Source organism: Rhea pennata, chromosome 7, assembly GCF_028389875.1.
Source record: "Rhea pennata isolate bPtePen1 chromosome 7, bPtePen1.pri, whole genome shotgun sequence".
Taxonomy (NCBI): Eukaryota; Metazoa; Chordata; class Aves; order Rheiformes; family Rheidae; genus Rhea; species Rhea pennata.
Genome location: NC_084669.1, coordinates 17,482,907 through 17,607,488, shown reverse-complemented (window position 1 = coordinate 17,607,488; position 124,582 = coordinate 17,482,907). Strand labels below are relative to the sequence as shown.

The following is a 124,582-nucleotide window of genomic DNA, read 5'->3' as shown; positions in this document are numbered from 1 at the left end:
GTTTCAGTTGACCCGTGTGACAGGACAAGAAGCAATGGGCAGAAATTGAAGCACAGGAAGTTCCGCCTGAACGTGAGGGGGAATTTCTTCCCTGTGGGAGTGATAGAGCCCTGGCACAGGTTGCCCAGAAAGGTGGTGGAGTCTCCTTCTCTGGAGATATTCAAAGCCCGCTTGGATGCAACCCTCTCTAACACGCTCTAGGTGACCCTGCTGAATGGGGAGGTTGGACTAGATGATCTCCAGAGGTCCCTTCCAACCTTACTGATTTTATGATTCTATGAATCTAGCTACTTCAAGGCCTGCCTCAGCTGTGGAAGTATTCTGAATACTTACAAGATCTGTAAAAATGTCCAATCTCCATTCTAAGAAAATATTCATCAGTTGTTGGAAAGAACACTAAAAATTCCTTCTTCTCAGGCCAGACTATAACTTTCTATTCAAAGCCCATGTCATTAATTGTCTTTGAAATTATTTATGTTTCTTCCATGTCTACAGCCCTCAACTTAAAAGCAGAGCCCTACTAGGCCTGGTGTTACATAGAAAACAGAAACCACTCTATGCTTAAGTGCTTTCAGTCTAAGTAGACAAAAGAAACAGACCATGAAGGGGAACAGAAGGACCAAAAATAAAAAGTGACTTGCCTAAGATCATACAGCAAGTTTGGAATTCACTGGCTCTCACTTGGGTATCTGTTATCCATAAACTCAGCCCCCTTTTCAAAAGGAGGGCCTCTTCTCCACTGTAGAAAACATTTGTTGGTGCCTATTAATTTTGATACTTGACAACTACAAGGACTTAAGAAGCTTTAATTGCTATTCTTTCCATCATGTGAAGAACTGAGTTTCAAAGTCTGATCTTAGTGCAGTAGGACTGGGTTGGGTTTATCTCTGGTGTGCTTGTTTCTTCTTTTAACCAATTCCCTACTCCTAGCACTAAATTTTATGCTTCAAAGACCCAGCTACGATGTTCAATAAGGACTATCGCGACATTCTAACAAACCTTCTACTTTGTACAACACAGAAGGCTTATTCTCAGAAATATCCCATTATATACATACTCATCTTCAGCTGAGACTGAATTAGTCAAAACCTACTTAATGTAGTTAACACTACAAACCCCTCTGAATCGCAAATCAGATTGGCAAAAACAGGAAAAGGCTAGCTCAGACACTAGGAACAATGCAGGCATCCAAGCTCATAACAGTTATGACTCAGTCTGGCTGGATTTCTGGTAGACAGATTAAAATGCATTGTTTGTACCAAATAAAGCATGTATTATAGTATGCCCCTGTTGCACTGCACTGCTGCTAGAGCTATAGGAGACAATCCCCCCTACTGGCTCACAAAGACGATTTACCTTCAGTTTCCAGTTCATAACAGCTTTTATGGTGGAGCAAGCCTGGATCCAGTGATGCAGAAGATTGTTCAAGTAGCTCTCAGCTTCTCTTTATCTTGCCAAGCTGTAGGCTCAGTATGGTGAGATCATAGCCGCACTGTTCCTATTCTTCAAATTGCTCTGATCCAACCACTCTATTTAGAAAAGATAAGTGTTCTTCTTATTAGTGCATTTGATGCATTACATTCTAAAGGATATGACTCTGCACCCTGTACTGACCTTTTTTATTCTGCTTTATACTAACAAGAAGAGCTAACAAGGCTGGTTTCCTCACTGCAGGCCAAATGGCTGTAAGAATGCATTATCGTTTATTCAGTCTGCTGGGCAGGATGCCGTCATTTTTCTGAAACAATAAGGATATTTTTAATTTACACTGAAAAGAAGCTAAATAGAAACTCAAGTGATGTCATCTGAGGAAAACAAACTCCTTTCTATTTGCCTTGTTTCTCTATGCATAGGACAGTCAAGAGGAGATTTTAAAAGAACTGTAGGTCAACTGGTCAGTTGCACTACCAAGACTTTTTTTTTGGCATTTCATCCAGTGAAGGTTTTGGTTAAAAATGCATCAACAGTCCTCAATGGGGAGACAGGTTATAGTCTCACATAGAGAGGAGCACATTAAATGTCTGACTAGAGTCACAGCAGCTACCTGACACCCTCTCACATTCTCTACTCCTTATGGGCTCCAATTGTTTTGCACTGTGGCACAGTCTGAGGATGGAGAGCACATCACAGAGCACACAGAGCAAAGCACAATCTGGTGGGTAAGTAGAGGTGAGCTTGCATGCCATTATACTAAAATTGCTGAGCAAGCATTCTTGTCAGTAAAAGGGGAAGGATCAGCACTGCCATTTCCCCCTACCTCTCCAGCTGTGCTGTAGAAGACAGCCAGCTGTTCATTACAGTCTTGTCCTGTCTTCCCTACAGGAAGATAAACAACTGATTTCCATATCCAGCTTTGGTTTTAGTGAGACAAAGATACTGAACTGGAAGACAGGAAGAGTTACAGGCATATGGGAAAGCAGAAATGAAGCAACTAGAAAATACTGAAGTCAGAGCAGTGCTTGGTGAGCGACTTCTGCTAGTATTTCCAAAATGGGATTAGCTCATAGGTTCAGGCCTCTGTCCTTACCTTTAACCAAACAAGACACAGGTTTGTGAGTGGTAAATGTGGCTGCTCCTGACTATGTTCCCACTATCACACTTTGTTTATCTGTATCTTGAATTAGCACTGAACAACTTGGCTCCAACAACACTTTAAAATCCCACCGATTCCTGAAGTCCCATTGCACATCTTTTTTTTTTAAAAAAAAAAATGAGTTCTGGACCGCATACACCAAGGCACTACTGTATTTTGGGATGGGTAAAATTGGCTGTTTGGCTCCTGGGACCAAACAAGCTAACTGAACTGCTACTATACTTAGAGTGTAGAGACTTGCTTCTTCTGAACCATGGATCAGATAGTGCACCCTCCATTCCCTCAATGCAAAAAGCTGGTAATTTTATTACCTGTGACTGCACCAAACTACAACCCCTCACTACACCTCCTCCTGAGACCTAAAGTCTTGAACTTTCTAGCTTCCAAAGTTTTATTTTAATGGAATCCACCTACTTCATTTTTTTCCTAGCTATGTTTCTGAAACTCAGACTGCAAGAATGCATTGTTTAGGCAATGCAGAATACCTCCAGCAGTAACACAGCATATATGGACTACTTTAGAAAACTTAATTATTGGGTTGCAGCTTTCAATACTCTCTGAAAACATAATCTCTTACAATTTTGGTCCTGAACGTGGTGCCACCTACTAACACACAGAAAGAATCACTGAAGTGGAACTGCTTTTTAGTCTCACCCTGATTAACACCTGCCACAGGAGATGTAAATTCCCTAGCAGCTGTGTCATTAGAGTACAGTTGATTTTTTTTTTTCCAACAATGACTAAAATAAGAAGCACTAAAAGACATGGGAGGCAATGTCTCTTTTCACTTTTCTCTTCTTTTCCCACTTCCAAAACACAAGAGATATTTTTGTTCTTTCAGAATTTGCTTTTGAAGCTTCGATTGTTGACAGGTAAATTGGTTGCAACAATTTTAAAGCAATCTCTGTTCCTGTACTTCATGTGCTCTCTCAAAATTTATACTACCTTAACTACAACCTCTGCATCAGTTAAGTACTTCCCAAAATACAATCCATAGTTGATGAAATGTTTGCTGGAGGTCTGCAGAGAACTGGCTGATTACACGATCCCAACAGCTTTTTTTGCTGCTCAGTAATTAACCTGGCTAAACATATAAAAGTACCTCATTTCTAGATATCACATTTAAAAGCAGGCAATGGCTGCAGTTTCCACAAGAATTTTTATCAGTCACTCATGGGAAGCAGTAAGTTAGAATTCAGCATTGCCAATTTTCATGCATTTAGGAGGCTGCTTCTGCTTTTTTCCCCGCAGCTCTCTCCTGAAATCATAAAGTTCTCACAAAATCCTTGAATTTCCAGCTACACTTCTAGTTCCCATATTGCCAAAAAAAACCCAGAAAATGAAAACGTGATGCTTAACATATCTGTTATTTTTTGAACTGTGCTATTTTAAAACTGACGTCTGATTCTGGTGGAGGAGGAAGTTGTGGTATTTGGGAATAACAAAACTTGGAGCCCATGTTATACATAAGTAATAAAACCTCATATCCATGCTATAAAAATTATTCTAGTGTATGTATCAAGGTATTAGGTTGTTGTAGTTTAGACAAATCTTGACGTTTCTCAGGTGCTTTGAACTTCTTGAAGCGCTGATACATACAAAGTTATGACACACAGAGCTGCTACACACCTGACTCCTTTCTGTATGTGAGAGATCTTTTGTTCTTATGTCCTCAGCTTCAAAAACTCCTAATTAGCAGCTGTCTTCAATCTTTTAATGAGTCTTTGACATCATTTAGTTCTGAAGCCCCTTGCTGTTTAGCCAGCCTTTCCCATTTTAATGTGAGTGAAATCAGGGCTCAACTTTTACTTATCTCCCAAGTTTCCCAGCTGTGAATAATCCTCACAGCTCAGTGATTTTCCTGTATTTGTTACCTGTGCCATGCTGCTAAATTGCTACTACCTGTCCTAACAAGCCTTTGGGCCAGTTGACAACTGCCTAAAAAACAAAATGAAAGGGAGAACTGCAACAAACTCTCCTTCGCTTAATTGTACGGTGCTAAAAACAGGTTACATCATCACCCCTAATAATTTTCAGGGATTAATTAAAGGATAATGTTTGCTGCAGAGGAGTTTATGAGGCAATAAATAGCTTTCACAGCTTATTAAATGCCAAAGCAAAGCTGATCAAGACATCTGATAATTGCAAAAGCCACTTAGTGCCTTGAATACCTCTCTGCCATGGATGTAAGTCTTGCTGTCTGACATACTGATTACAGACTAATGAAATATAGAGGAAGTTTCCTGGCCTCTAGAGACTCTGAGGGCTGGCATATGCCTCAAATAGATAAACATATGCAAATGCTGTTTAGAAGGCATGCAGCTCAGCCACAAATCCAGGTCGATCCTCGCTTTTAAGGAACAAACAGCAACAAAGCGCACGTTGAAATAACCGCGGGGCTTCAGCAGTGCCCAAAACGCCTCCTTGGGCCTGGCACTACCGCAGGCTGCTTGCCCCAGGGACACGACCTCCACCGCCAGGCCACAAGAAATCCTCGGCAGAGCCAGCAGCTTCACGAAGTCCGTTTTTTTCTGCACGTTTTTCTCCCCCCGGCCCGAGGAGGCGAGGGACGGCGGCTCCTCCAGCCCAGCACAGCGGCCGCCGCGGCGGTGCCGGCGCCATCTTAGCCCGCCGCGCCGCTCCGGGCTCCCCGCGGCGCTGCGGACGCCCCACAGCAGCATGGCCACAGCCGGGCGCAGGAGCGCGGCTCACCCCGCGCTGCCCGCAGCGCTCAGCGGCCTCGCAGGGCACGGCGGAGCCTCCCCTCCCCGCGCCGCCTCCCCGTGCCTGTTTCCCTCGGCGGCTCCTGCGCGGCAGAGGCGGGACCCGCCGCGCCGCGGCAGGGGCGGAGCCGCCGCCGCCTTCTGGAAGGATCCGCGGGGGGGGGGCGGCGCCATTTGCCGCCTGCTCCGGATACCGTGAGGCGCGGCGGAGGCGAGGGAATGTAAACGTGAAGCTTCAAAGTCAAGGGGCAGCCGGTGCGCTCTGATTTTTAGGCTTTTTCTTTTCTGAGGGCAGGCAGTCCGTTGCGTCCTCACTGCCAGACTCGGCTCAGCAGTGGCCTTGGGAGCTGTGACCGCGCGTGGGATGATCCCCACGGTGGGACCTTCGGGGGCAGAGGGGGCGATGGCCCGTGTGGCGGGCGTCCCTGCCTCTTCCCCGGGAGGGGGGGGGGGCCGCGCACGCTGCCAGGGGGCTTTCGCGCCCTTCCAGCCTTGCTCCTCGTCCTGCTGTGCAGGCGGTAAATAAGAATAGATGTAGCTGGGAGCTGTGAGAACACATAGTTCTGCATTTTATAAACAATAATTAATTACTGCTGACAGAGCCGGCCACGCGAAGGCTGAAATGCTGATCACGTCTTGCAGCTCTTACAAGGGCGTCAGGAAAGCAGGAGTGTGACTTCGAGTTTTGCCATGTTGTCCTCTGTTACTTGCATATGAACTGATAATTCAACTGATAGAGTGCCTAAATGGCTGAGTGTTGAATTAATCCTCAGCAAAGGCAAACACCGATGGGCAGGGATTGAGTATTGATTTGGTTGACGTGTGTTATGCTTCTCTGTGCAGTCTCTTAAAAATACAGTTCTGTTTTAATTTTATGCGCAGTTAAGACCTTGGCCGATGTTTGCACAGGAATCCAGAGCTCCAAAACGACCAGTAAATAGCACTTCAGTTCTTTCAGCTTGGTTGACAAGGTTGCTCTGCTGTCTTCTATGAGTGGTGACACTTGCAAGATAGAGGCACCAAGAGTGAACAGTTGCAAGTGTCACAGAAGTTGTTTCCTAGTTTGGAGTAAGTGGAGATGTTGGCAGTGTGGACGAGTAGATCAGAATACAGTTCAATGTCTTTCTGAAGCCATGCTTGTTTTGGTAGCACAGGGTCAGTTTTGCTCCTCCTAATTGAAATAGGGCCAATTCTGAGGAGCGGCAGGAGTCAGAATGCGTTGCTAAGTGGGTTGATACCTTTCTGATGGCCTTCTGCTCTGGCGGGGAGAGCATACGCAATTCAACTGTTTCTTTTTTCAAGCTCTGTTTACTAGCTAGTGAAAATAGTTACATTTGAACGTGTGCATTAACTCTTCCCATGGCTTGAAGTTACAGATTTCAATGTAAACTCTTTATTTGTAGGCTGCCAGGCTGTGATAATGAAATTGCAGTAAATGCGGGGTGAGTAATCCCAGACAGCGTCAGAATAAGGAAATACGCATCTGGAGAAGAAAATACTTGTTCGAAGAGAAATAACATTCGGAATCAGTAGGCAAAAAATGCACCACAAGTAACCAGGCAATTTACTTGCTGCTGATACACATATTCTTGTTGTCTTGATGGAGCATCTATGCAGTCAGCCTGTGTAAGCTATGAAATGTAATTACTCTGACATACGGAAAATCTCTGGCAGGCATGGACTTGGCATAAATGATGCAGCATCGCCCCTGCAAAGGCACCTGGAACCAGAGCGTACTGGCCACGTGGCCGGCATGTTCCGATAGCTCAGCTATTTCTGGGTTAGTGGCTGAATTGCAGATTAGTTCAATTTACAGTGTGTTGGGACAGCCCTTTGGCAAGGCCGAGCATATTACTCTGTCTTTCTTCCCATTCTGGCAGACCACCCTTCCTTCCTGTTCCAGCAGTTTTCGTACATGAGTCTGAATTTACGGGTTTGAAGTTGCTACTCTGTGTATATATTTCCTTCCCTTGTTTAGAATGGGAAAATGAGCGATAAATAGCATGTAGGATTCCTTTAGTATGTAGGGTTCTTCTCTTAGAACTTAGCAAGCCTTGATCTAAGGCAATCAGTTGTAAGAGTGTATATTTATTGACTGCTTGCTAAATTAATGACAGATACCTGACATCTAGCTTTGTTAGCTATCCAAATGATGTAGTAAGAAAATAGCCCACTATCAAAGCTTCATGTCTGTTGAGTAGTACAAGTCTTGGCTTGACTTAGAGCTCATGATGAATAAAAGGGTGTATGTGTGTTTGGGGTGTGGGAGTTGGGTATTTCTACTGTCTATAGTTGCAAGGCTTCTAACGTGGATGAGTTACACTTAGAAAATTAATGGATTTTGCGAATAGCCCTGCCTAGTGAGACAATGCCACATGAAAGACAGTACAAGGGAATAATAAGAGGATTTCTTTGACACAAGAAGACCAAAACTGTTAAGAGTCTCTGATATTCTAGTGAGGAGAAAACTTCTTTGAGATTAGGACTGTGTCTCAAGTTGCTGTGATTTGAGCATGTGGCTTTTTTAAGGTGGAGAGGGAAGGGAAAGATAACAAAGTTAGCAAATCTGTGTTTGAGTTCCCTAATATGATCTGGCTTGAAGTAGTTTGTATGTTCAGCTATTCCTTGCTTCCATTGGAAGCTTTCAGTATTTAGCATTAGAATTTGTATGGTCTTTCACGTATTCAGATATTGAAAAGGATTTAAGTGGCTATTTTTAGTCAATGTAAATTCAGTATTAGCACTGCTAGAGTAAGTAGTGGATCTGCTAACTTTTCATAGAATCTTGGGCTGTTCGTCTGCCCGGACACTTCAGACTGAAAACCAGCCACTCATCCCATTCAGCTGTGCCTTCCTCCAGTTTATTTCAGCGAGAGCTCAGTGGTGCACCAGGCTTGAGGGTTGGCTCTGGAGCCTGCTCTTGTATCTCTGGTGCAGAATTACAGTGATGCACAAGGAAGGGGATGTTCTAGGTGAGGCCGCTTGAAGGCGGCGCCTCGTTCAGCTGGCATGGTGGTGATGGTGCTTGGAGAGGCAATGGGATTCATTGAACTGGAAGGGATCTAACTGATTAAAGAATGTTTCAGCGACTGTAGGGATGACAGTCTTTGTAGCTCTTGTTTTTTCCCAGAAAGCCCCAGGAGCAGTATTTGAAATGCCTAATTTTTGATAGTTGTCTTTTCTTGACTTGAAATAAAGTGCGATATTCAAACTTAAGTTCAGTGGCTGGCATGCTTGTTGGTTAATCAGGGTCTGACCGTCTTATTCCTGACTTCATGGAAGGGTGAGGAAGTAGCCTCATCATGTGATTCTATGCTTAAATGGTCATAATGAAACCACCCTACCTTTAGCTTTAGTATTACGAAATGCATGCCTAGAAAGCACTAGGTAAAAGTTGAAGAAATTATGCATGCTTTCCTGAATAGTATACAGTCAGCTTCCTAGGTCAAGCACTCAGAGGAAAAGAAATGCCAGAAGCAAATAAAACATAATTTGGCTCTGATCCGCAAGTGCGTTGTGACCCCCCCCCAGTCCCTCCTTAATCCTGTTTGCTTAATTAAGATCAGTGTTTTGATTTATTACTTTTCAAATATGGCCTTAAGCTCTTACCATTCCTCTTACTGCTCAGAATTAAAACCTTCCTTTGGAGTTGTTTTTCAATTGCTGATTCTAGTGCTAATCGTTACAGCATCTGTTATCTTAGTTTTAGAAATTCTCCTAGGATCAGCCTCCTATAAAGCCTCCTCTTAGGTTGCTGGTCTTCAGTCCATCCAACCAGTGCTAACAGAGACCTTGATTTTCCTGAAGCTGAGTCTTAGGAGACTGACTGACTTTCTTTAAAGCTTATTTAAACTGAAAAGTACTAAATCTGATTAAAATACATTGCACAGCTGTACAGATAGGTGAAGCAGTAGATTTTTAAGTGGTCAGAATGTTTCAGTTCAGGTGTGCTATTTTGTGCAGGTGAAGTGTTGATTAGGTACAACTTCAGCTGAGATGTGATGTTGCAAGTTAGGGTCCTTAAGTGTATACAAGAAGCTGACAAAAGATAACTTAACTTTAGCAAAGGATGGCTGTTGGAGTTACTTTGTTGTCTTTTGGCATATTTATTGCTATTTGGCATGAAAAAAACCCAGGATCCTGACAGGCTTAGTAGATGTACTAGAAAAGACCAAAAGGAGCTTTCTGAACTATTAAAAACAGAGCTGAGTTTTTCAGTAAAAGAGCCAAAAATGCTATGCCTTGGTTTCTTGTTTTGTTTTTTTTCCCTTTTTTAAAGTGACAGGGTAGATCATCTCTATCCCCTGAAGAAACTGTTTCAGAGCAAATCAGAGCACATCTCAGTAGCAAGGAGTATTTTCTGATCAGTCAACAGATTTTTATTAAGTCTTGCTAGGATGGCCTATCTACCTTAGGCCATGTAACTACATTTCTGTTGTTGAGGTATATGTGTCTGAGTAATCTGTTCATCTTCACTTACCCATGTTTAACTCTTCTATTTCTGTAGAAAGTAAATTTCTTTTTAAGCCCTTTGCTATGCATTCTTCTTGCAAGCAATGTGAAGAAAAAAGGCAAAGACAGACATTTCAAGGCTCTAGTTGCATGTCTTGCAAATAAATACATAATTGTATGTACTGAAAAACAATTGTGATTCCCTGCGGTAATTGCTGGAGAAGCACATCCAATTGTGGACTTCATCACAGATCATCAGTTTTTGGTATAAAACTTGGTTATAATAGCTTTTAGTTGCTGAAACACTTGCATCATAGAAGCTTATTTCTCTGACCCCGAACAAGGGCAAATACAGTTGGTAATTTCCTCTTTGTACAGGACTGCAGGGACTGTTCATCCAAGCTTGAACAATTGATTTTAGTATTTCAGCAGGTTAATATAGCCGATTAGAGTACCGAAATGTTCTCCTTTAGAAGATAAAAGCTTTATTGAATAAAAACTTTACAGAAAGCTGTTCTAAAGATTTTGATTGTTTCAGGCACATGCAGTTGGTACTGTCAAGGTGTTATGAGGGTAACCAAACTCTGATGAACTGCTAAATTTTGCATGAAATAATAAAGGGAGAGTGCTGTGGAAGTGGAGATACTTCCTATTTCAGGACCCTATTAAGGGATGGACATTTTTAATATATACAAATGAGACCTGTTTCAACATAGTATATTTAACTCTTGATCCTAAAAAGAAGATACATAGGAGTCAGTCACAGTCTGCTGTCTGTGTTAAATCAAAGGTACTGTTAAATTTGTCTTCCAAGAAACAGAAGAAAATTACTTGTTGATCTCATGAGGCTCATGAACAGAAAGGACTGAAGGTTTACTCTAGATCTGTGGACTTGCTTTGTTTTTTGAAATGTGCTCCCATGTTGAACACCCTCCCTGCCAAACTCCTTCCCTTACTGCTAACAAAAAGCCCTTACTACACATGCACACTGTATGAGGAAATAATGGATCCCCCCATCTAGGCACAGGCCTAGATGCTGTCATCATCCTGGAGGAGATAGATAGTTTCATCAGCCTCACACCAACGGAAGTCTCCCTCGTTGGGCATGATCCCCTGCTTTAGCCAGGTTTGCCTCTGATTTTGGCTGCCAGAGTAGCAACCAAAGCCTGATTCCTAAACAGTGCATCAGCCTTAAAAATAAACAGCGTAACTGAAGAGATACCTCCAAACTACTGCAGAGGAGAATATTAAAGAACGAGTGAAGGCACTGTGATGTAAGAGCCAGCTAACACATTTTCTGACACAAATCCAAAGGTCAGGTCTCTTACTAGGGAAACTTTGAAGAATGCAGATGAATCGTCTCTACAACCTTGCTTATATTCAGCAAGCTGCCCTTGAAGTAACTTACTTAAACATGATTTAAAAGATGAATTAATTTTTACTATAAACTATCTCCATGCTTGGTCTAGACTAAAGAAAAAGCCTGGAGCTTTCAGGCTTTTGATTACAAAGCAACTTATCGCTGCTGCCAAGTCAGTTATTGCTGTGGTCTTTAAAGGCTTGAAATTTCTCCCAAAGCCAAAGCTATATTTAGCACTGCATGCCTAGCTCTGTTTAATGCTCCATTATTTGCTGGTTTTTGTCCAGGTTAATCATTCCTTACATATATAAAAATATGTGGAAAAGTTTTCCACTATTTCTTAAAGTAGTCCTACTTCTGCTTGAAGTGAGACCTTCCTATAAAGATGAGTAACCTGTAAAACAATGAAAGGGAAAGAAATATCTGTGATATCACTAATGGTAAGCTTACGATTTTGGCATTGGCCATTCCTAGGTCAGGCCAAAAAGCATGATACTACTTAACTCAAGGTGGAGTTATAGGTCCCTCTTAAACATTTATCCTAATTAGCTAGCATACCCTTTATTTGAGGGCTGGAGAATCAAATCACCAAAGCAAAATACCACACATCAACATTGTGCATACAAAGTGGCAGGAAAGATGCTTCCCATAACAGCATAAGACATTTAACAGCATGTCCCAAGGAGATGATTTGGACCTACTGAAGCAAGTTTTGTTACAGGAAGAAGCTTGCAACCCAGAGAATAGTTCTAGGTTGACCTGGAAAAGTTCTTGATGAAACTAAGAGCGTACAAAGATAAACATCTTACGCTACGTAGTTTTTGCTAAACCACTGCTCGTGTAGCGGACTTCTGCAACAACAGTCTTACTCTTCCGGTGTTGCTTTCAGAAACAAAAGCTGCTGCCTCAAAGCCTGAAGTACAGAACCACAGTAACTCTTATGAACTGTTCTAAATTGATTTGTTTTCAGATTTACCTAAGAAAGTTCCTTCAGGAGCAGTGCTCAGACGAGAATTTTAGTTAGTTCAGGACTTTATTCCAACTAAGCAGAAAAATAATATCATTTGGGAAGAGTAGGCAATTTATATTATTTTTAGACCCTCCTTCCTGAGCAGGAGGCAGCAGACCACCTTTTATCACTAAAGTGGATACTACGACTTCAGCTTGTTTGGAAATAACAGCTTTTGTCTCTAAATGGGGTAATTCTAAGGTGAAACAAATTTCTAGAGGCAGCTAGTGTTAGGGAGCAAAGGGAAAAGACTAAACAACTGAGTTAAACTAAATCATGACTAAACTAAATCACACCCAGACTCTTCAGTTTAATTTTTACTTTGGCAAGTTTGAAACCAGTAATACTGCTCTCCAAAAGTGCTGGAGAGCAGGATAAGAGTAACATACATAACCATAATAGCAGAAATAAAGCAGCATCTTGCTGAGGTGGGCTATAAAAACAACATGCATGGAAAGAGACTTGTAAGATTGAATTCTCACTTTACAAGTATGACATACGTTTCAGAAAGCATCTGTATGTAGACTTTGCAGAAGACAGTTTTTCCATTTAGTTTCAAGTCAGAGAATTAAGTTTGATTGCAAAGCACCATTATCCGTATCCATACGGCTACTTTCAAACAGTTCCTCCTGCCCAGAATGTGGCTGCTAGTAAGGGTGCTTAGTTTTCACAAATAAGCAAACTTTGGATCTGGGACTACATCATTTTCTGAAGGTCCAGCTTTATGACTGTTAGTGTTCTTTTGATGCCACTAAATAGCAGAAATAGGCCAGCGCTTCAGTGAAAGTCACCTCTATTCGCCAAACTGTGGGCATGCAATATGATCAAAATTGCAGTTGATTCAAGGTTTTGGCTGTGTTTTCATTAGCAAATACTATATATTATTGGCATTACAGAGCAAAACAGTTGATGCTGAGAATCTGATGTTCTGACATATTTCAGTACCCATTAGAGAGGCTGAATGAACTTAGAGGCATTCTTCTATTTCTTGCTTCAGTTTCATTGTGAAGGAATTTGGTTGGTGTGCTGAAAATACTCTGCACTGTAGGCCAGACCGTGGTAAATCATCTGCTTGCTTAGAAATCACAGATAAGTTTTCTGTGAATTAATGGTGTCAGAGTGGAAATCAGGAGGAACACAGCACTAAGTTGGTATGGTTACCTCAATATTTGACTAAACAGTTAAGATCAGTACATACATCTAATAATCCTGAAACGATTATTCTGTTTTTCCCCGCTTCCCTACACTTTCCAAGTGCAGGAGTCCTTTTGATGTCATATCTAAGAAAGCCATCTCTAAGAGTATTATGGTTGCATAGCAACCTCAGTGCACTAACTAGTTTAAAGCAGTCCTATGAAACTGCCGCTTAGCCATGTATTTCTTTTCCAACAGGGGCATTGCTGAAGTCAACATTTTCCTACTATTGCAATCAGTAAAACTCTGGAAGAACAACATATGCAGTATTTTATTACTAAATTAGAGCTTCTTTATTCAAGTATCTTATTACTTCTGGGCACTATCACCAGATCACTGCACAAAGTTACTTACATTACTTAGTATTCACACATCATATTTCTCTGCCAGCTGAACAGCAAGCCCCATCCTGTATTTCCTCCTTGGATCATCACAGTTGAAAGTACTACAGAAATACTCTATGCATGAAGGATGAAGGTGATAGAGTTAAAGGGAAGCAATATAATCTAGCTGTAATTCCCCAAAGCATTAGTCCTTTACCTATTCAGCTACAGGAGAAAAAAAAAAAAAAAAAAAAAGTGCTACCTACAGAAAAAACTAACATGGACATACACAACATACAAGTTATATATTCCCATTTTTTTTATTTTCATGGAATGCTAATTTAGGTACAATATGGCAGTTTTATAACTACTGAAATGTGACAATAATTCATCTCCAATGCTTCAGAACAGTCTTGATTTATATATATATTTTTTGTTTTAAAACAATCTTATTTTACATAGTTGAGGTCTCTGGTGGTTTTTAAGCTCTGATGCCTAAGCACACAGCAGGCTACAAACCTTAGATTTTATATTTATACATATATTCTATGTATTCAGACAACCACTGTAAGTTATCTATAATTTAATATTTATAAAAGTGCATATACTGCTATATATGCACATCTAGAAACACACTTCTACTACTGCCTCCCTTTTATAAAAAGCTGCTTAATATACAGCCTTATTATTCTCACTCACTGCTATGAAGTCCTTTACTATCTTTGTTACATGATTTCAACTGTTGAATTCCCTCAAACTGAATGTAGGTATTTCTATGTATATGTTTTCCTAAAAAAAAAAAAAAAAAAACTCCCCATTCCTTTAAGTTTTAAATCATGCATTAGTTCAGTAAACAGTCACTTTAGCACGGATTTTAGAATCCTAGACAGTGTAAAATCTACTTCTGGAAAATGTCTATATTTTTTTTTAGTTACAAAAAAATATATAGAATTGAAACATAATGAATACATGCATCTCTCAAAGTGGCTATATTTTAGCCTTATAGATAAATTAAAAAAGTACACCCCTGTTAACAGGATGCAAACATGGCCTTAAATAGACCATTACCTGTATTTAGTATAACTCATTACGTTAAAAAGTTCAAGTCAACTGTTCTCTCAAGATGATGTCAAAAGGCTGAAGAGCATAATGTATTTATATTTAATATACAAAGGTGGGTATATATACCTAGTGCCATTAAATTAAGTCAACATTTTCAAGGCTTCTAGGCTTTGCCTCTGGTGATGAAAGACCTGAAATGATGTGAATGAAAGTTAAGTTGAAATTTTTTTTTAATACATCTTAAAAGCAAGTTGTGTTTAAAAGAAAATGTACACTGGCCAATCTGAAGTACTCACTGAAACATCTGTACAAAACTTCTATAGATACAGAAAGAAATAATGGTAGACTTGTTTCAAACAGAAGTATTTGTTAACATATGTAAAAACCTGCCTTGTTTTACTCCTCTACCTAGTAAGAATTTGCAGCTGTTCAGAACAAGTAAAGTTGAAACCACCTCACAATGTTTAAAGTTTTTATACAGTGCAAACGTTTTAAGACAGTAACTCCCCAGTGAAACAGGTGACATTGAGTGCCAGTCTTTTGAAGATTCTTCTTTCAGTAAGTCTATTTACACATTAAGCTAAAGGTTCACTATATGCTTTGAAGTTTGCTGAATATCAGCAGAAAAATATGTGAACTAGCAGCAGCTGTATTAAGAATATACGATGGTTACTTTAATGAATGCATAAAGTTTTCAAGACTGTATTCAGTGTCATACTGTTCTTGATCCCATAGTTCTCCAAGATTTTCGAGTACTGACTTCATTGATGCTTTCCCAGAAGAGGTAGAGGTATCTGCTTTTTCAGTTTTTCCATCCTTAAAAAAAAAAAAAAAAAAAAAACAGCAAATTTAAAACCAACATACCATACCATACATATACACACAGATACACACACTTAATTTTTCAGGAATATTCACTGGTCATGACCACAGATTTAGTTTCCCTTTACATAACCAGTGCTACAGAATTCTCAGTCTCATGATTAGTTTTGAAAAACATCACTTCCCCTCCCCCTGTTTTTCCAGGAGCTGCCTACTGTTCATCATTCTACTTTGTGTTCAACTGATTAAGTTTCACATCTCAAAGCAAAGTCTTTCCCCTGAAGTTTTTATCTATTTTTAGGTTTTTTTGCACAGATAGTTCTTTACCTTGTCAAGAGTGAACAGATCAAGAAGCTGTTCTGTTCCCATGCTTTGTAGGCTAGCATTTTCTTGGCTAATCACTGTATTTGCAATATTCATTTTGAACTTCTGAAGACCCATAATCTTCTCCTCCAGAGTTCCCCGAGTTATCAGGCGATATACATTAACAACACGTTTCTGAAAGAAGAAGAGTAACTTACTTAGAAAAAAACATCTTAAATACTCAAGGAGGCATAACCTTTTACTGTTCATTGCAGACAGCCCAGAAACAGCTTGGCTTGAAGTTACCCTTCAGTAAGCACACTCAGTAAGTTTGGTTGCGATTAGATAACAAGAATGAGTATGAGACTATGCCAGCATAGGCAGAGGCAGCTGCAATTCTGTCCATGCTTGAGGAGTTAGAAGTTAGCTGCCCTGCAGTGAAAGACTAAAAGCTGTCACTCCTCCCCTGTCCAGGTAGCAGTCCTGTGGAGCTTCCCTTGTCCCAGTTGCATCTTTCTCCATTGAAGGATTATTCTTCCTGGCCTCTCCTCAGCAGCTCAGGACATACAGAAGACAGAGTGGGGAGAGGAAAGACATGGGCACACCAAGTTTGAGGTCTGGATAAGAAAACAGACCCTTCAACAGACATTTGCAAACAGTGATGAAAAACCCAAAACCTACGCACAACCAGCAGGAATGAAAAGCAGGTGGAAACCACAAGAAGTCACTTACAGTGTATGCCACACAACCTTAACCAAGTTGAAAGAAGCAGGAGTTCAGTAAGAAAGCTAATAAGAAATTCATAGTTTTTCACCTGTCCAATGCGATGTGCCCGATCCATGGCTTGAAGGTCTCTCATTGGGTTCCAGTCATGTTCCACAAAGACTACTGTATCAGCCCCTGTTAAGTTAAGTCCTAATCCACCAACATGCGTGGTAAGCAAAAGAACATCTATAGATGGGTCATTATTAAACCTGCAGTTAAAAACAGAGAAAGTCAAGCATGGTATAATTCATAAAATACTGTAATTTCAAAATTGCTCTGAAGTTCCTCTGTTACAGTATTCAGCAGTAGCTGATATAATAAAAGGTATAAAAGCATTAATTACTAAGTCCTAAATGGACACTATCTTGCAGCGCTGCTAGGACTTCCACCCACCAGAAGAAAAAAAAGCAACAGATTTTACAGTTGTTCCCAAAGTTACAATAAATCTTAGTTACAAGTGAAGAAAGTTATACATTCTGTTAAAAACTGTTTTTCAGCTTTCATCATGGAAATGAAAATCAATGCTTACTTTTTCCTACATTAATGCATGCCAGTAACACTGAAGCTCACATTTACTTAACACAGACAGGTAATTACAACACAGGACACAGTGGTGTTACCTGCACTTTTCCTTTCCTAGGTGACCAAGACCTTTGCAGTGTTAATGTCATAAAATACCTGGACCATAGTGCAATCACCTTAATTTTACCAGATTGCCATCTGGTTGGGATCCTCAGCATCAGCCCTTTTCTCTTCAATTTTAGAGGTATTTAAGTATCTGATAGGCATCCCTCAGTTTGTGCAAAAGTAAATGGGAATATGAACAGAGCATTCAGCCTGTAGCAGTAGGGTGCAGCATCCTCTCTGAGCAAGCTAGTTCCCCCCCCCATCTCACCCCCCTCCAATGGTTTGAGCAACTGTAAGCTATATGCCCACTGAACATCCTGAAAAACAGATGTTTGGTTGGCCAAAGGTATGACACAGAGTATGCAAGAGCTAGGCAAGATTCCTAGAAAAGGCACTAACACTTCATTTCCTTTGGTCTAGTTAAAATCACAGAAGAGAGCTGTTCATGATATTTCTATGGTTAGTGTATCTGAATTAACCTGATCCTCAGGACATCATGAATATCAAAAAGTACCAAGGGGGAAAAAACAGAGTGGTTTTTGCAGCACTAAACATACTGACTGATGGTATTTTTAGGTGTCTATGTATGCAGGTAGCTCTTTCTGTCTACTATCCACTTACTTTATAAATCACTACCCAAAAGCAGCAGCACACTGGAAATGCAAAGTAGCATAATTTTGCCTTTTTTTTCCCCCCTCTGATCACAAAATGAATTTGGTCCTCAACTTTGGTAAGTTTTGTCTTCCCAGACATACTGCACGCTGTGGGCAGAGAAGAGATTATAACAGCCTTGTTTGGTGGTTAAAGAAATCTACAGTAATTTTGTCCTTCAGCTCATGGCACTGTTGGCATCATTTTGCACCAAAAAACCCACACAATTTCTCACACAATTCAGTGTTCATTTGTTCTAGCTGGACACTAACATGTGTATCCAATCCTTATTTCAACAAAAGTTAAGCTTCTAAGGATGCAGGCCTATGTGTCAAAGAGCATACTACAGTAGAACAGTAGATACATTGCCATGTTGTACTGTATTTTATTTGCTCTCTGACTCTTAAGGATTCTTCCTCCAACAGGGATAGAAAGAAAGTTAAGATCCTCTGATATAACCAGAGAGTAAAAGAGCAAAGACTGCAAAATAAAACTAATCATCTCCAGGATCTGCATAATAAACAATGGATATCACAGAGCACTAAGTGAATATATTTGTCTTAACATAAAGCTCTTCATATGCTGGTTGTCATAAAAGTACCCAAATACTCAAATTGTTTGCAATTTGGTAATGTCTTTAATAGTAAAGTAATACAGGAAGACCAACTATTTACTATTTTCTTCATCAACAGTAACATACTATGTTTTTAAAGAGATGTACCTAATTTTTGAAAACAGGCAGCACGTCAGTTCTGATGCAGTCCCCTACTAATAAGCTTTTGCATATTCAAATGATTTAAACTAAATTATAATGATGATCTGACAGTCACAGTCTATATCAGTCATTTAATAAATTTTATATTTCCATGTATAGAAAAGGTCCAATGAGACAGGAGTAATTTTGTGCATATAAATACAGTTCATTATAGTTGGCCTTATATTGCTCATGAAAGGACAAGCTTACCGTGACACAATGGAATGCCTCTGACCAGCCGGTATGCTACCATCTAATCGCAAATACGTAACTGAGGGCAAGTGAGGTTTGAGAAGGTCATGCTCTACAATATCCAGCATGCTCTTGAGTTGACAAAAGATAAGTATTCTGTGCTGGGCCACAACAGCTTCAGTGCCACTCTCTGAAGAGCCACCATTTCCCAAACCGCAGTCTAGCAGCAGCTTAAAGTAAAAAAAGCATTAAGAGATACCAAAATAACAATAGCTTTCGTGTAAATATTGACATTGATGGACCATCTAAAGCATAAGAGAAAGCCATTAGGTTACAAAAACAAGTCTGTAAGTGATGGTTACTCAGAAAGCATAGCTAGAAGTTTGACTCTTCTGCCAAACTACAAAGAATTTTAAAGCTGATATAAATTTTCTTGTAGATGAAACAAGATGAAAAATATTCTCTATCTGTAATGCAATCTAACTTTATCAAGCTAGTAATCTGTGTAATAAATAGGATAAAAGTTTTCCTGTAAGGAGAGAGATGAGTGAAAAAAGTAAAAAGGTTTTTGACACGGCAGCAAAATCTAAGTATGTTATCACTGTCCCCAAAATTAGAGAGAGGAAAGCCTGCTGAAGCAAGCTTATGATACCCTCTCCCCCCACCTCTCAACCCAGTCTGAGTTTCTTTAGATAAAGGATAACAGAATAAAAATCCAAGGAACTCTTGTACTTTGTCTCAGCTGCCTTACTTTAAGAAAAGTTTTAAAATGGGTGGCATCTTAAATAAAACCTTCCAAACCATGATATCAGTAGAGACATGCATTTATGAAATTTAGGGCACAACTTGCAAGTCTACTTACTTGTTTTAAAGCAGACAGTTTAGGTGCATGCTGGATATCTCGAAGGGATGAATTATGAGCTGCAAGTTGCTCCGTAATTCTTTTATATTCTGGATGCTGGGTTGTTAACACTAATGCTGGATGGTTGCATAGCTTCCGTAAATACTGCAATGCCTTCAGTTATTTAGAAAAAGAAGTTCAGAGAAGTGGTTAGCAAACAACTGATTCCAAGTAGAGAGGCTACTTAGCCACATTCCACAAGTTAGACTTTAATTTTCATTTGAATAGTCATGCCTTAAAACAAAGAAGCAAAAACCCTACCCCAGTACTTCAAACCAAAAGCCAGTGACTGTTAGGATTATTATAATCTTGGTTCCTGCTGCAGGAGCTGTGCAGAGCCTTTCAGAGAATTACTGCCTCCGGGTACAAAGACTTAAACGCAAATTTTACAAGACTATGAACCTTAGTAAACTCTCCTGATCACGCATTAAGAATCTTGATTTTGCAGTGTAAAAACTGATATGATTAAAATATTTTCCCTCTAATTTTAAGGTTTTGCACTTTCAATAATCAATTCTGAGTATTTTACTTAATACAGCCACAACTGTATAGGCAAGCTAATTTAGTCTTCAGTTTTAATTAAATCCAGAAATACCATTAACAGAAATAAATGAACAAAGCAGGAAAAATTACTGAAGAAATCTGTACCTGAAATACGTGACCTGTAGCTTTCAACTTTGGTTTTTCAGTTTCTTCAGTCAATGAAATTGAAGAAACTGTTTCATCAATATCACATTTGGCACGGGACTTGGCAAAATCTTCATAAAGCTGAACCTGTAAATTACCATGCTGAAATTAGTTTTAACATGTATGAGAAAAAAATTCCAATTCTGGGGCCCCAGAAAGTGTCAGGGCTGACATTAAATTGACCCAAGAATATCCAGCTGCAAGTTGCTTCTTTGTGGTCCTAACTGTACTGAAAACAGCCATTTCTTACTCATACCTGTAAAGGGCTGAGAACACAGTAATAGTCTTGAATAATTTTGGGTGGAAGATCTTGCAGTACATCTTCTTTCATTCTCCTCAACAGGAAGGGCAGGACTTGGCGGTGCAGTGCCTCCATTGCAAGAACACCTAGGGTGAGGAACAGAAACAAACTACTTCAGAGAGAATAATTACTTTGAAGTAATCAGCACAGAAAACACCTGATATGCTAATACTGACCATGCATACTATATTCACTAGCAGTTCTCATTTAGAGGAAAGAGACAGGAAAACAGACACTCATTTTGATCCTTACCAGCCTCTTGTTCACGACTAGAGCTTCGGGCATCTCTACTTGCCAATATCGGTTTACCATAACGAGCTGCAAACTGGCGCTCAGTACCCAAAAATCCTGGCATAAGGAAGTCAAACAGTGACCACAACTCTAGGACGTTGTTCTGAATATAAAAGAAACATTTGTTAATTTATTTTCAAAACTAATGAATTGCTCCAAATTATCAGGAATATTCCTATACATATTAACACTGCTTGTAAAACACTGCAAACTTAATACCAACAAAATTTTGAACACCTGGAACTCAGTGGCTCCTCCATCACCCTAAGTTACAGAAAAATCTGTGTGTACAGTATAACACAAATGGACTTCATACTGTGTCTGATGTTTTAGGGCACACTCCATATTCTTCTAGACAAGAACACTCTGGAGAACGCCAGTGGCATCAGTCCTGGATGAGACAGGTGCTCCAGAGACAAGTTACTAGGAGGAAGCCCAAAATCTGAAGTTCTTAAGAAGTCAAAATTACTGCTACTTTCACTAGAGCAGAGCATAAGAAAGTGCTCTCAACCCCTTCCCTGCCTGCTATTTCAAAGCAAAAAACGGTAGAGAAACTCATTGGGACCTTTTCAGCCCCTTTAACACCATAGATCCTGCACCCATTTCCCTGCATCTGGGCACATAGAAAAAGGGAAAAGATAGTTTCAAGCATTTAGTAAGGAAAGACTTCCACAAGCTATAGTCTGAACAAGACTATTTTGATAAACCCAATAAATTTGACTGCAAAAGACATCTCAGTTGTTTTCTACTATTGCCCCAGCTCCTTAGGAGAGCAGAGGGGTGAAAAAGGTGTGTGTGGGGGAGGGGGGGCTGGGAGGAAGGGAAAGGATAGCAGTTTACCTGGATTGGTGTCCCAGAAAGAATTATCCTGTAATTGGCAGTCAGCTGCTTTACTGCTTTTGACAATTTTGTCTTTCCATTTTTTATTACATGGCCTTCATCAAGGATGCAGTAATTAAACTTAATATTTCTAGAAATAAGAACAGACTGAACTAGCATCAAAAATTCTAAAGACTATTAAAAACCTTAGAAAACAGACCAACTCTTACCTGAAAAAGTCAATGTCATTTCTCACAACATCGTATGAAGCCACTATGAGATTGTGTCTTTTTACCTGGTGTTGTAATCTAAGGAAAGAAGAAAACACAACTGAAGTACATGCATCTTTATTTCAGTCTTTAAAGGTGTAAGTTTTACTATGCCCATAAGCTATGCTTCAATAGTGAAATGAACTGCAATGTATTTTGTACAATACTTTAAGTCATAAATGCAAACTGCATTACCTTGCTCTTTCAGTAGGAGGTCCTGTATAGTGCAAAGGATTAAGATACTCTTTTGAGCAAAATTTTCCCACTTCATCGACCCAGTGTCCTGTAAGCGTGGGAGGACACACTACCAAGGAGGGAAGAGGAACACTGTCCACCAGTTTTGTTCTTGCATATTCTTGTGCCCTTTAAGAATGTTAGAACACATTAAAATTCTTTTTTCCCAGAAAATTGTCTTTACAAGTTCTTAAGTTAGAATGTTATTTAAGTTTACCTGAGGCAATGATCTCCCGCAAGAATACAAATGGACTGTAAAGTTTTTCCTAAACCCATATCATCACAGAGAATTCCATGAAGTTTGTATTTATTGAGAAATGCCAACCAGTTTACTCCATCCTGAAACAGAAGTTTAAAAAGTGCCTCAGAGGAGTTAAAAATTAGTCTTCCTAGCTAAGTGTCCCGCAAATCCATCACTGCCAAACTGACTTCGTTACCCCCACTCTAGATTTTTCACATAAAACATTCCCCCAATGCAGTGACAGCTGTACTGCACAGGGCCTGTCCACAAGTGGCAAAAACTGAAGACTACCATAAATGCACCCACTATAGCTCATTCACTCAAATCAGATAGAAATAAAGGGAAAAAACGTCAAACAGCAAAACCCGAGCCTGGCCCTGCAGTTCTGAGGTGCCTCAGTCAACTTAAATAAAATGCAGCCCATTGGTCATTCCCTGAGAGAAGTAGCAAAATCGAGAGAAATCAGCATAAAGGGAATTATTACTTAATTCCCTTTTCTCTACACAAAAGGGCGAGGACAAGCGTATACTGTTCGGATTAAAGAAACTGAACTCCTGCTCTTTCATCAAAATCCCATCAGATTGGGACTTACTGTTCTTTTAAAATAAAAGCATAAGTTGTTACCTGCTGATATTTTCTGAGCTCTGCTTTGATTGGTACTGGAATTTTATAGTTTTCCAGCTTTTTTCCATCCAATAATTGCTCCAGGAAGTGGCGTTCTTTAGCTTTCATTCGAATCAACTCTTCAGACATGTTGGGTGGATCTGGAATGCCAGCCTAGAGTAATAGTTTTGAACAAGCAGTCTTAGAACTAGAGTGCTTTCCTCACACAGTGTGAAGTAAAGCCTCATACTAGCTTAGACCTTTTAAACAAATGGCAAAGATCTGCAATCTTTTCAATTTTGTAAGTCAAAGTTTTGTGCTATACTTGCTTGATTCCTTGCAGATAATTCCTCCAGAATTTTATCAGGTACAAGAGAAATTTTGCCCCAAAGGAGGCAATGAAAGCCATGATAAACAAGTTTGATACAAGAGGGGAAATCCTGTGTTGCTCCCAAGACTACAAAAACCGAGCTATTCCACATTTAGAGTTCCACCAACTGGCTGAAAAAGACTTTGCCACCTATTTCTCCTTATCCACAATCTACTACATGAAGGTAGCAGTCATAAGAAAACTCCATCTACCAGCACTGTATCTAAGATGATACTGAAACCTAAAGGACAGCGCATAAACAACTGGAAATCATGGGGCAGCAGGGCGGGGAGGAATGCTTAAACCCCGTCCTTGCAGCCTATAGCAACTCATTTTGGCTTTCCAGATACTTCCCATCCCAGGCCAGAAGCCCAGAGAACCTATTTGGGGATGGAATATGCTCAGACTTTCTTACTCACTAGCATACTGCAGCAAAAGAGGTGCTGTTAAGGTTCAGTTTGGCTGTCAACCGTTTTCACAGCCACCTCCATCTTTAACTAGCTGTACTTCAAACCTCAAGTTTCTAATCACTGAGGGAGAGCTCCCAGCTGAGAAGACTCAGTCTTCACCAATTCCACCATGCAAAGGAAAGGAGAACTAACCCAGATTTTCAGATGTCAGAAGTGTTCCAACAAGGTATTTAAACACATGCATATATACAGACAACCCTCTAGTTGTTCAGCCTCTTTCTACTCTCCCTTCTAAACTAATCTTAAGTGTGAATACTATGCCAGTTAATTTGTTTCAAGGTAGTTTATAAGTAGTAGTTTATAGAAGTTTTAGGCACTTTATTAACAGCCAGCAATATACAGAAGTTGAGACAATGGATAAAACTTAGTAGCAAAACACAGTAAGTCATGTCTCATGGAAGAAATCCAGAGTGACAAGCTTCTTTTTGTAGTTTCAAAAGATCATAGTTTTAAGTAATTGTTATATTAAATGATTTTTTAAAAAAGTTTTCATTTGAAAAGGTAAAACTGCACTTATAAGTACTACTCCCAACACTTTTCTGTATGCTGCTAAACTCACACAACGGCACATTAAGGATTAGCTAAGACTGCAGCACCATAAATAAAATACAAGAACCTGAAAGAAATACAAAAGGTGCATCTGAGCAGCCAGACTTCTAGTCTTTGGAATTTGTTTTTACATTGAAAATTTTTGCTCAGTTCTAGCTTAACATGATCAACATGTTTAATGCTCAAGTCTTTACACTAAACTGTTATTTAAGTATTAAATTCTGTCATGTTTGAAAACACTAATGGAAAGCATTTCAAAACAAAACTGGAACCAATGCATCTCCAAGCACGTCTAATGAAGCCTGCACTATTTCGTTTTACTCCAGTTTTCAGTGTCCTTTAATTTATTTTGTGCTTTAAAAGAAAAAAAAAAATCATGTTTAGTCAAACTGCACACCAAGCCTACAAGGTAAGGAAGTCCTGGTAGTCATCTCTTTATGTACATACAGTATTGCAAATGTATTAGCTTATTTTCACAAGGAAGTGCTGTGCAGTATGTAAGAGGGCCAGTCAAGTAGGAGAGAGGATTTTAAAACTGTAGGACAAATCCATTCAGCCTTCCTGAAATGGAACTCTTGCATTTGAAGGTAACTATGGTGTTCTAAAAAGCTGTCTCAACACATCTGAAGTGAGTGTCACCAGCAGCACAGGAATCAAGAACAGTAACCTCTACTCCGAGGACAAGAGTAAAGTCTAACAAGTGTGGCACTGGCACTGAGGCTGTTGAGATTAGCAGTAAGCTGTAAGGATGTATAGATTCCAAAGTATGTTTAGGTCTGTAGTTGTCTCGTAACTGATCTGAAGCACTACAGTTAGCCGTTTTGTGTCTGCTTCAGATCACTCTTGATGCTTGTGTACTTAAGAGTTTCATGTTTGATACTGAACTTCCTTAACTACAAATCAGTTAATATTAAGAAAATCATTGAGCAACTACCAAAAAGAAACATGAACTCCCTATGCACATACATGCAATTAATACAGGAAGTATTCTACAAAGAGATACTCAAATTCTGTTAAAAGCACTTAATTTTTAAGCAGCATGGATCCCGCAGGACTCCATTTTTAAAGGCATATCAAAAGGGCCACTGGTGTGAAAAGCATTAGAACGAATAGCAGCATAAGGCTGTTCATTTAGAAATTCTAAGTGAATCTAAATAGCTACTTTGCTTCACTTTCAACAACTTACAGTACAAGCACATACAAAAAAAGAAAAAAATTAAAAGCTAATTACCAGATTTCAAAGTTTTATTAGGTGAAATAAAAATTGAGGTAAGAGATGCTAAACCCCTTAAATTCAAAATTTTTCATTAAAAACATGCAAATGAATTCTGAACTGTCTTCTGTTACCATCTACTGGTGAAAACAAGTTATACACAAGCCTTGTACTCTTTGAAGTGCAATATTAGCAAATGTCTGAATTATGCAAGTTGTAGAAGTGAAAGGTTTTTCAGTTTTAAAAAGAGCAAGGATTAAGTTACAATATACTCATTTCCGCACTATTACTGCCATCTCATTTTTCCTTTTAAATCAGTGTATTGGCTGGTATGCATTTCTCCTGGCCAGATAAACAAGCATACTCGGGAAGAACACACGCAACTCCTTAAGAATTGTAAGCAAAGACACTGGTAAGAGCCACATGAAACGAATCAGTGAACATACATTCAAGCTTCAAGTACACAATTGAATTAAACTACTTATAGGAAAGAAGTTTTACTCTAGCATTAATTTAAAAATTTGCTAACAGAGGGTCCAATTTTACTCCTTTTAAATAGAAAGTATACCTCTTTGGCTATCTGATATAGAATACTATTAAAACAGAGTTCATTACTCAGCAGTTAAAGAGCCAGAAACTTCAGCTTGTGTGAAAAGTAACTACAGAAGACTTCACATATTCAGTGTACTAACAACTTCAGCTTACCTCAAGAGGCATTAGTCTGATTAGTGTTGCAAAACACTGAGTAGCCATGAAACGTACGCTGTCTGTCTGGTCACTCATTCTACCTAGAACTGGAACAACTAAAAGAACAATATATGGAACAATACCAACATCCAACTGTTCCATTACACCTGGATTAGTTATTAAGGAAATAAGTGTTTTTTTTTTTTTTTTAAATAGTTCAGGATTGCAAGTCATTAATGCATTATATTCTGATGAGTAAGATTTATAATACCAAAGCAATGGGAAAAACTAGTCTTGTCTACCCAGGTACACTTGGGATCATTTTTCTCCCTCTCTCCATCAGAAATGCTGATTTAGGGACAGCCCAGTGGATTCCATGGTTTGAGAAAACAGACACTCCTGGTCACCCTCTCCCTCCTCCCTTCAGTTTCTTTATTTCTGTTCAAGGATCCCAAGTTTAATAATGCAAATCACTGACATTTTCAAGTGTCAAAAATTAGGTAGGCTATACAGGTCCTTCCCCATTGCATTCCCCCCACCCCACCCCCTGCCAAGATCTTTAACTGAGAGCACACGCACTGCCAACAAAAGAGTCAGAAAACAGAAAAGAATTTTTAAAATTACATATCAAAAATACATTGGAATCCATAACCTCAGTTCCATTCTCCTCAGTAACATGTCTGTCTAGTGGCAGGGAGCAAGCACTAATTGAGGTAAGACTAACTCAATTTACTTACAGAAAAAAACCTCTTACAGCTGAAGCGGCATCTGTATTCTAACAGAGTCCGAGTTTATACTTTTGAAAAATGCTTATCCTAGCTTCAGTAATGATTCAAAGTTACTCTCCTACAGAACACTCAATTTCTTTGATAAATGTATTAATTGACAGCAGTGCATTTTTGTGGCAGTAAGTATTTCTTTGCTGCTTTTCAATTTTAGTGGCTTTCAATTAATTAATTCTTTTATCTCGTTCTCAGAGAGCAAGACGGAAAAAATACTGAATTATCCCCCAAAAAACCTCACTTGAGAATAAAGGCAACAGAAATGAGAGTTCCTTACATTCCTTGTCTACAGTAGAAAACTAGCATTTTCTTTATTCCTATTTCCATTATTTTTTCAGGCAGAAGTCCTCTCCCTCCCCAAATTATATAGTAGAAAACAGTATTTTTGAATACTCAAGAAAAGATACATGCAAGTGCTTCAATTGCACCTTCTTGCTTGGTGTTGTCATCTATTGCTCCCAACCATGGTAGAACTTTCTCTAAAAAAATATTCATTGTTTCCATGGTAGCTATTTTGCTCATGACACCTACACAACGAGCAGCCATGTGTCTCACTGCGGTGCTGGGATGTTGAAGGCACATACAAAGATGAGGCAAATGCTGTATTAACTGAGTAGAAGAGAGTGGAAGGGAAAAAATTGTTAGTATTTGCTATGAACAAATTACTGAACTATTTTAAAGTATCGTTCAAATCTCTATCATCTCCCAAGAAACGCTTAAAATCTCCTTTACAAGGTATAGTGAAAAATAGCACCAGAAGACAGACAAATTACTATAGGCTTCTAATATGCTTGGACTTTGAAAAAGTATTATTCGTCAATATAGTGAAAATTCAGAATAGACTGTTGAAGACTTTAGTCAAAATGCACATTAAATAAATCCTCTATAATTAAAGTGTTTCAGACTGTAAAAATAGAATACTAATACTCAGAACTTTTTATAAGGACATCATTGCTTAAATACAGATACAAAATAGCTTTTAAATAATTCCGTCTAGCAATGAAGTTTATCTTATCTGCCTAAGCTTAAGCGAGAGAGCCTAAGTTACCCATGGGGGGAATCTATTAACTCTTGCTGATAAGACAGACACCCAGGAGGAAATTCAGCTATTCCTGTGGGTTGTGTAGTTGTGTGCGTGTTTTCCCCCCCCCCCCCCCCCCCAATAAGCACAGACAATTAGGCTACTATGGCAGGCAACTTAAGCTTTCCTAACATGAAAGTCCCTCCTAAACTGCTCTTATCTCCTATACATACAGATTAGCCCAAACACCTATTCAGCCTAAAAACATGCACCTGCAAGCTATAGTAGTAACAAGCAAAAAGTATAGGAGCAGAGAGGAAACAAATAACAATACTTTCTCAATATATTCTTCTAGTCTCAACACATCTGTGGCTAGCAACTTCTGAGCTAGGAAACTGTGTTTTAATATCCTAAGAGTTCCTCATGAAAATTTTCAGTTTTTTTGAACCTGTGTTAGCATCCTCCCCTCCAAAATCTTGTACGCGTTCACTAGACATCACATGAAGAAAATCTTCCCATGTCTGCTGCCAGTTTCATTCAATCATTTAAGGTTTTTATTAAATAAAACAATTGTTCCATATTAATCACCTTCAACTACACAGAATTTTACAGCCATTCCTTACCCCCATCCTTTCTCATCTCCTTTTCAGATGAGGTTCTGTCCTACCTCTTCCCTGCATGGAAGCGTTTTCATGTATTACATCCTTTGTTGCCCTTCTCTGCCTTTTGCAGTGCTACTACATTTACTTTGAAATACAGTCCTTTAGATGGACTGGTACTGAAAACTGTTCAGGATGCAACTGTAATGGTGTTTTTCTTGTTGTTTCTTTAACTCCTTGTTGGCTTCTTGACCACTGTTTTATATTCAGCTGATACAACGGTTTTGCAAAAGTAACTCCAGCTTCCTGAGTGGAAATCGTTAGTTCAGAGCCCACCGCCACAGAAAATAGGGAATCTTTTGCACTGAATAGTGGTGTGTTTGAAGAATCTACACCTTTATCTGTTTCATTTTGCCTGCCATTTTATTATCACATCATTCTACTTTCATTCAAATTTTCTTTTCTGATAAACAGTAAATATCTGCTCTACACTTCTGTCAGGTTATCTTCAAGTAGTCATCATACTACCCTGAACACATTCATTCTTTCGTCTGCTCCTCTTAAGTTTCTTTAAGTGCAATAGTCTGCTGCAGGGAACTTAAAAAGGAAAATGAGGAAAACTAAAGGTTATTAGTTGCTCACGCAAGGATGTGAACTCTAAATGCATTTTAACACTGGTAGAGAACTGCTGTTCTTACAGAGCATAAATCCAAAACTAGGAACTAAACACTGCTTAAGACTAAAGAACTATATTTTCCCAATTAGCAGTTCAAAAAACAGTTATTACATTTAGCCTTTGAATCATGTCTTAACAAGCATCTTATCTGGTCTCTCTGGAAGTAACTGAATTCTCATTTTTGCATTACTTTTGCAGGGAGCCTCTCTGATCTCCTTCAACCCATTACACAGTCAGATTGTGTAACTGTAGCCTTCAATACTACACATTTTCCCCATTCTGACTATGCAAACTACATGTCAGTCTACTAGAAATCAACCCATTTCAGTCAGCCACATCAGAACAGCATAATGTTTTTGGTAATAATCTAACACAATAAGTTTCAGCAATGGAGAGAAGGCATCCTCATATAATCAGTCTGCTCTCCAAATTTAGAAAATATGGAATTAGAATATAACAGAATTGAGAAGCTTATTGAAACACAGCACAATAGCATTAAGTAGTACCATAATTTGAATTTTGGACACAATCACGTTTCAGTATCTCATTTAGAGAAGTGTAAGTCAAGTTAAATTGTAAGTGTTAGTTTGCTCCTTGTGGTTTATTCTCAGCATAAGCAAATACAGAATTTAACATCCCATAGAACACACCAAATCAGTTCTGAAACATTTAACAGCAAACTGCTGAACAGAAGGCTATGTCTTCAGTTGTTAAAACTGGGATACAGGTCTTGGAGAACAGGCAGGCTATCAAGTGCAAAAAGAAAACATGGCTTGATCAGAGTTTGGGAAAGGTCTAAGAAATCCCCCCAAGCCTCAAAAACCTCAAAGATCTAGAACAGCAGAAGGGCAGACTGAAACACCTCACACAAAAACTGCTTTGGATTACGATTACCAGAGGATGAAGCTGAAAATCCATTGAAGCTGCTGTTGTTTCAAAAACCTGTAAAGAATTTACAAGCTCCTGAGCAGGACCATCTCCTTTTTCCAATAAAAACTTCCGATCTGTTGAGAAAGGAAAAGGTGTTCAGTTTAAGATAACATAATGCCACCAGCCCTCCTGACCCCCAACTTGATCAGAATTGCAATTACCAAAATTGTTTGTGTGAATGTTGTTCCTTAATGAGCCAACCATAGCATCCCAAAGATGCGGCAATCCTGTTGCCATTTCAGCACCAAAGTGTTTAGCTATTGTTGATAAGGCAAATTCAGCTCCTCTTCTCTGTACAACATATGGTTTCTGAGCCTAGAATTCAACAACATAACAAAGTAGTGACATCAGATACATCTAAGAGTGAAGCCTGTTTTGTTTCTTCAAGCAAGTTTTGTTTATTAGATATATAAGATGATCAAAATTAAGTTTCTGAATAGAAGCATATAGTATTTGGTAGGAGTGTTATCAGATTACTAACAAAAATCAACCTCAGAAAAAGGTATTTTTGTAGTCAGAAATTGGTCGCCCCCCACTCTCCCCCCCCCCCCCCCACAAGCTGCATAAGCTCAAAACTGTAAGATTTAGATTTTGCAGGAAGGGAGAACAAACCACACCACATACTGTTGGCTTCTCCAGATAATTCTGAAAGATACTCAAGCATGCTCACATTGTTATACAGGCATTTGATTTTACTATTTTTAAAGCTTCCTGCAACACATTTGCTAGCTGATTTTTCTTTATCATTTATTTATAAAGGAAGTAACTCATTAAAAGGTTGAGGGTTTTTGTTATGAAATACTATTTTGGGAATGTAGCTTAAGATGACAGATTCATTTCAACAAAAAGTTCTCCAACTGCAATGATTCCAGAACCTCAGAGATTCGCAGTACAGGGGACCCAAGAACCGCAACATGTTAGCAAACGTTTCCAAAAGCAATACTGTATTTGTTATTCAGCCCCTCTCCTGCTCCCATCCTCTTCAGAAGCATAAAAATCTGCAGAGCTGTATCCAAGCACCAGACAACCTATTCCACTTTATCAATTCAGTGTTGCTCAAGTTCTAAGCATGTGTTTCCTCCTCTTCATTTTCAAAGACTTAGGAAGAGCTAGGTTTAACTTGCTTCCAGGCTTTTTTTGGGGTGGATATTCAAAAAGTCCCTTTTTTTTAAAAAACAAAGGACTGCATTTAAGAGAACTGGATTGTGTAGAAAAACAGTGCTTATCAGGACCTTTCCCTAGATGGCAATGTTTGTAAGGGAATAAAATAGCTAATCATATTACAAAATCCAGTTTCAGATTACTAAAACAAGACCTGGTCATGACCATTGAAGATATTTTAAACTGAAATTATGAACTAGAATTGTTAAAATTAAAGTTTTTTTTAACTGACTGCCAGCTTAGCAGATGGATTCCTTTTTTCACCCCTTCTGTAGTGGGTCACCAGTTAAAAAACACACACACACACACACACTAAACAAGTTGTTGAGAGTAGTGTTATAAGAACAAAATCCAACACACTTCAGGAATCACAGTCCCAACTAGGAACTTACTGAAACATTCTGAAGTTTTACATGAATAGATCAGTGACAAAAAAGTTTAGCATATCAAGTGTAAAAGTCAGGTACATCCTAAAGCTGGTCATATTTCAAGAGCAGTTTTTGATCCCTCAGAGTTTCCATTGTGCATCAAGACAATCAACATTAGCGTTGGTATCAGGACACAATCATAACGCAGTTTGTAAATCCACTTGCAGGGATTTACACTGAGATATTCATACCCTGTACTAACTGAAGTATTTAGCATTCTATAGTGACACTTTGAAGATTCAAAACAAGTTCTCATCCATAACTAGCATACGCTGCTTGCCTCATGGAATTTTATCTGAGCTCAGTTCTCACAAAAAACCCTGGACAGGTGTATTATAATGCTACTCGCTGCAGTGAATTTGAACGCTAACAAAGGCAGTGGTGAGGGAGAAAGTACAGACTGAAGTTTTCAAACTTTACCTCATCGAGCTCGGTAGGAATACTTCCGCTACTGCCAGTAGGGAGATCTGCAATTGGGGCTTTTGGAGCTTTTGGAGTAGGACCTCGCCGACTTGTGATGGCAAAAGCAGCTTTCTGGTGTCTGTACAGCGTAATTATTCCCCTGTGCTTAGTAACTGTATGATGCATTCCATCTTTATCAGAGTTGGGTCCTAAAAGGAAAAGAGGGAAGTTGACAATTTAAGCTACTGTATAAAATGTAAGAGGAAGTCACAACCACCTGCAAGTCATTTGCAAATCTTAACTTGCTTTATAAATGATGGGTAAATGTCACTGTCCTCAGGAACAGAGGGAATAAAGAGTAGGGTTACTTTGTTAAGAGCATATTAGAGACATGGCAAGAAAATTTAAGTGTGCAAATTGCCACATGAATTCTAATTAAGTGTGAAACAAGTAGAATTTCAGTCAAATAGAACATGTGCTGTTTTCAGTATAGCTTTTGCAAAGGTTTCCTAAGGTTAATCTGTTTTCTTTTAAAGTAGTTCAAAACTTCTACAGTAAAACAAAAGCAGATGCCATCAATGTCTTAAAACGCACTTGTTAATATTTCTACTTATACTAATCAGCTTTAATTTTGATCAAACATGTGCTATTCTACTCTGAGATGAAGTAGAGCATGCTCAATTAAGAAAAAGTGTATAAGGGTCAAACCTTAACACTGGTTAAAATATATAAGAGTATCAAGTTCGTAATTTGGGTCATTCAATTAGTAGATTTTTAGTAATATGTATCCTTTTAAAAGGATGCATGACCATAGCATGAGAGGTTTTTTTGTCCCAAGTATCCTCATCTCTTGTCATCTTACAATTAGCCTACAAAATACAACTCTAGTCGGATACATTCCATGGGGAAGGGCCACAAGCAAGTCACTAACAAGCCACTCTGCTTTCCACGTTCAATGAAAAGCTTCATACAGAACACAGATAAAATGAAAGCGTAAGTGATAACTCAACAACAATAAATAACTGAAATTTGGAACAAAGGTCTTTCATATAGAACATTTCTGAAAATTAAGCCCACCATTAAGCTACATCGCACAGTTGTAAGAGATAACTGAATAAAATAACAATATTCACTTGTTTACTAATAAAAAAAAAAATCAGTTATTGACATTACAAAAATACTTCAAAAGCAAGACTCATACAAATACTTGTTTTTAACGGTTCAGAAACAAGCACAGGTATGTTTTAAGCCTGACAGTCTTAAGACATCATACCTTTTGAATTTTCATGGCTGCTTTGAGGCTGTGCAGGACATGCTGCTAATGGGGTTAGATGTGGATCCACACAAAGGGAGTTGCAGAGATTTTTTATAATCTTTGAGTTGGGGCAAGGAGACCTTAGCGTACACTGTTGAAGTAACTTAGCTATACATGAAGCCACATAATTTTGTACCAGTGTATTCTCTTCTTTTTTAATAGCTTCCATTAAGGGTTTTATAACAGGATTTAATTTTTCTGGAAGTTGCTGCAAGTTCACAACTGCACATGCTGCAAAAGTATGGACTCGCAGATGTAACACTTGCCATTCTTGATTTGTTTCGTTAACAGTCATCTGAACTTGCTGTCGTTTGCTATCCAACTGCTGTAGAATTTTAGGACTCAGAGTAAAGGATGATGTTACTTCATTGAAAACAGAAGTAACCTAAAAGAAGGAAGAAAAGTTAAGTCTTTCATTTAGAGTAGAAACCGGATATTCTCTGAACACTGCAGTTTGCACAGCAGAACATGAGTCACTTCAGCCAGATATTTTCATCTCATTTTTCCAGCGAGTAACAGGAAATGCAGTTTCTGGAATCATGAACTGCAGCTCAATGGGAGAACGGGACATGCTACACCCATTTCAGGACTAGATTTCCAAAGCCAAAAAGGAGATCAGTTGGGTAGTCCCCCAGATTTAGATTGCCCTACAGCCACAGGATAAATCCACATACGCTGTTTCACTAATAGATAAGCACAAGATAGATAAGCAAAGAAAAATAAATTAATACAAGATAGAAAGGATGTGCAAGGTCCTGGGCATGCAAACAAAAATACAGTAGCTGCAGCAGAATTTGCTTCATCCCTCCCCTCACCTCCACCCTGAAACTGGCCAAATGCTGTTGCTTAAATCTGTCAAAGGAAATGGGTTAAAAGCAACATGCTATCATGGAATGCTGACCTTACTCTAACAATAGGATAAACAGGCTCTTACGTGTAGGAAAGATGGCAGCTTTTGAGAAGATTAGTGTGAGCTTTTACTTTTTATTTATTTATTCATTCACTCATTCTTCTTTAAATGTTGTGGTCATGTCCTTCAACTATCAGAACCCAACTAGCCTATTAAAGACAATATTGCAGCCTGCACACACAATTTTTTCCTTCAAATTCTGTGGTTTGATAATGCATTTTTGTCCTTGTGTGGCAGGCAAGCAAATAATATGATTTAGTACAAAATTATTTTGACATAAGATATTAGGTAACTTTGTAAAACTGAGCATTAGATAGCTATTAAGCACTGAATTGGTCATTGTCTAAGGACCAGTGATCCCATTCTGATCATAGGAAGACAGAAGCACTACACTTCCCAAAGATCAAGGTTCCAGGTGAAGAATCTGGAATAAAATATTCCAGAAGAATATTTTAGAGAGAAAACCGAGGCTCCCCCCTCATATTCAAAGAGTTGAATGAACTAAAGAACCCCAAGTCAACTATAAAGAACAAACACTTATTTCTTTTGGCTTAACTGAAGCTGAACAGGTAAAAAGACATTGCATTGTCTTTGCTTTCTTAGAAAGAATAACTTTCTCTGTATTTCTACTTTTAACAGATACTGCATCTGTTTTAGAAATAAACACCAAAAATCCAAAGCAGCAAAAAGATACCCTAGAAGACTTAAGTCTACTACCAGACATTGAATATAGAAATCTTACTGAAATCTTTACCCCTTTGCTGTAACATAAGGTTGTGCTGCATTGGGGGAGGGAGAGAAGGCAAAGAAATTAAGTCATTTTTCACATCAGAATAACATACTCTCCAGCCCATCTGTTGTTCAAGGTGGCCATTGAAGCATTTTTAACAAATGTAAAATATTAAAATACAATACTTAAAGGGATGCAAGCACCCAGAGTGACTGAGCTCTGAAAGTGATTCTTACCTAATTCAGTTTTGCTTTTCATTAGAAACAGATCATCCATGTTTATGCATGAAATTACTACTATGGATAGGATTTTAACTCATTATCCCCTCACCTCTCACACCAAATTATGCTTCACAATTTAGGTTCTTTGACCTATCCAGGTTAGTATTTAACAGTTCTGGAATACCGAAGGATATTCTAGATACTGGAAAATTACTATTTGCATTAAGGAAAAACAGAATGACTTAGGAAATTGTGGGTTAACTAACCTGACAATAGTCCTGGATAAAATATAAAACCAATGAGGATTTAAGGGTCTGCCTGACATTTTTTGTTATGGAAACAGGATCTTTTAATAAACCCTTTATTTTTTGATAAGTAAAATAAGCCATTTTAATGGGCTGCTGTGAAGTCAAATGCTATGGCTGTTTTTTTCATTGTTCCAGAACTAAAAAGATCACTATGGATAAGATGTATAGGCAAGAGACTGCCCTTTATGATTATTATATTTTTACCAATGGCAAAAGAAAACATCTGGCTTGCTTGGCCAGCTGTGCTTACTCAAACAGTTACATGTCTTAAAACAAGGAATGTAGGCAAAATACTTTATTCTATAGATAACTCAATTCAACTGCACGTGACCTTGATGACTGGAATGACCAAGGGATGCAGAGAACAGGAACAGCAAGGAGGACCACAGCTGATTTTCCATCTAACTCACTGAAACTGATACTACAAGGTAGAAACCGACATTACAAGGTAGAACAGGTTTAGTGCTCATAAAACAAGAAAACACAAAAACACCTCCCACACACTTGAAAAGAAGTACAGAAGGCAACCACAGAAAATAGCAGGTAGCTATAGTATGCATCTTCTGAAATCTTCAGATCCAGAATGATTATCTTTTGTAAAAACATGCAATAATCAAGATGCCTTATTATTGCACTCAGTAGTAAGCTATTTTTGGTGTAGCCGAAACAGCATGGAGAGGTGCAGAGGAATAAATGTCTGTTACTTATGTCAAAGGAAGCGCAAAAACCCCCTGGTTTTTGAGTAATTATGCTGGATGTCTTTCAAGACAAGACTAGATTTGAATGAAGGGTACGCATGCCTCTACTTACGAGCTCATTAGCTTGATCTATTGTAAATACACTAGAGTTTACTCTGTTCCCAATGTCAATGTGTGCATCAGCTAACAACGAGATGAGTTGTTTACATTCATTCTGCATTCGTGTAAAAGGAACAGCAATTTCATCATAATAGAGGTGTTCAGAAAGGACTCCAAGTAAGCGAGGTTGCACACAGATGGCCACCGTTTTACATTCCTGAAAACAGAAAGAGACATGTAATTCATATTTCTTAGTAATCACATCATTCCTGTTGTTCAAGTTTTGGGCAAGAAATAATGGATTTTAGCTGATGAAACAGCTTCCAGGGGAATCATGAACTTTAACCAAGGTTGTTAAAGGTGAACAAAACCCTCTGTCTACCACCAGAAAAGTAGTGAGTGAACACTGGGAAAACAGACACAGAAACAGGAAGTGTTGACCTCTGACAATACAAATCTTGAATAGACATATTGTATAGAAATATGAACATATTTATCAATTCATAGTCCTGACAGTTGGCTTTTAGCTCCTAAACAGTGTAATTTATTGTTCTATTGTTTCACTATTAAAGATTATTGTTTTGATATTTATATATCATTTTAACTTTTCTACTGAAATTTTATTTCAAACTAAAGTAGTGGATGACAAGCTGTGGATTAAGTTAGTAAGTCAAATTTATTTTTGCTGCAAAAACATCCTACCTTTTGCAAGGCTGCCCACTCGCAGATTACTAATGCAACACTAATCCTCTGCAAGGCAGATTTAGAATTCAAATGGAAGAGCAGTAGCTGAGCTAGTGATTCAGCTGGCTTTACTTCTTGAGTAACAGTATTTACACCTGGGTCACAAATACAGCAACAAAGTGCTCCCAGCAACCTGACAAAAGGAGAAAACTGTTACTCCAATGTTATAATTACTCAGCAGCTAACAACTCAAAAAATGAAGATGCCCCCAAAAAATTACATATAGATTTTTAGCAAAAACACTTTTTAACAGTAAAGAGACATTGCTTTTAAACACATCTTTTTCAGATTTCCAGTAAACTGACTTTGCTGCCATCATCCGAGCTCGCATGACAACGTAATCTCTGGTCGCTGGATCTTCTGCGATGCTCTCTGCCCCAGCAATGTATTCCTGAATCACTTCCTTACTCTGGGTTTGACCTTGACGCAGCTTAGTGCTTGCTTTTTCCTACAGCATAAATTTGAAAGAGGTTTAAAGTAAATGTGTTTGTAAGAGAAAGGAATTCACATTCCATAACATATATATGTTTCAATAACCATACCTGTCAAAGTTTGGACTAATACAGAATGTTTCTTAGCTAACAGATTTCTAGAAGTAGTTAATCCTTATAAATAATCTATCCACTATTATTCCATTGACCTATTAAACTTGCAATGTGGTTATTTTACTCAAACGTTAAGCTAATCTTCAACATGCAGCTGATAAACACTCAGCACATTCTCAGAAATAATGATTTTAGACTTAATTCAGTTCTTCAAACAGAAGTTGAAGAAGTTACTGTAGCTAAGCAACCACCTAGAAGTAGCCTTATAAAAGAAAGGATCTACAAAGAGCACACTACATAATAGAACTGAATTCTCATGGGTAACTTGAGAGAAAGTTAATAGAACTACTGTCCTCTATGGACTTGAGGTTCACCTACGCACACACATTTGCAGAGTGGCAACACCACTGCTCTAACCCCTTCAGAAGCAGGCTCTCTATTATTAGTGTCTGGCTTATCAGTTTCTTCCTTTCCCTAGGAGAGTCTGCGAGGCTCTATTTCACTTACTTTTGACCTGGTTTTCACTTCTAACAACATGTTTAAGTCAATAGGCAAATGAGATGGCTGCATCATTAAGCAGAGCCAGGCTCCCATCCATGGACAAGCAGCTGCAACCACATATTGCACAGATGCCTTGCTTAACAGTTCCAGCCATACCTGGAAAGAAATGTATTAGAAGATGTAACAAGTTTGTGGTTACACAACATCACAGATGTGCTGATTCAGTACTAGGAACCATCCTATTCCCTCTAGTTTATGCTAAAATCTCATAGCCATACAAAATAAACATGAACAGACTATTCTTATCTGCACAAAAAGGAGGATATAAAAGAACTAGATGCACAAATTGCACAGATCTAAGTGACAGGCCAAGCAAATACCTTGTGAATAAGATCCAGAATTTCTTGGTTGCTTTCTAGGATACAAAACTGAAATATGTGTCTCAACATGTCTTGCAAAATTGGAGTTAGCCACGCTGAAGAGCTCTGAAACAAGGATATAATAATTGAGAAGATTCTAATATACACCATAACACAACACTAGTAACTAATTCTTACCTGGTCTTGGGTAGAGAGCAGGGTGAATAATGTTTCCAGTGCTGCTTTTCGCACAGAAGATATAGTATGATGCAAGAATGGCCACACACGTGGGACCAAAATTGTGAGTGACTGCTGAATACTGGTACATGAAAAAATGTAGAGGCAGCGAGAAAGAAAAAACACAATTAATTCAAATAAAAGTTTGTTACTGATGATAGAGAAAGTCTTCTAAAAAAAAAAAGTATTATTGTATATGCTAGGTGGTTTTTAAGTCAGATCAAGTTGAAATAGTTTGTTAGTGTCATTTTGCAGAAAATACTGTTTTCTTTTACCAACAGTATGAATGTTTAAATGAACTACTCTTTTCCACGTTGTTTCCTAAATTACACTTCCTTCTTCAATTATTTAGAAAAGTGTTTTCAGTTATGAGTTTATTTTTACATAGTTAAGATGCAACCTTGTTTAACTAGTTCTATTGTGTATGAACTTGCACATCAGCTAGTCGGAGTTTTTAATACAAAGGGGGTGATAAAGCACCTACTTTCTGCATAGATGCTGTAAGTTCACCATATGAATCATGAGAAATAGGTCAGAGTTCCAAATAAAGAGGAACTCAGTATTGTCTTCAAATTGAAATAAATTCTGAAAAGCTAACAATTACTGCCCTGAGCAATTAAGCCCTAATCTGTTAGAATACAAGATTTTAATATTTGAAGTAAATGAGGAAGGCTTGCCTTAGAAAAAGGGGCAAAGTGGTTTAAAAACATCTTCCCTCTGTTTTTCTTCAGTGAACATTACAGTAACTTTTTTGGCAGATTCCCCCTATCCCTACCCCTCTTGTCCTTTTTGAAATAGAAGTCAAATTAATCCAATCTGTTGTTTATCTTCAGTCATAGAACAACTGGCTGTACTATTGATGTGACTTTTCATCTCTGTAGCTTTCTTTAGTACTAGTCCAGTAGCAGTGCTCCACAGGCACATGTATTTGTTCTAAAATAATCAGTTTCATCACTTGTCAAACTTCAAACACAGAATGGACAAATGAAAAGGAGTTTGTGAACAGAACCACCATGTGATTGGTTATTTTAGTAAAGGATATAATCTCCTACACAAATGAACAAAATAAAAGCCCCATATAAGCAATGCCTACTACTTTTCAATTGTTTTGCTGACTGTTTCTAACTTAAGGTAAGTAAAGTACTGTCTTAACCTTCACTGAGGAGAAGCTAGAGTAAAATTATTGATTTACATCAAGCACTTCTTTGCTATGTGATTTGAGAGGCAATTTTGATCACTCCAGTTTGGAAATTACTTGACAGTCAAACCTGCAATACTGAAGCAATACTAATCAAAAATAGTTACCTGCATTTTCGGACCTGAGGATAAGTTAGAAGGGAAGAAAGAAGGATCATGATACTGTTTGTGGAAGCTGTCAAGTCATCCAGCTCCAGAAGTGCATCCCACAATGTATTAAGAATAAAAGGCACCTAAACAAACAAGCACAAGGGGTTATGGTCCAAAATCAGGAAAAAAAAAAATGCAAGTGCTCATTATGAACATTTTCTTCTTTCAGATTAAAAGTGAACTTGTCAATTAGAATTTATGGAAAACAATTCAGTCACCTTTTGAGACTGAAGGTGAACCAGGCTTTCCACTACCGGTACTAAAGATGCTGCAGCAACAGCTCGGACATCGTCATCTAGATCTTGGAGACCTTCAGTTATTGCAGGCAAGACTTTAGGCAATAGAGTGTTGATCATATCCTGCCAAAAATGATCAAAGATATTTTTAAACTGAAAAAATGTGCAATAAATCAAGCAATTAAGATACATTGAGTCTGTGACTAAACCTGTTTGTTATATAAGCAGAAACCACAGGCCCAAGAATATAGTTCAAATATTCAAAGTTACCATTCATGAAATAAAACCTAAGTTAGATTTTAACAAACTTTAGCTTAAAACTGTGAAAACAAAGCCTAATGTTTGTAGAATAATACAATGAACAGATCAAACTTCTTGTAGCACTCAGCTAGGTCAACACAGCCCATAAAAGTAGGACCATAACCAGATATGCACAGTCTGGTTTTAATCTGTTCTGTCTGAGTAACTATTAACAAAGTTATAGCACTACAACAACTCTGCTATATACCTGCAGATTTCTGCAACCTGAATATAAAGATGCATTCACACATCTTAATCCACATGAGACTGCAGTGCAAGCAATTTTGCCTTGTTGTATCTGACCATTGTGCAGGCACATCCTCAACTTTGATCTTTCTGTTCTGTTTTTTTGAGCTTCTATTCCAAAGCTCTCCTCAGTTTATCATGAGAGTTATTACCTGACGCACTGCCAAAGCATACTTTATTCCTAGGAGACCACCATGTCTCACTTCCCACTGTTCCTGTGTAAGCAGCTTCAGGAGAACATCCACAGTTTTATGAACTCCAGTCTCATTCATATGTTTCAGTACTACTCCCAAAGTCTGTGCACAAGTCTCACGTACTGGTGCTACCACCTAGGATAAAGTAAATGATGAAACAAGTATTTCTGTATGAAACCTCACTCAGAAGTAAACCCATATGAGTAAAGGCAGGTGAGCACAACTGCTATGCAAGGTGGAAATCCGTTTATCAGCTACTTCGTAATAAGCTTCTGCATGCAGTTACAGCAGGCATATGCAGTAGCCCTGTACAAAGCATAGCGCATCTGCTGCAAAGTTCTCTCCCATAAAAGCCTGCTCATCTATCTATCCGGAGTCACTTACTTCATCTGACACAAAGTCTCCAAATCTGTCTAATGCAAACACACAAAGAAGTCTAATAACCAAGTCTTCTAGCCACTCTTGATGCTGCTGAATCATCTGTAAAGAGAGAAGTTGAACACCTTGACTGTATTTATTGAAAAAGGACTCGCTATAGCTAAATTCATATTAAAGATACTGCAATGTGTATTTAAAATGATTGAGTATCATCTTTTGTTGCACAGATGGCCAATGCAGAGCAGTCAACACTACTTTTCAGCTCTGACCTGGCTTGTCAAAAACAGTAGGTTTTTTGCTTATTTTTGAAACAGTATATATAGAGAGACTGGAGAGCACACTATAAAGAAAATGGGAACTTTTACTCCTAAATAACGCACACAGTCATCCAGAAAATCCACCCTGAATAGTGCCAATGTATCCTAGACACATCAATTAACATTTTTTTGAAAAATATTTACACACAAACTACGAAGTAGTATTTCTCACACCTGTGGGAGCCCCAGTGAAAGGGGCTCCTTCTTCCAATCTCTGTTTCCTCCAGTTTTAACACAGAAATTTAGACCAAGCCCGTCTCAAGGCCCTGGCCTCTGTTGGTTAGAACCTCCGTATCTTTGTAACTCAGAGCAGAAGCCCTGTAGATTGAACTACTCGACATCAGCTTTCTCATTTCTGCTGCTTTCCTAGGTGAGCATTCCCCTTGAAAATCATCATTTTAACAAACAAAAGCTTTCATCATGTTAAGAGATTTCATACTCCCATGCACGTCAGAGTTATTGCCATGCCTGCTACATGCAGGCTATCTTTGAAGCTAACCTAAAAGCCACAGTCTCTTTCCATAAATAGTTAAAAAAAATTATTAGAGTACCCTATTCTTGCAACATGGGTTAAACCACTCTGCAATCTCCAAGGAAGACATACAGCTCCACTTGGAAGCGAGGTGTAAGTAACTGTGGCTCAATATACCTCTGGTAAAAATATCTCCTCATACTTCCACACTATCTGTATCATAAACTTCCACAACGAAACTCTGCAGCTGCAGTAACCAAATTTAGTTCTGGAGGTAAGAGTTTGTCTTTGCTTTCCAGCCACTTTTGCAGCAGCAAAGTCAGTATGAAGTGGAACCTGATTCCATATGAGTTATTACTGTCAGGAAATCAAATATCAGTCTCCATTTATTTAAAAGCAAGATACTTTTTCAGGAGTTAAATCTTGCAACAAGAGAGCAAATAGATTGACAGAATCAGCTTAGTACAGCTCAAGATACTTTGGCTAAGTCTAGAGTTACATAACGAACTTAGACCATAAATTTTGTTTCAGCATGCCTTTAGCATGGTCTGCAACTAGCATTTTCTAGTAGGGAAGTTTAATGAATGTACACACACAATCTACATATTAAGAGCTGCTTATATGTAGCTTGTTTTTGTAGGTGTTTAAGAGAATTTGACACTTCATCATCAGATATAGTTTTGCAGTCCATATAGTTTGAGCAAGAAAATCTCATAGTCTACTATTCCTTTCAAATCATCCACCGCTTGCAAAGCTTCAGTATTTTAAATTAGGTTTAGAAAAGACATTTAAGAAACCTATTAAATCTACAGAACTAGAAATTTACCTCTTCTAAAGAGCTGTCTCCCATTTTACCACCACTTTTACCATGAGCTTTAAGTATCTCTCTTAGCCCAGTACCTGCACCATGTCGAACCTACAAAAGTGAAAAGAATTAAAAATAAGTCAGTTTATTTTCTGTTTCTAAATATTTAAACACACTGGGTAGACTGAAAACACTGCAAGCAATTCAAAATATCTATACTTTTTTCTTAATCTACACAGCTTCAAGTGGTTTAGTTAATGGTACTTCATAAATTTGTGGGAAAGGGTAGTGTTTTATTAGATAAAAAGCTTTACCTGTGGATTTTTTGACACTAGATTTGTGAAATATTTATACAGAAAGGAAAATAAGAGATATTAAGAATTGCTTATCAGACGTGCAGTAATATAGCTGAAGAGAGTTTTCATTTAGTTTTACCTCGCTGCATTATAAAACACTAGTTTTTCAGAGATATTATACACTGACATGTTTTTTCTGGATGAAGTCTTATCACCCTTATCAATCCTTCATCAGTTTAAAAAAAGCATCAAAATATTTATAGCTCTCCTAATTTGAATTTTTATATAAAAAGAGGGAGAAACGTTTTTAGGTATCTACTTTGTAATGTAAATAGGAAGAGTCTTTACCTCACCTCCACTGGCACAAATATTACGACACTAATTGTCATGACACTACTACCCTCCAAAGCACTCATTTCCTAAGCATGGTTGTAGCTATAGCTACCTTACGATGATCAGTTTTCAAAATATATATATATATAAAAAAAGCTGACAGTTTTAAGTGCAGGATGAATCAAAACCTTAAAAAGCAAATCTGCTAACTCAGACTATACTTCTGGCAGAGAAGAAAACGAGTATAAAAATGTAAATCCTATAATTAAACCACCAGAAAAGCAAAACCACAGGAGATGAACATACACATTGCTCTAACTACTGGAGAAGATTTTCCTTTTTGCGAAAGAGCAATTTCTTTTGGAGAACCAACAAGAAACACATCACATGATGGTAGAAGTTTTCATAAAGCCCAGAGCTCTGGATCAGCAGGTAACAAAAGTATATAAGCCCCAGTTCATGGAAAACATTCCATATTTGAAGCAAAACTAGAATACACATACCAAAAAGCTAAGTCTAAAACCAAAGGCATCTTTCACTGAATCCAAAATGTAGTTTAGCATCTCAAATGAACACAGAGTGAATTCTCTGGCTCAAGAAGCAGAGGTGATTCTGTTGCCTCCATCTCTATTACTGGGCATGACAGTCAGCTTGTACCAGTCTCAGGAACTAAGTAAGATACCCTGGCAGCTAGCTTCTAGACCATTGCAACTTTTGACTTTGGGGGAAGGGAAGGGCACAAAGGGCTGCTCAGAGACAAACTATTTCTAGTAAATTTATAAGCTAGAGGAAAGCCGTCCTCTTCCCAGTAGATTTCATTTCCTAAACAGAGCTCAGTATTTTGGAACATTTGCAGAAATTCTTGAGAATTGTTGTTCTGTGTAGCTCACATGTATATGCAAACCTGCCTTACTTGGCTAGATATAAAAAAAATAACTAATAATTAGAAATGAACAAGTTATACTGGAAAACAAGTTACAGCCACTTGTATATTCCCAGGCATAAGCAGTTGAAAGCACTAGATGAATTAAAGCACCTGCGGGCTAAAAAGAACAGGAATTATCACACATTGGTAGAAAGATGCGCTAAAGGCATACCTGTTTCCAGTATTTTTGGTACCAAACTAGAGATAATTGGCTAACCAGGAAAAGTCTGCACAATAGCTACATTAGCAGTTGAAAAAGCAAAACTTTGAACCATTTTCTCCTGGAGAAGAAACCTTTACACAGGTTCGATCAAAATTTACACAGTATTTGCTATAAAGTGTACTTCATACATACGCATGGTACTTAAAGATCATATTTCACAATTTTTTCTCCTAACTTTTTTCCTAGAAATGAGTGGCTAGTAGGTCCTCCAGGAATCAGAGCATCTCAGATGAAGCACAATGGTATAAAAGCTTATACTTCTCCATATGCACAGCTAAACAGCTGTTGGTAAAACCTATAAGCAAGCCGATAAAACCCAGCCACAGCACCCAGTCTTAAAATCTTAATTGCTCATAAAACACTAATCATTTGTTTGTATGTCAAGAGATCGCTTATGTGCTAGTTTTAGCTGACAAAGTGTTCCTTCCCTGGCTTGCAAACTTTCAAGCCTCTGCAAATGCAGCAAATAGCAAAACAGCAGCAGGAAAGATCAGTGTACAAAAAAAAAAAAAAAAAAAAAAAACAGTAGCAGGATTCATCTCACCTGACTTCAGCTGTCCATAAGTGAGCTAAGTAGCCGCAGCTGGTCACCCAGGCTACCTCAAGGCACAGCAAGGGGCTGCCACAGGGTGATTTTATAAACATTTGTTTTAAGATAGGTTAACCTGTTTTCACCAAGAACATACCATACTAACAATTCTGTATTGATCTAGTTCCTTAGTATGTACGTGGGCCTTATATCAAATGTACTAGCAAGGCTTTGAGAATGCCTGCATCCCATAGCGGGGGGGCAAGTGGACTTTAGTTTCAAATGCTATTTGCTATTAGCTTATTTTCAAGAAAGACAAGGCTTATTAGTTCAGATGCAATGATATACCTCATGAATATAATTACCCTTTTTCTGGACCCAGAATAACTGGGCTTGCTGCATATGATCTATCTTTCTGCTTCCAAGTTTGAGGTCAGCATAAGCAGAGCCAACTTGGTATCACTGAACCTGTGATATAAATATGCCTAAGCATGATATACATGGTGTTAACATTTAATCTTTCAAAACAGACTTTATAATAAAACTGAATATTAGTTGGCAGTAGTTACTTCCATCTGCTGCTGCTCAAGGAAAGACTATTGTCTGCTACTTCATTTTTCTGGTCTAGGAGAGATATCAAAGTAAGTAGCCGATTGAATAAGAGAATTGAATGAAAGAGTGAATAGAACAATTTTCAAATCTTGAAAATAAGTTAACTAGGCAATCAAATATAGTTTTGCAACAGATAATTAACACTGTTCTTAAAAATAGTTTTCCATAAAGAAAAAAATTATTTGTAATCTATCCTCTTAGTAGAGTGAAATTTTTTTTGCCTTTTCTAACTTCACATTAAACATGTCACTATTTTCAGTAGACTTGCACAGTGCTCTTCCAGCTCTTGATAAATTCAAGCCATTAACCGCTTAATTCTTTCAGCCATAGATTTACGTCCTTTTATTTTCCTAAATGAGAGCTACAGAAGTGTTGAAGTTTTATGTTCACTGCTATCAAGATCTTTCCTGCTCTCCACTCACGTATACATTACATTTCCATTTCCCCTTTAAATGAATCTTAAAGGGAAAACAAAATTCTCTAAGATCAGAACCGTCTTGACTACATAAATTTGTGATTGGTAGAGTTTCTGATATCTAAATGTTCATAAATCCTACAGTTTTTTTTTATTTGTGTTTAATTATACTCTAGATTTTTTCTATCTTTAATTACACCTTAAAATAATGCACATAAATCTTACCTCCCAGGATGGGTTAAAGAGATCATTGCACACCTCTTCACAAAAGCTTTCCAGAGGCCATTCATTTGCCTAAATTCACATTAAAAACAAAAGTATGAGATTAATGAAGTCATTGATCAGGGGAAAGCTTCTTAAATTGTATGCCACTTAGATAAGCAAGGATAACAAAGACCTCCAAAGGCTTGATTATTCAGTTCTGCCCAATAGCAAATTAAAATATAGCAACTTATTCCACACTTCAAGAAGTTTGCTGATTGGCACTGGAGCCTATTAAAAGGTTATGAAGTTTGTCTGTTAGTAACATAACCTCTTCCCTAGCCTAATTTTGATGTTCTAGAAGTCAGTCTCCCTCCAAGAACCACATTTAGGAAGTTAAGCAAAGCTTCTTACCCTTCCCAGTGATTCTTCACCAACTTTGCCTTTAAAAGGCAGATCAGGCAAATCTTACTTTGAAATTACACAACATAAGCAAATTGGGTGTCTTTGATCCACTAATAAACATCATCCTCTTCAAAAGGCATTAGATGTTTCAGAAAACCAGAAGGAGCATGTCCATTATCCCCAAAACTTCCGATGGGGAAACGAACAGGGCTATGGAAAGGAAATTAGTAAAGATGCTAACTTCAGGAACTTCACATCATCATAAAGATGTGACAAGGTATTTAAAAGTCTAGCAACCAGCAGCTACTCAGCCTTCTCCTATCATTAATCCTTCATAATTCATTCTCCAATTACTTTTGTAAGTAAGAATTTAGTTACTAAACTATATTTGGAAAAATCTTACTTTTTAAGGACAAGGAGTTTACTAAGACGAAATTTCTTCAAAACAAACTTCTATGGACCAGTTGTATTCTACTACAGCATTTCTTGTATTTCAAATTTTCAGTCTAGTGAAGCAACCGTGCATTTTTCACCAAGTCATTCAAATCCTCCGTTAAAGGTAAAACTTAATTCTAAATTAAGCCTAATTATAGTAGGGCAAAGATTAAATAAAATTTACATGAACATTCACATCAAATTGTTTATGATTCAATGTCATCTCTTATCATCTTTATCTGCTCAGCACAGTTTTACAGTTTAATATCCAAAAGCACCTACATTTAAGATTAATGCTAGTCTGACACCTGTAATCTGCCCTCAGGTTCATTTGAGTTAAACTCCTACCAGTGGATTAGATGTGTTATTTCACAATGCTGTTTCCCATTTAAAGCACATTTGCTTCATTACATACAAAACTGAATTGGCAATGATGTTATTTACACCTCCATTTCTCATAATACTAAAACAAGCAAAGAATAAACTCAATCAGGGTGAGAATAACTAGGATTCTAGCAGACATTGTCATTCAATTCTTTAACAACAGCCAGTGCATCATACCTCTTCCGGAGCATTTTCTACCAATGCTTTTGAGTCTGTGGCAGGTTGGTTGATGACAACATTTGCAACTTTTCTTCTCTTTTCTTCTGGTTCCCCATCAGTGCTATCATTGCTAAAAAAGGAACAAATACAAGTTTATGAACTGAAAGTATGTTTTAAGGGAAGTAATTACTTCTACAACTGAGGTCTCAGAAACAGTAACACGTAGCAGGAATATAAAACATATTTGATCAATACCTTCTGAAATATACTGTATAGGTAGAAGTTACAGGTAACAATCTGGTGAGGCAACAGCGGAATGCCATCCCAAATTTGCAATCTTTCTCAGTCTTTTCAAAGAAAAATGCCAAAATCCTCGGGGGCGGGGGGAGGGGGGGGGGAAGAAGATTCTAAATTTATAGTTCATTGCTCATTGAGAGTAGAGTAGGTACAATAACACACCAGTATAAACCACAGTGAAGAAGGAAACATCATACATAGAAGAGTTCTATCTGAAGTTTTTAGTTATCTTCATAAATCCCCCATTTTCATGCGATAGTCTCAGGCCATATACAATAACAGGAACAAAACAGAATTTTCTAAGAGCAGCCTCCCACTATTCCAAGATTCCTACAAAGCTAAGCCCTTCTCTGGGAGTAACTATGGCACAAGTGTTTTGCCATCAGTGTAATTAGCATGTAAAAGACTAAGAGGCAAATACTGTAGGAAGTTTTACAGACAAGTCAAGTTATAATCCTTGCTTAACAGAAATCACAGTAAAACAGTTCACTGTTATACCTCTTCTCATTGGCTTCCACTGCATCTCTGGATCTTTGCTTTGCAAATAGCTTAGCCATTCTTTTGGCTTTGTTCTTTTGTCTACTGCTCATACCAGCTCGAAACTCTGAGTCAATTAACTCAGCAGCCTGAAGAGTCTGAAAAAGAAATTCCTTGTCAACTCTTCTTACAATGAAGGTCCTGAAAAAGCCCTCAGACCCCCAGCATTCAATTTCCCCAAGCCACCCTCCATGATTTGCAGTTTAAAGACAAGCAGTTTAAAGATCAGGTAAGACTAATGCGCAACTATGGTTGCCAAACCAAAATGTACCATGTTTAAAGCTGAGCATTATATTTAAAACATAAGGAATTGTAAATATGTAAGTACAAATAAAGCACTTATTCCATTGCAGACAAACAGCCCAAGGTTTTACCTACAGGTTGTTTGTTAACAAGTGAAACTGAAGAAGGAGGATAGTCCAAATCTTCGTCATTGAAGAGGTCTTCAGTATTCATCCCAATTGCAGCACCCATATCAAGACCAAGTTTCTTTTGTAACAGTTTCCTCTGTCGTGCTATCCTCTCTTTAGGATCAATTTCACCTTAAAAGTTTAAAACATAAGATGTGTCAGACTTCCAACTAGATACATTACTGAAGATTTGCTCAATGAAATAATGCAACAAATCTAAAAGCTGCATAGAATTAAATTTTATTTGGATAATGCATCACTAAAATGTTTTAATCTCAGATCTAATCTGAGATTAAATGTTTTAATCTCAAATTTAATCTCAGATTCCTAAAAAGACTTTTTTGCTGTTGAAGCTATACTGCTACTTAAAGTGATACTGATTTTTAATGGAGGAGGAAAAAAAAAAAGAAAAAGAAAACACACAGCTCCAACAAAATTCTTTCCACAGAAGTAGAATTTAGATCTTTTGCATTTTAGAAAAGTAGAAGGAGAGAATTCACACATTAGGAAAAGAAATCCAACAACTGGATCAAGAGTTGGCACTTCATTACTGAACACATACATCCTTGCTGGATTTTCAGATTTGGTAGCTTGGTGACTGTTTTTTTTTTTTTTTTTTTTTTTTTTTTTGTGTGTGTGTGTGTGTGTGTGTGTGTGTGTGTGTGTGTGTGTGTGTGTAAATGTTCTCTCTAAAAATTTTTCTGCTGGAAACCCAATACCCAAGAAATTGCCAACAGCAGCAAAAAGCCTCAACTGATAACTCAGTCCAGTATCATAAAATGGTCAAGGCTGAAAGGGATCTCTGGAGATCATCTAGTCCAATCCTCCTGCTCAGAGTCACCTAGAGCACCTTTCCAATGATTGCATCCAGATGGCTTTTGAACACCTCCAAGGAAGGAGACTCCACAACCTCTCTGGGCAGTCTGTTCCAATACTCTGTTACAACCCTCACAGTAAAGTTTTCTCATGTTTAATATAATATTTGTATAAAGTTGGGGGTGGTGGTATTTGTTTTGAGTGTTTTTGTTTTTTGTTGGAAAGCCTGAACTTCTACTTTCTTTAGAAACATTCTTTCTTGTCAGATGCATAGGACCTAACTGCCCCCTCCCCTTTTGGCTAGACTAGAAATACCCAAAAGAATTGCAGACTGAGGCATAAACACAATTTTGCTAGAGTACTAGAATCTGTTTAAAACCTAATCCTCAAACTTGTGTCAGGCATGGCTCCTTTAGGAAATTAAAATCATAGCAGCTGCCTCAAGATCTTTGTGATGCTTAAATGAATGCCTGAAGTACTTAATATCTAGATTTTGGGTGAGTATAAGAACAGAGAATTTTAGTGTCCTAGCAGATAAACTCACTTGATGAGTTTGCTACATATAAACCAGAACCTGGAGGTCTGTCAGACTTCACATTATTTTCACGTGTGGTATGGAAACCAATCAGAAGTTTGGTTTTTTCAGTCACTAATGCCTTTGTAACTGCTTCCAAAGGACTACTGAAAAGCAATTAAGAGAATTTATTCCTATTCTGTTATCCACTGAAAGATTTTCAGAAATTCATAAGTAGGTGATCAATATTGATGGAAGTTCTGAGTATACACCGTGTTTGGGATACATCATTAACCCACTTGGGTTTTCTTTTATTGTAGCATTTAAGTGGCAAATTAGGAAATACAAACAACTTCCATTCTCTACAATATTTTACTTTCCTTGCACAAGTTCATCTTATGAAAAAATGCCAAAGACTAAATTCACAAATTCATTATTTGTCTTGCTTTATACATCCATTCACGCTGAGAACTTAAAGCAAAACAGCTGGAAAATGCAGCAGACAGACAGCCTACATATGTTTTCCCACAATTAAAAAAGCAAGATCTAAAGCTAAAGCTCATTTTCATTCACATGATTTAGAGTAGCATGTGTTGTGAAGCACTAGGATAAGTATCATACTTATGAACAAGTAAAATTTCATATTCCATCTAATTGTTTTCTGAACAGGTGGGATTTCATTAGAAGAGATGAGATTTGTAGAACATCTTATTAACCTAGCATAAAAGGTGGCAAGCAATAAAATAGTAGTGAAGCTTAACAGACAGGATACCGCCTGAATGTCAGGAACCATGGGTTCTGCTCCTTCCTGAGCTAGCAATCTTCTGTGTACCCTGCACAGAATGAATCATGCTCAGGGAACAAATGAATCAGAGCTATGAAGTCAGAGTGGCTTCTTATCTATAGCACCATTTCATCTGGTGCACAAATTGGAATGTGGACTGGAAGTACAGCAGAGTAGTAGGGTAAGGAAAGAACAAGAGTCTTTTAGATTAAAATAACTTAATGTCATTTTACAGCTATAACCCAATTCTCTCCACTAAAGAGTCCAGAAAGATACCAGACAAGTCACTTGAAGAGATATCTCTCTCTCACACACACACACACGTGTATTCTACATTTCTTATGAGCTTTAAGAGACACCGAAAGTGCAAGCACTCTGATAGAAAAGCACAACTCTTGACAGAAACCATAAGTTAAGTTTTATCTAGTATCACCACATTTTCTGAAAAAAAAGATTCTACTTCTTTTCCACTAGAACACTGAAAACTGAGCATCTGTAAAAGCACTCAAATGCCACAGCTATAAGCACTAGAGGAAAGCCTGGATTATGCTATAAACAAGGCCAGTAGCCACTGTCTGGAAGAAGAAAATAGTAAATATTTCGTTCTGTTCATTCATTCATTGCAACTGAATGCAAGTCCTATATAAAAAAGTTGTTAATTAATAACAATTAAGTATCTTAATGTGTACTAAATGTTTTAAATATTTGACTGTCTAAACTTGAAAGCCAAACTGCAGAATTTTTGGGGGGCATCATTTTATATGAGAAACCTTCATGCCTTTTAAATAAGCCACATCCTGCTAATTATATTTGGGAACATCGTTTCAATCAAAAGAAAGTGATTTATAGTTCCTACATCCTTAAAAATAAGGCTACAGAAATTCTACAGCAGCCTTTGACACTGCTTTTTTAACTCCCCTTCTTAAGGTTTTGTATATGCATACTAATTCTAATAAGCAAAGAACACTTCCCCCCTCCCCCGCAAAATTAATCTCAATATCTTACCACTGAGAATCTCAGAGAAAGTTATATAGCCATAATTCACTCTAACTCAAGAAAGAAAATATAAGCCAGGTATGTTGAAGCATGTTTCCTTCCTGTTATTTCTTAGCATTCCACAAAGCCATGCATGACCAGACATGACACAGCCAACACAAACTTTTTCAAAACACTAGATTTTCTTATCTGCAAGTCAAATATAAAGATATACCTGATTTATCATCTTGGACTTCAAACTCTGCACCAGCAGATCCAAGGAGAGATGCACCATGTTTCAACAACCGACAGATATCAAATCCGTCAAAACGTAACCGATCAGATGAAGGTGAATCTTCCATAGGACTTTCTGAGCCTGGTTCTAGACAGACATTGAAAATAATATTAAGAAATGTGTGATGAAAGTTGTTTTCTGTCAAAGCAGAAGCAGAAGAGAGGGAGATGAGGAGGAAGAAAGTCTCTCTCCTTCAAATGAAGGACCAGACATACAGCATTTTGATACCCAGATTTTAAAGGCTCCACTTCACAAAGAAAGGCTGAGGGGGAGAAAAGCAAAGCATTTTAACTGAACAAAACAAACAAAAAGCATCCACACTTGTACTGTTTTTTCCCTTAACAAGTTTCTCTTAAGATTTTGGACACTGACACACTAAAAAGATCTCTGTACATATATACAGCCAACTTGCAGTTTGAGCTACATATGGCTTACAAATAGTTCAAACAAGTATCACGCCAACACTACATCATATGATAAACAGCAAGGCATCCCTGGCATGGAAGCTGGAGAGTAGTCTTACCTATCGCTATGGGAAGAAGCCAGCTACCAAAGGCTGCTGAGGACTAGTTTATCAACGCTTCTCAAATCCAGCTGCAGATACAGCAGTGTCTATCGTCTCCTTGTTATGAATTCACTTCCAAAGCATCCCTCCGCTCAGCTCTCAAAGACTACTGTGCACTTTGTGGCTCTTAGCCGCATGCAGCTTAGCATGCAAAAAGATTGGTCACTCCTACATTACCTAGCATGCTCACATGCCAGTTGTAATCAGCTGTGTAAATACAGTTGTTGCCTACCAAAAAAGAGATTCTAATATTTAGTTTGATATGGTCCCCCAACACATTTATGAAAGTTTGCTGACTTACAGTAAATGAGTTTAATTACATACAAAACACTTCATACAAACTAACTTTTTCTTTAGGTCTGAAGTAATGTGGGTAACATTCCATAAAACATATGCAAAAAGGATTTGCAGCGAGCCTAAGAACTGAAATATTACTAAATGTACATGTTTTACAGTAGTCTGCTTAACTATTTTATCAAATTTAAATCAAAAACAGAACACAGCCAGTTAACTGTGTTAAATGCTACCTGTTTCTCAAATATACATAATAGCTTCAAATTTGAGAGGCAGATATGTGAGAACTGGGCAGTGTGTATTAATCTGGCGTTAGAAACAGCCACTGAGCTTGGAGACTGATCGGTTGCCTCTAAACTCCCATGTATAGAGAGAGTTTTAGAAGTAATCCTGGGAACTACTGACTGGTGAATCAGACTTCCATCCTTGGTAAGATGATGGGGTCTATAAATAAAGCTATTGAGCTTATAGATAAATATGATTTACTGGAAAAGAGTCAGCATGGCTCATGGAAAAAAAGCCTTATCTAACTTGATTATCAATGTCCTCAAAGAAATCCAGATAGAGTGGACACAGTGGAAAGGTGTATTTACTTTGTTATTTTTGTACATCTATGCAAAGTATATACATATAAAATACATACACATGTATCTTATGTATGTCCCAAGAGCTTTTGGCAGAATTCAGAATTTCATACCAAAAACTGAAGGAACTAAGTTACCACAGAATTGGGAAAAAGGTCCTTTTATGGACAAAGCTAGTAGAAGAACAGAAAAAAAAAAGGAGTAGGGCATAATGGTCACTTTTCAAGAAGAAAGAAGTCTGAGATTAATGCTGGAACCAGTTCTACTCAATGTCTTGAAGGTCAGGAAGGTCACTAAAACGAGACAAAGTATCTAATTTTGCCATACAGATAGCGGAACTTTGGATGTCAGTGCACTATGCACAGTTCTATACTGTGCATCATGAGGAGGATATAAGAGTGGGAGAAAGCACAGAGACAGGCCAATAAAATGGTTCAAAAGAGAATAGCTGCCCTGCAAGAAGAGACTGAAGATGCTGTAGTTCTTCAGCTTGGAGAGGAGAAAGCTGTCAAAAAGGAGAAATATGATGAAAGTTTATAAAAATTAAAATACTTTTGTATTATTAAAATAGTTAAAAAATATATTCATGAATTTCTGGAACCTGTGCCACAGAAGGTTGTGAAGGTAGACAGCATCAACAGGTTCAAAAAGGAATTAGACAAAAATCACAGACAATAGGTCCATAAGCAAGCTGTTAAAAGCAGCGGCAGGGCTATACCTTCTAACATCCTTAACACAACAATTTCAGATGCAGAGTGAATGCAAACAGAATAGAGTGCAGCAAGTGACCATTTCAACATCCTTAGAAAGGTGCTATAAGCAGGTGAACAGAACAAAGGAGAAAAGCGTCTGCAAAGTATCATAACAAAGTTAACTGGTTAAATTTCTCTTGCTTTGCTCGTTATTCCTTTTAAGTACAAGAGTAAAAGTTTGTGGGTACAGAGCACATGCGTAAGAATTTGAGAAGAAGTAAAGGTCAAGAGCATTGCTGTAACCGAATATGAACATCTAAAGCCAGAGAGGTTTACTACAGTCCAAACACATCTAGTGCTCATAAAAACAGAATGGCACAGTTTCCTTGAGAAGTCTCATATCACAGTCAGGTTGCATCAGATACACAATTAACTCTACATAATTCATTTAACAAGCACCTTGTTTTGATCTTGGAGTTGGATTCCATTCAGGTACATTTTTCACTATTGCTTCAACAGCCTGGCCAGCTGCAATACGAGTATCCCAGTTCGTACTTCTCAAATACACTAACACCTTGAAAGAAAGATTGTACAATGAATTAGGTCTTTTAAAAAAAGAAAAAAAGAATAAAAAAACACCAAGATTGGCTAAAAATACGCTTGTAGAACATCCACAAGCTGTTAAATACTATAAAATACACATAATGCTATGGATTAAGTCAATATTCAAAACACAGCAAAAAAAGGACAAGAATATATATTGAAAAAAAAAACACACAAGCAACCTTTTCTATTCACTCACATTGCTTAGTCATAAGCCTTGCAAATAGCAAGACAGTAAGAACTTTGAAGATGTATTAAGTCTCATCCATCAAATTTAGTAAAACCTTCCTTTTTAAGATGTACACTATTTCCTCCAGCACAGAGCTAAGCTTGAAACTGTTTTTGCTTTCTAAAAGAGAGTGTTCAAAAAGATTAATGGATCTGAAAACTTTGAAGTAATTTTATTGAAGAAGGACAACATGGGTCACCTTTTGCAACATATAATTCTCTAAACTAATTTAGCACTGTGTCTTGAATCTGGAAAAACTATTTGTTTCACTGAAAGTGGTTTGATATTCATGACTCCTTGGCCACTCTGCTGATAGCACCAATTGTGGTGAGGGCACCTGTTCAATAAGAACAGAATTGAGGTCACTCAGCTGTTTTCAGCTGTCAGACATGAACTATTTTTGGTGGTTTTACTGGACTTGGCCAGATTCAAGTCTGAAACTAATGGAAATGTTTCCATTTTCCAGCCCTTTTAAAGGCATGCATCCTCCTATATTTTTAGCCCTATATCATACAACTAACAATCTTTAAAGGCAGAAGCAGAAATTTTAAGAGGTAGTAGAGCTCCTCCTTATAGATTAAAAACTGAACTTAACAGGAATATCAATATTAAATACAACAGGAAACCTGCCTTGCATAACCATCTCAGAGGCTGACATAGCAGCAGGCTTAACAGAAGCAGTCTAATTTTCTTCAGTCATCTGTTTTCAGAGAGTACTGCAAAAGGCTACATTGTGTCTCTTCCCACATCACACACACACCTCAAAGCTAGTTTTATTCTTAACATTAAAAGTGTTGATAGAATGTTAAGAGAGAGATACTTACTTTAGACAAGAGGTTGTTCAGTTCATGAGGATGCAGTTTCACTACTTCCCCAAGTTGCTGCGCAGCTGCTTTTCTTGTTACTGGCGTTGTACCAGTGTCCAGTAAAATAAAGAGACGATCAAGCCTAAATATGATTGACAAAAAAGTTATGCTACTTAACTCAGTTGCTCCTTTCTATTAATATATCCCTAGATTTTTCAGTTCATCTAATGCAAATGGAAGAAGTGTTTGCCTTAAGACTGTCAATACACAGGCTGAAAAACATTTAATTTTCTAACAGTAAGTGTACAAAAATTGTTAGAAAGACTATTTTAAAAAAATCTGCAAAGTACAGGAAAATAAATTAAAGAAGTCCTTGTTTTGTCCTGAGGTAGGACACCTCCATTCTTGGAAAACTGTTAGGTTGTAAGCAGTCCTCAGCAACAAATTCTAACAAAAAAACAAGAGCTCTCAACTCCTCATATTGTGAATTATCATTTCTTTTGAAGACATAGCCTGTGATCTGTAACACAAGACTCTGTTTTTCCAGGATACCACAAATTTTTACTTTTCACCTGTTTCCCCCTAGATCTCTTGGGTATTTAAGGCCAACTCAGTTGTTTTATTTACAGTTTTGGAAAAAAAAAAAAAAAAAAAAAAAAAAAAAAAAAAAAAAGATGCTCCTGGGATTCCTTTGAAATATATAGGAATTTAGCCAGCAGATCAGTTTGCATAGTAACACTGGATTAGTTAAAAACATCTAGATAATCTATTTTCAGAATTTTTCTTCTTTAGAATTACTGTACAAGAAAGTAAGCAATCAAAAAAAAGGTGTTTTTTTTAAGTTAGGCTATCCAGATTATTAAATCAATGACAAAAGTGACAAATCTTCATTGCTGTTTCAATTTTAATTCAGGAAGTTAGAATTTGCTTTACAAAGTTCCAACTTTATCTATTAGTTACTGGGCAATACAGAGTCATTACTTAATAGAATTCTAGAATCTGTTCAGGTAGTACAATCAGAATTGCATCTTCTAGACTTAAAGTTAATCATTAGAGTGGCATTTTTATAGTAGCAAACAAAGCTGGAACTTATGCAGCAATGAAGCTCACCTAGATCAGCTCAATGAATTGAGGATGTAGATAACCTGAAAGCACCTCTTCCTAACAAAAAATATACTTTAGAATGGAACAAATACATGAAAAGGATGAATATTTTTCAGGATAATCTATTGCTACTACTTACTTTTCACTAAAATTGTTTTTACACATTAATTCCAAAACTTAAAAAAAATGCAATAACTTTAGAGAAAGGACACTGACATATTTAAACTGCACTTATTCCTGAGAGTCTCTGCAACAGTGCCTCAAGAGAACAGCTGTGCTACAGTCAAGACAATAATGTTGCAAAAATACAGATATTTGTAAAATCCAAACCTTCTAAAAACTGGAGATACTAGGATAAATACTTACTAAATAAATGTTTTCTAACTTCTAATCATTGCAATACTTCAAACATTTCTGACATTTTCCAACTCTGAAATAATTCTCTCTACCAATAAAATATTAAAATAGAGGTGCCCATTGCAATTTCTCGACAAAATCGAAGTTTCAATTGCTATGATTTACTAGTTAGTTAATTGTTCTAAACTTCCATAAAAATCAAAACCCAAATATTTCTAACCTAATGATTTTGTGGAGTTAGGAGGAAAAATAAAAGCTTTATAGATCCAGGTCTTCCAAATCTCTAATACTAGACAAACTAGGAAGAACATATCAGTTACTTAGGAACTTGTTACTTACCAGTATATCCTTAATAAGTTTCTAATAAGTAAAAACACAACCTAGTTTACAGCACTCAGTATTATTCAGTGCAAAATACACTAGCTTGCAGAGCTACCAGAGCTTGCTTTAGTGTGCCTATTCTCTCACTCTTAAACTCACCCTTTTCAATCTTCAACTCTCCATAAAACACCCATGTTCCATATCCTCAAAAAGCCTGTTAAGTAATGCTACCCATCCCTTTGACTACCAGAGAATTTTCTCCTCTCCAAATTCAAGCAGAATGTGCAAATTAGACCACTTCCTCTGCTAGAACTCATGCATCGACACAGGAGGAAACCACTGTAACGGCCCACCCTTAAACACTTAACTAGATTCGTAACTAAGATCGGAATTAAACTTATCTGCTCCTATAACCTGCAACTCTTGATGCTGTATTACCTAAAACCACAGAAGACGAACTGTAATATGCTTCGCCTGTAATACATGTGATTTTAAATTGTAATATGCTTAATTTCCACAGGCAATGCAAAATGAAGCAAAAGGATCCTTCTATCCTTATCTAACAACAGTATAGGAAGACTTCAGCTTTTAAACCCCAACAAAAGCCATGGGAACAACTGGCAGATAGAGTCAATGTCAGCCTAAAAGTACTCTTGGCCATATCTTCTCCACCCCAACTTCCCTGATACACAACTACCAAGCAGCTTTTTTTGGGTGGTGGGGTGGTGTTAATTTTAATTAACATTTTAAAGATTTTTAAATTAATAGAATGAAAAAACCCACTAAGCATTCTAAACAAAACAGTTTTGGGATCTGCAATGAGAGAAAAAAGTGAATTTGGTAAATTTTGACAAGCTTTTCATTTGCAAAATAAACTAACAGTCTAAGCTAGCTCTTAAAGCCAAAGAACTAAAACAGTTTTCTAATGGAGCATGGTGGTTACCTCACACGCCAGACAGTGCTGTAAGTATAGCACAGTGTGGTGCTCACAACTTAAATGTAACACAGAAGTTAGAATCATTATGGTGGGTAAACAGTGAAATGCTCTACAACATGGATGAGAATTTAAATTATCTTAAGAAAAGGTTCAACACAACCTATCAGAGACTGTTCTAAACACATGGATATCATAGGCAGACATGAGGAAATGTAGGGATTACTTAGGAGAAGAAAAAACTAAAGCAAAAACAGAAGAGATGCATTTTTTAACGAAAGAAAAATACCAATGAATGTCAAATGAAATAGATCTCTAAGATAGCTCTGCTGCACGTTAACTCTGCTGTAATTGTTGAATCTCAAATTAAAAATACAAAAGTCTTTCACTTAACTCGTAAGCAATAGTTTAGGCAATGCTTGTGACTACCACTACCCAATTCAAAGTCACTGATGGGAAAGTAAGCATAATCTACCTCTGCACGAACTCATGCTGTCTGAGCTCATTGCAAAACACTTTCCAGAAAGGTAGATACCTTTTTATCATTTGAAAAGCCTGAGATTTCTGATCACTGCATCTTGCTGAAGTATAATCTGTAGGAAAGAACTTGGAACAGCAGTTCAAACCTCCTAGTAAATTCTTATGAAGAGTTCATAAGTACTACATTCAACTGAAGTATTTTTTCTTTTAAAAACTACCACGTGGGCTTTTACACCAGCAAAGAGTTCACTGGAGACTTTTCTGACACAGAGGCACCAATTCAGTTGCTTAAAACAGGTGTCTTGTAGCTTTTGAGTCACTTCAAAATGAGCCATCCACATGGGGTTAGCAGACATGACACAAAGCCATGCAGGAGATTCTTGTCCTTCTGAAGTGGCAATACACTATACCACCTAAATGGGCACAAGACACCTAGATTAGGCAAGGGAATCCTCCCCACACAAATATGTCAACTCATCAAAATCAGAACAATTCATTAAAGCACACTTGCTTTCATAAAACTGACTAAGGCTTGAAATCTCGCCTCCAGCATAGAACTGCCTGAGAGGCACACTCAGGAATAACCAATAGCTGTGAAATTAGGAAATTAAATGGGAATGAGGAATAGCCATCCCAAATTGGCCCAGACTCTTCTACCACTTGGCTACTGCCACTCTAAAACAGTTTCTCTAACAGTCCTCAGAAGTATGGGTGGCAAAAAAGAAAGTATAACAGTAAAAAAATCCATTTGAGCTGCTATTTACCAGAACAGCTAGGCTGGCTAGGTTAAGGGGAAACATCATCTCTCTAACCAACACTAATGCACAGAATGATTATGCATATGGATTTCATTTAGTTCACTAATGGAGGTTTGTGCAAACTTTATCATTTCCTCCCCCCGATCATTAAAAAGTCTGTTGCTCTTTCAGCACATTGTTCTAATTTTTTTTCCTGTCTCCCCCCCACCCCTTACCCTCTGCTGGAACAAATATTTTCAGAAGAGCCACAACAAACTCAACAGCAGTCTCCAGACAGAGCTCTGTGATTCCATGTTTCAGTCACTGCTTTCTGATCGGTTTTGTACATGTCACATTAAACTAAAGAAGCAGCTGGGAGTAATAGCTGCACCCAAACACATTAGGCAAATGCCCAAACCAATGACCTGCTCTAATGTTCAATTCCTTGCTGTCTAAAGGTGTGTCTCCAAGAGGGGTGCCCTCCATTTGGAGGGACATCTACCCTAATCTTTGAAATGAAGCTGGAAATCAAAGAGCATGGAAAGCCCTTCAGCTAAAGAAATATTAGAAAAACAATAGCAGGAAAGCTAATGATCAGACTAAGATAAGGAAATTACCAACACTACTTCCAAAAACACTCTAAAAGTTTGCAATGATTTTTATAAATTACAAAAGGGATAGTGAACCGATCGGTCCTGCCAATGAAGTGATCAGGTTGGACTCTTCAGTTGTATCTCAAGTTCAACATGCCTGGGAGAAGTCCCATAGAGTAAGGGCCAGAACAGCTCACATCTAGGCTAGCATACTCTCCAGGTCATCAAAATTGAGTGACCATATAAAACACCCTAGTGGGATGGTCCCTGGAACACTCTAACCTCAAACTCTAACCAGAACTGTCTCAGAAAATTGCTAGTTGGCACTGACGTAAAGGAAAGGAAATACTCTTAAAGAGTTTAATGGTATGAGACAGATTCCAGGACACAGGAACTCAGCTAAGAACTCAGCTAAGAACTCCCAAGCACTTTTTTAGCATGGAAATATCCCAGAAAATTAGGAGTTTTAATTAAACAAAAATTGAGACTAGGCAGGGGTTTTAAGGGATGACGTTTCTGATATTCAGCCTAACTTTTAACGTAGATGACTTAGATCTTTTTGTTGACTAGACAATCCTTTGTTCAGAGGGGTGGTTCATCATTTGATCAAATCCTGACTTGGTCAGCTTCATGATTTAAAAGAATCCAAACACCTACTAAAGCATTTAAAAGTTAAGTAGTCAAGCTTTCCACTATTCAACTGGCAAGGAAGGAAAAAAAAAAAAATCAATGAATAGATTTCAGAACAAAAAAGGGAAGGACACACATAAAGAGTGGATTGTGATTTCACTTACAGGTGGGGGGGACGGGGGAATAAGCAGTTACGAAGATAGGCCTGTGGACAAGAGAAATCCTCATATCCTACAGAACATGTAATTAAATGAGTTCCGTCAAACTGATCACAATATTATACATTGCATATTCCACTGTCCTCCATCAAAAAAGCTGAGCACCAAAAATGAAGAACAGTTACTGACCTTGTATCGTAATACGAGGATGGAAGACTATAACAATGAATATGTGCAGAATTACACTGACAGTCTTAACAGATACTTTTCTTACTTTCTAACTTTACTATACAATCTAATGGTTTAAAAAACAGTAGTGTAAGTTGCAAGATAGCTCTATTGTTTGTGTATATATACATATCACTAATAATTCCATTTAGAATGTATACTGCACATAACATACGCCACAGTTTTAATTATAAAATACTATCAAATAAAATTTGTATATGTATCTACAGTCAACGATAGAACAAATTTCATCCCAACTTGCCCACCTTTTCACTTCAACACTTTCAGAATTAACTGAAGTACATATAAGAAATTACATTACAAAAATAATGAGAAGAGACAGCACAAAAAATTCAAACAGCTGTAGAGATACACAACTATAATACAAAATACATATCAAGAAGTGAGACAGAATGCTTTGGTACGAATTCCCATTTTAGCTGCTGGAATTGGTTACAACTCTTATCAGGGCGAGATTCGCAGTTTCAACTTTCATGCCAGTCTGGTAGGTGTCTTGAGAAATTTTTCAGCTCTACCTTATTTAGCCAGCAGCAGACACACTACTCTACTTTCCCTGCTCCTCATAAGAGTGTGGGCACTCTCTCCCCCTAAGAGCACTAGGGAAGGCAGGATTGCTGTTCAAGTCTTGGGACGCATCTCCAGTAAGGGGAGAAGTACACTCTCCTCCTTCTCCTTTTGAGATAAGACTCCTACAGTCTCATCAGTTAGTGTGCCTGTCCTAGTCTATTAGCAGCAGAGTAGGTATGACTACAAGCACTGGTAAAAGAAGAACAGAGTCATCATATTTTAATCAACATGCATAAGTCTAAGTAGCAGGGAATCATGCTTCTTGATCAGTTTACTTCTTGTCTTTCAAAGAGCAGCAGCCATGAAGTAATGGCTATTTCTTTAGGAAAAGTCTGCAATAACCCAAAATAATGTTTCCAAAGGTGTATGGAGGTTCTAATAGAGCCTTTCGATAATTCAGCATGTCAGAAATTCAGCCTGGTGCTAATGCAGTATTAAACTTGAGATTTTAGGTAAGTAATGATGCTACGGAGTGCAATTATTTGTTCTTGGGAAGTCACAACCCTACACTTTAAATGCTGAGAGCAATGTATGAGGCATACTTATTTGAACTTGCTTATTTTTAATGTACTTATTTTTCCTGGAGCTTTACTAAAATAGCCTTCCAACATTAAAAAAAAAATCTTTATATCAGAAAAGTGAGTTCCCAGTCTACATTCCTGTTTTTGCATAAATCTGAGTAAAGAAAAATACTGAAAACTCTAGAAGCTAGAATTAAATTCATATGGACCAAATCCAGAACAGCTTGCAACAGCAAGTTATTATACTTTCACATATTTGTTTAGGGAAGTGCCTTGAAATTCCCCTGAGGAGACTGTCTTTAAGATAACGATATTTCAGAGTGAACTTAACGATGCACCTATTCAAATCAAAATTATCCACATTTTAAAAACATGTTTTCTTCATACTGTAAAAACTCTGAAAAATACGAGAAAGCCATTACTAATAGCTTTGGTGTTCAAATAGTGATGCATGAGGTGCCTTTAAACATCCAAAAGAAACTGAAAACAGCTTTTTCTTGTAATGATTAGTCAAGTTCATTTATGTGTGACTATTTAGATTAGAAACTGAAAAGTATCATCAATATTATCATCTACTGAAACTCAGTCATTTTCAGTAGTTTCAGAAAATTATAGTTGTTGCTATTCTCAGTAAACTGGTACTAATATTTTTTCCATCTAAATTATCACCAAAAGATTACTGATAAGCCGTTGCATTTATGCACTTGAACTATGTGCATACTTAGTAGGAATGAAGCTGAAGTAAAACTTCTCACTTCCTGTTCTTGGTTCCATTAAGAACTTTCTTTCTCTTTAAATTAGCTGTGCAGACTTAGACTGGAGACAAAAGAGAATGCCTATGAAGTTAGTTCGTGCATTTACAGGAAGAAGGAAAAAAAAAAAACAATCTTCCCACTCACTAATACATATTTTGAGAGGATGATTTTCATCATTTTTTGATGAAGAGCATACATAAAGAAATGAGCATAAAAAAAACCCCCACTATTCCACACAAAGTCTTTTGATATGAGGTATCTACTGTTCTGCTTTTAGGTGTATCCTCTAGTGTATCACCACAGAAATGTTATATAGTAATAGGTCTTCTGTCTATAGAAGAGAAGAATCTGATAGAACAAGCATGTACACATCACGCAGATTAAAGTGTCAGAAGCCATTAAGTTATTAATAGCACAACTGCAAACTTCCAATCTAGTTCTGGAAGATTTCAAACCATTTCTTATATTTGTTCAGATCTTTCTGAATGGACTATGATTTTAACAAAGGCTTCTTCTTGCCCAACAGAAACTAAACTTTCCCAGGAAAGTAGCCACTCGAAAATGGACTTTTCAGAATGTAAAAACACACCTCCCTCACCTCCAAAAATAGTTTTTAAATTAGGTTCCAATACACAGCTAACCCTGATGAAGTTTTTGTTTAATAATAGTTAATGGTTGGTATGTACTCCTTGGAGAAAGATTAATTTGAAAAACCTTGCTTCTCCCTCACTCCCCACATTTGTATAATTAAAATCACTGAACAGTGAAAGGTGATGTTGGCTCTTTAAAAATAGAGGTAACTGTAACAAGAGGACAAGTTTAGATCTCTACAATTAAATGGAATTGGTAAAGAAGTTAACAACCACACCCTGTACAAAAAAAAATGTAGTTTTGCAGTATAAGTGTACAAAACAAGTATCTGTGATGAGTTTGAAAGAAAAGGTTCTTAGGAGTTCTATGTTCTGAAACAGAAGTTATTGATGACAAGTTTTTTCTATTTACAAATGCAATAGTGACAGTATAATATCAGGGTTCCTGTAGTCTACCAGCTGAAAGGTTCATTTGTCAAGAGTTGCTATATACATTCAAAAGGACATAGACAGGTTTTGCTGCATTTATTAAAGGAATATGTCTAAGGCCAAAATTTATATCGTATCACTTCTAAAACAAAGTTTGAAGATCTCCAAGAATAACTAAGGTGTTACAGTGTTCCAAAATATGTAATTCTTTTCAGGATTTATGTGTGGAATTGAAACAATTGCACACCAGGTCAAAGACTCACAAGTATTGTGGCACTTACACTAAAGCTCCACTCCTTACCTTCAACTTGTGTCACAGTTTCAAGGTTGAAACTATACACTAAAGCAATGTGTATCATGTGACAACACAACAATTAAAAGACAATCAAATTTTTTGTGCTTCTCACTGAAGCTTAAAAGTGATCCTTGTTCAACACGGAAATTTGTTTTCATGTCAGTTACCAGATCGGAACAGGTGTACCTGCACCTTTGCATAACACACCTCTGCCTTCCACGAAAGCAGTGTGATTTCATAAACACTGGTAAACTAGATTTGAAACTAATCTTCACAATAGACACAATACAACCTCAAAATACAATCTATTCAGTTATATCTTGATATTCCAGTTAGCCCCTATGCCACATGTACCTCAGCATAGTTATTTAGGCAGACTGCCCCAGATATAATGAAATTAGATTACTACTTCACATGATGGCTTACACTAGTACTTTAATATACTTGTTAGACTTGTTAAAGCAATCGCTTACCATTTTCAAGTTCTTATGGACAGCTTAGGAAAAAACTCCCCAGCACATAGTATTAAGTTAAGATTAAAAGGACTAGTACAGAATAAGAAACAAGAATATTTTGCATAAGCTTTCAAGTCTCAAACTAAAGCATCTGCTACTAAAAATCTTAAAAAGCAGATTGTTACCATAAATTTTCAGTAGTAGTTGATTTTCATCATGTGCACCTTTATTCTCCTACAGAGAATGGTGAGCTTTTGTGCTATAGTCTCAATATACCACTTCATAAATAGAATTTACTTCTGTCATAGCACTTCAGAAGTACATAGATACTACCAACACGTGACTTGAGGCTAAGCTATCACAAGGTTAATTTGGATTTATGGTTTCAACTGCTCTGTTTGGAAGCTTAGCATGCCCATTCCCCCCCCCCCCCCCAAAAAAAAAAAAAAAAGAGAGAGAGAAAAAAAGACAAGAATTCGAATTAAGTGTTCTTGTAAGACAGCTCCATTACCATACGCCTCTATATCAGTGAATTCTTTAAACCCTGGCACACCCTACTGCACATGTGTGTAAGCAGATACTATCCAACATCTTGAGGCAGAGCCAGAACACACCAAGCGCTTTTCTCCATGAAAGCCTGCTTTATTCCTGTCACTTTGCAAGTAATGGCTCTGAAAAGCAACAGGGTATCTTGCCAAAACCGGGGGACTCGCATCCTTACCCCCGATCCCCGCTGCTTTACCTCGGCCAAGCAACGGCCGGCAGGACCAAGGCGCCGGGGGCCTGCGACGCCCCCGGCAGGGCCCGGCCGAGCCCGGGGCGGGGGGGGATGGGGGGTGTAAGGGGGCTCCCCGTGCGTCGGGCCCAGCAGCTACCGCGGCCGGGAGCCAAGCGCGGGCTCCGCAGCGCGCAGCCGCCCCCGAGCCCCAGCGGGGCGGCCCAGGCCGCCGAGGAGCGGCGAGGCCCCGGCGGCGACAAGCGGGGCTCCCAGCACCTCTGCGTCCCCCTCCCTCCCTCCCCCCGCCCCCGTCCCCACCACAGCGCGGCCGCCCGGCCGCCGCCGGCCTCCTTCCCCCGCCCTTCCCCGCTCCTACCGACCTGGAGACGGCCATGGCCGCCGGAGCCGCGCCTCGCGGGGGGCGAGCGGCGGGGCAGCAGCGGGGGCCGGCGCCGCTCTCCCGGGGAGCGCAGCGCAGCGCACGGCCTAGCTCGGGCCTCTCGGGCGCCGCACTCGGCCTCGGCCCCGCCGGCGATCCGCGGGGAGCGGCTGAGCGCGGCTGGGGGCGGCAGCGGTCGGGGTCTGGCTCCCGCCGGGGGGGCGGCGGCGGCGCGGCCCGGAGCGGTGCGCAGCCCTCGGAGCGCGGGTTAAAGCCTCTATTCCCCCATCGCCAGGGCGAAGCCCAATGCCTGGTTTTATACGAGCAGCCATCTTGTATTTATTCCCTTCCTCCATGATAGCCGCTTCCTGATTGGCAAGAGCGCCCGGCCGCAGCCAATAGGAAGCGCGCTTCTAAGAGCTGGGAGGGAGGGCGCATAGAGCGCCCGGACTGAGCAGGATCTGCCATGGAGCCTGCCGAGCCGGCTGGGCGGGGGTCCGCAGGCCTCCGGCGGGCAGCACCACTTGCGCGGGGGGGGAGGGGAGGAAAGGTTACACAGGAGAGCGTCCCACTCTTCTTCCTCAATCAGGGAGAGAGGCGCGAGAAGCTAAAATGTTCGAGCTTTCTTGCCAGCTCCCCGCGTGGGTGAAGCTTTCCGTCCGCTGCTCTGGCGGAAGAGGAAGACTGGGGGCTGCATGAACACCCGGCGCCCCCCCACGGGCGAGGTGAGCTGTCCCTCGGCCTTCGCCCCGCGCTGCGGCGCAGGCGGCGTGGCCGCTCGGCTCCGCAGAGACTACAGCTCCCGGCGTGCTCCGCGCGGGGACGGCGGCCTGGGCGGCGGGCGGGCGCCGCGGCCTCGCGCCCGCTGGGGAAGCGGCCGTTGGGACGCGGTGCGGCCCGCGCTTCTGTGAGGAGCCGGGGCCAGCGGTCCGCGGCCGGGCCGGCGCCCCGCCGAGGCGGCCTGCGCCGCGGCTACGTGCAGCCGTGTGATAACGGTGCCACCCGCAAACGAGCGAGGGGCGGCTGAGCTGCTGCCTCCCCGAGCCGCAGCGTTTTCTTCCACTTTCTGCCGTTTCTTTTTTCGTTAATACAGCCAGCACTTTTCCAGCAGCCTGCCTGAGCTCTTCAGGCGGCTTGTAAAGCACTTAAAGGTCACCAGTGACCTACGCAGCCTTCTCCTCCACCAATTGTGCACCTTGCACAGCTTGCCAGAGATGCCTTTAACGCTTGGAGAGGAGTAATGGACTTTAAAATGCGGGCTATCAACTCTAGAGAAATTAAAAAAAGATTAATTAGAAGAATATTTGAATAATTATTTAAATTAATGATCACAGGGATGTAAATTTAGCTGATATATGTAACCTTTCTCATGGTGGGGAGAAAACTTTTTTCTTTTCCATAACAGGCATGAACTTGCATAAATACATGAATTTGCATAATATTGTATGATAATATAGTTTCACCCAAAGCCCACAGTGGCGCACTCAGTTGTTAATTTCATACCAAATTATTCTACAGATTCCTCTCCTCTCTCCCAGCTTTTCTGCTGAATGGTACTCACTCCATACAGTTTGCCTTTACCTCTAGTAGTTAATTCTGCATATATGTATTCCACCCATTCACCCCACCAACACATACATATTCGAAATAAACATACTAATTCCATGCACACTCATCATCCTTTTACAGTTCTATAATGAAGACACTGGTACCTAATGCCTCTATCCCTTTATATACACACGGGTCCAGCTTGTAGCAACAACCTGCAATTTGCTAGAATTCTAAATGGAAGAAGGCCTATATCTGAATCTTCTAAAAGGGCCTGCCTCCACGCGTATAAACACTGTTAAGCAGAATACCATTTCCCTGTCTTCTCTTGTCCTTTGGTGGGAGACTCCATTGTGGCTAGGAGCTGGTGTTGAAGTGGCAACTTCAGAAGCGCCAAACCATCAGTATGAGTCAGCCCAAGGCCTCCACATCACAGAATGTGGCCAGAGCAAACCGCAGACTTCGTTTTCTGTGGTAGAAACAGCTTTTAGCACAATACTAGGCTCATAGGCCCAGATAATGCATTTTCTCCTCCCTGTCATGGCTTTCATCTATTAACTTCCTTCGGGGAATAGCTGTTGACACCACCTAGTCCTTACAAAAGACCCTCCTGCCCACCCAGATCAGTAACTGGAGATCCCTGGACTACAAACAACACTCTTGCTAGTGCTGTCAGCCACTGCCCTCTCCCCACAGTTGGATGGTCTGGGGGTTATCTTGAGGTACCTTCTCCTCTCCCATATGTTCTGCAGCTTGAAAAACACTGTTGTATGCTACACCCCTTCTGCTTTTCCACCATGAAATCAAAACCACAAACAATGAATGCATGTAATAACATAACAACATGTAACAGCACTAAAATCAGTGACTGTACTTTGCAAACTTGGTACTGCTCAATGGAGGTAGTGGGAAAATCTAAAATTTTGTCCAACCTGTCACCAACACAATCCCTTCTTGCAGCCTCCTGTAACACAGTATTATAAAAAACTACAGCGGGTTTAGCTGGATGCCAAGAGCCTCTTACTGAAGCACTTCAAAACTACCCACAGCTTCCTCTCTACCATCATATGACCAAGAAATACACCTCTATGAACCTGTAGCTAAGCTGTCTCTCATCATGTGTTGCAGGTGCACTCTGTGGTTGGCGAGTGAAAGTAGTCTCTAACTCATGATCCAAGGCATGTGTGGCATACATGCCCATCCCATGTGTGTTCATTTTTGCACATGATGGGATGCTTGCAGCTTGGCTGCGTGATGGGGAGGAGAGGCAGGCATTCAGGGTTGGGAGAAGCAGGGAGAGTGAATAAATTGTTCATGCATGTTAGATACTGTTGACAAGGATATACAGCAAACATCCTTGATAACATTTGCTTGTTTGTTTAGCCAGCAATCATCAGCCATTCTCTCCTGCTGTGGGCGTTATTGAAACGACCCTCAGGTGCTATTTTCAGTACCTCAGTAATTCTAACATCCTATTTCATCTTAGGTTCCTTGAAAACATTTTTGTGCATTGTTTTAACAGCAGTCAAGGCCAAGTGACCATCAAGCATGAAATAAAATTTGTTTTGAACAAGTCCATAGGGCTTATATTGTCCAATTAAAAAGTGCTGTGAAAATATTGATGGTGGATCTTATGGACATAGGCAGGCATTTCAGTACTGGCTGAAATGACGATAAACTGCAGTCCAAGCTAAGCAATCTGCAAAAGACAGAAAGAATGATCTGTTACTTACTTAATAACAGGCATCCTGGACTGAAGCACAATTCATTTAAGTTTCACACCATATATTTTTGCGTTTTGTTGTGACATTTATATACAGCAACTCCTTACTTAATTGTTCCCCTATGTCTTCTGCTAAATCTTTGTCCTATACTCTATGAAAATTTCTTCTTTATGTATCATCTGTTGACCTGCTCCATAAGTCAATCATCTTTGCACATCTGTTTTCTTTTGACCCATTTTCAAGGTATATCTACGCATTTTCTTCCATTTCTTTCTACATATGTTAAAAGAATCAACCCTGCAAATCTGCTGTGTGCCAGTATGCTCAAACCCCCTCTTAAATTAAATAAAAATTTTAATCAGTTGGTATGTTGTGATCATTATTTCTTGCACTGATCTCAATTATTTTTATTCCAAGTTCCTCCTCCTATCAACAGTATCCATCTATGAACTCTTATTACTCAGTCTCCAGATTCATAGCAATTGAAACTTTGTTATGTATGTCTACAGAGCCTAAGAAAAAATGGTGCAGCCGTCAAGTGCTACAGCTGTGCAAATAATAGTGTCAGAGGCAGAGTTTTCTATTAGAATTCCTTCTGATTAGACCTGATATATCATAATCTCCTATATGTTCTAGTCTTCTGTTTTTCCAGTTAGCTTTTCTTGTCCTGAAAGTTTGTAGGTTTGTATTGCTTAGGATCACGCCAACCTCTCTTTAACAGTAGGTTTAACATTTTATACCACCAGTCTGGTATAACAGATGATTTTTGTAACAGCTTGCATATATTTCAGTGGCTCTTTTATTTCATTTTTAAACCCTTTGGAAATCTCATCTGAATAGAAGCTAGTCTTAGAAGCTTGCCCTTTAGCAGATTGTTCAAACATTTCCTCTGCTAGTATTTTAATCAGTGGCATTATTTTATCTTTATTATCTGGAAAAAATTGTTCTGTGATAAATTTCTTCATTATAGGCTGATGCAGGTAAACTGTTTCTCTGCAACATGATGTTTCTTAATTATGCCTTCTGTTCTGAGGTCTGCAAACTATCTATCTCATAAACTATTCTGACATACTTTAAAATTCTTTTTTATTTTCACACATTTAACTGTTTGCTCTTCAAGTATTTCCTAATCTTCCTATTTTTCATTTTACATTTTACCTGCTATAGTTTAGCTTTTTACTAGTCTCACAAAAATTGAATTTCTCATTGCTGAAGGATATTTATTTTTCTTGAATAATCTTTCTCTTGCTACCTAATTAATACTTTTCCTGTTATTCTGCTTATTTTTTATTTAACAGATTACTTATCTTTGATAATCTAAGCTTCATGAATTTCCATACCAACTGTCACGGTTTAAATTGTCCCCTTTTTACCCTAAGGACATTTTTGACAAACTTCGTAACTTTCTCAGAAACCTGCTTTAGAAGTGACAACTTTTACATAATTTTCCTTTTACGTTCTTCACCATAAGCAATGGTCTCATAATGGGGACTGAATGCTGACTGATAGCTCTCGTAGTTCAAAAAGCAGCTCGAGAGATATCAATGAAAAACGGTATTCTGAGAGACCAGTTAGGGAGAAGTCACTGTCACCCACAACGCAGATCAGTAACATTTGGGAAGTAAGTTTCACGGGCTTCAGTTTCACAGTCTCCTAGAGCGTTCCATCAAGGATCACTGAGTTTAAAATCACCGCCACCAAGAAGGTTCCAAACGTCACCAAAGTTGTTATAATCGTTTCATTAAATCACGTTACCTCTGATCTTATTTAACATTGTACATTCAGTATAATTTTCCTGAGTAAGAGGCTTATGATACCATGAGAACAGGTAGGGAGAGCAAATTTGCGCTTCTCTTGTGATCGTCTGTTCCCAGGGATTTTATCTCGTTAGGTTGCATGGACTCTTTCAGAAGTTGTGCTCCTTGCTCGTTTCCACTATCTAGACAATCTTGTCACATATTCCTGAAAAATTCAGCTGTGTTTTAATTACTACTTGGTAAATTAAGCAAGCTTGTCTACTTTTCCCACCTACACTAGTAGTCTTAAAAAATGTTTCTTCTTACGATCTGTTATACTTAAGTCCTTTCTCATTGTCAGACTTCTTACCTATTCTATCTTTGAGGACTCCTGTTTTGTATATGTATACATATATAAAAAACGAAATATACCTATTTGCATTTATATATAAGGATATCCTGTACTATTGATCATAACCATGTTTGTTTCCCACATTTTATATATAAAACTAGATATAGTTTATATATAAACTTATATACATATATATACTTACACATATGCATTTATATGTACTCACACATACATGTATAAACATGAATTTAATATTTCATTTGCAGGAAAAAAAATGAAGGGGGAGAAGAGCTCCTCTCAGTTATCAGGATTTTTTTGGATCAAGGTAACAGGCAAAAATGAACCACAGTGAGAAGCAAAAACAATAGAAATAATGAGATCAAACTCTTTCTATAGATCTACAGGTGTAGATTTACAGGCCCTAAATAAGCCTGTGGAAAAATACAATATGAAAATAATTTGAGTAGGAACAAGTAATACCAGAAAGATATTTTTACTCTATTTATTTCTATTTATACTAGACTTCTTATTAATTTCTTATGTTATTTAAGCTTGTTTGGCTATAAAGTTTTTTCGTTATTTAATTCCAATAGTCAAATTGTTTTCTTTTCATGAGCTAAGGCAAGAGGGACACTACACTGTGCAGTAAAAAGACTAGTGTATGTAATTCCAGTGTGCACAAACTGAATACAAACAGCATAAATAGAAAAGCACTTCTGTCATCAGGGACATAAGGATGTGGAAATACACTATAATGCTGAATAAACAGAGCCAGAAGTTTCACATCTAGTCCAGCTCTTTCCAAAAGCTGTTGCTTTATAAAGACAGAAAAGAAGGCTTATCTGTGGCCTTCATCACAAGTTCTACTATAATTACTGAGCTTAAATTAGATTTAAAAACAAGTTATGATAACATATCCTTTGCTCTTTTATCAAAACTATTATATTACATGATAAAAATCAATTTATGTTTTTAATCTGTAAGCAGTACACATTATAAGCGCTACTGTTTGTTAGAATATGTTTTAGGCCTATTAAAAACTCCTGGTATGTAATTTTTGAAAATCAGGATTTACCTTTGTTGTTAAATAGCTCCTCCATGATGCAGCTACTATGATATGGTGCTGTTCCTATTTTGCCTCTGGGATCTACAGACAAGGATGAATCATCCGTAGCTTTCACTTTGCTACACCTGTTTGTATTCTTCTTCTATTTCCCATGTGCATTGAGATTTGATTCACATCAATAACAGCTTGTACTCTCATCTCTTAAAGAGAAGGGTTAATTTTACTTTATAGACATTTGCTTGGTAGTATGACTTTCAAAATAAAAGCTTCTCCATGTTTATATTAAAAGGAGTCATCTGAAGAACTACATAACAATCATCTTCATCTGTGTCAACTTTTAAGTATATTTATCTTGGGCGATCTTTCATCTTCTTTTATGGAACATCTAATTGAGAACATTCCTTTCAAAAGTAAAAAAGGATTCCTGCTTACAGTATGAATCTGTATTGGCTGGCTTGCTTGATATGTTTACTGTGAAAGTAGTTACTTCAAATTTGTGTATTATACTCTGTTCTACTAGTAAGTTTTATGTTATTGGTCTAATAACAGCAACATTATAGTGCACTTTGATTACTACCCTGAAAGTGTGCAATATCATGCATGTATTTGTAATAAACTATTTAGATTTGACCAACAAATTCCTCAAACGATGGGATTCCTGAAATTGAGTCATAACATAGATTGCTCTCAATGTATGAAACAGATTTAGTGAAGCAGTTTCTTATTTGATTGTTTGAAATTCTGGTCAGATTCTGGAGGGAATATCTTCAGGATATTATGCTACACATAGACTAGATTTAAAGCTCAAGGGGAAGCCTTAATTAGTTTTAAGTTCCCACATGACTTTATTGCAGGATAGAGGTCAGAATGCTCCTGTATGCTTTTGATAACTGTTACTTACATCAGCATGGTACTTACACAGAGCCACAGGCACAGGTTATGAGACTCAGATAAGATGTTACTAGGAATTCTTCCTCCAGCATGTGCTCTCTTTTCTCCCTTTACACTCAGCAGTCTTTCAGCAGCTTTTTTTCATATACACTGTTTGCAAGTTTCTACCCTCACACTGCTAACATTTTCCCCTGACATTTTAATTTTCCTTCTCTTTATTTTTTTCCTCCTTTCACATATTTTTTCTGTCCTTTCCCCCTCCATTTCTTCTTTCACCTCAGGAGAAAGAGGGATCCTGAGGCGTGCATCAAGGTTGCTTCCTCACAGCGTTCAATTTCTGTCACCTGTTTTTTCCCATTGATCTCATAAGAAAGGGATCTGCCGGTTTGTTTTTTGCTGTCCACTCGAAATAGTAAAATGTTGTCCACTGACAACTGAAGTGAATAAAAGCCTGTTTGGAGAGGAAGGGCATATTAGCGGTTGGTAACAGCACGGAATTATTGCTCTTTGTATGCACACACACCTTAAATAAGCTGCTGTTCACAACAGCCAGGGTTTCATATCCTCTTGTTGAGCCCTAGATGGGGGTTACATTCCTTCTTTCCACAGGATTGAGCAGATTCAAAATCACTAAGGTTTTTGTGTGGCTGTATGTTTTTTAGGTAACTGTTAATTCTTCACACATAAAACTGAATTAGCTGTACATGTAATGCAGAGGTCTTTGTATAAGCTCAGTCACATCCCTATGTTCTAGTTTTGTTCTGGAGCCCGACCCCTCTCTCTCTTTCTTTGCTGAACCCTTCTTTTGAGTCAGCCTTCTGCATGGATCTTGTCTGAATTTACTTTCTCAGCACTTTCCAGGAACCACCTGAATCTTTTGTACCTCAGAATAATTTAAAAAATCAGGCCTCCAATTAAATGATCTCTGCAAGACAGTAACAGAAAAGGAAACTTCATAGGAGTTACATATACAGAAACTCTTACATCTCCTTAAAATTATTGTAAGCTACGTTTCAGTTTTTTGTATCTATTTTTCTTCAAGATTGCACATTCAGTGCAGTGGAAAACCAACATTGTCCAAAGTCTTGTTTTTTGCAATGACATAGTATAACAAATATTTGTATGTTTGCTGAGAATATAATACAAAAAAGGCCAGCAATATTTTATGAAATTCCTGTAGAACTGTGAAAGATATAGGAGAAAAAGTGGTATTTATTTTGATAAATGCCACCGTAATACAGTAGTTTTTTTTTTTTTTTTAAAAAAAAAATCTTACTTCATTTAGTTTCATTTTCCACCATATGTATCAATCAGGCATTGATTACTACAGATGCTAATATGCAGTGATGACTCAGCTGTGGAAACAATTTGAGATAAATGTCAGTAACAGTTTGTAATGTATTATGTGGGCTTATTTGTGCCTGATTTCATAAGGAACAACAGGGGGAAAAGCTTTAGACTGTATTCTAAAAAAATGTATACACAAAGACACTTCTGGCTATTTTCATATAGTCCTCTCAAAGCTGTTTATGGAAAACATCGTACCTATTAATTTTGCCTGAAGAGCAAAGAACGAAGATGCAAGAACTGTTTGCATCAAACAGTTATGAAATTGATGTTTATTTTTTCAAGTAACAGGAATTATGCCATCTGACTATTTGCATATATAGTACTGGTCTCCAGCTGCTTTACCCTCACATCATGCTCTCTCTCAAAGCTTAGGTTACAGGCATATATATTAAAGCCACTGCCATCATACAGTCCATCTTGAAAGGGTAGTTTAACCGCTGTTTGATTCTTTTTTTAACTGAGCATTGTATTTCTCAATATAAACATGATTATATCTAATATAAATTTCTGTTTCAGCCCACTTAGTGGAACCACCATAGGCTAATAATTAATTCATAGTTAGCTACTGGAACAATCATTTCCAAATTTGTGTGGCAGACATCATCTGTGATTATCAATTAGCCAGAAACAGTCTGGTTTCTCAGATTATTATTAAAGCTACAGTCAACTCTCAGTGTGCTGAGAGTGATTATCAGAATTGCAGAGTAACTATACCAGGGATGCAGAAATACCCATTATATTTCCACAGGTATACTAAATAATAAGCACTTGCTAGATGCTTTCTGGCTCCAGAGGGAGCCACTCAGGATCCTGTGTGCTGCCTTCTACAGAACATCCTATAGTATTACGGTTGGTAGAGAAATCCAAGTCCTCATTCTTTCACTTAAGAGAAAACTGACGTGAATAAGAAGTATCAAGTATAATCGTATAATTAAAAAAATGTAATATTTACAACCAATTAATTTTAGAGATACAGATATAAAATTAAGTATTTGTATCAAATAGAGATCAAAAACTACAAACTGCTCAGCAAGTATCTTTTACTTGCTACATAACATAGTCTAACAAGTTGTAAATTCTAAACAAAAATATCTGGCATTCTACTAAAGGTAAATATCCTAATAAGTTTTCTATTCTTCTTCTACTGGTGGCTCTTAGTTTGAAGACCACCACTGCAGCTAACTATTCATTATCCGTGAACAGATGATCTTTGCAGATGATCTTTATTGTCAGTGCTATTGTTACAGATCCAGATGTTTTAGACTCATTTTACACACTGCAGCTATGCCTATGCTGCTGTCATCTTAGCTATGAAAGCAGCAAGAGTGGCATGAGGCAGAAATTAATGCCCTGTCACAGCTGGCTCCATGAAGAGGTATCTCTGCACTTAAATTTCAAAAACCAGGACTACCTAGTTCATCCTCTTCATGTCATATTGGGTCAGTTTGATCTCAGCTAAATTAGTATTTGACTGAAGGCAACCTGTGGTAGATCATTGGCTGTGCATCTCATCCCTGTGATCTGGGAGGCTTTCTCAGAGACTGCAGCATGATGCTTATGTGCTGTTCTGGTGCTGAACACTGAACAGAGTGCTAGGAAATAGTTGCAGATCTAGGGGCTACATTAGGAGCCATGTAGAAATTCGATTCATCAGGATGTCTTAGCTCTGTTGCTAATCATGGAGTATTCCCAGGCAAGGGAATATAATCCTCACTACTAGCAAACTGTTCAAAGGCTTTGGTGTGTGCTGCTAACGCGCTTCCTAACAACTCCCCGCATGCTTCAGGAGGTAACAGATGTGCCAAGGAACACCCCCAAATGGCAACTGCCTTCCTCTGGCTACAACCTAACACACACAGAGGTAGCTCACTCCATGTCAACTGGCTTAAGTGCCTGCGAGCAGTTCCAGATACATTTAATTTAGTAACATAAATGGAGCTTGATAAAGCTTATTTGGCTTTGGGCTTGAGATGGCTCTTTGCAGTTATTCCTCACTGCAACAGAGCTTACAGGCTCCCAAAACCTAGAGCAGTATGGAAACCCTCAAATTACCCTGCAAGAACTGAGCCAGAATCGGTAATAACTACCACTGATCTAGAAATAATGAGCCTAGCTAGACCCCTCCTAATGCCACCTGGAGATGTTACATTCTGATTGTGTTGAGCTTTCCAAGGCATCAGTCTTCCAGTCACTCAGAACAACCTAGCATCCATGACTCAGATAACAAAGGCTTAATTGTAGGGTATTTCAATTCTAAAAACATAATTCAGGCCTAAAACCAAAAATATTAAATCCAAACAATGGTTCTGGGCTTTAACTTTCACAAATTTTTGCTCTTTATTCATTTTATGAATACCGTTTACATAGTATAAAAACAAAGACATTTGTAATGTCAGTCCTTAATTCTTAGCTCTCCGCTGGAGAATACCACCACGTTTGTTTGTTTTTGTAAGAACTTAAGAATATAGTAGTCTGAGTTGCAGATCTTCCTTCCCCCCAAATAAAGAAACATACATTAATGATTCTTAGTGTGTCCCTCATTATTTATAAAAGAGCAAGCAAGGAAAGAAATGCTATTCTTTCTTAATACTAAGTGCTCAGTTCCAAAATTGGATTATATTTAGCGTTTTATTCCTGAGACCACATGAATGAGGCTGCACCATTCTCACAACCACAGATTTAATGAGAAATAAAATTGACTAGCTGCTGTTGTAGGGGAGGCTACACTGAACCCCACTGTTCCACCAAAGGCACACCTGCTTCCACAGGCTGCCCTCCAGCCACTGTTATATAAGTTATTAATATGAGCAGATACCTGAGGGCTGATACAACTTGCTTTATTAATAGAACTTGGACAGCTGCACTGTCCCGTGAACAGGACAATTTGCCAAGAACTGACCACCTGGAACCACATCTTTGTTTCATCCGAACCACATCTTAGTTCCACCAGCTGAACAAAGTTTTGTCTTACGACTTGTGGTCATCACTGTCAGGTGTATCTGTAGGTAAGGGAAGGGGACTTTCACTAGGAGAGACAGATGCAAGTTGCCTCTTCCCTGGTTTGGGGACACCTGACCAGGAAACTCCTCGAGGTTGAGCGCCCACATTGCTTGGTGGTACGTAGACTCTGCTTTATTTGCTAACTATTGATTGATCTTTCTTTCTGTTCCTCTGATATGTGAATAGCCTATGCCTGCAAAATAATAAATTATATCCTACTCATTGCTTACTTGTGTTGTGACATTGATTAAGCGTCACAGCTGTGAAAGAGAGAACTATTTACTTTGTATAATGAACAAAGCCAAAGTTGTTCTGAGTTGTAAAGGCAATCAGGCATATATTCACAGAATCCTTTGATTCCTGGAACTTTTTGCATATGATGCAAGTTAACCGGAGTTGCTAGACATTCCAAGCTTTTGAAAGTCTAGTGCTTATTTAGTAGCCACAGAACCAGGAGATCAGAAATCTAACTTTTACACTGCTACTAAAAGCCAAAAAAGGTCTGTGTATTCTAGCTATGAACTCTTATTATTGCAGTTGCTAGTGCACACTTACACCTTCTTGCTTTTTGCTTTCCAGCTATGCTGCTTTTCAAGCAGTTTTTTTAACTGCATAACACCTTGTGTTCCCTGAAACATTCATTTTAATTGTTAAATTTAATGCCATGGTCTAGCTTTATCCTTATTCACTATGATGCCCCCTTTGAAAATATATTATTTAAAAGGTAAAAATTATTAAATTTGTAAAATTTAATTTTTCATTTACCTGGGTATTGTATTAATACTATTTTCTGTCCTATAAACTAAGATTTGTTTACATACAGGGGGAGGCAGCTGCTGGCATGAACTTAGTCACTGTTTATCGCACTTCCTTCTGGAGATCCAGTGAAGTGGCACTCCAGAGGAGATTGTTCCAATGCATGAATCTAAAAGAAACTTACCTGAAGATGTTATTTTTCTACTCTGAGTAAATTACTCTGCCGTACTGTAACCAGAAGCTAGTAGAAAACACAACAGAAGGAGACAGATCCGACTAACAAATAGGGAAGTGTATGCGCTTACCCTGCAGGCAATCTTGGCTAGCCGAGATGGACAAGCTGATAATATAAGCTACCTCATTCCGATGGGTTGCTGAGAAAATTGTGAAATTCATCTGTACAGGGCTATTCTGAAACATATATAATCTATGAGATCAGGAATAAACAATCAGGATGGGATCTTCAGGTTACTGAAAAGCAGGTTTGACATTTACAGTGTTTGAAAACCAGCTGGTTCCAAGTTCTTAGCAATCTGGGGGAAAAAAATCTGCTATGAAAGACAGTGAACGTAGGCCTCTTCAGTTGATGTACAGAAAAACTGGAATTAAACTGCAGTGTTGCAGAGATCTCGCAGACTTTGAAAATACCAAAAGAGAAGACAGGATATAGACAAACCATTTAACTATGGTGGAACAAGTTCATCTTACCCATCAGTTGTGCACTCAATCCACAGAACCAAAACTTCATCTCATGTTAAGTTCTATTATTAAAAGTAAGTGTCTATTTTAAGGATATCTCTTAAGTAGTAAAGGTTTCAAGACAAAGACATTCGGTTTTGCTAGCATTAATTCAAACTGCTATTATCAAGTTAAAAGATCAAGCTGACAACTGTTTCACTTGTTTCACAGTAGCTTTTCTATAATCTCAATGCTAGTCCACCTGATGGTGCAGTATTTTATTATAAGTTTTGCACCTTGACATTACATATTAAATTTAAAATAAAAGACACAATTACTATCTGTCAGAAAGTAGTTTGCTTTAAGATATAGGTTTCCAATTTCACTAAAAGGAAAGACTATTTTCATTCCATGGGTACTTAGACCTTTTCTCCAACTACACTTAACAAATACATCCTAATAAATTTAAGAACCAAACATCAGTAGACGCTAATCTTACAACAGAGACAAGTTCTCTGCTATCAAAATTTGCGCTTCTCTAATTTGTTAAAAAAAAAAAAATGGTCCACATACAAAGTAAAATGGGTAAATGTAAGTCTAAGCTCAGCAAACACTGTCCTTTTTATTCAATTCCAGTTGTAGCGGTCCCTTGGAGGTAAATCATACTGTGTCCTCTCTTCCTCTTCAGGTCCATAATCTAATGGCAAACCGTAATTGTAATCAACCGTTACAACTGGTAACCTTTTGCCCTGTTCCATCTCTCTTGCAGTTTCACCTTGAAAAGGTTTTCTTTCATAGTCTATTGAACTATCTTCCTGGTGTACAGATGAAGATGAATGCATTGTACGTGAAGAATATGGTGCAAATCTGTTTTTTCCTCTATTAAATTCATCTGAAGGATGCATTCTCCTATTCTCTTCAGGACAATTTGGTCGATTACTGTAATGAGAACAAAAAGTTACAACTTACGTTAGGTAATTCTACTAGGAAGTGTTTTCTTTCAAGTGTTTTTTCTAATTAAAGTTCCTTATTCACTGAGAGTTTCTTTACCTAGGGACCATGTTTTCATTCCTGTGAAGAACACATAATAATAGCTCTCTGCTACAGTCTCGATAAGCAACAATATACTTTGGAAGTGTATCTCAAAATATTTTAATTCATTCTTCTGCAGTATTTGTATTTCTACAAAATATATATAGAGGGATCTTAAAATGACAGGTGCGCATATATACTTTTTGTTTTGGATTCTCTTTACTCACAAGTACCTTAGTTATTTTGTAAAATAAGTGGCATATAAAACCAATTCAGAACAATCTTTGTAATTTTAGTATCTTTTCCTTCACCGAAGCATAGATTAATTTAGGTTGGAAGGGTTCCCTAGAAATACCTATCCAACCACCTGTAAGTCCAACTAGATAAGGTTGCTCTGGGTCATGTCCAGGCAAGTTTTGTGTACCTGAAAAGATAAAAGAATCTACAACTTCTCGGGGCAACTTGTTACAGTGTCTAACCATCCTCATATTAAAACTTTTTCCGTGTATCTAACCACAATTTCTCAGGTTATGACTTGTGCATGTTATCCTATCACTGTGCATGTTTAAGAAGTATCTGGTGCTCTCTTTTCTGTACCCTTCAGTTAGGTAGTTGTAGGCACTAGTGAAAGTTAAACATAGCACCTGTACTTTGCTTTTTTCTTTGACAAGAATTTTTCACGTTTTGTAGTAACTTAGCTTGAATCATGCTTGCCATGCCAATCGCCTAAGTCAGGGATTCTCAAGCCATAATGACATAAACATCATGAAGACACTCAAACCTAATATAGATGGATCACAGTTTAATCACTATTTGGTCAGTGTTCAGATACATGGGTTTAAGCTATATTTAAGCAAATATTTTAACACCAATTTTTACATTGTACATTTATATATTTTATAGCTGCAATACTAGGGGAACAATGGCGTAAAGGTGAGTAACCCAACATATGAAAACTGGTATTTACCTGTAACTTCTTTTAAAGTCATCACTATCAGACCCATAATCTCTGTGAAGTGAAGGAGATGAGGAGAAATGAGATTCTGGTACATTTTCATGGGATGAAAAAGATTGACTTCTGAAAATAATGAGAAGAATCACATGTTAAAAAGAGTAAAAACAGTTGTAAGCTTTTGACAAATATAAATATGGTTTTAGGAGATGAAAATCTTTTTACTTTTAATTTAAAAAATAAATTTTAATACTAAAATTTTAATCTTAATCATATTATCACCTCAAAATAGTGAGTGTCAGTATAATGATATAATAATCTTTCAGCTGTATGATTAAAAATAAATCAGACTTTACTAGCCCAGTATCCGAAATACATTGTTGTTTTCTGAATTATAGAAAATATTTTGAAAGCTTATCTCAGAAATTGTACTATTAAGTCCAACAGGTTTACAAATAAGTGATATATATATTTTGGACAATATGAAAAGGCTAGTTCAAAAAGGAAAGGATTGTTAACAAATGATTAATTTATGAAATAAATAAGGGAAAGTCAAACTTCCCTGTAATATTACTGTCTATCTCAGTTTGGCTGCGGGCATAAATAAAATTTTATATTCTCTGCTGTTTTGAGGATTGCTTTTTAAATGTAAGTTTCACTATAAACAAAGTGGGACAAACAGTTTTGTTTCAAGTTGACTCTAAAGAGGTAAAGGAAATGCATATGCTTTAAATCAAAGAAATCCAACCTTCTAAATTCTAAATAAGAAATGCTGGCTTTTAAAGTTGCAACACTCCAACATAGGCCAAACCCTCCCATAAATCAAAAAAAGAAAAATTAATGAATTGATCAAATATGATTTGAAAAGGATAATTATTTTAAGATAATATATACAAAAAGTGTAATCCTCAGCACTTATAAGTTAAATTCCAAACTTGAAAATTCAAGTTTCAAGTTTGAAATGTAACTTTTAAGTGCTGAGGATTACACTTTTATTCTCTTAACTCTCTTCTTACAGCAAGAGGATACTTTACCTGTCTGAACACCATTCATGTGGCAAGTCATCATGAGCTGGATGATTATGAAAAGATCTCAGCCTTTGTCCATGTCCTTTATTAGCATAATCAAAATCTTTTAACTGAGTCTGTTCCTGTAAGTCATCATAAGACTGTTGGTCATGAAAATGTCTGTTTCTTGGTCCAGGACCTTTATTATCATAATCTTTTAGTTGCATCTCTGTTTGTAAGTCATTGTGAGGCTGGTGATCATGAAAAGGTCTCAACCTCTGCCCACGGCCCCTTTTAACAAATTCAAAATCTCCCAGTTGCATCTGTGGCTGGAAGTCATCATGTGACTGATAGTCATGGAAGGGCCTCAGTCTTTGTCCAGGACCTTTGTTGACAAAATCTAACTCTTTTAACTGCATCTGGTTCTGAAATTCATCGTGAGACTGGTGGTCATGGAAGGGTCTTCGCCTCTGGCCACGGCCCCTGCTAACAAAATCAAAATCCTTTGATTGCACATCTTCCTGCAAATCACTGTGAGATGAATGGTCAGGAAAAGATCTCTGCCTTTGTCCTCGGCCCCTATTAAATTCGAAGTCTCTTGACTGTCTCTCTACTTGTAAATCATCATGAAATTGGTGCCCATGAAAAGGTCTCAGTCGTTGTCCAGGTCCCTTGTTACTGAATTCTAGGTCCTTCAGCTGCATATCTTCTTGGTAATCATCATAAAACTGGTGATCAGGAAAGGGTCTTCGCCTCTGTCCTGGTCCCCTATTGTAGTCCCAATTTCTCATCTGCACTGGTGTTCGTAAATCATCCTGAGACTGGTGGTCATGAAATGGCCTTCGTCTTTGTCCAGGCCCCTTATTAATGAAATCAAAATCTCTCAACTGTATCTGTCCTTGCAAATCGCTGTGTGAGTGGTCATCATAAATTCTTAATCTTTTCCCAGGCCTGTGAAGTAAAGTTTTTATCTTAAATAGAGCATCTATTCTTGTATGTGCCACAAGTTATTAAAAAAACCAAGCCTTTTTCACTACAAATTGAAAAACATAGTAAGTAAAATATATTGGTATCCAAGCTATTAAAGAATCTAAACTGTGCAGTAAGATTACAAAGCTTTCAAAAAGTGTCACAGCAGAAGCTGTAACAAACATTTAACTAATTTCATAATACTTGTTAAAAAAAAAAAGACAAAACCAAAGTGATTCTGAAGTAATTAAAAAAATTGCAAACTTATCTAGAATAATATAGGATGGATGAAGTATAGCAAATTAAAGCAAAAGAACCATTGAACTGTAAAATTTTCCATAGTGAATCTAATGACTTAAGGACTTCTAATAGAAGACATTCTTTTATCTTTTCATTGCTGTGTCAAATTTTGTAAATGTATTTTGCATGGGTAGTCCATATCCATAAAAACTTTTTTAAGCTAAAATATTTACAGTACTTTCAGTGTTTCAAAACATCATCCTCAATGCAGTCAAAATCAGCTGACCCTTCCGTAACATAATAGTGAATTTCTAGTAGAAAAAAAAAATAGCACACAGTAAGAGATCTTTATCTTTTCCACTATGTGTTTTTGTTGGCTTCTAATTAGATGTTTCAGCCCATTACCCTTGAAAATCTTCATTTGGGAACCGTTCTACAGGTCCTTCCATTGCATGTGGTGGAGGAACAGTATCTTCTTCTGAATCCCACACATCCATTCCAAGGTTACTAGGGAGAATAAAAACATCTCAAGTAAGCTTCCTTTTTAAATATACTAATGAGGGGGGAAAAAAGACATTATTCAGCTGAGAATGACAGAACTTTCTGCATATAAATTGAATTTATAGGTGCTCCTAATTATCCTAGTAAATTTTAATTTTGTAAATTTATTTGGGATGGGGTAGAGGGAACAAAAGAGTATACCTAAACTTCATAATCTTAGAATACCTAAACTTCATAAGCTTAGAACAACACCCTAAAGCATGTGAGACAAGCACTACACCTATTCAAAAATCTGATACTAGACTAACTTAATCATGCAGAGACTATAAAAATGATGGCAGTTAAACAAGACCAAAGGGCATTCAATTAAATTAAAAATACCTGAATCAGTCAGGTATTATTTTAAAACCAATTTACTGCTATGAGATATCACTGTAGGAGGCAAAGGCTAGCTATTCCTAGGTACAATAGGGTACGAATGTGAAAAATAAAATTTTTATGCATCAGGGATACAAGTGGTACCAACAGAGGAGCAGAATATTTCACTTTGGGAAGCTTCGCTCATACATTTTTATTTCTAAAACTGCCGTACTTCCTTTTAAAATATCTCGTTCTACCATGCTAACAACAGCAAGTAGGCCACAGAGCTTATTATGAGGTTCTTTGCAGTGGCTGCTCTCAAACTTATAATAAGGGAATACTGATTGACTGAATGTATTTAGGAGAGTATGATACAGTAACACCAATGCTCAGTAGTAAAATCAGTTAGATCAACCATTAAAATTAAAAAGATAAATGGAAGAAGTATATTTCACTTCATGTTACTCCTATCAGAAGTCTTACAAAATATGCACATTTGCATATTAAAAGTTTAAGAGAGGGCAGTTTGGCTTACAACTGGAAGTGAGCTTTTCAAAATACCAGCGGGCATGCTGGAAAATTTTAAGCACACAAACTAAAAGCCTTTTACCTTCTCATCGGTTGTGTTCTGAGATCTGTGAGATACACAAGACCATCCATGCGATGACCTCTAGCATCACCGAAAGCTAAAAAAGAAAAGATACGAGTCTAACAATGTCTTTAAACTGAGCCCCAAAAAAATGTGAAGGTACATTTCTGTTCATCACAAGATCATGAATTTGAAAACATTCTGATTTGGTATTAAATACTGCAGCAATCTGCTATCATTGCAGCAAGTCTTTTTTTTTAAAAAAAAAAAGAGTAGGGGAAGCTACTTATGACTGAAAAATCATTCAAAGCAAAAACAAAAAACCCCCAGATTTTAAGAAACTGAAACATCCTTCTACTATGGTGCCAACTTGCTAATCCTCAAACTTCGTCTAGAATAGAATCAACAGTCAGAGGAACTCTTCTGTGGAAGCCAGCACATGAAAGCTCTAAGAATACTGTAACAGAATTATTTTGTTAATTACAACACAAACATTTGCCTTAGTTCAAACTGTGTAAGATACCTTGGATTGCTGCCTCTGGATCCCAGCCTTCAACATCAATAAGATACCTGAAGGAAAACAAGATCAAATTATTGCTCCATGTGATTTACAGATTAATATAAGCACACTATCTTTGTGAACAATGATTTCAGTTTTAATGTAACTCTTACCTACATATAAGGTAGCCAGTTCTATTAATTCCATTAGTACAGTGAACGCCAATGAGTTTCTCTATCAAAAAGGAGAACACAAGACTTCAATAGTTCAGAGAGTGAAATTACTACAGAATTAATGCAAAACAGAAAAAAATGTACTTTCCTAGTAAAGCAGTGATAAATAATGCTTGCTATTTAAAAAAATTATACTGTCACGCTTGTAAAAGAACAGACACATCCAGACTTTGTCCACTTCATGCTGGACCTCTAGCAGCAAACTAATTACTTCCAAACCTGTGAAGACTGAGATTAACTGCAGAATTCAAGAAAAAGGAAGAGGAGTGATAACACAAGTAGTTACCTGCCTTCAGCCACAACTGCAGTTAACAGGGAAAGAAAAAACAAAACAAACCCAAGAAGTACATATTTGAAAGTAAATTTTAACAACTAGCAAATGTAAAACTGAAGAGATTACCTTACAGATTTCTGCAAACCTTGTAAAAAATAGAAAATACACATAATGTCCTTAATGTCTAGGGGTTTGAAATATATTACTAGAGGAATTCATTAACTGGACAAAAAATGTGGATAATTACTGGGCTGAACTACAGCAATGAGGAGTTCAGATTCATGCATACACTATTCTGAATACAGTGTCATAGGTGGAGAAGAAAAAACACTTAAGGGGCAAAGTTGGCATAAGAATAAATATTATTAACTGATTCAGAGTTTTAGGCTAGTTGTTAGAAGATAAATTTTAACAAATAGTAGAACAAAGTTCCGGTAGACACAAAGTACTGACAGAAGGTCTTTAAAATGGGACTTCTGTAAATTTTTGAATGAGATGCAATGTAACTATCTGCCACAGAATGCGATTATAATGGGATGATGTTAGTTTATTCCAGGTCAGTGTCCTAAGAATTCAACCACTAAATAAGCAATTTACTCAAAGTTGTTTGTAAGGAAAATCCTGAGAAAGTTTAGGGGTAATCTAAAACAGAGCACAACTTACAAATAATATTACATATATTAATACAAAAATGAAAACTCTCACGCCTCTGAAGTTATATAAACCCTGTCAGAACGGTTTTACTAGCTAGAACTCCTAGTCTTCGTTCAACAGCAAATTAGGAATTGAGTCTCTTGATTCTGAGAATCAGAAATAATTAGATTCAAATAAAGACAATTCTTTGCAACATTAAAAATTACTAGATAGAAGAAAACTAGTAATTCCCAAGTAGTTTATACTAATTTGTACTTCCTCCTAAAAACAAACAACCCCCCCCCCCAAAAAAAAAAGTCAGTAAAAGAATTTGCAAACTTTTTTCCTTATTCAGGAAGTTAACTTTTTCTTGTACCTTGTCATTTTCTCAGCACTTCCAATTTAAGCTCTCACACCTGAGATTTAGGTCAGCGCTCTTTCACTCACAGCTGACCAGCCACAGCAAAAAAATCATTCTGTTCTGGAGCAAAAACAGTAAGCATTTGGGCAATTAAAACCCTCTACTTTCTGACAGATAATGCCACAGTGGCCAGATCAAATAGCATAAGAAAGCTTGAAAGAATGGTCCTCCAATATCAAAGACATTAACATCTACCCAGACAGAATCACTAGCAAAAATGTGAGGAAGTAAAAGCAGCAAACAGGCATATAAAAACCTCACACAAACTTATTTCACAGAAAAATGCCTTATAACAGCTCAGGGAAAACTGCTCTAACACACATACTCTAAAACAGTAACAGATCCGCTCTGTGGAAACGCTGATGTTGTATCTGTAAATTTATTTTTAAGAATTGCTATGATATGAGCACAATAATTGACTCATAATTCAAAAAAACTGCTACATCTGATTAAACAGCCTGTCTTAGGTTGCCCACGTATCTGTGCCCGGTCCCATGTGAGGAATCCTATGCTATCTAGAACATCTATAAAGGCATGGCTATAAAGCTATGATAGAAGTGATGGGACACCTGAGCAGCTCAGGTTAGACAGATGGAAGCCTTATCTTTCACCACGTATTCCAAGTCAGATGGATGTGGACAACTGATTTAAGCTTTGTATAATAGGTACTTAGATGGTGGAGTTCAGATGGGGGCGTTCAACAAATACTCAACTTGGCAGCCTTCTCCAGTACAGTTATGGAATTATCATTAAAAAAAAAAGCCTAACTGTAACAACATAAAGTAGTATGAAAAGCCTTGAAATTACGCATCAAGCAATGTATGTTTGTGGCTCAGGAGTGCATTTAAAAATTATCAGCGAACCAAAGGACAGTTTTCTCATCTGCAGGTGCTTTCACACATAACACAGATACAGGTATAATACTATTAGGAAGGGCATTCAAATAACTCATGTCATATTTGAAAATGACATGTTTAAAATGCAAAGAGAACTGGTAGTTCACAAAATGCATCTTCTTATAAGAATATAATGGACCCTGTTATGGAAAGTTTGAGATCTCTGATGTCTTAAAGTGAATATTGGTTGCAATTAATAAATCACACAGTTACCACTGACATAAAATTTTGGTCTTTTACAGCATAAGATGCTGATAATTACCATTTCCTGCATTTTCCCATAGGAATTTTCTGACCCATTTTTTGAACTGTAGGATAGTAGCATTATCGGGGACTTCAAGTCCAACAGTATAAAGTTTCTTATACTGCACACTTTTAGGTAAATCCTAGCAACAAGAAGAAAAAAATTGCAAAAATTATTGAAATCTTTCATCAACGAAAAATCTTAAACAGTATTTAAAATAATGTTGATATAAAACAGTAAATCAAATCCTGACCAGCAACTGAAAATGAACTTAACACAATCCTATAAAAAGAGACACACTTTTAGAAACTACCATTTACCTTTCTGTTATAAAGACCTGATCTGAAACAAAAATCAGAGTTTCTACAGAAGAGTTACTTATCCCTGTTAAAGCAGCACACTAAGAGAGAAGATTCCTTTATCTCAAATCTAATCCATTTTACAGTTACCAGCAATATTCACCCCTCCCACCCATAATCACACATCCCCCACTTTCGTTCTTATGGTCCATGCATATCCGAACATTAACAGTCAACTACAACATTCCTATATATGCATTAATGCATCTCAATGCATTAAAAGGGCAATCAAAATTGTTTGGACCATGCTGGTAACAAATTTTAAATGAAGAAAGTAATTAAAAAATGTACTGTCATCTGGACAGATTCCATTGGAGAGTAGTAAAGAAATCATTTTTAAAAAAAACCTTAACGTAAATAAGAATATCTTCAGAGTACAGGCTGCAGTCTCCTGCATCTTTTCTGTGGTGCCTGGCACCCTTATCTTAATACATTACTCTGAGCTCCCATAACACAAATAAACCACAGATGCAACTAGCTGTTCTTTCCTCTCTGATAAAAATTTTGTTCCTGCTAGACACACAAAATAAGCCTACATGGCTCACTTGTTTATTCCAGTTCAAGGTGAGCATATATGCAAATACTTTAAAACAAAAATAGTTGTAATGGTTTTATTTTGCTATTATTCTTGCATTACCTTAACTTCATAGTATCGCGTGGTATATGTTAAATCAATAATTAATCCAAGCTCCACATTTAGGGCTTTCATCGCAGCTATTAAGTCTTTTGGTGTGAATTTCTGAGTTGGAGTAAGCCTCTGGTTAATGGCCTATAATAAAAATGGAGATGAAAGACTTTATTTTAAAGTTCTAGTAACTTTCTTTTTTGAGAAGATTCAGTTGTTTTCATCACAATGAGGAAAAATGAGTATTCAAAGGGCAATGTTTACAGAAATGTATCCATGTATTATATTGATAATAAATGGAACCATCATGAATTTTGTGTGTATTCCTATTCATAAGGTAAAAAAATGTGCGCAAGTTTCATCTGCACAAACTAATAAAATTAAACTATGCACCAAATTTCATAGACAAAACAATCTACAAAACGAAGCACAGACAGATTTTTAAGTAACTAAGTAACAGCAAAAAGCAAAATAGCACAGTCCCCTTTCCCCCAAACTTACTTTGTCTTGCACAATAATGTGAAATCACCATTTCACATAAACATTCAAAGTTGTGATGCAAGAATTTGTTTCTTCTAAAAGGTTTAACTTTCTCCCCCCAAACATGCAGACATTTTTGTCTGCTTCATCTCTTAGCAGAATGTATTTTTATGTCATTTAGCTCTCAGAACTATTAAATAAGATTCAAAGAGAGTTGCTAAGGAAGCTGCATGTTGGCACGTAATAAATAATTTTGTTTGAAGAAATAGTGGGAGCAATGTTTACTTATCCTGTTGTAGCTGTGGGTTTTTTTTTGAATGTGTTCTCCATACAGATCCACTCTACATATGAAAACACCTCATATAGGCAAGATTGGATTTTCTCTGAACAGTGCACTGTCCACTGTGAGAGCCTTTTGACACAGGCTCAGCCACAACCAACAGAGATAGTGCCAAAACAGATGCAGCAGCATCTCTCAGGTCTTTTGTCAATCAGAAATTCAAGTAGACTGGGCTCAAAACTAATGAAAAGGAAGGCAGCCACAGACCATATACATTTTAGGACTACACATGCTCTTGGGTAACTAGTGATTTCTTCTGACTGTCTGTACAGATTCTAATCTAAGATGCTAACAAGCACTTATCTCATGCCTGTAAACAGACAGAAATCCCAATTAAACAATAAATAGCAGAACAGCCCTATCAAAGCTAGTATGTGATTGGGAAGCTTGAGATAAAAAGAATAATGGGGTAGAAAGCCTATGCAAGTATATAATCCTATCTACTTCAGATATTGGTGCACTACTGAAAAAACAGTGGAAGTTGTTTAAGTCCAAACAAAATGAATGTGAGTCAGGTATTTCTCAGCTATCCAGGAGTAATTTTTAATGAAATTTAAAACAACTTAGCAACTGTGAAGTGACAACTGAGTCCACAAAAAATCTAGAATAAAACTTAAAAGAACTTTTCCTTTGAAGATAAAAGCTATGTACTATGTAAAGTAACACTTAACACTGAGGTAGACTGCTGTTTCTAAAAGTAAGACATTTCTAAATATATTGTCTAACTTAGTAAGATGCTACAACATGTTGGTAAAAAAATAATTAAGGTAAAAACATTATTAGAAGAAATCTATAAGGAGTTGTTTTAAACATACTGCATTTGTTCAGATCATCAAAGCTTTTTGCTTGTGAGGCTGGTAATCTGAATTTATAATTTTAAAAGTATGCAGTGGCTGGCATCTTTTAGTGAGTGTTTGATTTCTGCAAAATTATGTTTTGGTGTGGCTGCATAGATATGCTATTCATATCACAATTTAATCCATAGTTATAATTAGCCTTTGATACACCAGGTATCATAGAATCATAGAATCAGTAAGGTTGGAAGGGACCTCTGGAGATCATCTAGTCCAATCTCCCTGCTCAGCAGGGTCACCTAAAACATATGAGACAGGGCTGCATACAGGCAGGCCTTCAAGATCTCCAGAGAAGGAGACTCCACCACCTTTCTGGGCAGCCTGTGCCAGGGCTCCGTCACTCCCACAGGGAAGAAATTCCCCCTCACGTTCAGGCGGAACTTCCTGTGCTTCAATTTCTGCCCATTGCCTCTTGTCCTGTCACACGGGGCAACTGAAAAGAGTTTGGCCCCGTCCCCTTGACACCCTCCCTTCAGGTACATAGACACATTGATAAGATCCCCCCTCAGTCTTCTCTTCCCCAGGCTGAAGAGGCCCAGCTCTCACAGCTGTTCCTCATAGGGCAGGTGCTGCAGCCCTCTGATCGTCCTCGTACCCCTACGCTGGACTCTCTCCAGTAGCTCCATGTCTCTCTTGTACTGGGGAGCCCAGAACTGGACACAGTATCGGAAGCTGTTAAATAGTATGTTGAATCTGGGTCATTTAAAAGTGATTAAATGAATGGTGCTGGTGGAGATGGAAATTTTATGATTTGTAAATGGTAAATAAAAGTACTAATATCAGTTATAAACTTTACAAGAAAGGGAGACAGATTTATAGCAAAGCATATATAAAAGTCATTACAGATGACTAGAACAGCTAATCTGAATTTTTAAAGAAAATACATTATTTTTTCATAAAACTTTCCTGAAGCTTGCACGAATATTAATGTTATCCTTTATTATTTTTGCATTTATTTAATAGAGCCAATCACAGGTAGTTTTTATACATACCCCCTTTAAAGGTACTTTGAACGCAATAAATCTAGTTCCTGGTATAGGCTGTCCAACTGGTGTCAAGCTCCGCCATCTGTAATGAAAGATGTATTTATTTTCAAATGCTTTCAAACTGTGTAATTCAAGAGAAGACACCCACAGCTGCATGTATAACTTCTAAAATAAAATTCCTTCCTCTTAGGAATGAAACCTTGCTAAAAAACAAAGCACACAGATATACTGTTCCTTTAAAATTATAATTATTATTATTTCAAAATATGTGAAATATCTTACAAACATCAGGCAAAAACTTGCTGTCATATTTCACATAGCCTGAATATATAGTTATTTAAAATATTTCCAAGCACAAAAACACAAGATTTTTTCTTTTCTATGATAGAACATGCAGCTAATGGCATAACATATTAAGATTCAGATTTCCAAACAGCAGACTCCGATAGTTCCTAAATCCCCTGGGCATGTAAAGCGAGCAATCGTAACTTATCTGCACCGGAGTTTGAAAAACTGATGAATTAAATGTGTACATGAATAAAATCTTTTTAAAAATCTACCCCCATTAGTAGCCTGCCTGCTTGTTTCACCAAGAAACTATGTAAGACAGTCTTTCAAAAAAATCACTATAAAAGCATTTGTTGATATATATTTGAATAAAATTTATAGATTAGCAGTCTGCCCGGATAAAGGAAACAGCATGAGAGTTTCTAAAAGATTCTGGAAGAATATCAATAGAGTACAACTACAAGAAAATAAAAGACTGATCAGCGAAGAAGCTTACTTAACACCTTCCATAACTTACATAAAGACATTCTTACTGTCTGCAAGTCTAAAAGAAGACACCATAATAAAATGAATCTTCATTCTCCATGTAACACTAGAGTAAAGAAAGTATTTCCCGGAGATAACCTCTATGATTACTGTTATTATAGTCTAGAATTATATCCCCAAATCTGCAAATCTTCCAGGAACTGGTTTTCAAGGTATCTTCAGGACAGCTGAAAACAGTTTTTTCCTTCCTTCTGCATCAACTTCCAAAAAATTCCTCCACTCAAAATGGTAAGGCAGCACTTACAAAAATGTTGCACGAATATAAAGCAAACAGAAAGATAAGGTTCAATGAGTAAAAAAAAGTTTTTATAGGATGCAAAATTTTCGATTTGGCTGGGCTAAAAACCCTTAAAAAGCTTGCCATAGTCTTGCATTAATAATTTTAATTGACAATAAAATGCTAGGTTTACTTTCATTAAAAAATACACCGCCTATGAATTTTGCAAGTGTGTTTACTTTGCAATATGCCTCTTATTGTTTACTGTACTAAATCTTGGCACTTCGAAAAATACAGAGATTATTCCATTCTCTGGCTTGAAGCAAAAATCACTAATACAGAGATTTGTGTTACAGCACTCAAAATCCTTTTAATTCCAAAAAGGCAAAGAATTGATATGCACTGATTTTACACTGTACTAAAGAAAATCTTGATGTATTGTATTTCAAAGATTCCAGAGAGTTTTAACCTAAAAAATACGAGAAGCTTTATCTTAAGAAGAAACCAGGTCAATGAGTAGTATACCAGCTTTACCTTACAATGTACCAAACAAGAAATTTACTAAATTTAAGACTTCTATTACTTCTCCTCATGTGAGTACAAATTCTCTCTCACCTCAGAAGATGCAACTGGGTGACCTCAAACTTACACAACCCTTCTGTGTTTGCAGGGAGTACCTCAACTATCAGAACATCAAATACACATCTTCATAAGAGTCTTTAATTCTGGTGCCCATTCACTTACAATTGTCTGAAGCAATGTTTAAATGAATCCTCCCTTTGAAGGGAATATCCAATAACTTCTGTGGATTCCTTTCTGATTTCCATAGAATGGCCTTATTTATGAAATAAATTGCATTCTCTATTTTAATAGAATATTAAATATTATATATTCTATATAGAGTTCACTGAATATTCACTGAATATTTTCCTTTGCTCACAGTTCCCATCTGTGACCTGAACAAAAACTAGATGTCGGCTGGCAAAATGCTCTATGAAATATCCATAATTATACTTGTGATAATATATAAAATTTAACATTAACATTCACAGATTCTCAGAAGTAACAAAGCAAATGCTTACAGCATAGTGAAAGGAAGCCTAAGTGACATTAACAAACTACATCATTTACTACATCAACATCTTTAGCACCAACTTATGTTTTTTTTATTTTCACCATGAGCTAAAGAGGAGATTCAGGCTAACAATGTAGATAAACAGATGCTCAGCTTAATGGTAACAAATGAAAAACAAAGAAATAATAATGGCTCATGATTAGAAAGGCTGCTGCAAGCTCAGCTGTCATGCAGAAGACAAAGGTAAGGTGGGAAGGTACAAGGGCAACCTTTACATGGCATCACAGAGAGATGTTGTAGAAAAAGCTTTTACCATATTCTACATACTGCATCAACTTTATGCCTTATAAATTGCAGAGAGGGGAACAAGAAAAGTCAGATGAAATCAGTTAATATTGAGCACATTCTCAACCACCACATTTGTAAAGTGTTGCTCAAAAGATCGTGTATTAGAGAAGAAAAGTGTCTAAACTTGAGAAGTTTTTCAAGATGGATTTTCAAGCATGTAAACTTTGGAGGCTGGTAGCTGTCTAGTTGTAAAACAAAAAAGCAGGCACCGTATGAGACTGTTTCATTTATTCTAGCTTAAGTTAAATAAAGTCTGTGTGAATCAGTTAATATCACCAACAGTGTAAATGTACAGAAAACTATTACTGAAGCTAACAAAGCCCACAACTTAATGAAGTATCTTGGTCACAAGAACTGCTCAATGAAAAAAAACAAACCAAAATCTATAAAAGACTAAAACCTGCCCTATGCACAGTTTAACTATTTCATTCACTTAATCTTAAAATGGTAATAAATGCTATGAAGCATATTTAACATACAGTCAATCCAAACTACTGTTAAAAATAATAACAAATTAAGGTTTAACACTGACTCTGGTCTCTTGCCAAATCTAGTAACTCTGAAAATTACATTCTCTTATTTAAGACAAGGAAGTTTTCTTCCTGCTTTTGCTCTTAAAACTTCCAAATAAAATTACAAAATGGACTGTGTGCAGGGATATAGAAACTACTGCAGCAGATGTTATGTACATAAAACAAACAAGAACACAGTATCCCTTCTTCAAGCTAGTTCAATCACTTTTTGGTGTTAGCTGTACCAGTAACAGGCATAAAATGCTTGACAAATGTATTTTATATATAATTTATATATATAATAAATAATATATAAAGCAGATACATAAAATATATTTTAAAATTTGACAAGAAGCTAGACTCTATTACTCATTTGCACAGTTTTAGGAATACTTCGAAGGAAAGTAGAATTCAAAAATCCCAACCGCAAAAGACCAACTTAGGAACTTCCTTATGTAGTAAGTTAATTCAGAAGATGCCATAAATTAGAAATTCAGGTCTTCTTTGATCTTTCTCTTGAAAAATGATATGACTGGAAATTTATCATGATTATCATAAATACCAAGCAACTAGGAGTAAGAAAGAAAAACTGCTTAAAAACTTACTTGGAAAACTAGCTACGTAACAGATTGCAGAAATTCTGAACTTTCAGACTAAGGGACTTCACATATCATCCAAGAAAATTCACATCTTGCAACAAGAAAACATCAAAAACTTTAAATGTATATGACAGTTCTACAATACAAAATGAGCAGAAGGCACTTTATCAGGAAATATAAAAGTTATGCCTTGTATGTTATCTTTAAAATGCTATCTTTAAAATGAAATTTCTGCATACCAATGCAGAACCAAAAAATAATCCCAAAGAAAAAAGGGCAGGTTCAATTAAATAAAGATTGGCTAAGCAAATAAATTCAGTTTGTTCCAAGGTCAATGAAAGAATATGGCTGGGGAAGTAACGGTGACAGGGACTAACTACATCAAGCAAAATTCTTACAGAGGTCTGGATAAAAACAGAAAACAGTAAAGAAAGATGAGCTGCAGGAGGCCAGAGAAACAGCAGTTATGGGTGCAAAGACATAAATAAGTGTTAAGAAGAAATTGTGACACAGGATGTGTGATCTGTTTGATCTTAAGCGTAAGAAACAATGCCAGAAGTCCAAGATGCTGTCAAAAGCATGAAGACTTGACACCATCATCATGAATGATTAAAAAAAGATGACAGAGGGGACTTCAGTGAAAAAGACAAGCTGGTGAGGAAGTAGCTGAAAAGAGAGCAGAAGTTTCCTGAAAGAGGCAGTGATACTTATTTCTATGTCTAGCATTTGCACCATAGAGGTAGCACTGGCCACAGAGCTGGCAGTGTTCACCCCAGAAGGATGTTACGGTAAGTATCTAAGATGAAATCACACGGCTTCAGAGAATCATGGCGGCTTCCCAGTTTACACAGTGGTCAGAAAAAGACAGACAGATCTGTAGAAACTGAAATTTGAGAACTACTGTATAAAATGCAACACAGCAAGGGTTAAAAAATGCAGACAGTCCTAGCAGAATACATTAAAGCAAGCTATAGTCCTAAAATCTGTAATATTGTTTGGTCTTGACACAGAACAGGCAAACAAGTCAAATTTCCTTCAGAATCTGAAGGAGTGCACAAAAAAATGCATCAAAATAGCTACGACAGGCTTTTATGGGGTACCAAGGTGGTAATCAGAATTTTTTAAAATCTAGACTATTCAAAGCCACAAAACCAGAATTACTATTCTAACAGAAAAGTACTTGAGAGAATAGCATTTAAATGAGAGGTGACACATTGCACACACACGATGTATTTTCAATTACAGCTTTATTTCTCTAAGTTTTCAAATGGTTAAACAATTCACGGGACTACATTCAGACCAAGATCTGAAAGTTAGCAAGTCATAAAAATTAAACAACTGTTTTTTTCTTTGACATCCCCGGTTCCTGCTTCCCTATCATGTTTTGTCTTTATCATTCCCCAACTATCATCAAAACACAGACAGAATTGTACCTGCTGTTCTAAACAAAAGTATCACTTCTGGAACAAGTATTAAAATCAAACTAAAACACTTCCCCCACCTCACTCCCCCAAAATTACTGTGATTCTTGAATGGTTTCTGGTTAAAAAAAAAAGTAGTATTACTGCTATTAAAGACTCTAGTCAGCTACTTGGCAACTGGTTTTAAGTCTGGCTTACAGGAAAACATTACTTTTGTTTACCTATTTTAATTGAAATGAAATCATATTTTATTCTTTACCATTTTCTTTCATCTAAAAATTTCAGAGATATGCAGTAACACATAGAAGTGCTTTCTTAAAAAGGGAGAAAAAAGAAGAAATAGAAGTAGTTGCATGTATCTTAGTAAAGGTTACCAGATATAGGTGATCTGTGCTAACTCAAGAATCTAATAGCAATATGCTTTTTAACAGCAGTGACTGGTAAAACGGCCTCTCTTAAAGGACAAAGGATAAAAAAACAAACAACAACAAACTTAGAAAAACACTTTTAAAAAACAGTAAGTTTGAGGATCAATCAACTTCGGATCATGAACAGGGCCTGCATAGAAGTCTCCAACTTCAGGTGGGATAACAAAAGAAATTTCTTACAGAAAAGCCCTGATAACGACAAGTTTATGGCAAATTTCAATAGCATTAGTGAACAGAATTTATTATTAATCCTGCAGCTTCTGTAGTTAACCACAAAGGTTACGTCAAACATCAAGACAGTTATCCAAACAAACAAAAAAACCCTAGAATATATATGTTTTGGATAAATTTGGCTTATTGCTAATAAATAAAAAATGAATGTGATAATGACATATAATAAACTAGAAAACACATCACAGATTGTAAATATTACTAATATCTGTAATTATTCAATGCAATTTATGAAATTAAGATAATTTTATTCAGTTGATACAAACTCAAATTGTAGTTGTTAAAACAGATCTTACTATGAATCAGTTCTAAAATTTAGAAAATTATACTGGAAATTACAGTTATTGTATCCCCTTAACAAGAATGTTAAACTAAAATACGACAGAATTCAGGCCAAAACTGTATGTTCCTCGTTTAGTAACAGGTTGAACTGAAGCAACAAGGCATTCAACTGTATATAACTTATACTCAGTCATTTAAATAGATGCGTACTTTATTTTCTTCCGTGATTTTCTTTTGCTAAGAACAGTATCAGTTTCAAGTAAAGACACTACCAATTCCTCCCACAGTAAGTTGGCCTAGAAGGCTAATAAATAACCTATATGTAAAGTACGATGGAATCATTGAGTTGTAAACAACTCTAAAGCTTCATGTCTTTTGCTTGTTAGATCTCAGAGACAGAATTAGGTGAAAATACACAGCATAGCAAATGATCAACAGATATATTACAAGTTCTTTATGGCAAAACTGTTAAAATTAATTGTCAGTCTTTCTGAAACACAAACCTACTTTAGATACGCTAGGAAACTGATGTCTACATCAGAGTATTAGACAGAAGCACTTAAGACTGAATGATCATGTAGACACCAGCTAGCTTCATACCCAACCAAAACAAAATTTAAGTATGTTTGCCAAAATGGAAGGTATCAGTGCTATTTCTATCCTAAATGCTAAAACGCTTCTCTGTTATAAATAAATAGGTAAATAAATACTCTATACTGCAATACCTCTACAATGTAATTATGGTATTTTTAACAGGCAAATACTAACTTTAAGTATAAAAGCTCTCTCATCTTACATTTCCCAGTGCATAGCAACCAATACAGCAACCACACATTCCAGCATTTCAGAGTATTTCAGGGTAGGAGGAACTAACACTGAACTAAAGGCACTAATTCAGAATGATTTGCATCTAATAGATAAAAGTCAATGCTGTTATTAAAGGTTCCTGAAAGGCTGCAATGGGTGGAAAAGTAAGTTCAGAGAGCAATAGCTGAAGCTATGCTTAACAAATTAACGGTTTCTAAGAGATTTTGTAATCTCTTATAAACATCTTTGATTATGGAGTAGTACGGTATGGATTACCAGTTTAGAACTTACCTTGGGAAGTGAATTTCAAATCACTCAAAAATTACAATATAACTGTAGAGAAACTTATGAGTGAAATGGATTCAGCTGTGGCAAGATTATTTAAAAAATACAACTTTCAACCTCTCCTCCTTTTTTTGGCTACTAGTACTTGCATGATACACATACAGCCTTATTTTCCAAGTGGCTTCTGCACCTCTATAGACTCCAGAATCAAAACTATTCTGCTGAAGGAAAAATACCCCTACACAGACCATGACACACATTCAAGACAGAACATATACTGAACAGGTCATACGCAGAAGGGATAGAATATAGCTGTTAATCATCTGTTACTACAGAGATTTATCACTTCGTTTTCCTTTAACCTCTGTAAGAGGGATATGGATAAGTTATAGCCTCTAAAAACTACAGTCAGCGGGGATGTAAAGTGTGGGAGAAAACCTTCCTTACTGTACCACCAGAGAATATGTAATTGCATAACTTTGTATTTGCTGTATTTCAACACAGAATCTGGACCTTACAGTTGTACAGCAATGATGTCATCATTACTCAGGTATACAAATTTCTTCCCTACCCCACATTTTTGAACTGTAAGTACTCTGTGCCTGATGGTATCAGGCACTTTTACTTTATAAATAAACTCTCTCCTTAAGGTAACCCTCCCTTCTCATTCACCCTTGAATATGCATTTTGTAGGCCAAATTATGCAGTTATGCCATAGTTACAATCTAAGTGGAAATGCTTGTAGTTTTAAGTCTGCAGAGGAGCAATTCAGTTAAATATGCCTGTATACAATGCAAAAGTAGGAATAATTCAATTTTCTCCTTATAATAAAGACCATCCCACCCTTGGGCCTTTTTTAAAAAATCAAAACCAAAAATCATTTAAAAAGAACACCCAAGAAGGCGTCAGCAGATGCTTTTCAGAACAGAGCCTGAATTTATGAAATTATATCCATGGTAAAACTTGGGATGCTGATGCATAAACATGTATAATTCTGTAAAAACACCACAACATTTTGTGAAACTAAGTTTGTTAGATAACTCTATCTCCCTCTACTGGCTGGTCTACCAATAAAACACCACAATAAATACTGAGGGACAATACTGTTTCAGACATCGTGGAAAACTAAAACTTCACAGTGAAAACCTCAGTAGCAGGTGTCACATGAGTGCCTCTTATACCTATGCCTCTCATTATGAAACACTTCTCCAGCACTACCTTCTAGAATTAAGAGTCTGTAATGGACCACTGTACTGTTTAGCTCTACTCTAGGCTTTGCTGGGAAAAGGGAGAAATGCTTTCTGGTAGAACAGGATATGGAAAAGCCTTACTTCCACTCCACCTCCTCCTCCCACTGCCATAGCAAAGACTGCAAATAGCTTCACACCCAGAATGGGATGAGAACGCAGTGATAGAGGCGCGGAACCAAGACCATGCCAGAAAGAACAAATTGTGAGATTTGCACTGCAGATACAACAGCAATATTGGCAATTAATATTACTTTAGCTATTGAGTACACTCAAGAGTTCTGATACTGGCAAGGCTGCTCAGTACTGTAACACAATCCTTTTACAACGCCAATTTCTAATTATCCTACAAACATAGTGTTGTAGAAGGAGACAGTAATTAGCCATCTAACCAATTTAAAAAAATCAAATTCATATTTGATATACTTAAAAATATTATTTCAAACAGCAACCAGAAAAAAAAGGTTTTATTCTATAGTAAGAGGTGGATACTTAAATACATTTGTAATGCATCAGTTCATCACAAAGACCTCTGAATTGCTTTTTTTTTTCCACTTACAAAACATCTTATTAACCAATATATTTTATTTGTTCAACTCAAATAATAATCAGCAATTTTTATATAATCTTGATATAACGACCAAGCATAACAGCAAATTATTTGGTCATTCAGCTTAAATAGAGCCTCGGAAAATAAAAGATGTTTATGCTCTTCAGCAGGATAATTTACTTGTTCACTTTGTATCAAAATAACATACACTGAAGTTGTAACAATGTTGTAACAATGAATGTTTTGAATGATATTGAAGAGAGAATTCAGTAATATATTACACTTTTGTTTGAATACTGCTAATTGTATTAGTAAAACAAAGACTATCATGAAGTAAGAGAGGAAAAAAACCAAGATGTTTGTGTACCTGACTACATTCTGTACAGCAGATATAGACTAAAATACAGTTTGATTTGTGTACACTAAGTTTAGTAAAGGCTTTTGCCTGTTTTAAGACACAATGCCTAGGACAAATATGGCCATACCAACGTAAGGCATATGGATTTCTAAACTATTCCCACATGAGAAGAGGAGTAACATTAGCTGTGTCTATTCTAATGCTTGGCTTTTAGTTTATTATGATTACAATCTTTTAATTAAAAGAGTACAGTCTCTACATATGAACAAAACCTCAATTTCACCATTCCTTGTTTAATTGTACTATCCGAAGCTACTTACAATGTAACTGAAACCTCAAATTTATTGTATTGCTTTAACTAACAGACTTTTCAAATCTATTCCCTACTAAATTCTGGTATAGAAACAATGCTTCAAGTTGTCTGTTTTTTTTCTTTTTTAAGACACAAGGAATTGCATACCATAATAATCACAAGAATTTAAATAAAAATTATTCAGCACTGCAGAAAGATTCTAGACGGTATCAAGAAGATATATTTTAAAATGTCCTTACGTATACTGACTGTATTTTGCTTATCTTCCACAGTATTTCTCTTATGCTATCATTAAAAATGAGAAGAGGTATTTTTGGGTTTACTGGTACTGCAATACTCTGACATGACTGAGGCTAAACTTCTATAGTACAACTTGCTTTAGACTTATGGCCTGTGGTAGGCCACAGCGTACCACAATCGCACTTCTGCCAACAACTATTTCTGGGGACAGTAAATTGAATGTGCAGCCTCAACTAGGTTAAAAATCAAACTACCTTCATTTTTCTTCCAGGATTCACTGCTATTTTTCCAGGTCTACTACTCAGATTTACAACAAAGTACTACAAAGTACTGCGCTAGCTCTGAGAATGAGGGTCTTAGGATTCCTTAAATTCCTTTAAGGCCAAACTCTCATACTGTGGATGTCTACACAATGTTAATTGTATCAAAGAGTATCTGGAAAAGCTGAAAGCATTTCAGTATCATGCGCTTTGCCAGATGACTGCACTAGCTTTATAACCAATTACTCCACCACACAGGTTTCTCTCCTCAAAAGATACGAAGGTGTTAGTTTCTAATTACAGAAACCAATACTACAGTTCAGTGCTTCTTTCATACTTGGGGGAAAAATGCAAGTAGCCAAAACGTTTTGAGTTACTTCAGGTAAATCCAAGAGGGAAAAAGAAAATGTGCATCTCATCCATTCCCTGTATTTCAGTGATAATTTCAGCGTATGGAGAAAGCAAGTAGGGTGGTTATTCTTTCAAACTTTCTGCTTTACTTTTTGCAAGCCTAAGTTATTAGAGCTCAAACTTTTTTTGTCCAATTTCTAACTGAAGGCTCATACACACTATAAAAAAAGAAACTCTTAGCTTTAAGTAGTGCTTTGATTTTAATCTTTGTGTTTGTCAGCTATGACATAAAATGTAAAGTTTCTTGAACTTATTTTTATAAGTTTGTTAATCTTGTGTTACTACTGACTGCTTTTACATCAGATATTCTACAGGGAATCATGTTTTTGTTTTTTATTGCTCTTTTGAAGAATGTTCTTAATAAAGCAATATAACACTTCACCTGAAACAAGGATAACACTTCACCTGAAACAAGGCTAATGCCCACCTAAAAAGTTACAGTCCTGTAACAATGTACCTTTACATCTCAGTACACCCTCCTAACCAAGAAGTATGTATTGCTGTCAGCAGCATCACATGGGTTATATTTTTAATCTTTGGCATTCTTCTTTTTTTTAACAGAGCTTGAGAATAGAAACACACCTATTCTGTAAGAGACTATATCCACACTCCTGCTCAAGTCATTAGAAAGCCAGAAGAATACTGCATTTGCAGGGTTTTTTTTTGCTGATAAAACATTTTCGTTGTCCTCTTATAAAAAAATTTCTGAACCCTATTCCTTGAAAATATTCTTTGACCACATGCATGCAACCACATGCTCCCATCTTATCTGCTCCTTCCCCACTCTTGGTAGTAAACATCTGAGTAGTCAGTAGGATGGACTACACTCCCACTTCCCCAGGTAAGTAGGTACGTGGGGTTAAGGTTAGAAAGAAGGGCTGCATTTGGCTGATGAAGGACAAGTGTTCACAGACAGGCTGGAGCATTATACTCACCTGGGGGGTGATGGGCAGGGTTGCTCCTGTCTTGGAGAAAATACCTACCTTACCTGGCTGTAGATGGTGGAGAAGATGCTTGTGGCAAGAAAGCACCTGGGGCGGTCTGCGCCCCTTCTCTGTGGGCAGGACTGTGCCCACTCCTGCCTCTCGCTTAGTGTGGGGGATACTTACCCATCGGGGATAGTATTCTTCTTTACCATGCTGAAAGCAGGAGCAGGCAGAGCAGGAGGCAGCGGTGAAAGTGGGCACTGCAGCAAAGGAGAGAGAACCGCGCAGTTAAGGTGCTAATCTCTTTCTCCATCAAATGGGCCTTCTCACAGGGCTGACTCTCAAGGTAAAACCAACCAAGCAGTCAGCGGGGGCTTGAAGCCATCCTGAATAACTTCTGCAGCTTGCAAGCTAGCCTCTTTTTCTTTTCTTTTTTTTCCCCACTGCTAGAGTAGGGCAAGAGCAAAAGATAGCAACTCACCTCTCCTCTCCAGGAGACCAAAAGAAACAGAGAGGAGAGGCAGCAGGTTTCTCTAACTCTAGCAGCAGTGCTGCAGGGATGAAGCTCCTCCTGGCAGACCCTCTCCCGCGGCTCGGAACAGTCTGTTCTGCCCTTGGGCTTCCACAGCTAGGGCTCTCGTCCCAACGTGAAGACGCTCCAGGCAGCTGCAAGAGGCGAGGCCGGCACCTCAGCAAGGCAAGGCCGCTCCCCTGCCCCTCTCTACCCTCGCCGGCTCCGATCGCGCAAGGTCCTGGGCACCGTCAGCACCTGCCGCTCGCGGTGGGCCCAGGGCAGGGAGAGGAGGGAGGAGCGGGGCTCCCCCCTTCCGCGGGGGGGGCCATGTCCGCCGCTCCACAGAAGACGCTTGAGGCTGGCGTGAGACTCCCTCCTCAGAGCGGCACGTCCCCGCCAGCGCAGGCCGCCTCCGAGGCCGGCTCGGGGCACTCTCGGAGCGGGAGGTGGCTGAGCTCGGGGCGGGGGTGGGGGGAAGAAAGAAATGGGGGCGGGAGGGAGGTAGCGGCCCGACTGCAAGGGGCCGGGCGGTCCACTGTCGTAGGGGGCCCGGGCGGCGGCGGCAGGGAAGGGCGCGGGCGCCGGCAGGCGAGGCGAGGCGGGGCGGGGCGGGGCGGGGCGGGGCGGGGCGGGGAGGAGCGGGGCTGCGGGCGGCCCGTACCCTGACAGGATTTCCCTTGCGGAGGAAGCTTGGTGCGAGACAGACGACACAGAACGTTCCCGAAAGGGTGCGCACTGCGCATGCCCGGCAACCGGCCAAGCCGCCGGCAGCGGGGGATTGCGCCTGCTCCTCTGGAGCCAGGCCCGGGAGCGCGCAGAGCGCCTGCGCGACCGCCTCTCCTCAGCGCGGCGTGGGAGCCGCTCGGGAGCGTTCAGTAACTCGCTGGCCAATAAAACGCGGCGGTGTCTCTGCGCGTGGGCAGTGGGCCGCCGGGCCGGGGGAGGGGGGCTGAGGCGCATGCGTGCTGGGCGGCTGCGGGAGGTGGGGGGAGCGGTTGGAGCGCATGCGCAGTGGGTGTTGGCGCGAAGCGCTGCGGGGTGGGGGTGGCAGCGGCCGCACAGCTCTGTCCGGTCTGTGTGCTGGGTGGGTGGAAAGAGAAGGTTTTGCTCTCTCTCGGTGAGGTTTTGTATCAGGCAGCCTCAGAGTCCCAGGCTGCGCTGCACAGTCGCGGCTTGGGTGCCCTGCGTGACGCCGTTGCCGCCGCTGGGGCCGGGCGGAGCTGTGGAGGCCGGAGGGAAGCCGTGAGGGAGAAGCGTGCAGGGTGGCGAAGATGGATTGGGGTCATCTTACATCGCGAGCTACGCTATATCCCCATCTACACCCTTCCTCTCAGAAGATGCTGCCGGGGACTCTCTTGGACCCTTTCTTCCCATATTTTCTTTTTTCTCCCCTATCTGCCCTGCAGATTGCTCCTCTCTGCCGTGTCTGGTGCTTCTGTCTCGCAGCAGTATCGTGTTTGCCTGTTTTCTGTTAGATGATGGGTAGACGAGAAGGCTCCCCCTGCTTGTTAGACTGGAAGACAGGTGTGTGGTGAAAGAGGTAATCAGTGCCGCGTCACTTAATATAGCGGTGTTCTAGTGTTCATTTTCAGGCTGATGTTTTAAATCGTTTTTGAAACTGCTTCAGATGTTTGTCATCTGAAGAACTTAGGCAGTTGATAACTTTTGGAATATTGCTGAATAAACGGTGTAAATTCATTACAGGTTTTTAGTAGTAAACAGTAATAGTTTCAGTAATAGTAGTAAACAGTAAGTAGTAAACAGTTGACTAATTTAAATGAAATGAAAGCCTCAAATGTTAAATTTCAGAGTAGAAGTTCTTTGCTATTTTTTTGATAAGTATGCTTGTAACTTTCACAGCTGCAATTTAGCCTGTAATTCTTCTAGTAAAAAAACAGAAGATCAACTTATTCCTGTGTGTCAAAACAGTAAACTCTTAAGATTTCTATTTCTTCATCTGTGAAAGTGTTATGGACTGGGAAAAAAAATGTAACTTCTTTCTCTGCATATTCTAGTCTCTCTGTGCTTATTTCCCCCTTTCTCCTTTATTCTTACACACTTTAAAGCAATGCTTATATAACTTTTTGTTTACTTTTTTGTTAACAATAGCCTGTGTTCCTATTTTCAGTGTACATGTTTTAAATCTACTTCTTAATGCAGAAGCTTTATGGATCCTAATTAGAAACAAGATGAGAAATCATCATGTGAAATAATTAAGGGAAGTAATTTAAAAATAACTTAAGCTACTAGATTCCATATTCTTCATTTCTACAAGTGTTCAGTAAGAACAGATGATTAGTGAACGGTAGGAAAGTACAGAGGAAATCTAGTAGGTCCCGAAGTGTTCTGTTTTGTCAGAAGTCTCACTCCTTTACACTCCTCCTCTTTTTCAAAATCCATATAGGAAATGTTTCACTAAACACTTCACTAAATCAGTGGCAGTGAGAATGAGAAGTCACTAGTTAACGCTTTAGAGCTGAGAGCTCAGGTTACAAACACGGTAGTGTTTTGGTTAGATCAGCTTAATGAATCAACAACACACACAGTAAGCTTTCTGTGAGAATGGTCATGTTCATCTTCACTTATACGCTGCGTAAACATGTTTTTCCTGGATTATTGTGATAAAATGGGGACAGTTATTCCATGGTATTTCAACACTTGGCTTTCTGCACTGCTATTTTATGAAATTTTGGCTCTTGGCGCCTAAGAACACTAAGGCGTTACAGTGAAGTGGGCCATAGCATGCAGTTTGCTTTTTTTAAGAGAAAAGTAAGATACAGAAAAATGGATGAAACTGCTTTTGTGAAGACATTTGTGTTTTAACTGTGCTGTAAGAAAAGTGTACCGAAGAAATTGTTGGATTTGTATCTGTTAAGTAAAATAGCATTTTTAGAATATTAAATTGGCATTGTATCTTTCAACTAGTGGGATAGCTCTGGAGTCATAGTTATGATTGTTTGCAAGTTTTCTATAACTGTTGTAGAAAAGTTTACTGTTGTGTAATTTAATGATTGGGGGTAGAAAATGGGGCTCTTCTTAATTGTGTTTTTTTTTTTTTTTTGAATATACAAATTATTATGACCTGAGAATAGTAGAATACAGCTCGTACCTTGGGTTTTCTTCTAGTTTGTAAGTGATCATTGTGAAAGCTGACTACTCAGCCCATTTTCATACAACTGTTAAAGGTTCACAGCAGTGTTCTTATGGATTTACCCATTATGCCTGTATTTCTTCACAGTTGCCCTGAAAAATGTTCTACATACAGTTTGTATGAAATTCTTTGGCTTGTGTTTATCTTTACAAGAATAGCCATTTTGGGCCTGGTAGATTCTTATTTCAGTATATTTATGTAGTAATCAAATCGTATTTCAATCTTCTAACTATATTGCATTTTTCAAATTCCTCAATAGAAAAATACTTTCCAATCTTCTAATAAGTTTTTTTTGTAGTTTTTTACTGTAGCTTTTCTTGTTTGTCTTGTTTTAAAATATAGACCCCCAAAATGTGTTGGCTAGGTCAGTGGATGTCCAGTGCCTTCAGGCTTACGCTATTACTGTTTGTACAATGAAAGATAATAGCAGTTCTTTTTGCTTTACATTTGCATGGAATCTTATTTGCAATTTGATTGCACTAACTTCTAGATAATTTTCAGTTGTTGTTTTTCAAGATACCTTTTGTAGGTGTAGAACATGTTTCTTGCATTGTGCAGCTTTGTGTTAGTACACTTTCTTAGAGTGTACCTGGTCTATAGAACATGTATAGCTTGCTTTCAGTATGATTTACTGTTTCTTAATTGTTTCTGTTCTACTACCTGTACAGTCTCTTTGTGGGATTTTGTATTTTCTTTATTTGAAAAAAGTAAGCGTTGTTTGTCTACATAGTAAACCTTTTCATCTCTATGTCACAAAGGACTCAGGTTCAGATCAAATTCTCATTATCACTTAATACTATTTATGAGTACCACTAGTTTTGTGGTAGTAGCACCAAGTCTGCTTTCAAATCATGGTACGTTCCCAAAGCCTGTGCTTGAGTATGGTGTCACTTGGTTTGCTGTCACTTGAGTATGGTGTTGGATACTGTTTATTTAATCCATGCTGCTATCATATCTCCTTCAGTTAGAGCCAATGCCAAATTCTTTTCTAACTAGATGTTTCAAAATAATCCGCCTACTTAATCAAAGATGTGTGAGGGACACAAATTCAAAACAGCTAATCATCTTCCTTGCTTAAGCAGTAATAATCTAATTTTTGTTTTTAGTATCCTTGAAATTTCATTGGGTGGTAGTATTTGGTTTGTTTGATTATTCCTCCTGCACTCCTCTATACTGTTACGAATTTACATCAGTGGATGACAGCCGGAACGACTGGCAGTACTGAAAACGTGCTTTGAAAATTTAAACCATCTGACTTACAGTGAAGCAACTGTGTTGTCAACATGGTCATCATAGTTTGTGTATTAATAACATATTTTGAAATCTCTTTGATACTGTATCAGATAACATGGATCATGGAGCATATATAGTAAATATTTTAAGCAAATATTATGAGTTCAGTTTTGTCTTTGCTCTATCATGCTTCCTCAAAGATTCACTTCACTCCTGTCCTGGAGTAAGTGCTTTCCTGAGTTCTGGGTCTGATCATAGTTTTGAGATGCCTCACTTACTAGAAATAGTTTATGAAAAGTATATTTGCAAGTTTCATGGTTTTCATATCGGATTAATCCTCTTGATTTTTCAGTGCAATGTAATAACCTATACCTGTTACTTTTATTTGATTTTTTTTTTTAACTATAGTTCTTTCATGGTTTTTGATCTTGTGCATAGTATTTAGATATCAGGCGTGCCCTTACATTTTTAATTGAATTGTTCTTTGAAGTTGTGGAATTTTCAAATTCTTTCTAATCAAAGAAGAGTCTGTTAAGGAGAATGGAAAAGTGCAAAATGCAAAATTCTGTTACTAGCAATGCTTCTCTAAATTTGTAACAGTTCTTGCTTTGTTTTTGAATGTAAGCAGTTGTGGATTTCCATCAGTGCAGCTGAGAACAAAATCTAGCTCTTGTGAAAAGAGAACTTGAATCCATTTGACTTCTGTTTTGCAAAGAGGAGATTTCAGTCTGTGAATGGCTTGAGAGATGTTTGTATGTGGCTGGATACATTTTTAGAATAAAGAAAAATGAACTAGTCACAGTTGAGGCATGCTATAAACCAGTTAATTTCAACAGGTAACTGAAATCTTTGAACAAGAACAACTTGAAAGCAGCCTTCTGTGCAGGAGCTGTGTTCTCTCTTTTTAATGGTACAGTGTGATACCGGCTAATATTCCTGCTTAATTTAACAGAAAATACTGATATGAATGTGATATTAACAACCAGTAAACTGTTGTAAAGAGCATCTCTCTTCCTTTCCTGTGTGGTAATTTCAATAAACCTAGCAGCTCACAACTTTAGTCTTATGTTGTTGTTTCTATAACTGGTTGTATATTGTCATTGTAAGTCTGAAATGGTGCAGATTGGAAAAAACACTTTATTTTTATTTTATAAAATCCTAATATCAATTCAGGAAAAAATTAACTGAAAAATAGGCTTTGCCTTATGCTGTGAAACATAAATTTGAACTGTAGCCACCAGAGGGAGCAGATTGCACGGATGGGACTTAATTAAGAATGTCATGAACTACTAACAGATTAATTCTATTCTAATGCAAAATCAAAACGTAAATTAATCTGTAAAGTAGTGATATTAAATCTCAAATATCAGAAATATTGAGTATTTACTTTTTTATAAATAGTTTGATAATATTTATACTCTGTAATACAGAAACTTGACAGTAGTTGGTCAGCTGGTTAACACAGAAAAAATTGTATGTGGGATTTACTCTGTATATTAAAAGCTTGAAACTGACTTTCCCTGACTTGTTTTTCATAATTCACTGAAGACAGTGAGTGTATTGGTAGAACACAAATAGAAAAACTTGTAAAAAGAATCTACAGGAAGGTAGATAAAAATAAAAATACTGATTTACACACTTCCTGTTATTGTGCAGCAAAACTTAACCAGTCAGCTAGAAGTATATTAATTTTTATTGTTCCGTGCTGGCGCTGAATAGTCCCATTGAACTCAGTGGCACTTCCCATGGTTTAAGGTAGAGGTTCCTGAATTTTAACTTCCTCATGCTTATCAGTAGTGATACCAGCTCCAGGTGATGTGTGAGAAGGCATGAACCTCTATTAATGCTTTCAGTCCCTTAAATGAGAAACCCAGGCTCCTCTTTTCCATCGCAACAATTGCTCTTGTTTCTGAGTGAGATGCTTAACCTCAAGTTTGCTCCAACTTCAACCACTTCAGCTGTGTCCAGAAAACACAAGGTGATGCAAAGTCTCCTGCTGTGTATGGAAGGGGGCTACCCTGAAGGAAGGTGAACAGAAACAACCTGTGTGAAGATACTTATTCTGTGGGTTAAGTTTGTATCCTCGTACAAGCAGGATTAAGAGCCGCACATTTGAGTTTTACAGGTGTGCCACTTTGAAGTGGCAGCTACAACTGCTGCAGACAGATTAAAAATTGATTAATTCCTGTTTACAACAGCCTTGAATATGTACATACAGAGCCCAGTCGCATAAAACCAAGTACTACTTCTAGGATCTTGTGATTTAGTGTACATTATCATTGTGGGAAAAGGAATAATAATTTGGCATTTGCAAGTATACTCTTGCATTTTTAGAATTGAGGTATACTGTTGACCAGATAATATTGGATTTTTTTTTAATACATTGTAGTTTAGTGTCAAGAGTGCAGAGCAAAATACTGTCTGAAGTTTGTATAAAAGTTGAGGTACCTCTGTGCCCCCCCCCCCCGGGTTAATCCAGCATCAGTTCAGTGAATGTGGGCTTGAGGATGTGTATTGTTCTGTCTCATTAGTCTTTATTTTGGTATGAAATTATTTGAGAGGTACAATCTCAGTGTCTGCAGTTGTTTGAAGTTAGCTTGTGTAAAAAGTATTTAAGTCATGGGAAACCTAAATTTCAAAACTATGCTTGAGATATTTAAGGTTTATATTGGCCTTGTTAATTAATTAAAAGAGTATTTTTGTAAAGCAAAGTTTTGTCGGTTTGGATGTTATTTGTGAATTTATATTTCAAATCTGAAATTTGCACTATAGAAACAACTGCAAAGATGTTTCACTGATATGCGTGCTGCTTTATACTGTAAGTAGTTATTTCAGATGCATGTAATTTGTGTTTGATTTAGCCACGTCAAATAGATTATGTTTATTTAAGTAAGGAACTAGTGGATTATAATAAAAGTAGGACATGGTTTAAAGGGTTGATACCTTTTCAGGTAGTGCCTGATGAGACTTTCAGTTGTCGTATTCTCCCTCATATTGAGTATTTTATAAGCAGTATAAGAGAATAATTGATTTCATGTTAAGCAGAGTGGTTTTTAAGTTATTGAACAGAGGAACACCCTCTGTTTTTTACAGGTAAAGAAAAGTTTAGTTTGAACTCGTAAATCAAACTTGAAAAAAATTTCTAAAACTTACTGACGTTGCATTTAATTTTGTGTTGACAGAATAATTGAGATTGGGTTGACAGATTAGTCGAGTTTGGAAGGGACCTCTGGAGATTATCTAGTCCAGCCCCCCCTGCTTAAGCAGGGTCACCTAGCGCACGTTGCACAGGATCACATCCGGTGTTAATGTGAATGTAATATCAGAGATCACATTTTGAAATAGGGCATGCCCTATGTCCTTAAATTTCAGTTTTTAAAAAATCCTTTTATTCATTGTGAAGTTTGCATTTGTGTTTACATGCACTTAGTACCTAGAAACCACTAAGGCTCCTGTATCGATGTTTTGAATAAGCGTGAATAAATAAATTTTTCAGTGGGCTAAGATTGAGATTGCAATCTGTCTTCAAGTTATTTATTAGAAAAATATCTCTAAAAAGATCATTATTCTCATTATGCATAGGTAGTAATGCTTTGGCTGTGCCAGAAAATAAAATAAGCAGCAGTGTATCTGGCATAACAGAAGAATACTTTGAAAATTGTATACTTACGGTTTGTACACTAGATGCAGCATATTTGTTTTTCTGTATTAGCTGCATTGCAAAATAGAGTAAGAGAGAAAGTGGAAAAACTGCCAAGTTAATTTTTTGGTGTTGTTGAACTTATAATTTATTGTTTAAATGACATTTGCAACAATGAGATGTTTTGAGTGTGTGAAAGTCTGAAGACTCAATAAGTTTAGAAAATACCTGTGATTTGCCATGATGTTTGCCATGATGTTCTAGGCCTCAGAAAGAGAAGAGAAAACCATATCTTTAAAAGATATAAGTAAATTTTGGTCTTGACTTTTTCTTTCTTTCTTTTTTTTCTTTTTTTTTTTGAATGGATTTTTATCTGTTTCAATTGAAAATAATGCAATTAGTTGTTTTGATTAGATAGAAAAGAACCTCCGTGAACAGAAACACTTCTGAAAATAAAGTATATTAAAAGATTCACAAAGGAAGAACTGAGGTCATGCATACTTAAAAAAAAATATAGGTAACAAATAATCATATTTTTAATACCTTCATGATAATTAGAAAAATATTCTCAAGTATGTAACAGAATTCTATCTGTAATACCCTGGATATGGATATTTTTACTTTTTTTGGCCTGTTTCAAGTCTGTGAGGCTTAACATATATGTTGATTATTTCAGGTATCAGTTGCAAGCAAATTAACATTTTTTCACCAGGTGATTGATTGTGTACCCATATAAATTTTGTTTTGCTCATGCCAGCCACTCAAGATGGAACACTTCATACTGTTTTTGCCGCATTGTTTATGTGCAGTCATAAATGGGGGAACTCTGTGTACCTTAGATCTTACTTAACAGAACTAATGTTTTTAATTTTTAGGGGATTACATAGTTTAGTTTCCTATTTGAGAGAAAATTTTAAAGGATTGGAAAATGTATTTCTACATCTTTTAAATGTTCTTTCATGTTTTACTTCTACAATAGCCTTTGCATTTAATTGCTTTACTTTACAGTGCAATGGTTTTTCTTTCCATTCCCTTTCTCCAAAATCACATTTTCTTTCTTCTGGTCTTAAATCCACTACCTGCTGTAGAGGTGGGTGTGGAGAACCAGCTCTGTAGATTTGAGTTTCATTCTTACTGCAGTAGTCTCATTGGTTCTGGTATCAGTCAGCTTGATGTTTGTATTGTGAGCATTCTCAGCAGAGTAAATGCAAGAATAGCTCTAATGAGGTGGCTTGGCATGTGCATACCAAGAAGCTGAATGTACTTAACAAATGACCCATCTCAACAAACTCTCAGCTGCTGTGAACTAACATTCTAGCTTCATGTTTTGCGTGTCAGTAGAATATTCTAACAAAAATACTAAATATATAGTACTGCGTAACTGCCAGGTTGCTCCTGAGTAGTATCAGAACAGACAATAAATGTGGTGCTTGTGCCTCTGAGTAAAGACTACTTGAGTAAAGCAAATTCCTTATTTTTAAAAAATGTGTGCACTTTTTAATACTATCATTTGCTTAGTAAAAAAATCACACAAATAGTCTTTCTTAAATTAGTCTCTAAAGCACCTCCTTACTTAATAGGGATTGTTTTATAAACATTTCTCTAAGTTCGCTTTTCACACACAATAATTAATCCGCTTTTTTCTTCATTCTTAAAGCTTATATATTTGAAAGTATGGAAGAAAGTACATAAATAGGAACTTGGCCCTTTGCGATATGAGCAACCAAGTATTACCCTTTTATTATGTTGTGCTGACATAAAAAATTCTCAGTGAACCAAACTTCATTGTATGTGTGTGTGAAAAATGATTACTGTTGTTCACTTGTCGTTTTTCTCCCAAGGAGCTCCCAATTAGATGAGTAAGTGATATTTTGAAAGAACCCATTTTTGTAGCTGTGCCTTGTAAAAACTTAATAGTCTTTTGTAGAACAGCAGTCATAGTGGTGAAAAATGGCACATTGTGTTCAGCAAAATAATGATGCTAATTTATGATAACTTAGTAAGCTTTAGTCAACGTTGTTCCTTCTTTTTTTTGTTGAGTTACATTAGATAATCTCTACAAACTGGAGTGTCAATAGAAGGACTAGAAAACACAATGTGAAGTACCCACATATGCAAGATCAGCTGCCATTCATCCAATAGTTTAGAGATGAACTCAACAGATAGAAGAGCTACTAAGTCAGCTAAGCTACCTCACTCAAATCTATTCTTTAGATCTGTAGGAAATTATGAATTGCTTTTACCCTAGGACTGTAAATAAACAGAACACTTACAATGACCTCATTATAAATCTAATGTAGGGAAAAAAATAAACCAAACCTAGCTGTCTGGTATTTGGGGGATGCTTTTATTTTTTATTTTTAATGTTTTTATTTAAGATTATCTGTCATGGTGAAATATGTATGCCATCATATATATTACAGGTATCTATTCCCATTTCCTCTTAATCAAATACCTGGATTTTTCTTTTATTAGAAAATGCTGCTATTTCTCAGACAATAAATCCTCCCAAACTATGCAATTTAATTGTGCCCCTCTGTTTCCTTTCTTTTGGAAGTTGCAACAAGTATTCTATTTAGCACTGGATAGTAGTTAAAAGAAAAGAACAAAATGTGGGAACAAAATCTAAGTAGTTATCATACTTTTTTAAAACCTTAGTGCAGAATTGTTGCCAGGGGATTTTTTTTTTTTTTTTTTTGATGCAAGACAAACCAAAATGAGAAAGTTGTGTATCTTTTCTTGAAGTTAGATAAAAGTCACTTCTGAAACTGGAATTAAAGGTCCCATCCTTTCCAGGATGCCCAGATGGCTCATATGTGCTTACTAACTCTGAGATCTTCTGGACATATTAGATTTATTGTGTATGTGCAGATTAGAGAATATGTGCTACAGTTCTAAGGTGCAGGCAGCGTGTCAGGCCTACTCTGCGTATCCTTTATGGTTCATCTAATTTTGCTCCATAAATCTGGTGCATCTAGTAACTCTAACTGGGACAGTGGACGTCTGATAATCTCGTAAAGAAAAGAGCAAAATTTAGTAATGTTTCTTGAAAAATAGTTTCAATTATCCACACTATTGTTTATTAAAAGGGGCAGTTGCTCATTTAGTTAATTCTAGTGAGGCAGAAGAACATTTGCATATGTTTTTTAAAATAAAAAAAGGTAACAAAAAGGGAAGCATTCATATGCCCTTTTGTTCCTAAAAATTCATTGCATTTTAAAATAGGAATTTGTGTAGTCCAAAAGCCAGTGTAGGCTGGCCTGATAGTAATTTCTGCTCTGCTAAGCCACAAACTAGCATATGCTTATGCTATTGGTGCTAGTCGAAAAGACAGGTTGTCATATATCTTGAGGAAATTCATGTACAGTTTTATATATACATTTATATATATATATAAAAATATATATATATATGTATATATTACTTTAAAATATGGACAGTTTGTAAAATACTCCAGTGTTACTCTGGCATTCTCTTACAGTATGCAGGATCCAAAGAGCACAAACCATTCAAAAATACTTTTGTCTCAAACAGCTGCAAGAAGAATTTAACTTTGTTACTGAAGAAGAGATTCAGATATGTAAATGCTTCCAGCTGTTGCAACTTAGGAACTTGGGGCAGTTAGATTTCTGCTATTTTCAACAAGTACCTCTGTATGAAAGAGAGATGAGATAAAATATTTCAAATATTTCATATTTCATATTCAATCTTTATTTTAACTTATACATGACAAATTGTATTAATTTTAATAGGAAAGCTAGATTCAAATTTTCTTAAAATATCTGAACCCAACTTCTGTTCTTTTGATAATTTTATGTAGCAGGAAACTACTTAGTTTATTATCATATGATAATACCAAAAGCCAGAGAGTGATGTCCTTATTATTTTAGAAGACTACCTAATTGCTTATGTAGTTCTATCAAAGTAAATGGATATTCATTAGGCAAAGCAGAAGTTTGAATGCGTAAAATCTTAATACAATACTTTGGATGGTATTGCTACTTACATCTTGGAAAGTGTTGCTTCTGCTTCAGGGAAAAATTCTTCCAGTGCTACTAAGACAAAATGAAGTTTAATTGTGTTACTTATACCTGAATGCTTTTTGATATGTTTTTTTTTGGAATGGATGTATGAATGGTAATTAAAATCTTGAACTAAGCTTTTTCATGTTTTGTTCTCCTTCACTCTTTTTTTTTTCTTACAAGATGATTGCAAGACAGTATTTGTATTTTTTCCCTTGATAGCACTGCATGTGTTTATTCTCTGACTCTGGTTTTGATTATCAGTTCTCTCTCTGTGATCTTTAGAATGCATTTGAATTTATGCATAGCATAGAGAGGAAAATGTATTAAAGACAGGCCACAACAGGAAATTGTAGGGTCTCTGACAGGACCATTACAAAGATAAAGTTAGTATGAGGATATAGCAAGGACTACTAAGAAAAGAAGTTCTTAGAAAACTAAAAAATTTCAATTAGCACTGTTTTCTAATAATAATCTGTACGTATCTTTTGTAAGTCTTTTTGTTGGTCTGTTTTTTGATAGTCTGTTTTTTATCCATGTTCACTACTTATGTTCTATTACAGTAAACTCATGGCTTCATTTGCATTTGTCTCAGGCTGAGTGAGATACTTCATAGTCTGAGAAAATTCCTCAAACCTCTGCATACGTTTTATTTCCTTCTTGGGCCAGATACTGCATGCTTCCCTTCCTGCTGTAGAGGAGATTCAGTTCAGGAGACACTTAGCAATCAAGTGAACTTAAGATACCAGTTATCATAAAATCCATTTCTGTTTACATACTGGTGCATGCTTTTAACTTTTCTACTCTTTATGGCCTCATGTCCCAGCTCCCCAGATTTTCCTTTCTACTTGTATAGGGAAAAAGGTTTTTCCTCTCAAATTGCCCTGTTGACTAACTTAAGCATTTTTAAATGAATACTAAAATGAATTATTTTTTACAGGTTACTGAAATAGTTTAAAATTTTCTATTAAAAATATTGTAAATATCTGCATGACTTAAATTACTGATTTCCTTTTTTCAGCAATGTGAAAGCCAATTGGAGAAGGAGGTATCAATAACAAAGGTGGATTCTATTACTGCAAAAAGAATTGAGTTCTGCTGACTTTATGAGAAAGGTATAATATATTGATATGACAATTTTTTCCTTAAAAATCTCTCATTCTTTTATTTTTAGTTTGAAAAGAATGTCTGTGAGTAAGCAGACTAGCAATTCATTTCACAGACATTGCTTGGTATTTATCAAACGGATGCTAACTTTAATCCTTATAAGCACTGAAATTCAGCTAGTGACCTAGTCTTAGGAAGCATCTGTTATCAATCATGTTAAGCTACAGGAGGGCTGGAGGTGGATGTTATTTGCAATGTTTAATTTTGGGTATCACACACTAATTTCATGGTCACTTTAAGCTGGCATAAATGGCACTGCTGCCAAAAGAAATGGCCTCTAAGCTTCTTATTTCTATTCCCATCCCTCAACCTTCCTCTGCTCTGTCATGTTAGTTACTGTATGGCCATATTAAAGATCAGTTCAGGGATTAAAACCAATCCGGAAAAAAACCCGTAGACATTCATCATACACAGTAAAGTGTTGCAGAACTGTTGCAACCAGCTGAGACAAACAGGTTCAAGTTCACTTTCTGTATGTCTTCCACCAAAAAATTGTTGATTCTGTATGTCAGTGCTATGGAGCAGTGGGTACATCATCTTCCTGGTACAGTTCATAGGATTCCCTGGTACATGCGTGCTCCTTCTGTGGTAAGAAAGAGACCCTGGTGCATGTTTTCACTGAGTGAACCAGGTAGTTCTCCCATTTATGGCTCTTTCAGAATTCTTTGCTGAGACTCTGGCTTTACTTCTCCATAGGCCTCTTCATTTAATCCTTCTCCCTCTGAGGCCCCACTAAGTTATAAGTTTTCTTTGTCAGCCTTCTCCTGACCTTCACCATCCACACCATCAGGAAGAGGAAGCTCAGTGAGAGGCAAGAGGGATCCTGACAGTGGTGGGTCCTGCTTCTGATACCTTGGCTGCTCACACTTCTGAGCAGAGTACTCCAGTGGGTGTTAGCCGCTGGATCCATGGATGCCTTTTTGCCTTTTGGAATTGGTGGATATTGTCAGGGGTGCACTGTGCTGTTTCATTTGCTAGTGCTCTTGTGAAAGATTTTTTTTTTTTTTTTTTTTTTGATGCCATTAACTCTTACACTGCTTTCTTTTTTTTCTTTTTTTTGGTTTTTTATTTTTCGATTTCCCTGGAATCAGACGTTTCTTCTTTTTACCTTTGTTTGTTTCTGCTCCACTCCATTTCTCTTTGGGAAAGTTTGATTGTTTGGTTAGGGCTGGGCTGAAGTTTGACCGTAATGACAATGACAAAAGGTCCCAGTTTCAAATGCTCACTGAGCTCTCTCTCCTAACCTCAGCCCTCATCCTAGCTTGCAGAGTTGAGCAGGACTGGTGGAATTCTAGTTGGAATGGTCTTCAGATGCCTGTGCGTAAACAAGGAGAAACAAAACAATGAAATGTTGTAAAACACAGTTCTCTCAACTTCTGTCTCAGAATATGTGTGGGTCAAATTTTCCAAGCTGTTCCAATGGTAATACTCCATTAGGACTTGAAGAGTCACCAGTGCATAGGCTTTGGATGTATAATCCATATTTAATCCTCATTCTGGGCCTAAGTAGTGTCAGGTTGTTGTTAATGGGTTGGAGGATTTTCAAATCAACTAACCAAAGACCCTAAAGAGTGTAGTTTCAAGAGCTGCCTGAACCAGGACTGCAACTGTTGTACTCTTAGGTCATAATTTATCTGTTTATACTTCTTCCTGTATTTCCTACTTTCAGCACATTCAGATTAGCTGTAACTAGAAGCATGTTAGAAGTATTGGCTAACGTGTACATGTGATGTGATCCAATGTAATAGCTTCCAAAATTTTACTCATAGATATTTTGGCCAGATATTATGATAGATTAAGCAAAAAAACCTGCTTTCTCTGTAACTTCTGTCCGCAAAATGAAGCTTCTGGCAAAACTGTACAGTGTGGTTGAATTTCGATTAGTAACTGCACCTAGAGTGCTGATTTTGTAGACTGAGAAACTTCTGAAATATATTCTTTGTTTCAGATGACGTATCTCAATGAACATTGTGAGCCTTACTGCTGAGCTATCACAGTTTATCATGAGAAAAGTAGTTCTGAAGCAAAAGAGAGCAAGAGTCAGTGAAGGCAATAGCACTCACGGATGAGGTACTGACATTGCACCATTAAGAGTTTCTGGCTTTGGAAAAATTTTAGAGTACGTAAAGTGTTCAACTATTCAACTGCAATTAGAAATTTCCAAAGAAATCTGACATTCTGTGAAATATCTTTGCTGATGAAAATAATGCTTGGTTAGTACTCTTTTACAAGGCAACTAGTATAAGCTTCTTTTTTTCCTTTCATTTAAAAAACAATATACTCCTCTTTCAGTTAGTTGTTATAAGAATTGGATACCATGATGGAATATCTATCACGTCCTGAAAAGAATTGTCCTAATAATTAGTTATTCACAACGTTTTGTTTTTCCACGTGCATCCAGTTAAAAATTACAAAGATTTGACTTTCTGGAATTGTTTCTTATGTTCATACTGTTAGTTTGGGATCCCACTGGTATTAGATGTGTTCTATCTGTCCACACATTTACAGGCTATGATATTGGTAACTTTCTCCATAAATAAGTAAAATAAATTGAGTTTCTTTATCCTGCCTCTAAAATGCAAGTTTTCTTGTAAATGATTCTTGCAGCTCTTTTTTTGACACTTCTCTATTTCCTAAATTTAGGATGTAGGAATCTTTTGTAGTATACTGAACATTTTTATAATACTGTGTTTTTATTCCAAGAATAGTGATGAAATTCGTGTTTCTTAAACTGTTCTTCATACAGAGGATGTGCATTTTGTGAGTTATTAGTTTTGTAGTGCATTTAAGTAGAGATTTTTTTTGTAGAGTTTCCTGCTTGTGTATACATTTTTGTTCATTGTTGCCCTTAGGGTCAGTAAAAAATTGTGTGGATTCCTGAGCCATACAATGGAACTCAGGAAATAAAGCCTGTGGTATCAACCATTGGTATAAACAACTGACATACACGCACAAAAATTGATAATATGAGGTATCTGCTGTCTGTGCGATTCCCAAACCCTTCTGTAGTGTGTTGACCTTAAATCATTTCCTGAGTAACCATCTCCAGTTACAATCATTGTAGGTATTATTAAAATTATTTTAGGTCTTCCTGTAAGCGTATGTGTTAGTATATATGTACCATTAATGAGAATGCTGCATAGGAGTCCTCACAGGATGTTTATCTGAAGAATTTGTAAAATTCTTACAATCTAAAGGAAATATATATATATATATATATAGCTGCTTCTACTGGTTTCTGCATATGTGGTTGTCACCTATTCATCTACTGAAGATCTTATCCCAGGTTTTTTTTTTAAAAAAAAAAAAAAAACAAAAGAAAAAAGTTGAATGGTTTAAGTGGCAGAGACACTAGGATCGGAACAAATTTTTCTTTACCTGTAAAACCGGAACCTGTCCCTTCTTTCTAATATTTTTGAGTTCTCATCTCCCCCCCCCCCCCCCCCCACACATACTTCCTTGAGCTATAGCCCTTGCAAGACCTTATTGCTTCCTACCTTGAGGACTGCAGCCTTTTTCCTTATCTCCATATTAATTTTCTCCAATTAGCTCATGTTTAGCAATCAGAGGGAACTTTTCAGATGCAAGGATGCAAATCAGGCAGCTTTGCCTTCATTCTCCATACTGGTCAAGAAAGATGGTGAGAAGACAGTGTTTGCAACACTGAGAACTGCACTTCTGGTACAGCAGTTCCTATTGGATACTGCAACTATAATTTGCAGTAACTATTCTGTTGCTCTGATTTTGCTAGAGGACATTTTGGTATGAGTTTGAAAAAGTAGCTCTCTGAGCACAATGCTATGAGAAAATGATGTATCTGACCTCAGACTTGTACTGGCTTTGGAAACTATATGACTGTCTCAATATTATGCTGCATCTTGAGCGAAGAAAACCGACTAGATTCAAGCTAATGTATGTGTAATGAGTTTTGGTGTCTGTACCTGCAGCATCATTATTTGCAACTACTTTTATCTTTAACCTACTACTTAACTACTTTAAGTAGTAGGTTAACTAACCTACTAGTTAACTACTTTAACCTTTAACCTGTCCACAGGTAGTTTTAGTTCTGCATTCTCAATTAAATGCCGTTAAGTGTTGCGGTGGCCGCTCGTATGGTATATAAGAAAGAAATGTCTTGGATCAGTGACTATTCTGTTCTCAGTTCTTCTGGAGCAATCAAAGTTAATATAAAATATAATATTGCTATGATTTTTGCAAAACTCTTTAGTAGCTTTCATTTTTAGCAAAGAACAAAATGGCAAAAATGATTAGCAGAATTACTGAAAAAATAAGAACTGCTTTACCTATCAAATGGTGTAGCAAAGTCCTCTGTTTTGCATTTGGTCAGACCTACGTGCTAAATGGAAGATACAGGAAATCCTGTCATAGATACCTATTAAGTGATTTACATAAAGAGCGATTTCTTCCTTACTCCCATTAGTGTCTGTCTTAAATCCTGAACAATTTCATTATCTACATAAATGCCTAATCTCTTGAAAATCCTGCTAAGCTCTTGCTCTCATTGAAAGCTGTGTTAATGAAAGTTAATTTTATGTTTGTGTATTGCCTTTCAATTCCACTAAATGTTTCTTGTTTTATTTTTAGTTATGAAAATAGAGATGAATAAGAACACCAATTTTATCTCTTCCTCTGTGTTTTTACACTCATCCGGTGTTTGCTTTTACTCATTTTTTTCAAGTAACACAAACTTTTATTTTCAGTTTGAGTGCAGTCACTGCATTTTTATGTGAAGTAAAATTAAATATATATGGAAGTTGATGTCTTTAATCCTGTCTTTTCAACATACAGGAGTGTTCATGAGACAGCTACAATTTATGCTGTAATTATTCTCTTGACATAGGAAAGACTTTGATCTATTGAGTTGTCTGCACCATTTTCAAAGCAACATAAAACTATTTGTAAAAGGTTGCAGAAGAAAATGCTTTAAATCTGTATGTTCTGTTGTCTTACTACAAATATTTTTTCACTGGAATTGTATATCATTTTTCACGTCTATGTTGTGTTGATACGTGGAAAAGTAGCATTTATACTGGTTCTGGAAAATGCAGAATATTTCTTTGGGAATCTGTTAATGGGGCTGTGTGCAATGCATTTTATCCTACAGAATGCTGACTGCTTGATCAGTGGGGAGAATGTAAGTATATGTAACTAAATCACCAGGGATATAGAATGTGTCCTGATAAATATAAACAAGAATATGTACTAACATAAACAGGAATATATAAGTAGGGAATTGCTCGTAGAAACAAAATAGGCAGAATTTTCAAAGGGTTAATTTACTGTGGTTTGCAAGGAATACATTTTATAATAGATAATTTTATATAAAGATTTCACATCTTTAAATTTTAAGGCTGTTCTTTTAGACTGATTACCAAATTTGGCATGGATATTTTGATAAGTCTGGTTCAATACCCAGTAATACAATTCACTGAAGTGTTTGGTCTTTGACACTTCAAAAGAAGGTTTTAGGAAACAATTGGCTGCCATAGACTTTCGACACATAAAGCACAGACTATAAAGATAGCTCTTTTTTGTTTTTTTTTTCCTACAAATCTTTTTGCATAAAAATTCGTTAGAATTTTCTTACACTTAGTGAAACATGCTTGTTCATCATTATGTCAGATCTTAATCACAGGATCAAAAAGACCTTAGAAATCAAAATGATGGATTAGTGAATCCAGCAGCCAGCTCAATGGCAATGACAGTGTCCTGCTTAACAGAAATTGTTCCTAAACTAGAACAGGGAAATGGGAGCTCTGTTAAAAAGAAAGAGGGAAATGAATTGGAAACCTTACTGGAATATTACTGGGTTAGTATTTATGTGAGTGTTGCAATTACCAACATTATCAAGAGAGGATAATTGTAAGCTGTGAAGAATGTTATATAGTTATTTATATTAACAGATGCTTATGGATACTCACTTGGCTTTCAGTTTTTGTCTGTTTCTATTGCTAAGTGTGTAAGAAAATAACGTTCACTAAAAATTTTCAACATAAGCACAGACTTGCATCCCTCTAAAATTTATACCTATAATGTAATACATATTAAAACATTATTTTCCAAAAAAAAGATTAGCTTCTAGCACGATTTGCACTCGGAGAGAGTTTCCTCTTTCAGAGCTGTTTCATCAGCACTTTTACCAACAGAGAGGCAGATCTGTGTGTGAATCTTGTAAAGTTCATTTACCTTTCCTTAGATTGTCAAAACTTGCGGGCTTTTACTTTGTGGTTGCTCTGTTTCAGCATGTGCTTATATTGTTAGCCATAGAGTTAGTTGTAGAGAGTTAACAGTTGTGGTAGGATGCCAGAGATTTAAGTGACTAATTATTTGCCTTGAAGAAGAAGAAGAAAAAAAAAAAAAAAAAACACTTGTCCGCTTTCATTTTTCTGATAGTATTGGGTATCTGTAACAACAAATCAAATAGATCAACTCGTACACAGCTGAAAGAAGTTCACCTATGTCTTGAGGTCAAGAACAAAGCTGAAATATCCCTTAACTTCTCACAATACAGTTAAAATACAGTGTAATAACGCTGAATATTGTGTTTGCCTCTGCCTCTGTGTTTTTCAAGGCACAGGGAATCACACAGTGTGGCTGTATTATGCTAGAGAATAGCCAGATATGTGTGTATGTTTTGTGTGTGTTTAATTTTTTAATGATTATCTTTACAGCTTCCAAGACCACCTTCTTCAGTCAGTAACATACCACAACTTAAGTCAGCCTGCATAGTATGTAGAGATGTCCGAGGTTTCATTTCCAGTAACCCAGGTTAATGTTGATTTCAAATACAGCAGTATTTGGAGAAGCTCCAGCCTCAGTAGAGCTGTCAATGATTAGCATAAGGAGCTTGGAATCTGTAGCTTAATAGTGTTTAGCATA

At 37.4% G+C, this 124,582-nt stretch overlaps 2 protein-coding genes across 5 annotated transcripts; both read right to left on the bottom strand.

The window, feature by feature from the left end:
* Window positions 1–13,955: 13,955 nt before the first annotated feature.
* Window positions 13,956–67,350, bottom strand: BTAF1 (B-TFIID TATA-box binding protein associated factor 1). Of its 4 annotated transcripts, XM_062580075.1 has the most exons (38): window positions 67,018–67,350; window positions 56,763–56,886; window positions 55,566–55,680; window positions 52,912–53,058; window positions 49,556–49,719; window positions 49,139–49,275; window positions 48,362–48,473; window positions 46,985–47,053; window positions 43,448–43,537; window positions 41,839–41,934; window positions 41,413–41,589; window positions 40,697–40,837; window positions 40,437–40,561; window positions 39,093–39,213; window positions 38,916–39,020; window positions 38,542–38,691; window positions 37,795–37,937; window positions 37,448–37,622; window positions 36,759–36,962; window positions 33,738–34,164; window positions 32,483–32,673; window positions 30,635–30,788; window positions 30,438–30,547; window positions 27,655–27,856; window positions 26,484–26,632; window positions 23,198–23,350; window positions 22,550–22,671; window positions 22,294–22,461; window positions 22,060–22,137; window positions 21,851–21,980; window positions 20,972–21,113; window positions 20,675–20,805; window positions 20,380–20,505; window positions 19,693–19,845; window positions 18,849–19,060; window positions 16,656–16,815; window positions 15,866–16,036; window positions 13,956–15,532 (listed from the first exon to the last, which is right to left on the bottom strand). In XM_062580075.1, the coding sequence occupies exons 1-38, from the start codon at window positions 67,029–67,031 to the stop codon at window positions 15,386–15,388; spliced, it is 5,535 nt and encodes a 1,844-aa protein (XP_062436059.1). In that variant the 5' UTR covers window positions 67,032–67,350; the 3' UTR covers window positions 13,956–15,385. The 4 variants fall into 4 exon arrangements, with proteins under 4 accessions (XP_062436059.1, XP_062436060.1, XP_062436061.1 ...); XM_062580076.1 differs by lacking the exons at window positions 41,413–41,589; window positions 41,839–41,934; window positions 43,448–43,537; XM_062580077.1 differs by lacking the exons at window positions 46,985–47,053; window positions 48,362–48,473; window positions 49,139–49,275; ... (3 more) ...; window positions 56,763–56,886; window positions 67,018–67,350 and adding an exon at window positions 46,098–46,180.
* Window positions 67,351–77,995: 10,645 nt separating this feature from the next.
* LOC134142975 (uncharacterized) lies at window positions 77,996–105,180 on the bottom strand. The gene is made up of 12 exons (XM_062580572.1): window positions 105,131–105,180; window positions 104,437–104,621; window positions 92,618–92,693; window positions 89,964–90,095; window positions 88,986–89,109; window positions 86,440–86,500; window positions 86,291–86,337; window positions 85,789–85,864; window positions 84,723–84,824; window positions 83,136–84,059; window positions 82,117–82,227; window positions 77,996–81,056 (listed from the first exon to the last, which is right to left on the bottom strand). The coding sequence occupies exons 4-12, from the start codon at window positions 90,033–90,035 to the stop codon at window positions 80,744–80,746; spliced, it is 1,830 nt and encodes a 609-aa protein (XP_062436556.1). The 5' UTR covers window positions 90,036–90,095; window positions 92,618–92,693; window positions 104,437–104,621; window positions 105,131–105,180; the 3' UTR covers window positions 77,996–80,743.
* Between the last annotated feature and the right edge of the window lie 19,402 nt (window positions 105,181–124,582).

Coding starts and splice junctions, on each gene's coding strand:
- BTAF1 (XM_062580075.1), bottom strand. Junction 22,672..23,197: donor AGCTCAGAAAATATCAGCAG/GTAACAACTTAT, acceptor CTTCTGTTTCAG/GATGGAGTAAACTGGTTGGC. Junction 21,981..22,059: donor AATGACATTGACTTTTTCAG/GTAAGAGTTGGT, acceptor TCTTATTTCTAG/AAATATTAAGTTTAATTACT.
- LOC134142975 (XM_062580572.1), bottom strand. CDS start 90,035: ATGAAAGCCCTAAATGTGGAGCTTGGATTAATTATTGATTTAACATAT. Junction 89,110..89,963: donor CGCGATACTATGAAGTTAAG/GTAATGCAAGAA, acceptor TCTTGTTGCTAG/GATTTACCTAAAAGTGTGCA. Junction 85,865..86,290: donor TCCAGAGGCAGCAATCCAAG/GTATCTTACACA, acceptor TTTCTTTTTTAG/CTTTCGGTGATGCTAGAGGT.